We start from the raw sequence: 144,179 nt of genomic DNA on the forward strand, positions 1-144,179 counted from the left end.
CCACAGCTAAAAAAAGGTTGAAAATCACTGGTCTAAGACCATGGGACAAGACAAATTTATTTATTTATTTGTTGGATTTGTATGCCGCCCCTCTCCGCAGACTCGGGGCGGCTAACAACAGCAGTAAAACAGTACAACAAAATCCAATAGTAAAAAACAATTAAAAACCCATTATATAAAAACCAGTTATACATACAAACATACCATGCATAAAATTGTAAAGGCCTAGGGGGAAAGTTTATCTTAGTTCCCCCATGCCTGGCGGCAGAGGTGGGTTTTAAGCAGCTTACTGAAGGCAAGGAGGGTGGGGGCAATTCTAATCTCTGGGGGGAGTTGGTTCCAGAGGGTCGGGGCCGCCACAGAGAAGGCTCTTCCTCTGGGTCCCGCCAAGCGACATTATTTGGTTGACGGGACCCGGAGAAGACCCACTCTGTGGGACCTAACTGGTCGCTGGGATTCGTGCAACAGAAGGCGGTCCCCGAGGTAATCTGGTCCGGTGCCATGAAGAGCTTTATAGGTCATAACCAACACTTTGAATTGTGACCGGAAACTGATCGGCAACCAATGCAGACTGCGGAGTGTTGGAGTAACATGGGCATATTTGGGGAAGCCCATGATTGCTCTCGCAGCTGCATTCTGCACGATCTGAAGTTTCCAAACACTTTTCAAAGGTAGCCCCATGTAGAGTAGAATTTCCCATGGTGTTAGGAAATAATAACAATAACAACAAGAACAGAGCTGGAAGGGACCTTGGAGGTCTTCTAGTCCAACCCCCTGCTTAGGCAGGAAACCCTACACTATCTCAGACAGATGGTCATCCAACATCCATTTAAAAATCTCCAGTGTTGGGACATTCACAACTTCTGGAGAGCAAGCTGTTCCATTGATTAATTGTTCTGACTGTCAGGAAATACTCCTTAGTTCTAAGTTACTTCCCTCATTGTTTAGTTTCTACCCATTGCTTCTTGTTCTACCCTTGGGTGCTTTGGAGAATAGGTTGACTCCCTCTTCTTTGTGGCAACCCCTGAGATATTGGAACACTGCTATCATGTCTCCACTGGTCCTTCTTTTCATTAAACTAGACATGCCCAGTTCCTAACTAAAGATTCCATACTGGCACCTTGGAACATATTTTTACAATTCGACCAATCAGGCGTTGACAGAGGGGGTGTCCCTCTAACCTTTCTGCCAATCAGCTTCAAGCTCTGTTGGGAGAATTGGCGCTAGACTTATGGTTGGGGGTCACCACAACATGAAGAACTGTATTAAGGGGTCGCAGCATTAGAAAGGTTGAGAACCACTGTTCTAGAGTCTGAAACTGTGGTGGGTTTCAATTTTTTTCCCTATCTTTATAAAGATTTATTTATCTATCTATCTATCCATCCATCCATCCATCCATCCATCCATCCATCTATTTATTTGTATGCTGCCCCTCTCCGGAGACTCAGGGCGGCTAACAGCAACAATAAAACAGTGTACAGTAATAATCCAATACTAAAAATGATTAAAAACCCATTAATATAAAAAACCAAACATACATACAGACATACCACCATAAAATTGTAAAGGCCTAGGGGGAAAGAGCATCTCAATTCCCCCATGCCTGGTGGCAGAGGTGGGTTTTAAGTAGCTTACGAAAGGCAAGGAGGGTGGGGGCAATTCTAATCTCTGGGGGGAGTTGGTTCAAGAGGGCCGGGGCCGCCACAGAGAAGGCTCTTCCCCTGGGTCCCGCCAAGCGGCATTGTTTAGTTGACGGGACCCGGAGAAGACCCACTCTGTGGGACCTAACTGGTCGCTGGGATTCGTGCAGCAGAAGGCGGTCCCTGAGATATTCTGGTCCGATGCCATGAAGGGCTGTATAGGTCATAACCAACACTTTGAATTGTGACCGGAAACTGATCGGCAACCAATGCAGACTGCGGAGTGTTGGTGTAACATGGGATTATTTGTATGTAGATAATTCTGAGATTCAACACCCACCATCTCCCACTAGAAAACTTCTGAGAGGCTGATAAACCACTCCTGGTCAAGGATAGAGTCACAGTAAGGTAGAATGAGGTTTTATTTTGCTTAGACTGTGCAAAGCCAGTTTTGGCTGTTCAGCTTTCATTTATGACTTCGCATGATGCAGGAGCCCAGACATACTGAAGAAATGTTTTATGTTTTCATCCCAGCTCCATTAGTGGATGTGATGAGCATTAATGAAAAACATGAAAGAGATGAGTTAATACGGGATGCATTATTCTACTGGCATAGAGCAAAAACGCCTTCTCGTAAAAGGATTGTGCTAACCACAAAAGTCTCTCTACTTGTCAAGACTGCAAATCCTGTTTGGGTTATAGTAGAAAGGTGCTCTTCAGTAGCCCAAAAGAAACCAGCCATTTGTTTAGATCAGTGTTTCCCAACCTTGGCAACTTGAAGATATTTGGACTTCAACTCCCAGAATTCCCCAGCCAGAATTCTGGGGGTTGAAGTCCAAATATCTTCAAGTTGCCAAGGTTGGGAAACACTGGTTTAGATCATATGAACATTTGACTTTAGAGAAAAGCATAAAACACTCTCTCCTAAGAATTAAGAGCACCTCCGGAACCGCTTACTACCGCACAAATCCCAGTGGCCAATAAGGTCCCACAGAGTTGGCCTTCTCCGGGTACCGTCGACTAAACAATGTCGTTTGGCGGGCCCCAGGGGAAGAGCCTTCTCTGTGGCAGCCCCAGCCCTCCGGAATCAACTTCCCCCGGAGATTAGAACTGCCCCCACCCTCCTTGTCTTTTGTAAATTACTCAAGACTCACTTATGGGGGAGTTGAGATACCTTTCTCCCAGGCTCTTTATATTTTATGTTTGGTATGTATGTGCTGTTTGGTTTTTAAATATATGATAGGGTTTTATATGCTTCTTTTAATATTAGATTTGTTTTGCTATACAGTAATATTGTTTTTATTGTTGTGAGCCGCCCCGAGTCTTCGGAGAGGGGCGGCATACAAATCTAATAAATAATAATAATAATAATAATAATAATAATAATAATAATAATAATAATAATATTGTTTGCTTCCCCATCTTAGGATGGCTATAGTTATAATAGTTGTTGGAGTCAAGCAATTTATTTTATTGATAGATGTTGCATTTAAAAAAAAGAAAATATTGCCAAGAAATTATTGCTAGCTTGCCCTGAGACAGACAGACAGACAGACAGACAGACAGACAGACAGACAGACAGACAGACAGACAGACAACATGTTTCCAAAGCAGAAGTAAAAAAACAACAACCCAATTTGTTTATCACAACTTAAATAGAAACATAGAAACATAGAAGACTGATGGCAGAAAAAGACCTCCTGGTCCATCTAGTCTGCCCTTATACTATTTCCTGTATTTTATTTTAGGATGGATCTATGTTTATCCCAGGCATGTTTATCCCTGGCAGAGGTTCTCAACCTGTTCTTCTCCATGGACTCCCTTTAAATATGTACAGTGGTACCTCATCTTAAGAACACCTCTTCTAACGAACTTTTCAAGATACGAACCCGGTGTTTAAGATTTTTTTGCCTCTTCTTCCGAACTATTTTCACCTTACGAACCCAAGCAGCTGCTGCTGGGATGAAGGGGTTTCTTTTTTCCCCCTTTTTTGAAGAAAGAAAAGGGAGGGGCTGCTTGGAGTAGGAAAGATTTTGCAGAGAACAACGTGCTTGCAAAGGAACTGAAAGGGTGTCTTTTTAAGAAAGAAAAGGGAGGAGGGAGGGGCAGCTTGGGGGAGGAAAAACTTTGCAGAGAACAATGTGCTTGCAAAGGAACTGAAAGGGTGTCTTTAAGAAAGAAAAGGGAGGAGGGATGGGCAGCTTGGGGGAGGAAAAACTTTGCAGAGAACAATGTGCTTGCAAAGGAACTGAAAGGGTGTCTTTTGAAGAAAGAAAAGGGAGGGGCGCCCCCCTTGCCTTTCTTCCTCCCCACTCACCCTTTAGCCTAGCCTTGCTTCTTCCACCCGCCCCCTTTAGCTGCTCCTCCCTGCCCTCTGTTCGCCTCCCTTCTAAAGTTTGGGATTTTCCTGAAGGATTTGCTTTTACATTGATTCCTATGGGAAACATTGTTTCATCTTACGAACGTTTCACCTTACGAACCTCCTCCTGGAACCAATTAAGTTCATATGATGAGGTACCACTGTACCATATTTTTTCGGAGTATAAGATGCACCTGTTTCCTCCCTAAAAAGAGGCTGAAAATTTGGGTGCATCTTATACTCCGAATGTAGCTTTTTTGAAGCTTTTTTTCAGCCCTAACAAGGTGGTAATAATCTTCCTGGCTTCCTACTCCCTTCAAAAAAAGTTATTTCCAGCCCTCAGTCGTTGCAGGCTTCTTTTCACTCTTACTCCCTCTGAAAAAGGCTTTTTCAGCCCTAACGTGGTGCTAACGATCTTCCTAGCTTGCAGAATTTTTTTAAACTTCATACTACCTCCAAAGCAGTTTTTCTTGCCCTAAATCTTTGCAGGCTTGCTTTCATTCCTACTCCTTCTGAAAAAGGCTTTTTCAGCCCTAATGCAGCGCTAACGATCTTCCTGGCTGGCAGCACTATTTTTTATTCCTACTCCCTCTGAAGCAGTTTTTCCAGCCCAAAATCTTTGCAGGCTTCTTTTCATTGCTATTGCCTCTGAAAGGGTTTTTTTCCAGCCCTAACCAGGGGATAAAATAATGTACTAAAGCTAAGGATGCTAGCCAGATGAATACCTGGTAGGTAGATTCCCCCCCCCCTATTTTCCTCCCCCCAAAGTAAGATTTGTCTTATATTCTGTTGTGATTCAGCCTGAGGCTCCTCAGGGACCAGCTGGATCTCTGCCGGATCCATGCCCAGAGGAGGAGGACAGTGAACAGGAGGGGGAGGACCAGGCAGACGGGGGAGAGGAACGTCAGGAAGAGGAGGAGGGAGAGCAGCCTGAGACCCCCGGGGGGAGCCTCTCCCCAGCTAGTAGCCTGGATTCATTGGATGAAGACGCACAGGCTATAATAGACATGAGGCAGCGACGTGCAGCTCAAAGAAGGGGCCAATTAGAAAGGTATTTCCATCCCTGAATTGGCAACAGCTGGGTTTGGGTGTGGTTCTCCTCAGCAGGGTTGAAAAGGCAGGCCCGCCTTTACAGTCTTGTGGAGAGTTATCAACTAGTAGTCCTGTGACCTTGCTTCGATTCTCGGCGTCGCTGATCTTGGCTTGTGGTCTAGAAGTCTGGAAGACTTGGGGGAGGCGTGGGTTTTTATTATCTCCAGCGTTGTTTTTGCCAGCAAGAATCCTGTTTTATTGCCTGGCCTTCATGAAAACCTCTGTGAAGCTTCATAGTGTTCCTGTCTGTAAGAACAGTTTTTGTTACCTGTGTTTGCTTTGAATTATATAAACTGTCTTTGCTTTTTACTAGTGTGTCTGGATACTCTTTTTGGTTGGTGTTGGCATCTGGGGAGACCCAGACAGAACATATTCCAGTATGTCTTATACTCTGAAAAATACGGTATCCTTTACAGCCAAGGATCGTGGCCATAAACCCTCGAGACTTAATTCAAAATTTAAGTCATAACATTTCTTTAAGCCTTCACAAACCTCCTGTGATGCATGGTAGCCCCCTGCCCCCAAGGGAGTAGAGACCAAGTTGGGAATCATCGCTAAGAGCTATTTCTACTGCTTAAACCATTCATGAGAAGGAGAGGGGAGCCTGATGAGTTTTATATATCCTGCTTAATTTGGATACGGCTATAAATCTATATACAGACACCCCCACACTTGAGAAATTGCCTTGTCAAGCCTTGGAGAAAATAAATATTTATGTTCAATGAAACAAAACTATAAAAACAAACAGTATGGAAGGGTTGACAAAAACTCCAAACCGAGAGGCTGCACAATTTTTAAAAACGGTGTGTGGGAGGAAAGGCCTTGAAAGGACTTAGAACAAGGTAAATCCCAAAAAGATTCAACTCAGCACTCAACTAGAATCTCACCAAATACATATCCACCACCCACGTTTGAAAAGCCACTTTAGATTCCAATGGTTGTTTAATCAAATATCCAACTCAGAAGGGATCTTTGTGAATTAGACTTCAATCTAAGGACAGCCTAGTAATATGAGGATGCCTCGTGTCTCAAAGGCAGATAGGGTGAGCAAGTCCATTGTCTCTTGTTCTGTCCCAGCAATGAGCCCCCCCAAAATTGGTCCACACACACTGATTTTACAAGATTTCAGCATGTAGTTCTAATATTTTAGGAGCAGGAGATTTGGACTTAGGAATCCAGCAATAAATCAAGAAATAAGTCTGTTTGATGCTGTTGTGTTTGGGCCTGGGCCAGCCGTTGCTCCCACAGATGGGAGAGAGGCGGCACAAAGTGAATGTGAAAGCCTGGCTGACAGCCAGGAAGATGTGGCAGACAGCCAGGAAGATGTGGCAGACAGCCAGGAAGACGTGGCAGACAGCCAGGAGGACGAGGCCACTGGGACGCAGGATTCAGCAGACAGCCCAGGGGATTTGACATACAGTCCCTCAGACAGTCTTTCGTCTCTGGATTCTTCTGCAGATCAATATATTGATCTGTGTAGTTGAAGAGCTATGCAAAGAAGGGATCGCTTTAAGGAGTATTAGAAGTCATTATAGGAGCACCTGGGCTGGTTGTGGTTCTTATACTGAGGGCTGGGTGTGGTTTCCTTAATGAGGGCTAAAGGTGTAAAAGGGAACAACGGCCCAAGGCAAACTGTGGCTGTTTATCTGTGTTATTTTGTGGTTCCTGCTCTGAAGTTTCTGTTCCGTGCCGTTTGAGTTTTCAACCCAGCTTTTTCAGACAAGTGGGAGATGAAAACTCTGGGACTTGCTGTTTGCTTCAAAGATTCAAAAGGACTCCTGAAATGTCTTTGCTCATTCCAGGTTGTCTTTGTTTGTTTTTTCCTGTGTTTTTATATGCGGCTGAAGTAAGCCTTGCACTATCATTGTTTTTGGACACTAAGAACTGTTTTGAATAACCCTTTTTTGTTTATTTAATACAAGTTTGCTGATTAGCAGAGCACGTGTGTGTTTGACTTCTTTTCCTTGGACTATTACGCATTGCCTGAGCCAGTCAGGCAGAACAGATGCCAGCTGCTAATTAGAGTCCAAAACAGAAACCAAACTCACAGATTTTTTTTCTTTGATCACACAGCTCTCATTAACTGACTCACTCTGAGTTGGCAGGAAGTCCAGAGATAATGATCCCCAGTTTGTAATTCATTATTGAAATAATAATATCCCAAGAGAGAAATCCGAGCGGACATCTAGACCATAACGAAAGTTGACTTCCGCACTGAAATGTCAGGTGGTTCAACCTTAAATAGCCTAAGGGTGTGGCCAATTGTTCTAGAGATCTATTCAGGCAGAGACCTCCTCTTGCTTAGCCACTCGTGCCTTCTGGCAACTCTGCGTACCCTGGCATCATCTTCTCCTGAGTCATCCATGTGTATCTTGTGAGGTGCATATGGCCCTGGTTGGCTTTCAGCCTCTGACACCATATCCTCTTCGACCTCCTCGCTATCAGACTTGGATGCCAGGTACACAGGCCTAGGGTAGCAGGCCACAACCTCGGGAACCATGACCAGCTACGCAGACGTGGATGGGCCACAACACTCTCTAATGGTTTTAATGGTTTATGGGAGATATTGTAGGCCTCCAGGTTTGTATTTATATTCTTGCCATTTCATTGAGTAGCAAGCTAGTCCCAAAATCCCACAGCACATTTTCCAAATGGGATTGACCCATGAGAGCTTCTCAGAGTTTATGTTAGAATTTACAATAATCCCAAGTACAACAACCTCTGAGGTCCTTAGTCTTGCTGCCCAGCAACCTTTTTTGCTTGTTCAATTTGGCCCCACAACATATTTTTCCTTCACTTTCTTGGCCTTGAACTCAATCTGTATAGTCTGGAGGACAGAAGAAAAAGGGGGGACATGATTGAAACATTTAAATAGGTTAAAGGGTTAAATAAGGTTCAGGAGGGAAGTGTTTTTAATAGGAAAGTGAACACAAGAACAAGGGGACACAATCTGAGGTTAGTTGGGGGAAAGATCAAAAGCAACATGAGAAAATATTATTTTACTGAAAGAGTAGTAGATCCTTGGAACAAACTTCCAACAGACGTGGTTGGTAAATCCACAGGAACTGAATTTAAACATGCCTGGGATGAACAAAGATCCATCCTAAGATAAAATACAAAAAATAGAACAAGGGCAGACTAGATGGACCATGAGGTCTTTTTCTGCCGTCAGTCTTCTATGTTTCTATGTTTCCCCCTGCCTTCTTTTCATAAAATCCCCTTCAAGAAAATAGGGGTGTGATGGCTCAGTGGATAAAGATGCTGAGCTTGTCAGCTGGACAACTGACAGCCCGGGATTCAAAACCTGAGCTACACAGAACCAGGTAAGCTCCCATTAGCTGCTCCAGCTCCTGCCCTCCTAGCAGCTCGAAAGCATGTATATGTGAGTAGATAAATAGGTACCATTTCAGTGGTAAGGTAACAGTGTCCCGTGCACTTCGGTGTATAGCCATGCTGGCCACAACCAAAGACATGTGTTTGGACAATGCTGGTCAAGAAACAGAGATGTGCACCTCTCCCTAGAACTGTGATGGCAAATCTATAGCATGCTCAGGTATGGCGCGCTTGCGCGCACTGCCCAACTGATTTTTAGGCCTTCTGGGCCCATTATGATTCAGGAAACAGCCTATTTTCAGCCTCCAGATGGGGTGGAGAAGGCCCAATTCTTGCTCTCCCTACGCTCCAGAGCCTTTCTAGGAGCCTGGGGAGGTTAAAAACAGCCTCACCCACCCACCCAGAGGTCCTCTGGAGGCTGGAAACATTCCATTTTCCAACTTCCGCTTGAACCAGAAGTTCAATTTTTTTGTTCCCCCAAGATTCAGAGTCTTTCTAGGAGCCGGGGGGGGACAAAAACAGCCTTCCCCTCCCCACCAGAGGCCCTCCAGAAGCCAGAAATGCCAATTTCTTCAAGTTGGGAAATGGGCCGTTTCTGGCTTCGGGAGGGCCTCTGGAGGGTGGATGGGGAAGGCCATTTTTTTTTTTAAAAAAAAATAGGTTTTTATTATATTAAAAAGATAAAAAAGGAATAGCAAATACGTCTTATTTTACATCACTGTTTCGACATATACTTATAGCTATACAATCATTGTGCTTATTTTCTTAATTATTTTGTACAGATGGTCCATGTCATTTCAAAATAGAGAGATTATTATACCAATAATTAAGTATAAATTCTAAACTTTCTGTCTAAATGTTTTTTGCATTCTTGCCCTTCCTTCACCCATACACCCCCCCCCCCTTGAACTGTTTCCTAACAGTTCGAAATTTCTTTAATTGTTGGTATGCGGCATATGGCGGCCGCGGTTTTAACAGATTTTATTCTGACATACACTTTATCTAAGGTCAGTTTGGATTGAGTTTGATATCAAGTCAATTGAAGGTTTTCAGAATCTGGTGTTTGCTCACTATCAATGTTATTTCTATGTATCATCTTGTTTTAGTTTTAATTTAGTCTTTTTTACTTTTTTTTCTTATTGTTGCCCATTCGTAAAATTTTCCCCAAATTTCATAGTATTTTGAGTCTTCTTTGTTTTTAAGTTTTTGGGTAAGTCTGTCCATTTCTGCACAATCATTTTTACCATTCCCAGGCTCCTAGAAAGATTCTGGAGAGAGTGAAAAATGGGCATACCATTGTGTGCCAGGAGTGGGATTTGCGTGTCATGCACACAGTCACTCATGCCCACATCACCTCGAGGTTCGACTACTGTAATGCTCTCTACATGGGGCTACCTTTGAAAAGTGTTCGGAAACTTCAGATCATGCAGAATGCAGCTGCGAGAGCAGTCATGGGCTTTCCTAAATACGCCCATGTCACATCAACACTCCGCAGTCTGCATTGGTTGCCGATCAACTTCCGGTCACAATTCAAAGTGTTGGTTATGACCTTTAAAGCCCTTCATGGCACTGGAGCAGAATATCTCCGAGACCGCCTGCTGCCGCACGAATCCCAGCGACCGATTAGGTCCCACAGAGTTGGCCTTCTCCGGGTCCCGTCAACTAAACAATGTCGGTTGGCGGGCCCCAGGGGAAGAGCCTTCTCTGTGGCGGCCCCGGCCCTCTGGAATCAACTCCCTCTGGAGATTAGAACTGCCCCTACTCTCCTTGCCTTTCGTAAACTCCTTAAAACCCAACTGAACTGAAACATTTCCCCCGGGCAGATACAATTTATGAATGGTATGTTTGCATGTATGTGTGTTTAGAATATGGGGTCTTTTAAATATTTTTAAACAGTAATTTAGATTTGTTGTAGATTGTTTTTTCACTTGTTGTGAGCCGCCCCGAGTCTGCGAAGAGGGGCGGCATACAAATCTAAATAAATAAATAAATAAACAAACAAACAAACAAACAAATAAATAAATAAATAAATAAATAAATAAATAAATGCACAATCGTCCCCCCACAGCATGGAATTATGGGTGTGGGCACGCACACACGCGATCCTCCTGTTTGGCATGTGAACCAAAAAAGCTTCGCCATCATTGCCCTACAGCAGGGGTAAGGCAAAGTTGGCTCTTCTATGACTTGTGGACTTCAACTCCCAGAATTCCTGAGCCAATCATGCTAGCTCAGGAATTCTGGGAGTTGGAGTCCAGCTGTCATAGAAGAGCCAACTTTGCCTACCCCTGCCCTAGAGTAACACACAACTGGGCAGGGGAAACTTTTACCTTAACCATTTACCTCCCAGAAGGAAAAGATGCATTAACTCCAGGCAGTTAACTTTGCACGCTATCCTAAGCCATAATAGAGTTCATTGGGCTTGGTGAGGTTGCCCAGCGAGCCATTGTGGCTGTAAAACCATAGTTAATGGCCTCACATAATATATGAACCCAGCCGATCGCGACTTCTTCAAATCCTAGTTAAGACAAAGAGGGACTCAGCTTTATTTTTTTGACTACTGGGCAGCTTTTGCTCACACACGACTGAGAATCTGGAGTTGGTCTCACTCCAAATACCCAGTTTCATTAGAAGGCAGATTAATTGGATTTCCTGCATGCAACGCAATATAAATTCCTTGCTCCTCTGGAATCTTTTAGATAGGGCTGACAAAAGATGCTCAACTGGTACTGCTTTGAAAGAGGGCTTTTTTTTAAAGTAGATCAGAAAAACCTATCTGCCATTTTTGTCTTACTTCCCATTGTCATTACTCATTGCCATTCCGATGCCAATAAAGCTGCACAAAGAACCATGAGAAGTCAGCGTAAGGGTTGTGCTGCTTTGCTTGGGTTTGGGTTTTGTTTTAAATGGTCACCTAACATCAAAAACATCATTAAAAAAGCACAACAAAGAATGTTTTTTCTGCGCCAGCTCAGGAAGCTCAAACTGCCCAAGGAGCTGCTGATACAGTTCTACAGAGGAAGCACTGAGTCTGTCATCTGCACCTCTATAATTGTCTGGTTTGGTGCTGCAACCCAACAGGATCGACACAGACTTCAGAGGAGAATCAGAACTGCAGAAAAAACAATTGCTGCCAACCTGCCTTCCATTGAGGACCTGTATACTGCACGAGTCAAAAAGAGGGCGGGGAAAATATTTACTGACCCCTCACATCCTGGACACAAATAGTTTCAACTCCTACCCTCAAAACGTCACTACAGAGCACTGCAAACCAAGACAACTAGACACAAGAACAGTTTTTTTCCGAACGCCATCACTCTACTAAACAAATAATTCCCTCAACACTGTCAGACTTTCTACTAAATCTGCACTTCTATTCTACTAGTTTTTCTCATCATTCCTATCACCCATTTCCTCCCATGTTGACTGTATGACTGTACCTTGTTGCTTATATCCTAAGATTTTTATTAATATTGCTTCTTCATTGCTTGTTTGACCCCTATGACAATCATTAAGTGTTGTACCACATGATTCTTGACAAATATATATTTTATTTTATGTACGCTGAGAGCATATGCACCAAGACAAGTTCCTTGTGTGTCCAATCACACTTGGCCAATAAAAATTCTTTTCTATTCTATTCTATTCTCCCCTCCCTTCTAATTTTGCCTCTCATTGCAATGTCTGGAATAACTGTAAATCAATATATAAGACCTTGGTAAGGCCACACTTGGAATTCTGCATTCAGTTTTGGTCGCCACAATACAAAAAGAATGTTGAGACTCTACAAAGAGTGCAGAGAAGAGCAACAAAGATGATTAGGGGACTGGAGGCTAAAACATATGAAGAACGGTTGCAGGAACTGGGTATGTCCAGTTCAATGAAAAGAACTGGGGGAGACATGATAGCACTGTTCTAATATCTCAGGGGTTGCAACAAAGAAGAGAGAGTCAAACTATTCTCCAAAGCACCTGAGGGTAGGACAAGAAGCAATGGGTGGAAACTAAACAGAGAGAAGCAACTTAGAATTAAGGGGAAAATTCATGACAGACAATTAACCAGTGGAACAGCTTGGCTACAGAGGTTGTGAATGCTCCAACACTGGAAGTTTTTAAGATGTCGGATAACCATTTGTCTGAAATGGTGTATGGTTTTCTAAGCAGGGGGTTGGACTAGAAGACCTCCAAAGTCTCTTTCAACTCTGTACTATTACTATTACTATTATTATTATTATTATTATTATTATTATTATTATTATTATTATTATTATTATTATTATTATTATATTTGTTTGTTTGTTTGATTGATTTGTATGCCGCCCCTCTCCGGAGACTCGGGGCGGCTAACAGCAACAATAAAACAGTGTACAATAGTAACCCAATACTAAAACGATTAAAAACCCATTAATATAAAAACCAATCATACATACATACATACATACCATGCATAGAATTGTAAAGGCCTAGGGGGAAAGAGGATCTCAATTCCCCCATGCCTGACGGCAGAGGTGGGTTTTAAGTAGCTTACAAAAGGCAAGGAGGGTTGGGGCAATTCTAATCTCTGGGGGGAGTTGGTACCAGAGGGCTGGGGCCACCACAGAGAAGGCTCTTCCCCTGGGTCCCGCCAAGCGACATTGTTTAGTTGACGGGACCCGGAGAAGATCCACTCTGTGGGAGCTAACTGGTCACTAGGATTCGTGCAGCAGAAGGCGGTCCCTGAGATAATCTGGTCCGGTGCCATGAAGGGCTTTATAGGTCATAACCAACACTTTGAATTGTGACCGGAAACTGATCGGCAACCAATGCAGACTGCGGAGTGTTGGTGTAACATGGGCATATTTGGGAAAGCCCATGATTGCTCTCACAGCTGCATTTTGCCCGATCTGCAGTTTCCGAACATTTTTCAAAGGTAGCCCCATGTAGAGAGCGTTACAGTAGTAGAGCCTCAAGGTGATGAGGGCATGAGTGACTGTGAGCAGTGACTCCCGGTCCAAGTAGGGTCGCAACTGGTGCACAAGGCGAACCTGGGCAAATGCCCCCCTCACCACAGCTGAAAGATGTTTCTCTAATCTGAGCTGTGGATCGAGGAGGACGCCCAAGTTGCAAACCTTCTCTGAGGGGGGCAGTGATTCTCCCCCCAGGGTAATGGACAGACAGATGGAATTGTCCTTGGGAGGCAAGACCCACAGCCACTCCGTCTTTGAGTTTGAGTTTGTTGACACTCATCTATTATTATTATTGTCAATACAACACAGCAAACGAGATCACTATGCTGGATTTCGTATTTCATCACCAGTCGGGTGCTTCCCAAGCACCTAGGACTGCGTGATGTAGCGGTGAATTATGTGTGCGGATCCCAGTAAAGCGGCCTTTTGCAATTGACAGATGGGAGATTTTGTCCATTCCAATGGTTTTCAAATGTCTGCTGAGATCCTTTGGCACTGCGCCCAGCATGGCAAGGACCACTGGGACCACTTTCACTGGCTTACGCCAGAGTTATTGCAGCTCAATTTTCAGACCTTCCTATTTCACTATTATTATTATTGTTGTTGTTGTTGTTATTGTTATTATCCATCATTTCAGGGTTTATGTTTTCTTTTCTTTTCTTTTTTTTAAAGTATGCAAAGTTATAAAATGGGCAGGCCAAAAACCTTTTTTTTCATTCTGTGTATTTCTGGTCTAACCAGTTTGTAAAACGAACACATTTCTGCCTCTGTGTTTGTTTGCCACTTAAAATAAATGAGGCCATTGTATCATCAAATCAGAGAGGTTATAGCTGGATAGAGGGGTATTTGGTGGCGAGAGGGCACTTAATTTTCTCAGGGGAATGTAAATAACACTCATCGCTCCACTTCAAATATCTAAAGTGCCCGGCTTTGAGCCTTAAACCACCCAATGTTATCCCAAACCCAAAAAGAATGGTATAAATCTGATGAATTTTGAAATATGCTAATGCCATGCAAATTACTGTATAAGCCAACTTCTGCTGTATTCTTTGATGTACCTCCCTAGTGGAATAAACAAATCTCATTAGCATTAAAATATACATAATCGACACAAGATATAAATAGACCTCAAATTAAGAAAAACAAGCTGCCAACTGCCTTTGATAGGCGCCACCGAAAAGCAACAGAACCAACTCCCTGCTTTTCCTGTTACTATCATGGCATTTGTAACCAAAACCCACAAAGGCTATGCAAGATGCTTCTATATTTTTCTAACCTCGAATAGATGTTTGATGTCAGGCTCACCACTACAGCTTTCCTTAAGGACCCTTAAGAGATTGTAGAAAGATAGAAACATAGAAGACTGACGGCAGAAAAAGAACTCATGGTCCATCTAGTCTGCCTTTATACTATTTCCTGTATTTTATGTTACAATGGATATATGTTTATCCCAGGCATGTTTAAATTCAGTTACTGTGGATTTACCAACCAGGTCTGCTGGAAGTTTGTTCCAAGGATCTACTACTCTTTCAGTGAAATAATATTTTCTCACGTTGCTTTTGATCTTTCCCCCAACTAACTTCAGATTGTGTCCCCTTGTTCTTGTGTTCACTTTCCTATTAAAAACACTTCCCTCCTGAACCTTATTTAACCCTTTAACCTATTTAAATGTTTCGATCATGTCCCCCCTTTTCCTTCTGTCCTCCAGACTATATAGATTGAGTTCATTAAGTCTTTCCTGATATGTTTTATGCTTAAGACCTTCCACCATCCTTGTAGCCCGTCTTTGGACCCCTTCAATTTTGTCAATATCTTTTTGTAGGTGAGGTCTCCAGAACTGAACACAGTATTCCAAATGTGGTCCCACCAGCGCTCTATATAAGGGGATCACAATCTCCCTCTTCCTGCTTGTTATACCTCTAGCTATGCAGCCAGGCATCCTACTTGCTTTTCCTACTGCCCGACCACACTGCTCACCCATTTTGAGACTGTCAGAAATCACTACCCCTAAATCCTTCTCTTCTGAAGTTTTTGCTAACACAGAACTGCCAATGCAATACTCAGATTGAGGATTCCTTTTCCCCAAGTGCATTATTTTACATTTGGAAACATTAAACTGCAGTTTCCATTGCTTTGACCATTTATCTAGTAAAGCTAAATCATTTACCATATTACAGCCCCCTCCAGGAATATCAACCCTATTGCACACTTTAGAGTCATCCACAAATAGGCAAACCTTCCCTACCAAACCTTCCCCTATGTCACTCACAAACATATTAAAAAGAATAGGACCCAGAACAGACCCTTGTGGCACACCGCTTGTAACCTGTCTCTGCTCAGAATACTCGCCATTAACAATAACTCTGTACTAGAGTTTAGAAAAGTAGGAACAGAAATACAACTTTATTCATGTAATATTGTGTTTTTCAACCCTAGCAACTTTAAGATGTGTTGACTTCAACACCCAGAATTCAGAATAACAGAATCAGAATAGAGCTGGCAGGACCTTGGAGGTCTTCTAGTCCAGCTCCCTGCTCAAGCAGAAGGCTCTATACTTGTGATGGTGAACCTATGACATGCGTACCACAGGTGGAACATGGAGCCATATCTGAGGGCACGTGAGGTGTCAGCTCTAGCACACATGTTCACACTGGCCAGTTGATTTTTAGTCTTCTGAAGGGCAGAGGGAGGCCACTTTTGCCTTCTCCAGGCTTCAGGAGAGCCTCCTGAAGCCTGGGAAAGGCAAAAAACGGCATAACAGGACTACTGAAAATTCAGAAACCAACTTCCGGTAGGCCTATTGGGCCCATTTTTCACCATCCATAGGCTCCAGATGCTTCAGTGAGATCTGTGTGCATGTAAGAACATAAGAAGAGCCATGCTGAATCAGGCCAAAGCCCATCGAGTCCAGCATTCTTTGTCATACAGTGGCCCACCAATTGTCCATGGGGATCTTGAGCAGAAAGAGAAGGCAAAACCCTCCCTTTCCCTGGACCCTCAACAAATGGTTCTCAAGGGCACCCTGCCTGCCTCAACCAACCTAGAGGCGGCACATGGACATCCGTTTCAATAAGCACCAATGCACTTGGCATCCATGAATCTGTCTAATCCTGCCTTGAAGGTATCCAGGCTGACAGCTGTCACGAGCTCTTCTGGAAGTGAATTCCATCAACCAACGACCTTCTGGGTGAAGAAATATTTCCCTTTATTTGTCCTCGCTTTCTTACCTAAGAGCTTTAGGGAGTTCCCCCTCGTCCTAGTATTGTGTGATGGTGAAAAGAATTTTTCTCTATCCACTTTTTCTATCCCATGCATGATTTTATACACTTCGGTCAAGTTACCCCTTAAACACCGTCTTTCAAGACTGAAGAGACCAGGGCGTTGCAACTTGGTTTCATAAGGGAGGGTAGAAGCGGTGTGTGTGTGTATTTGTGTGTGTGTGTGTAAGCATGTGTGGGGGAAAAGGCATTTTATTAGGGACTCAGCTTTCCATCCTTCCAAGGTCAGTAAAATGAGGACCTAGTATACTGGGCGCAATATGTCGATTCTGCAAACTGCTTAGATAGGTCCATAAAGTACTGTGAAGTAATATATAAGTGTAAGTGCTCTTGCCCTTCCTTCCTCCCTCCCTCCCTCCTTCCCTCCCTTCTGCTTAGAATGCAGTATTGTCACTCATGCCCTCAACACCTCAAGGCTCAACTACTGTAACACTCTCTACATGGGGCTACCTTTGAAAAGTGTTTGGAAACTTCAGATCGTGCAGAATGCAGCTGCGAGAGCAATCATGGCCTTTCCCAAATATGCCCATGTTACACCAACACTCTGCAGTCTGCACTGATTGCCGATCAGTTTCTGGTCACAATTCAAAGTGTTGGTTATGACCTATAAAGCCCTTCATGGCACCGGACCAGATTATCTCAGGGACCGCCTTCTGCTGCACGAATCCCAGCGACCAGTTAGGTCCCACAGAGTGGGTCTTCTCCGGGTCCTGTCAACTAAACAATGTCACTTGGTGGGTTCCAGAGGAAGAGCCTTCTCTGTGGTGGCCCCGGCCCTCTGGAACCAACTCCCCCCAGAGATCAGAATTGCCGCCACCCTCCTTGCCTTTTGTAAGCTGCTTAAAACCCACCTCTGCCGCCAGGCATGGGGGAATTGAGATTCCCTTTCCCCCTAGGCTTTTACAATTTTATGCATGGTATGTCTGCATGTATGTTTGGTTTTTTATAATAATGGGTTTTTAACTGTTTTTAGTATTGGGTTATTGTTATATGCTGTTTCATGTTGCTGTTAGCCACCCCGAGTCTCTGGAGAGGGGCAGCTTACAAATCAAATCAAATCAAATCAAATCAAATCAAATCAAAAAATAAATAAATAAATAAATAAATAAATAAATAAATAAATAAATAAATAAATAAATAAATAAATAATTCAGCTCATTGCCAGCAGTTCGATCCTGACCAGCTCAATGTTAAGTCAGCCTTCCATCTTTCCAAGGTCAGTAAAATAAGGACTCAAAAGTGCTGGGGGCAATATGCCAACTCTGTAAACTACTTAGAGAGGTCTGTAAAGCACTGTGAAGCAGTATATCAGTCTAAGTGCTATTGCTATGATTGAGAAGTTGTGGCTTGTACAGGATAGGAAAGGGAGAACCGTCTTACAGCAACTCAAGATGAAGAAGAGATGACTTCACTCCCATTAAATATGCTCACAGAGAAGGGAAATGGAGCTTAAAACCCCTGTCTTGAATAGCAGCCAGGCATTTATTGGAAGCTCTTGTGTGGTTTAGAAGATATGCTGGTGCTATGTAGTATGAAAATATTGTCCTAAGGGTAAGCTATGTGTAATATAATTACTCAAAAATTGGAACATGTGGATTGCCTAAATCTAGTCCATCTGAATCACTGGCCTTTGCACACTGCACTTAGCCTGAATGTAGTTTATTGGCTCAATATGATGTGCAAAACCATAATTCAATGAGCTGCAGTTGGGTTCACACCATATTAAGTCACAGTTCATTTATCCAGGGTTTATTTCATCAAGTAGTTTAACTAGAGTTACAGTACACTTTTTTTTTTGTCTTGGCTGTTTTTTGCCATTGCCTGTTTTCTAGGGCCGAAGGAAAGTGACTGGCCCAAAGTCACCTAGCTGGCTCCATGTCCAAGGCAGGACTAGAATTCATGGCCTCCTGGTTTCTAGCCTGATTTCTTAACCATCAAACCGGACCCACTTTATATAGGACATATTGAATGATAAATGCAAAATGCATCGTGTTAGCTTCCTACACTGGGTTTATAACCAATGTTAGAATCCTAAATTGAAAACACAGTGTATGTGGCAGTGGTGGTTATTTAGCCAATAACCCAGACTTATTATTTACATATATTCAATAGTAGTTAGTAAATAGTCCATTTCATATATATACTAGTCAAGTAATCATATATAAACCATATACAATGGTACTGCTACTTAAGAACATTCCTAGATAAGAACCAGGTGTTCAAAAAAATTTTTTGCCTCTTCTCAAGAACCATTTTCTACTTAAGAACCCAAGACGGAAAAATTTCCTAGGAAATTTGAGAGCGGCACAAAGTTTCCTGCCATTCTCCCTTTAATCCCGACCATCTCGGACTTCTCTGGGCTGCCAGAGGAGCCTTTCGGTGGCACTTAAGGAGGCTTTGGCAGTCCAGAGCAAACAAAGCATTTCCCTTTCTCTGGGCACTCATTTTGCTCTGGGCAGTGACTGTCCTCCCCCAATTCTTCTTCTTCCTCCTCTTCCCACCCAAATTCCGAGCTTTTATTTCTTTCCTAATGGGTTTGCACGCATTATTTGCTTTTACATTGATTCCTATGGGAAAAATTGCTTCTACTTAGAAACTTTTCTACTTAAGAACCTGGTCACGGAACGAATTAAGTTCTTAAGTAGAGGTACCACTGCATCAGAATGTACAGCTAACCAATAATATTCATATATTATATTATATATCGGCTATCAATAAAATTAACTGCCTTGGAAATGGCCCTGGGTTGGGCCGAGAGGCAAATAAGGAGCTGTGATGTTCTTTCAATACACCAGGGTGATTCGACACAAAAATATGTAACTCTGGTGCAGAGCTGAAGGGATTGGATACTGTAGCCTAGAGCAGTGTTTTTCAAAAAGTGTGCCGTGGCACACTAGTGTGCCGCGAGACATGGTCAGGTGTGCCGCGAAGCTCAGAGAGAGAAAGAAAGGAAGAGAGAAAGAAAGGAAGAGACAGAGAGAGAAAGCAAGCAAGAGAGAAAGCGAGAGAGAAAGAACAAGAGAAAGAGAACAAGAAAAAGAAAGCAAGAGAGAGAGAGAAAGAGAAAGAAAGCAAGAGAGAGAGAGAGAGAGAAAGAGGGAGGGAAGGAGAGAGAGAGAAAGTCATACAGGGAGGTAGGGAGGGAGAGAGAAAGAGAGCAAAAAAGTGGAAGGAAGAGAAAGAAAGGGATGGAGAGAGAGAGAGAGAGAAAGAGGAAGGGAGAGAAAGAGGGAGGGACAGAGAAATAGAGCGAAAGGGAAGAAGGGAGAGAGAGATTTTTTTTTGTCCAAACTTTTTTTAGTCCCCCCCCCTTGCTCAATGTGCCCCAGGGTTTTGTAAATGTAAAAAATGTTCCGCGGCTCAAAAAAGGTTGAAAATCACTGGCCTAGACTCTAGAGGATAATTCTCTGCCTTACAAGGCAAAGGTTGCAGGTTCAAGTCCGAGTGGGTATGGCTAGCTGATGAGGCCAGAATAAGGCTGAAATAGATCTATCCTAGTCTCCCTTAATTTTCAAATTCAGCAAAAAAACATGTGACATATATCTCACATGTTTTTTGCTGTATATTTATATATATAATACAGTGATACCTCATCTTACAAACGCCTCGTCATACAAACTTTTCGAGATACAAACCCGGGGTTTAAGATTTTTTTGCCTCTTCTTACAAACTATTTTCACCTTACAAACCCACCGCCGCCACTGGGATGCCCCGCCTCCGGACTTCCGTTGCCAGCGAAGCACCCGTTTTCGCGCTGCTGGGATTACCCTGAGGCTCCCCTCCATGGGAAATCCCACCTCCGGACTTCTGTGTTTTTGTGATGCTGCAGGGGAATCCCAGCAGGGGAATCGCAGCAGCGCAAAAACGGGCGAAATCGCAGCATCGCAAAAACACTGAAGTCCTCGAAACTCCACCTCCGGACCTCTGTGTTTTTGCGATGCTGCGATTACACTGAGGCTCTCCTCGCTGGGAAACCCCACCTCCGGACTTCCCTTGCCAGCGAAGCACCCGTATTTGCGCTGCTGGGATTCCATTGCTGGGATTCCCTTGCAGCATCACAAAAATACGGAAATCCGGAGGTGGGATTTCCCATGGAGGGGAGCCTCAGGGGATTCCCAGCAGTGCAAAAATGGGCGCTTCGGCTGACAAAAGGGGTGAATTTTGGGCTTGCACGCATTAATCGCTTTTCCATTGATTCCTATGGGAAACATAGTTTCGTCTTACAAACTTTTCACCTTAAGAACCTCGTCCCGGAACCAATTAAGTTTGTAAGACAAGGTATCACTGTACTACAATATTTGTCTCCTGCAGAACACACTGTTCTATATAATATCATATTACTTACATGCATAATACATAGACCAACATTTAGCACATTGTAAGTCTATAGAATAGTCACACAGACAAAACTAACAGAGAGTGAGATCAGGGAGTTAGGGTACTAGCAAGAGCAATAGAGCAAAAGCAAGCATTAGCAACAATAACAGCAATACTGTAATAGAAACACATCTGACTCCCTTTTATAGCTAATTCCAGCACTAGCTCTTAAAGCAACATTATGCTAATTCCTCCAAACATACATTGCTGGTTAGTTCATATACTGACAAACCCAACCAGTGAGGTACGTTGTACTAACACCATGGCTTTCTACAACTCTGAAGGCCTAAGAACAGCAACAACATCAAATATATTTTGGCCAAATGAGAAGCTGCAATCTCTGCCTAGGGGAAAGAAGAGGGTTGAAAAGATTTTTCTATCAGATGTCAAGGGATTATTTTTTTTAAAAAAAAGAATCCAGAACCAAAATGTTACATTCCCCCCCCCCCCCAAACATCAAACATCTTTAAGAATCAGTATGTGCTGGGTCTCCGAGGCTCTCATGCCATTTATTAAGGAAGTACAGATCTGCTCAAAGACATTTGCAGATCCAATCTTAGTATCGTGGTTTCAAGGAAGAGGGGAAAAAAGATGCCCTTTAAACAGAGGAGGAAGTGACACCTTATTTCTTCAAGAAGGTATGCTGCAGAAATATAAAATATAGATATAGCCAGGGGTGGGCAGCAAGCAGGATGGGGTGGAACGCAGTTCCACCGGCAGAAATGAAGCTGTGTGCCCAGCTCCAGCTGACTACCCCCTCCCTCCCATCCTCTTCCTCCTCCTCGGAAAGTGTTCTGTCTGGGTCACTCCAGAAGCCAAGACCAACCCAAAAAGAGAAGCCAGACACACTGGTAAAAGGCAAAGGCAGTTTTATAAAAGTCAAGAAAAGCACAGGTAACAGACAATGTCCTTACAAACAGGAAAATGCTGTATCTTCAGATATATCCACGAAGGCAAAAGTCCATGCAGCAATACAGAATTCTTGCTGCCAAGCCGAGGCTGTAGATAGCAAACCTACACCTCCCACGGGTCTTCCAAAGCTGCTGGGCCACAAGCCAGGAACAGAGACGCCGAGAAACAAGACAGGATAACGCCACTCCAAACTGATAACACTCCACATGGCTTCAAGGGCTTGCCTGCCTTTTAAACCCTGCTAAGGAGGACCACACCCAAACCCAGCTGTTCCTAATTCAGTGCTGATAATACTTCTTTAATTGCTCCTTTCTTTGATCTGACCATCTCTGACGCATGTCAATGATGGCTTGAGCTTCATCACCTAATGACTCCAAACTACTGGCTGGGGAGAGCCCCTCCTCCCCCCCCCCCGGGGCTCTCATGCTGTTCTCCTTCATCCCATTCTTGATTTTCCTCTCCCCCGTCCGACTGTTCAGCCCCCTCCTCTTCGCTGTCATCCTCCTCCGGGCATGGAGCCAGCAGAGACACAGCCGGTCCCTGAGCAGCCTCAGGCTGAACCACAACAGAAAGCGGCAGGAATTGCAGGGGGCCCATTTCCTCCTCCCTCTTTTCTCAACAGCTGATTGACACCCGTTCGCCTAGCTCCCCAGCCTGAGGCAGGGGGGCAACCCAGGAAGGAGAGCGCGGGAAACGCGAAGCAAATTGTCGCCCTAGCGAGCAACACTGGTGAGGTTGTAAGTCGAGGACTTAACAGTTCACTTGAACGATGATGATCGTTCAAGCCACTCCCGCCTGGTCACATGGCCGGCAAGCCACTCCTACCTGGTCACATGACCACGAAGCCACGCCCACAAAGTCAGCCACATCCACAGTGTGGCAGTAAAAATTTTGGCTGCCCATTACTGGGTATAACAATATAAAAGGGAAGTAAAATGTTTCCTCAAATAAATGCAACTCCAGGGATATCAAAGAAAGAATCTTTATATATATCAATGATATCAGTGATGATGAACGTTTTTTCCCCTTGGGCGCCGAAAGCGGACATGTGTACGCTATCGCACTCAGGTGTGCCCACACCCATAATTCTATGCCCCCCATGTGCCCCCCACAGGCATGTGTGACCAGGAGCAGATTCTAATCCCCACTGCTACCTATGCACGGTGCGCACAGCTTCACTTTTCCTCCATGTGCATGCATGCATCCGAGCATGTTTTTGCTTTTGCGCATGCACAGGAAGCAAAATCTTGCAAGAGGATATTTGCGCAAGAGATTTCAGCTATTTTGTTTCTGCGCATGCACAGAAGCAAAAACAAGCTGGGACATGTGCACGTGGACACAGATGCCAAGCTGCACGTACAGCGCAACTTTCACTACTGGTGCAGCATCCATATCTGTACCTGTAGCAACCCAATATTGTGTGACACTCCCCACACTGCCCAGCCACTGGTGCATGCATGCAAGACTCCCCTGCTCTCCCGTTTCCCGACTCCTGGTGGATCCAGTAGGCCTGGGGGGAGGGTTTGGGGGGGGGTACACACTTTTTATTATTTTTCACACCTTACCGAGATTCCAATTTACATACCTCAAATTAAAATATAATACAATACAATATCAAATGCCAAAGTCAAATTATTCAAATTTTTCTAATTATTTATCCAATTATTTCTGGTATATATCCTTCATCCTGTGCTACCTCCTTTCCAAATGCTATCATCCGGATTTTAGACAATGTTCTTCGCTTTCATTTATATTTCAAGTGCTATAATTATCTAAATTTCTCTTGGCTATTTGCTGTTTTTCTTAACTGTGCCATCGTGCTTCAATCCCTTTCTAGCGTTCTTAGAAAACACATTCCTACTTTCACTTGAAAAATGAAATGAAGGCCTGTATTTTGCCCTCCCCAGGCTCCAGAGGCTTTCCTGGAGCCTGGGTAGCGAGAAAATGGCCTTCTCCCCCTTCCAGAGGCCCCACGGAGGCTGAAAATAGCCTATTTCCTGACTTACAGTAGGCCTAGTAGGCCCGATTTTCACCCTCCTCAGGCTTCATTCTCCATTTCCTCTGTAGGCCGGAAATACCCTCCCAGAGCCTCCGCACAAGCCAAAGATCAGCTGGCCGGTGCACTAATTTAATTTAATTTAATTTAATTTAATTTAATTTAATTTAATTTAATTTAATTTAATTTAATTTAATTTAATTTAATTTAATTTAATTTAATTTAATTTAATTTAATTTAATTAATTTAATTTAATTAATTTAATTTAATTTAATTTAATTTAATTTAATTTAATTTAATTTAATTTAATTTAATTTAATTTAATTTAATTTAATTTAATTTAATTTAATTTAATTTAATTTAATTTAATTTAATTTAATTTAATTTAATTTAATTTAATTTAATTTAATTTAATTTTTTATTTATTGTTTTATTTTATTTTATTTTATTATTTATTTTATTTTATTTTATTTATTTATTTTGTCCAATACATAATACACATTGAAGAGAATAGATATAAGTAAAGAAAAGAATAGAAGAAAAGATATAAAAGTATAGGTGAACAAATTTGAAAGGAAGAAAAGATAAATGAGATAAGGAGAGACAATTGGACAAGGGACGGAAGGCACACTGGTGCACTTATGCATGCCTCTTACTGACCTCTAAGGAACCTGGAGAGGTCAATCGTGGATAGTCTAAGGGAAAAATGTTGGGGGTTAGGGGTTGACACTACTGAGTCAGGTAATGAGTTCCACGCTTCGACAACTCGGTTGCTGAAGTCATAGTTTTTACAGTCAAGTTTGGAGCGGTTAATATTAAGTTTGAATCTGTTGCATGCTCTTGTGTTGTTGTGATTGAAGCTGAAGTAGTCATTGACAGGTAGAACGTTGCAGCATATGATCTTGTGGGCAATACTTAGATTGTGTTTTAGGCGACGTAGTTCTAAGCTTTCTAGACCTAGGATTGATAGTCTGCTTTCGTAGGGTATTCTGTTTCGAGTGGAAGAGTGAAGGGCTCTTCTGGTGAAGTATCTTTGGACATTTTCAAGGGTGTTGATGTCCGAGATGTGGTATGGGTTCCAGACAGATGAACTGTATTCAAGGATGGGTCTGGCAAAAGTTTCGTAGGCTCTGGTGAGTAGTGTGAGATTGCCAGAGCAGAAGCTGCGTAGGATCAGGTTAACAACTCTAGAAGCCTTTTGGGCGATATTGTTGCAGTGGGCTTTGGCACTCGAGTTTACTATTTATTAATTTAATTTATATGCTGCCCATCTCCCTCTGTTAATGCAATTTAGGATTGCCTTGGCTTTTTTTGGCCTCCACTACTGGCTCATATTTAACTTGGTTGTCCATTAAGACTCCAAGATCCTGCTCACAGTTCCTGCTATTAAGCCTGGTTTCACCCAAATCTATACATTTGTAGTAAAACACATTCCCTGAAACTGTAGGCCATTGACACTACATTTTTCAACCACGAACAAGACCTCAGTTGCCAAAAAGCTCTTGAGAAACGCAACGGGTAAAAGTACTGCAGAGTTGGATGTAATCAATGTTCAGTTCCTTTTAGGACTTGTCATAAGAAGAGAAGATTTAGTATCATGGGTTAGCTGGCATTCACTCTTCTCTCTAAAAATATCAAACCTGCAGGCCTATTTATCCACGTCTTCAGCACAGCCAAGGGCTTTTCTCACCTTCGTGTCCGTTTCCTTCCTCCCATCCTCATGACATCTCAATGAGCAAGATACTTGTAGAAAAGGGTTGCCTTGGCAGTAGGTGGGTGAAACATAGAAACATAGAAACATAGAAGACTGACGGTAGAAAAAGACCTCATGGTCCATCTAGTCTGCCCTTATACTATTTCCTGTGTTTTATCTTAGGATGGATATATGTTTATACCAGGCATATTTAAATTCAGTTACTGTGGATTTACCAACCACGTCTGCTGGAAGTTTGTTCCAAGGATCTACTACTCTTTCAGTGAAATAATATTTTCTCACATTGCTTTTGATCTTTCCCCCAACTAACTTCAGATTGTGTCCCCTTGTTCTTGTGTTCACTTTCCTATTAAAAACACTTCCCTCCTGAACCTTATTTAACCCTTTAACATATTTAAATGTTTCTATCATGTCCCCCCTTTTCCTTCTGTCCTCCAGACTATACAGATTGAGTTCATGAAGTCTTTCCTGATACGTTTTATGCTTAAGACCTTCCACCATTCTTGTAGCCCGTCTTTGGACCCGTTCAATTTTGTCAATATCTTTTTGTAGGTGAGGTCTCCAGAACTGAACACAGTATTCCAAATGTGGTCTCACCAGCACTCTATAAACCTCCAAGTGCTTCAATGGACCTCTAAAACAGTGGTGGTGAACCTATGGCTGGGAACATATATACTCACAGAAAGATTAAGAGGGAGAAAATGAAGTAGAGAAGGAAGGGAAGAGGAGGAGAGGAGGGGAGTAAGAAAGTGGGGTTTGAGTAGTAATTACAGTGATCCCCCGGGTATCGCGATCCCGATCATTGTGAACGGGCTAAATCGCGATTTTTCAACCCAGAAGTCAAAACACCATCTGCGCATGCGCGTCCTTTTTTTATGGCCACCCATGCGTAGATGGCACCGGGCAGATCAGCTGCTGGGCGGCTTCCCTGGGTCTTCCCCCTCTTGCTGGCGGGAGGGCGAGCGGCGGGCATCAGCGAGGAGTTTCCCCACCGCCCACGCAAACTCCTTGCTGCTGCTCGCCCGCCCTTCGCCTGCCCACGCCGTTCGCTCGCGCCGCGAATTGGCTTCAGGACTCAGCTGGGAAGCGGCGCGAGCGAGCGAACGGCTTGTCCGCCGCCTGCCTGCCCGTGCACCCGCCCTTCGCCCGCCCACGCCGTTCGCTCCCCCTCTTGCTGGCGGGAGGGCGAGAAGCCCCCCCAGCACCCGCTCGCCCGCCCTTCGCCGCTCGCCCGCCCTTCGCCCAGCCACCCGCCGTTCGCTCGCTGCTCGCCCGGCCACCCGGGTTCGGGGGGGTGCTGGCAAGCCCCCCATGCCGGCAGCGACATTTTAAAACAGCCACGCGGCTTCCCAATGAGTCCCGAAGACAAACGCAGAAGTTTGCCTTTGACGTTTGTCTTCGGGACTCAGTTGGGAAGCCGCACAGCTGTTTTAAAACGTCGCCGCCGGCATGGGGGGCTTCCTAGCAGCCCCCCAAACCCAGGTTGGGGGTCCGGGGGGTGCTGGCAAGCCCCCCATGCCGGCGGCGACGTTTTAAAACAGCCGCGCGGCCCCCAATCTTCGGCTCCTCGCTAGCGCTGCGGAAGTAAAAACACCATCTGCGCATGCGCAGATGGTGTTTTTACTTCCACAGCGCTACTTCGCGAAAACCCGATCATTGCTAGGGGTCCTGGAACGGAACCCTCGCAATGATCGGGGGATCACTGTAATGCTAAATCCTGCGAGACAACTGGCTGCTGTGATACAATTGTATAACAACAACAACAGAGGTGGTCTTGTAGTCCAACTCTATCTATCTATCTATCTATCTATCTATCTATCTATCTATCTATCTATCATCTATCTATCATCTATCATCTATCTATCATCTATCTATCTATCTATCATCTATCTATCTATCTATCTATCTATCATCTATCATCTATCTATCTATCTATCTATCATCTATCTATCTATCTATCTATCTATCTATCTATCTATCTACCTATCATCTATCTATCTATCTATCTCTATCTTTCTATCTATCTATCTATCTATCTATCTATCTATCTATCTATCTATCTATCTATCTATCTATCTATCTATCTATCTATATCTTTCTATCATCCACCGATCCATTGTCCATCTAATTTCTATGCCACCCATCTCCACCACAAGGTGAATCCAGGCAGCTTACAAATTATAAACACAGATGAAAAATCATTAAAACATTAAAACAAACCAAAATTAAAATATTATTTAAAACTGTGCTTAAGCCCACCGATGTCTGCAGCTTAAGTAGCCTCCTCCTTCACTAAAAGCTTTTTAATACCTAGGAGCCTTACAACCGTGTCCTACAAAGCTCAACACAAATATTACATTGGGTACAGCATCAATCATTCAATTCCAGTTATTGGAACAATTGCTCAGCTGCTTACCTCTGGCATCTCTCTGAGTGGAACACCAGGCAGGAGACGCGAAGCTGGAACAGCAAGAAAGAAGCAGATGGATTTGTTGACTGCCGACATAAGCAAAGTCTTTGGGCAGAGAAGACTTCAAACTTGGAGGGTAATTGAGGGCTAAAATGTCCAGCAGTCACCAAGGTAGGCCTAGCCAGGCACAAAGTCCATAATTACTGAGACGTCTTGCTCTCAGGAACTCATCCAATCCAAAGTGCTACACTGAATACCTCGGATTTCAGTATTGAAAGAGAAAGGTCGTTATTTTTCATCAATTAACATCTGATGGCAAGAACCAGCTCTCAAGCTGTTTCCCATTACTCCTGGTTAGTTCATGTCTTCTTTGGCTTTTCCACACTGGAGTAAGTTACAGCTGCTTTAGATCAGAAGGAACCTGAAAGCAGGGGTGAAATACAGCAGGTTCTGGAGAACCGGTAGCGGGAATTTTGAGTGGTTCCAAATGTGTTTTTTTTTCAGGGAGCAACTGGACTTCCTTGTTGTTTTAGAACCAGCTCTGACAGGATAGTGGGCAAAGGAAGGGTTTATATTCATTGCAGATAGCTGGTAACGGCATACAAATCTAATAAATAAATGAATGAATGAATGAATGAATGAATGAATGAATGAACAAACAAACTTTCTGCAAGGAATATAAACTCTGATAGAAACATAGAAACATAGAAGTGTGACGGCAGAAAAAGACCTCATGGTCCATCTAGTCTGCCCTTATACTATTTTCTGTATTTTATCTTAGGATGGATATATGTTTATCCCAGGCATGTTTAAATTCAGTTACTGTGGATTTACCAACCACATCTGCTGGAAGTTTGTTCCAAGGATCTACTACTCTTTCAGTAAAATAATATTTTCTCATGTTGCTTTTGATCTTTCCCCCAACTAAGTTCAGATTGTGTCCCCTTGTTCTTGTGTTCACTTTCCTATTAAAAACACTTCCCTCCTGGACCTTATTTAACCCTTTAACATATTTAGATGTTTTGATCATGTCCCCCCTTTTCCTTCTGTCCTCCAGGCTATACAGATTGAATTCATTAAGTCTTTCCTGATACGTTTTATGCTTAAGACCTTCCACCATTCTTGTAGCCCGTCTTTGGACCCGTTCAATTTTGTCAATATCTTTTTGTAGGTGAGGTCTCCAGAACTGAACACAGTATTCCAAATGTGGTCTCACCAGCACTCTATATAAGGGGATCACAATCTCCCTCTTCCTGCTTGTTATATCTCTAGCTATGCAGCCAAGCATCCTATTTGCTTTCCCTACCGCCTGACTGCACTGTTCACCCATTTTGAGACTGTCAGAAATCACTACCCCTAAATCCTTTTCTTCTGAAGTTTTTGCTAACACAGAACTGCCAATACAATACTCAGATTGAGGATTCCTTTTCTCCAAGTGCATTATTTTACATTTGGAAACATTAAACTGCAGTTTCCATTGCTTTGACCATTTGTCTAATAAAGCTAAATCATTTACCATAAGTGCACTCTAGTGCACTTATATTCAAAAGCAATATCTTTGGTTGCATAAATTACAAGTTATTTTTAATTTTTAATTTATAAAACCAAAGGCACTCCTGTGTGTAATACGTTTTATGCTTAAGACCTTCCACCATTCTTGTAGCCCGTCTTTGGACCCGTTCAATTTTGTCAATATCATTTTGTAGGTGAGGTCTCCAGAACTGAACACAGTATTCCAAATGTGGTCTCACCAGCACTCTATAAACCTCCAAGTGCTTCAATGGACCTCTAAAACAGTGGTGGTGAACCTATGGCATCATGTCACGGGTGGCAGGTGGAGCTATATTGGAGGGCACACGAGATATTACCCTATGTCAGCTCCAACATGCATGTGTGTGCTGGCCAGTTGGTTTTCGGCCTCGGAGAAGGCTGTTTCACCCTCTGGAGACTTTAGGGAAGCTTTCCTGAATCTCTGGAGTATGGGTTTTTTAAAAAAATTATTATTTTTTACTGATTTTAAAATATAGAATATAAAACACACACACAACATACAACAAGTGCTCACTAATTGATGCCCACCACCAGACAAACATTCACACCCCACCACCAAATTGGGGGTGTTTCTTATATTACCATTTTAACTCAAGAGCAAAATATCTATTTACATATTATAAAGTGATTCCAATTTATTCCTTGTAGTTTGTTCTCGGATTTTACTTGCCATATATCGTCTTACCTTGTCCCATCGTCCCATCGGTTATCGCAAATCAGTTTCATTAACCAAATTCATCCTTTAGTCCAGTGTTTTCCAACCTTGCCAACTTGAAGATATTTGGACTTCAACTCCCAGAATTCCCCAGCCAGCGAATGCTGGCTGGGGAATTCTGGGAGTTGAAGTCCAAATATCTTCAAGTGGCCAAGGTTGGGAAACACTGCTTTAGTCCATAATCTCAAATTGAATATGGTCCATCATGTACCAGTACCAATTTTGTACTGTCCAGAATGCTGGCGGGGGAATTCTGGGAGTTGAAGTCCAGATATCTTCAAGTGACCAAGGTTGGGAAACGCTGATTTAACTAGCCCACTTTACTAGCTTTGCAAGAACAAGAAACTTAACCGCACTACTTGCGTTTGCAGAACATGCTAAAATGGAGTGGGTTTCTTTGTACAAACTCATGATTAGGTCAATTTAGCAAACCACGGTTCATTTAGCCATGGATTAGTGTGTTACGCAAGCGTAGCCACAAATTCCCTTCCAGGAACAGTAGTTCAGGGGAAACAATGTCATCCTCGGTCTCTGTGAATCCCACCTACTAATCTTATGCTTGGCTGGTTTGCAAAGTCAGGAGGCTCTATTTTCTGTCTTGAAGCACATCAAACGTGCAGGCATCTAATGTCAGAGCAGGCTTCCAATCTTTGAGGGGTTGTAAGAAAGAAGAGGGAATCAACTTATTCTCCAAAGCACCTGAGAACAAGAGAAGAAGTAACAGATAGACGCTTAACAAAAAAAGCCCAATCTACAATTAAGGAGAAATTTGCTGACAGTGAGAACAATGAACCAGTGGAACAACCTGCCTCCAGAGGTTGTGAATGCTCAATCACTGGAGGTTTTTAAGAAGAGATTGGACAAGAATGGTATAGAGCCATGATAGAATAGAATAGAATTCTTTATTGGCCAAGTGTGTTTGGACACACAAGGAATTTGTCTTGGTGCATATGCTCACAGTGTACATAAAAGAAAGATACATTTATTTATTTATTTATTTATTATTTATTAGATTTGTAAGCCGCCCCTCTCCGAAGACTCGGGCCGGCTCACAGCAAGAGAACAATACAAATCCAATAGTTAAAAAGAATTTAAAGTCCTTAATATAAAAAACAATCAAACGTCTCATACAAACTGTTCTGTCGGGCTCTCTGGTAGAATCCTCCCAAAAATTCACAGGTACAAATTTCAGACACACACACGTTTGAAAATTCAAAACAATGTTCTTTGTAATGAAAATTCACTTAAACCAAGACCTCTTTTGGTATAGCAAAGAGCACTCCTTTCCAAAGAAACTGGTAATTGGTACAAGTCCCTTATCAGTTCTGTGATACTTAGCTTGCAGCTGTGAGGCAATTCACAGTCCTTCTTCTTTCACAAAGTGAAACACACTTTGCTCTGGTTTAGTTTCAAAGTGGGAGAAAATCAGCACACAAAAAGTCAAAGTCAGTAAAGCAGTCACGAAACACAAGGATCAGATAATCCTCCACAATGGCCAAACCCACAGGCTGCTATTTATAGCAGCCTCACTAATTACCACAGCCCCACCCAACCACAGGTAGCCTCATTTTCTTTGATAATAATCTCTCAGTTGTTGCTGCCTATGCATCGCTCTCTGCATGCGTGGCTGTATCATTACGTCTTGTTCTGAATCCAAGGAGGAGCTAGATAATTGATCTCCTTCTGAGCTGTCTGCCACACTCTCCTCCTCCCTGTCACTCATGTCTTCTTGGTCAGAGGAGCCTTCATCAGCAGATTCCACCGGGGGCAAAACAGGCCTGCAGCATGTGGATGTCTCCCCCACATCCACAGTCCTTGGGGCAGGAGCTGGGCCAGAACTAACCACAACACAAACCATACGTAAAGCGGGAACGGCCCAGGGGAATCAATTTCCCCATGCCTGATGGCAGAGGTGGGTTTTAAGGAGTTTGCGAAAGGCAAGGAGGGTGGGGGCAATCCTAATCTCTGGGGGGAGTTGGTTCCAGAGGGTTGGGGCCACCACAGAGAAGGCTCTTCCCCTGGGTCCGCCAGATGACAATAATGAGGTACAACAGTTAATGGTTGTCACAGGGGACAAATAAGCAATCAGGAAACAACCAATATGAATAAAAATCATAAGGATACAAGCAACAAGTCATAGTCATACAGTGGTAAGTACGGGGAAATGGGTGATAGGAATGATGAGAAAAAACATGTGGGGGAAGCCAAATCTCATGCCAGGACTCTCACAGGTGTGTGATTTCACCAATTTTGGGCATTTTTTTGCTTCCAGGCATGCATAGAAGCAAATAAATTGCCATAATGTCTTGCACATGAGCATCTTCATGCGAGAATTGGCCTCCTCCACATGCGCAGAAGCCAAATCTCATGCCAACACATGTGTGCCTGCCATGAGTGGGCAGTAGGCAGGATGGGGTGGAACGCAGTTCCACCGGCAGAAATAAAGATGAGTGCACAGCTCCAACTGATCGGTGGCTGTCACTGCCTGGATTATTGGTGTCGGCTCAGCTATCCTTTTTTTCCCTGCTGCTGTTGCTGCGTCTGCGCTCCTTGCTTTTTTCTTCTTTCCTCCTTCCTGGCTTCGGACGAGCTTCTCTCCCTCCTGCCCAGCTCCCCTCCAGCCTCACGCGGCCACCTCCCACCTGAGGTGCAAGCAGAAGGTGTGGGTGGAAGCGGCACTGGCAGTATTTATGCTTCTGGCAGTACCCGTTCGCCTAGCTACCCAGCCTGAGGCAGGGGGGCGACCCAGGAAGGAGAGAGTGGGAAACACACAGCAAATTGTCCCCCCAGCGAGCGACACTGGTAAGGTTGTAAGTCGAGGACTTAACAGTTCACTTGTAAAATGATGATCGTTCAAGCCATTCCCACCTGGTCACTGTTGCGGTTCAGCCTGAGGCTGCTCAGGGACCAGCTGTGTCTCTGCTGGCTCCATGCCCGGAGGAGGATGACAGCGAAGAGGAGGGGGCTGAACAGTCGGACGGGGGAGAGGAAAATCAGGAATGGGATGAAGGAAAACAGCATGAGAGCCCCAGGGGGGGGGCTCTCCCCAGCCAGTAGTTTGGAGTCATTAGGTGATGAAGCTCAAGCTGTCATTGACATGCGACAGAGACGGTCAGATCAAAGAAAGGAGCAATTAAAGAAGTATTATCAGCACTGAATTAGGAACAGCTGGGTTTGGGTGTGGTCCTCCTTAGCAGGGTTTAAAAGGCAGGCAAGCCCTTGAAGCCATGTGGAGTGTTATCAGTTTGGAGTTGCGTTATCCTGTCTTGTTTCTCGGCGTCTCTGTTCCTGGCTTGTGGCCCAGCAGCTTTGGAAGACCCGTGGGAGGTGTAGGCCTGCTATCTACAGCCTTGGCTTGGCAGCAAGAATTCTGTATTGCTGTATGGACTTTGCCTTCGTGGATATATCTGAAGATACAGCATTTTCCTGTTTGTAAGGACATTTTCTGTTACCTGTGTTTTTCTTGAATTTTATAAAACTGCCTTTGCCTTTTATCAGTGTGTCTGGCTTCTCTTTTTGGGTTGGTATTGGCTTCTGGAGTAACCCAGACAGAACAGTCACATGGCCGGCAAGCCATACCCACAAAATAAGCCACACCCACAGTGTGGCAGTAAAATTTTTGGCTGCCCATTACTAATGCCCGCCCATCATACCGGTCACTGGGGGTACACTGCGGGCACCAGCGATGGGGAACCCTTGCCTGGGTGATTGGGGTGGCCAGCCAGAAGTGGAATTTTGGGGTTCTCTGAACTGCACAGAATCTTAGCTAGAGGTTCTCCCAAACCCCTGCGAACCCCCAACAGTGCACCCCTGATACAGAACTAAGATCTATAAATTTTGAGCACTCCCTGGTGTTGCAAATTAATGCTCCTCGCTTGTTTTCTTAGCCACAATCTCTTTACTCTGAACAGCTCTGCTGGGATCTTGGACACACTCAATGCCTGTAGCCACGTTCCTTATCTTCCATTCTTGGCATTCCGTTTTCCTTTACCATTTCCCATTGATGCTAAGTTTCCTGGCTTTCCTGCTAATGGCTCCTCTTATCAACATCCAGCACCTGGTCTCACCTCTTTTATTTCTAGACTTACAGTATCTGGGCTGAGAAAATCCACCAGGTGCCAATAAAGATACAGTGATCCCTCGATTAGCACGGTCTCGATTAGTGCGAAACGCTGCAACGCGGTTTTTCAAAAAATATTAATTAAAAAATACTCCACGGTTTTTTTGCTATACCACGGTTTTTCCCACCCGATGACGTCATACGTCATCACCAAGAGTCACTTCTCTGTCTCTTTCTCTTTCTTTCCTGTCACTATGCTTCAATCATTTTCTCATTTCTCTTTTTTCTCCCCTTTTTTCTATCATTTCTCTCTCTCTTTCTTCCTCTCTCACACTCTCTTCCTCCCTTCTCTCTCCCCCCCTCCACTTGCCCACGAGAAGAAAAAAAGCAACCTCTGCCGGGCAGCTCCCCTTGTGCCCCTGCTTTGTGCCTGCCTCTTTTGGGGATTTCTTTTTCTTTTCTTTTTTGCGCTGGCAGCGGGAGCTGTTGGGGAGGGCTCTGCCGGGAAGGCCTCTCAGCTGCAGAGCCGAATGGGGGCGGAGGCAACAGCGGAGCCCGGCGCTGGGGCAATGCGAGGCTGTTCATCCAGGGGGGCGTGGACTGGCAAGTCGCCCTCCTTTCTCTCTCTTTCTCAAGATCGCTTGCCGCTTGCCTATTGCAGCGAAGGAGGCGAAGCAAGGCTCCAAGCTGCAAAGCGGCAAGCGGCAAGCGATCTTGGAGTTTCCCCTTTGCCTGGGCGGCAGGAAGACCAAGGGAAGGTTCCTTCAGCCGCCCAACACCTGATCCGCTCCGCAGCGCGGCAGCAGCGAGGAGCCGAAGATGGGGTTTCCCCTTTGCCTTTACCCCATCTTCGGCTCCTCGCTGCTTCCGCGCTGCGGAGCAGATCAGCTGTTGGGCGGCTGAAGGAACCTTCCCTTGGTCTTCCCCGCCGCCCACACGCAAACTCCACCATCTGCGCATGTGCGGCCATGAAAAAAATGGCGCACATGCGCAGATGGTGGTTTTTACTTCCGCATCCAGTATAACGCGGAAATCGGTTAGCGCGGGAGGTCTTGGAACGTAACCCCCGCGCTAACCGAGAGATCACTGTATAGCAAACTCTCGGTTCTTTGCTGCCCACTAGTGGGCATTCAGATTTCTGAACCCTAAGCATGACTTTTCTACTTTTTTAAAAAAAGTTGTTATTGATTAAATACATTAAAAACAACAAAGAAAAAATAGCAACCTATTGTAAGAAAAGAAGAAACAACATAGTAGCAAGACAGGTAAAGACTGACAAAACATTTCACATAGTCATAAACAACAAAATTTGTCAACTGCTAGTTTGAGACTTTCCAAATTAGATATTATCAAGAATTTCTACATGTTTTTGCTATACTTACATTTTGCAACTGTCGGATAGTCATCTAACAAGGGGTTTATTATTCCTCTTATCTGAAATATAATGATTTTTTCTTTTTGGATTAAGTTGAAGTTCTCTACTTTTATTTATCAACTGCCCATCTCCCCCACAGAGGGATTCCAGGTTGTGTACCAATAAAATATTAAAAACATAAAAACAGTATTTAAAATGTAAAAGAGACGAGCAATGTTAAAAATTAATGAAAAGGCAGGGCTTAACCTGTTAACCAGTTCCATGGATGTATACTCCTGGGTATAATATTTATTTATTTATTTGATATTTATGTTGCCCTTCTCCTTAGACTCAGGGCGGCTTACAACATGTTAGCAATAGCACTTTTTAACAGAGCCAGCCTATTGCCCCCACAATCCGGGTGCCCCAAACAAGGGTGCGGAGGTATATTTTCATGCCTTTTTGAAAGGCCAGGTGAATATATCTTCACTGCCTGACCAGACATAAATAGGGTTTTTTAGGAAACCTGGCCCATGCCATGTAGGGCTATAAGGATTTATTTATTTATTTGTTTATTCAATTTTTATGGCACCCTTCTCCTTAGACTCAGGGCGGCTTACAACATGTTAGCAATAGCACTTTTTAACATAGCCAGCATATTGCCCCCTCAATTCGGGTCCTCATTTTACCCACCTCGGAAGGTTGGAAGGCTGACTCAACCTTCAGCCGATGATGAGATTTGAACCGCTGACCTTCAGATCTACAGTCAGCTTCAATGGCCTGCAGTACAGCACTCTACTTGCTGCGCCACCTTGACTCTTAAGGATCCTAACCAACACCTTGAAATTCAAAGGTGCTTTTTCAAGAGGCAAGTAGACTTTGTTTTTCCTTGAAGGTGTTTTGCTTCTCACCCAAGAAACAACAACTCTTCTTCTTCTTCTTCTTCTTCTTCTTCTTCTTCTTCTTCTTCTTCTTCTTCTTCTTCTTCTCCTCCTCCTCCTCCTCCTCCTCTTCTCCTCCTCCTCCTCCTCTTCTTCTTCTTCTTCTTCCTCTTGTTCTTCTTCAGTTTCCTAGAAGTTAGAATTGAAGGAACTCCTTGGATGACAAGTGAAGCATCTTCAAGGGAAAAAAATTTCAGTTGCCTCCTGAAAAATCACCTTTGGGACAATCATGACTTGGATGACCTCCATAGACAACAGACAAAGGATGAAATATGCCACCAAGAAAATCTAAGCATTTGGCCAGCACACACAGTCAATCTTGCTGTGATAATCCTTCCAGGTTTTATCTCTTTTCTTTGCTTATCGCACCCCTCAAGGCTTATGAGACTCCGTTGCAAAAATAAATAAATGAAATTGGGGGGGGGGGAGGAAGCAGCTTTAAATATAAGATGCAGGTAATGATTTTTATGCATATAAATAGGTTTTTGAAATAGTGACTTACTATTGAAATAGAAATGCATCTCCAATACTGGATAATGACCAGGTATACTAACAGCCTAGTTTGCAGCTGTCCTGGTTCTAACTTTGCTTAGAACATTGAGTAATGTTAAGGTATCTGCTTTCTCTCTCTTTCCTCCTCCTCCCTTTGCTTCCTTCTATCTTTAAACTGCCCCAGTTTTCTTGTTACTTCAAATAGGACATTGTCTTCTGTTAAGTAAGACGCATGACCATACAACCAAAGGCTGAGGATTTCATTACTCTTTGATCAGCGAAGAAAAACAAGCAAGGTGGAAATCTACAGAAAAAGGTCTATGCTTTTGGAAAGGGGTTCAATTCTCAACATAATGCCACTGGGCAATATAAGAGCCATGGTGGCGCATTAACCTGCTTAGAGAGGGTTGTAAAGCACTGTAAGGCAGTATATAAATCTAAGTGCTATTGCTATTGCCCTTCCTTCCTTCCTTCCTTCCTTCCTTCCTTCCTTCCTTCCTTCCTTCTTTCCTTCCTTCCTTGCTTTCTCTCTCCCTCCCTCCCTCTCTCCTTCCCTCCCTCCCTTCCCAGTGATTAGAATGTAGTACAGTGATCCCTCGAGTTTCGCGATCTCGATTATTGTGAAACGCTATATCGCGAGTTTTCAACCCGGAAGTAAACTCCACCATCTGCGCATGCGTGCCCTTCCACGCATGCGTAGATGGTGGAGTTTCCCCGCCGGGCAGAGGCTTCCCTGGGTCTTCCCCCTCTTGCCCCGGTAAGACAGCGGCGGCGCGAGCAACGGCGTGGGCGGGCGGGCGGCACGCGCGCGGGAAACCCCACCTCCGCCTCCCAGCTGGGAAGCGGAGCCGACAACAGCGTGGGCGGGCGGGCGACTCGCGCGAGCCTGGGGACACCCTTGCTCTGCTTCCCAGCGCGCGCGCGTTGCTGGGGAAAGCGCGCGCGCTTGGGGACACCTCACCTCCGCCTCCCAGCTGGGAAGCGGAGCCGGCAACAGCGTGGGTGGGCGGGCGACTCGCGCGAGCCTGGGGACACCCTTGCTCTGCTTCCCAGCGCGCGCGCGTTGCTGGGGAAAGCGCGCGCGCTTGGGGAAACCTCACCTCCGCCTCCCAGCTGGGAAGCGGAGCCGGCAACAGCGTGGGTGGGCGGGCGGCGGCGCGCGAGCCTGGGGACACCCTAGCTCTGCGCGCGTTGCTGGGGAAAGCCCTTGCGCGCGGGAAACCTCACCTCCGCCTCCCAGCTGGGAAGCGGAGCCGGCAACAGCGTGGGCGGGCGGGCAGCGTGCGCGAGCCTGGGCGCGAGCAACGGGGTGGGCGGGCGAAGGGCGGGCGGCAGTGGAAGCAAAAACACCATCTGCGCACGCGCAGATGGTGTTTTTACTTCCGCACCGCTACTTCGCTAAAAATCGATCTTCGCGTGGGTTCCTGGAACGGAACCCTCGCGATGATCGAGGGTTCACTGTATTGCAGGCTAATTCTGCCCACTGCCAGCAGTTCAATCCTGATCAGCTCAACGTTGACAAGCCTTCCATCCTTCTAAGGTGGGTAAAATGAGGACTCAAGATTGTTGGGGGCAAGATGCTGACTCTGTAAACTGCTTAAGAGAGGGCTGTAAAGCACTGCGAAGTGGTATATAAATCAAAGTGCTATTGCTGTTCCTTGACTTACAATCATTGGTTCAGTGACTTAGGTAAGAAGAACTTCATTGCCCCTTTGTATGTACATAATTGGCATAAATTAAAATGAATATTCATTTGCATACAGCTCTCAGTGTGTCACCACCTCCAATACACACCACATAATAAAATAAATAAGTAAATAAATTCAAAGTTATGTATATACCCACATATATTGTATGACACAGAGAAACAACACAGTCTAGTTCGGATTTACATATGTACATGGCAAGAAAAATGAAACTTGCGTGTTTACCAGATGGATGGCCTAGGGAAGAAAGCTGTTAGAGAATCTGGAAGTCCTGCTAGAAATTACTACCTTTGAAGATCGTTCAAAAACTACAAATCGTGCAAAACACAGCCACGTGAGCTTTCATGGGCCTTCCTAGATATGCCCATGTTTCTCCAACACTCCACGGACTGCATTGGTTGCTGATTGGTTTGCAATTCAAAGTGTTGGTAATGACCTATAAAGCCCTACATGGCATCAGACCAGATTACCTACAGGACCGCCTTCTGCCGCATGAATCCCAGCAACTGGTGAGGTCCTATAGAGTCGGCCTTCTCCAGGTCCCGTCAACTAGACAATGTCACTTGACAGGGCCTAGGGGAAGAGCCTTCTCTGTGGGGGGGGCTCTAGAATCATCTCCCCCTGGAGATTCGTACTGCCCCAACCCTCCTCATCTTCCACAAGAGTCTTAAGACTCGTCTATGCCGCCAGACTTGGGGCAATTAGACCCTAACCCCGTTCGATGAATGTTGCATATAGGGGTGGACTACTGCCCGGCGGGGCTTCTCAGCGGCCTCCCGAACCCGAACTTTTGCCGAACTTCCGGGTTTGGCGTTTGGGAGGCCGCTGGGAAGCCCTGCCGCCCGGCTGTCATCTTTTAAAACAGCCGGGGGGCTTCTCGGCGGCCTCCCGAATGCCGAACCCGGAAGTTCGGGTTTGGCGTTCGGGTTCAGGAGGACGCTGGGAAGCACCCCCGGCTGTTTCAAAAGGTGACAGCCGGGCGGCGTCGGGGTTTTTTTTTCGTTGCACGGATTAATGGATTTTACATTGTTTCCTATGGGAAACAATGTTTCATCTTACGAACTTTTCGTCTTACGAACCTCCCCCTGGAACCAATTAGGTTCGTAAGATGAGGTATTACTGTATTTTGGAAAGCTTTCTGTTTTTCAACCCATGGTCCTGAAATTTCCAGATTGCCTCTCATTGATGTACTAATCAAGTCTTATCCAGCTGAGATTTTCAAAAGCAATTCAAAGAGCCTGTAATTTTTATATATTGGGGTTTCTTGTTTTTTAGACTTTTTAAATGTATTATTGTTATTTCAGATTCTAACTATTATATTTGTCATTATATATTGTTTTTATCATTGCTGTAAGCTGCCCCGAGTCTACAGAGAGGGGTGGCATACAAATCTAATAAATAATAATAATAATAATAATGATAATAATAATGATGATAATAATAATAATAATAATAATAATAATAATAATAATAATAATAATAATATACCAACATTGGGCAAAAGCGCACCACCCACCGTCACGTGGACAATTTTGTAGCTCACAAATAGGTAACAGAAGTACAGTATATGTATTAAAAGAATGTTACACTCACAAGCATACACACTCTCGTGTGTGTGTTTGTATAACATTAGACACACAGGAGTCCCTTTAGCTTTATAAATTAAAAGTAACTTGTAATTTATAAAACCAAAGTTACTTTGTGTGTTTGTGTGTGTGCGTTTGTGTGTAACATTACACACACAGGAGTGCCTTTGGTTTTATAAATTAAAAATAACTTGTAATTTATGCAACCAAAGATATTGCTTTTGAATATAAGTGCACTAGAGTGCCTTCCAACCCCTGTCCTATTGTCTCTCCTACATCCCATATATCTTTTCTTCTATCCCTTTATCTTTCTTCTATTCCCTCTTTAATTTATCTTATCCTATACTCTCTTCTATTCCTTCTGTAAGGTGTCCTCTACTACCTTCATTGTGTATTATTGTGTATTGGACAAAATTAAATAAATAAAAATAAATAAAGGTTGGTGCGCTAAAATCGGACCAAGTCAGACAATCAGCCCTTATTTAAATCAGATCCCGGTATTTTATCTACATTTGCAGTATACTTTCACAAATGCAAATTCTGAAGATTGTAATTCAAAATAATGGAATTTATTGCCAGAGGATTGCAACTTTAGGTACAAATGTTCCTCATTTCTGGTCAAAGCCCATGGGAACATTACAGAGCAATCTAAATATAAAAAAAGCTGAATCCACATTCTCTACCTTGTACCACAAATATTTGCAGGTGAGTTGTTTTCCCCAGAAAAGGCATTTTCTCTGGCGGGAGATTGTGTTGCTTTGGTCCAGCAAAATATGTCACATTATACTTCAATTTTCCATCAGCTGTTTTAGATATAGACGACAATAGATTATGTCTAGAGACAAGGACATATGTCCTCACTACCAAAAATATCCACATTCTTTTTCCGCTATAGCTTGCAAAGACCTAATAAATGCAGTGTTTATTTATATTTTGCTTCTATTTAAAGGTCAGCTCTGCTTTGCTTTCTCTCATAAACAGACTGGAACTAATTAACCAAGTATGAAAAAGCCGCCCAGCCTAAAACAATGAAAATACAACAATTAAGACGGCAGAATAAATATCAACACATTTAAAAGCCAGGCCTTTGTGTGGAAAACCTTAAGAGGCAGAAATTGTTACCTCCTTGTACGCTTTGATGTGACAGAACGGAAAATGCTTAAATATATGACTGGAGTAATCCCCTTAACGGCATTTAATGTTAATTAAATGAAATGAAGTGTAGTGTTGGCTGTTGTCCCATCTTCTCTTTTTCTGAGGCAAAGAATGTTCTCCATGACCAACAGATTATGTTTAGCTTGGGGGGGGGGGGAAAGGCACAGCCTTAACCTGAAAGCCAAATGAAGATAGATAGATAGATAGATAGATAGGTAGGTAGGTAGGTAGGTGTTGTGATTCAGTCTGAGGCTCCTCAGGGAACGGCTGGAACTCTGCCAGCTCCATGCTCAGAGGGGGAGGACGAGGAACAGGAGGAGGAGGAGGAACAGGCAGACGAGGAAGAGGGATGTCAGGACGAGGAGGAGGGAGAACAGCCGGAGACCCCCGGGGGGGAGCTCTCCCCAGCGAATAGCCTGGAGTCATTAGATGAGAACGCACAAGCCATCATAGATATGAGGCAGAGAAGGGCAGCACAAAGAAGGGGACAATTAGCCAGGTATTTCCATCCCTAATAGGCAACAGCTGGGTTTGGGTGTGGTTCTCCTCAGAAAGGTTGAAAAGGCAGGCCCGCCCTTCCTGTATTGTGGAGAGTTATCTTTTGGGAGTCCTGTGACCTTGCTTCGATCCTTGGCGACTCTGATTCTGGCTTGTGGCCTCGAAGGCTGAAAACTTGGGGGAGGCGTGGGTTTTATTATCTACAGTGGTGTGTGTGCCAGCAAGAAGCCTGTTGTATTGTCTGGCCGTCGTGACTCTTCTGTGAAGCTTCATAGCATTCCAGTTTGTAAGAACAGTTTTTGTTATCTGTGTTTGTTTTCAAAGATATAAAAGGACTTTGCTTTTTACCAGCGTGTCTGGCTACTCTTTTTAGTTGGTGTTGACGTCTGGGGGAACCCAGACAGAACAGTAGGTAGGTAGGTAGATTTATTTATTCATTCATTCATTCATTCATTCAAACATGTATAGGATAGTACAGGGGGTGAACCACAAAATGGAAACACCTTGCAGCTCTTCCGTGGAATCCAGATTTGTGAAGCTCCCTTCGAACAGTTTTTGTGGAAACTGGGTTCTGTACATGTCTATTGAGCTCTGCAGTGATTTTAGGAGCTGTGGTCTTGCGATCCGCTCTAACAATTTGCTTTAGTGTCCGACGATCTCTCTCAGACAACTTCGATTTTCAACCAGACCTGTGCTTGGCTGAGGACGTTTTCCCTTCTCTTTCAAAAGCAGTCATTGCTTTTGAGACATGACCTCTTGAAGCGCCAAACATTTGGGCACTTTCTGTTACACTAGCGCCTGCCATTCGAGCACCAACAATTTGGCCTCTTTGAAAGCCTGAGAGGTCTGCCATTTCTAGAAGGTTATAAGCCGGGGTGGCGCAGCAGGTAGAGTGCTGTACTGCAGGCCACTGAAACTGACTATAGCTCTGAAGGTCAGCGGTTCAAATCTCATCACCGGCTCAAGGTTGACTCAGCCTTCCATCCTTCTGAGGTGGGTAAAATGAGGACCCGGTTTGTGGGGGCAATAGCCTAGCTCTGTTAAAAAGTGCTATTGCTAACATGTTGTAAGCCGCCCTGAGTCTAAGGAGAATAAATAGATAGATAGATAGATAGATAGATAGATAGATAGATAGATAGATAGATAGATAGATAGATAGATAACCAATTTCCTTAAATTTCTGTCAAAAAAGGTAGTTTTAAAAAACATATCAAATAACAGAATTTTAAAAACCATTAAAATATGTCAAGTTTGATTGATTTGAACATGTTCAAACATTATGATGCCAAAAAGACATTTAAAGAAGATGTTGGATAACCATTTTGTCCACTCCCTGTAATAGTTTGTAAAAACATAAGTAAAAAGTAACGATAAAAGAGGACAATAATAATAATAATAATAATAATAATAATAATAATAATAATAATTTATTGGATTTGTATGCCACCCCTCTCCGTAGACTCCGTAGACAATAGGACAAGCACATAGTGTACTTATCCACGCCCCTTACAGATCTCTTAGAAACAGGGTGAGGTCAACAGTAGACAATCTAAGGTTAAAGTTTTTGGGGTTTGGTGAAGAAACCACAGAGTCAGGTAGTGCTATCCAGGCATCGATCACTCTCTTGCAGTTGTCATATTTTCTGCAGTTGAGTTTGGAGTTGAATCTATTAAGTGCTTGTGTATTGCTGCGGTTGAAGGTGAAGTAATCATTAACAGGAAGGACATTTTGGTATATGATCTTATGAACTACATTTAGATCAGATCGGAGGCGACGTAGTTGTAAATTGTCTAATCTCAGTATTTCAAGTCTGGTGGAATAAGGTATTTTGTTGCAAGACGAGGAGTGAAGGACTCTTCTTGTGAAATATTTCTGGACTCTCTCGATTGCATTAATGTCTGATATGCAATGCGGGTTCCAGACAGGCAACCTATATTCCAGAATTGGTCTAATAAATGTTTTGTAAGCTGTGATTAGCAGTGTAATATTGCCAGAGAAGAAGCTACGTAACATTAGATTAACAACTCTTAGTGCTTTTTTGGCAATGTGATTACAGTGGTCTCTAGCACTTAGGTCATTGGATATGAGTGAAAGAGTGAGGGTCATCTACAAGTTCGTTTCCTCCAAGTTTGTATTTTGTATTCTGATTCTGTTTGCCAAAGTGTAAGACAGAATATTTGTTGGTTGAGATTTGAAGTTGTTGTTGTTATTATTATTATTTTTGTTGTTGTTGTTGTTATTATTCTTATTATTATTATTATAAATTAGATCTGTATGCCGCCCCTCTCCGGAGACTCGGAGTGGCTCACAAGTTGCTGGTGGTTTGACCATTCTTCTACATGGTCAAGGTCTTATTGAAGGATAGCAGTATTTTCGGTGATAATAAATAGTTTAACATCATCAGCAAAGAGAACTCAGTTCTCTTTGCTGATGATATCCATCATCCAAGGAAATTTAGGAAAAGAAACTCAGTTTTAAAAGTATCTAGCATAAATAATGAATGAAGCCATCAGAGAAGGGGTATCTTCTCGCTTAATCCACAGCTTCCTTCATCTGCAACATAAATACAGAATGTTGCTTCATTCAATATTAACTGTGCCATATTTTTCCCCTGAAATGCTATCTGTAAATGATGGAAAGTATGCTTTTAATCAACATTTCATGAAACGGGCCATTTTTATTTATGCTTATTTTTGTTACTTGCAAACCCAGCAGGGAATGTTGGGAATTGTTTCTTTCTTTCTTTTGGACTGAAAACTGAAGGTTCTTATTTTTTACCAAAATCTTCTTTGTGGAGATCTGGGTCGCACAACTCACTAAATATACCGCAGTTTATTTGAGTTTAGAAAAGATTATGTAATGTATCATTTTAAATTAGGCATATAGTTGTGCCCAGCAGTTTAATGTATGCAGTACTGTATAAATACTCCTCAACTTGTGACTGGATCGCATTCAAAATTATTATTATTATTATTTGTTGTGATCCAGCCTGAGGCTCCTCAGGGACCGGCTGGAGCTCTGCCGGATCCATGCCCAGAGGAGGAGGACAGTGACCAGGAGGGGGAGGACCAGGCAGATGGGGGAGAGGAACGTCAGGAAGAGGAGGAGGGAGAGCAGCCTGAGACGCCTGGGGGGGGCTCTCCCCAGCTAGTAGCCTGGATTCATTGGATGAAGATGCACAGGCTATAATAGACATGAGGCAGAGACGAGCAGCTCAAAGAAGGGGCCAATTAGAAAGGTATTTCCATCCCTGAATTGGCAACAGCTGGGTTTGGGTGTGGTTCTCCTCAGCAGGGTTGAAAAGGCAGGCCCGCCCTTACAGTCTTGTGGAGAGTTATCAACTGGGAGTCCTGTGACCTTGCTTCGATTCTTGGCGTCTCTGATCTTGGCTTGTGGCCTAGAAGGCTGAAAGACTTGGGGGAGGCGTGGGTTTTATTATCTCCAGTGTCATTTTTGCCAGCAAGAATCCTGTTTTATTGCCTGGCCTTCGTGAAACCTCTGTGAAGCTTCAAAGTGTTCCTGTCTGTAAGAACAGTTTTTGTTACCTGTGTTTGCTTTCCAGTATATAAACTGCCTTTGCTTTTTACCAGTGTGTCTGTATACTCTTTTTGGTTGGGGTTGGCGTCTGGGGGGACCCAGACAGAACTATTATTATTATTATTATTATTATTATTATTATTATTATTATTATTATTATTATTATTATTATTATTATTTAGATTTGTATGCCGCCCCTCTCCGAAGACTATGACAGATCTACTTTGGAGCCACTCGTGAAGTTCCGATGGGCAGTCCTTGCCTCTATGGTCACATGACTGGACTTTGGTTGCTTGGCAACACAGTGACATTTACAGCTAGTATGCTCAGGTGACTGCAATTTACAAAACATTGCCCCAAACTGGCACTTATATCCAGTTTTCAGCAAAACTGTGCCATAGCGAGCCATTGGTTCATTGAATTATCATAGAGTTTGCTTTATGGCTGTCATAAAACAAGTGATAAAATGGAATCAGTCATGTGACTGACCCAATTTACAACCATTATGACCATAATAACCATGTTCCATTCGAATTGTAGGTTGAGGAATATTGGTAATATATCAAGATACAGATTAAAACATGGCACATGTGCAGTCTTAAAGAGGTGGATATTTAAAGCAGTAAAAACATAGAAACATAGAAGATTGGCGGCAGAAAAAGACCTCATGGTCCGTTTGTCTGCCGTTAGACTATTTCCTGTATTTTATCTTAGGATCGATATATGTTTATCTCAGGCATGTTTAAATTCAGTAACTGTGGATTTACCAACCATGTCTGCTGGAAGTTTGTTCTAAGCTTCTACTACTCTTTCAGTAAAATAATATTTGCTCACGTTGCTTCTGGCCTTTTCTCCACTAACCTCTGATTGCGCCCCCTTGTTCTTGTGTTCACTTTCCTATTAAAAACACTTCCCTCATGAACCTTGTTTAACCCTTTAACATATTTAAATGTTTGATCATGTCACCTCTTTCCCTTCTGTCCTCCAGACTATACAGATTGAGTTCATTAAGTCCTTCCTGATACGTTTTATGCTTAAGACCTTCCACCATTTTTGTAGCCCATGTTTGGACCCGTTCAATTTTGTCAATATTTTTTTGTAGGTGAGGTCTCCAGCACAGTATTCCAAATGTGGTCTCACCAGCGCTCTATACAGCGGGATCACAATCTCCCTCTCCCTGCTTCTTATATCTCTAGCTATGCAGCCAAGCATCCTACTGGTCAATGACTACTTCAGCTTCAACCGCAACAACACAAGAGCACGCAACAGATTCAAACTTAATACGAACCGCTCCAAACTTGACTGTAAAAAATATGATTTCAACAATCGAGTTATCGAAGTGTGGAACTCATTACCGGACTCAATTGTGTCAACCCCTAACCCCCAACATTTCTCCCTTACACTCTCCACGATTGACCTCTCCAGGTTCCTAAGAGGCCAGTAAGGGGCGTACATAAGTGCACTGGTGTGCCTTTCGTCCCCTGTCCAATTGTCTTTCCTTTCTTTCATCTATCATATATATTCTCTTCCTTTCATATATCCTCTCCTCTAAGTTCACTTTTACCCTTATATATATTACATGTCTATTTTTCTTCCTATGTATTTGTCTATTGGACAAATGAATAAATAAATAAAAATAAATAAATAAATACTTGCTTTCCATACTGCCTGACCGCAGTGTTCACCCATTTTGAGACTGTCAGAAATCACATTTTGAGACTGTCAGAAAAAAAGCAGATGGATTCCCAAATACCATGATTAAAAAGAATGAATTTACCTGGCTGTAAATGTTATTGTTGCAGGATCAAATTGCCTTTTTTTTATTCTTTTACACAGTGCGGCTTTTAGTGTTACAGATAATTATGATAGCATAATAGCCATTATTCTTGGGAGCATCTTTCCTTTCAAAGTCCAAGGTTGATGGAATCAGAGCTGATGGCCGAAACAGAGGCAGAGGGAAAGCAAAGGTTTAAATCAATACACTTCACTAGTCTTCATTAATTCTAAAGCCTAGACAATTATACTAATGCAGGCAGTAAGAAAGCAAATTCATCAGTTACTAGGAAGCTTGGCTGATGCCTTGCATTGAGTATTGAAGAGGGAAAGATATTTTCTGGTCCTGTGTTCACTTTGCTTTTTCTGGTCAGCTTTTTCCCAAACTTTTCCCCTATGTTGTATTTTTTAACATAGGAAACCTGAGTGTTTACATACTTACAAGTCAGAATGTTTCTGGCATGTTTTATGTATTTATCGCAACAGAATATCTTATTCCACCAGACTTGAAATTTTGGGCTTAGAAAAACTAGAACTACGCCGTCTTCGATCTGATCTAAATGTAGTTCATAAAATCATCTACCACAATGTCCTACCGGTCAATGAATACTTCAGCTTCAATAGCAACAACACTCACGCAAAAATAGATTCAAACTCAATATAAACCGCTCTAAACTCGACTGCAGAAAATAGGACTTCAGCAACAGAGTGACCAATGCCTGGAACTCACTACCTGACTCTGTTGTTTCTTCCCCCAACCCCAAAATCTTCAACATGAAATTATCTAGAAACATAGAAACATAGAAGACTGACGGCAGAAAAAGACCTCATGGTCCATCTAGTCTGCCCTTATACTATTTCCTGTATTTTATCTTAGGATGGATATATATCTATCCCAGGCATGTTTAAATTCAGTTACTGTGGATTTACCATGTCTGCTGGAAGTTTGTTCCAAGGATCTACTACTCTTTCAGTGAAATAACATTTCCTCACGTTGCTTTTGATCTTTCCCCCAACTAACTTCAGATTGTGACCCCTTGTTCTTGTGTTCACTTTCCTATTAAAAACACTTCCCTCCTGGACCTTATTTAACCCTTTAACATATTTAAATGTTTCAATCATGTCCCCACTTTTCCTTCTGTCCTCCAGACTATACAGATTGAGTTCATGAAGTCTTTCCTGATACATTTTATGCTTAAGACCTTCCACCATTCTTGTAGCCCGTCTTTGGACCCGTTCAATTTTGTCAATATCTTTTTGTAGGTGAGGTCTCCAGAACGGAACACAGTATTCCAAATGTGGTCTCACCAGCGGTCTATATAAGGGGATCACAGTCTCCCTCTTCCTGCTTGTTATACATCTAGCTATGCAGCCAAGCATCCTACTTGCTTTTCCTACTGCCCGACCACACTGCTCACCCATTTTGAGACTGTCAGAAATCACTACCCCTAAATCCTTCTCTTCTGAAGTTTTTGCTAACACAGAACTGCCAATGCAATACTCAGATTGAGGATTCCTTTCCCCCAAGTGCATTATTTTACATTTGGAAACATTAAACTGCAGTTTCCATTGCTTTGACCATTTATCTAGTAAAGCTAAATCATTTACCATATTACAGACCCCTCCAGGAATATCAACCCTATTGCACACTTTAGAGTCATCGGCATCTATTGTTGACTTCTCCCCTTTTTCAGAGGTCTGTAAGGGGATGTGCATAACCACATTACTGTGCCTACCATCCCTGTACTTCTGTCCTATTATCCTTTTTATCCCTTCTTTATACTTTGTTATATTAATACAAACTATAATTCTATACTTGTATGACAAATATAATAAACAAACTTCTTTGTATATCTGTTAAATTTGCCTCCGATCTGATCTAAATGTAGTTCATAACATCATATACCAAAATGTCCTTCCTGTTAATGACTACTTCACCTTCCACTGCAGCAATACACGAGCACGTAATAGATTCAACTCCAAACTCGACTGCAGAAAATACGACTTTAGCAACAGAGTGATCAATGCATGGAATGCACTACCTGATTCTATGGTTTCTTCCCCAAACCCCAAAAACTTTAATCTTAGACTATCTACAGTTGACATCACCCCATTCCTAAGAGGTCTGTATGGGGCGTGCATAAACACACCTTCTGCCTATTGTCCAAATTTACCTATACTGACTTGCTTTTGTTTATGTTTATACAATGCTTATTATCTTGTACATGTTTTGACAAATAAATAAATAAAATAAATAAATTAAATGTCTTTATATAGATAGATGACATGGTTGGCATCACAGAATTAAGGCCAAGGTTGCTCTCAAAGCTGTGGAAAGGATTTGAAGGTGGGGTCCTTGGTGCTCTATGAACTTAAGAACATAAGAAGAGCCATGCTGAATCAGACCAAAGCCCATCGAGTCCAGCATTCTGTGTCAGAGTGGCCCACCCATTGTCCATGGGGATCATGAGCAGAAAGAGAAGGCAAAACCCTCCCTTTCCCTTGACCCCCAACAAATGGAACCAAAGGGAATCCTGCCTGCCTCAACCAACATAGAGGCGGCACATGGACATCTATTTCAATAACCACCGATACACTTGGCATCCACGAATTTGTCTAATCCTGCCTTGAAGCTATCCAGGCTGACAGCTGTCACAATCTCTTCTGGAAGTGAATTCTATAAACCAACGACCCTCTGGGGGAAGAAATATTTCCCTTTATTTGTCCTCACTTTCTTACCTATGAGCTTTAGGAAGTGCCCCCTTGTCCTAGTATTGTGTGATAGTGAAAATATTTTTTCTCCATCCACTTTTTCTATCCCATGCATGATTTTATACACTTCGATCAAGTCACCTCTTAAATGCCATCTTTCAAGGCTGAAGAGGCCAAGGTGTTGCAACCTAGTTTCATAAGGGAGGGGCTCCATTTCCTTGATCATTCTTGTTGCTCTTTTTTGCACCTTTTCCAGTTCCATTGTATCCTTCTTGAGGTGCGGTGACCAGAACTCCAAGTATGGTCTCACCATCGGTTTGTACAGAGGCAATACAACACTTGCCGATCTATTTTCAATGCCCTTCCTTTGTCCTAGGACAAGTGAACCAGCACTGATGATGTTATCTAGTTTCATAATGAAACATCTGCAGCAAAAGCACCAAGTGTCAGGCTGGAGTCATCACTTGAGTTGGAGACTTTGGCCTGCCACTCATTATGATGTAGAATGCTGTGGGAAATTGGGAGGGGTTGATGCATGAAGGAGCCATCACAAATTCTTTCTAGATTCTCAAGCTCAGCCTGTGTTTAGCACCTGCCCGAAAGTGGATGGAAGTAACAGACAAGTTGGCAGAAGAAGACTGGTTAATTCAATTCAATTCAATTCAATTTATTAGATTTGTATGCCGCCCGAAGACTCCGGGCGGCTCACAACAACAATAAAAACAATATTCTAGTGAAAACAAATCTAATATTAAAAAGCACATAAAAACCCTATCATATTTAAAAAGCAAACAACACATTCATATCCAAACATAAATATAAAAAAAGCCTGGGGGAAAGGTATCTCAACTCCCCCTGCCTGGCAGTATAGATGGATCTTGAGTAATTTACGAAAGACAAGGAGGGTGCGGGCAGTTCTAATCTCCGGAGGGAGTTGATTCCAGAGGGCCGGGGCCGCCACAGAGAAGGCTCTTCCCCTGGGGCCCGCCAAATGACATTGTTTAGTTGACAGGACCTGGAGAAGGCCAACTGTGCGACTTTATCGGTCGCTGGGATTCGTGCGGTAGCAGGTGGTTCCGGAGGTACTCTGGTCCAATGCCATGTAGGGCTTTAAAGGTCATAACCAACACTTTGAATTGTGACCGGAAACTGATCGGCAGCCAATGCAGGCCACGGAGTGTTGAAGAAACGTGGGCGAATCTAGGAAGCCCTACAATGGCTCTCGCGGCCGCGTTCTGCACCATCTCAAGTTTCCGAACACTTTTCAGAGGTAGCCCCATGTAGAGAGCGTTGCAGTAATCGAACCTCAAGGTGATGAGGGCATGAGCAACTGTGAGCAATGACTCCGTCCAAATAGGACCGCAACTGGTACACCAGGCGAACCTGGGCAAACGCCCGCCTCGCCACAGCCGAAAAATGATGTTCCAATGCCAAGGGTGATGGACGGACAGATGGAATTGTCCTTGGGAGGCAAGACGCACAGCCACTCCGTCTTGTCTGGGTTGAGTTTGAGTTTGTTGACACCCATCCAGGCCCAACAGCCTCCAGGCACCGGCACATCACTTTCATTGCTTCGTTGACTGGATGAACCTGTGGGTGTGGGTGGAGAAAGCCCAGGGACATAATGTGCCAACATAGCTTTGCATATAAACTGGAACCTTGAGGAATGCTGTGCCTCGGTCTTTGATTTACTTTTGGATGCTATTTGGAACCCTAACACTAAACACAGAGACCACTAAGGACCGCACTGTTTAACCCTGAGCTAACAATATTGCCTTCTATTGGTTTTGAAAATGATGAGTGTTTTACATGTACTCATGGCCCTCCTTGAAGTATGACAGCAGTTATACATCAGCTTCAAAGGTGGCCTTGGTGTTTGCGATGGTCACATCGATTCATTCACTTCTCACCTTCTAAGGCTCTTACCAATTTTCTTCACTCTTCCTTCATAGTATGCCTCTTGCAATTCAATTCTCATTTATTTCCTCTTTGTAACCAAATGAACACACTTCATGTCTTAAAGGCGATGTTTCTACTCATTCCACATTCATTCAGCATACATTTGCTCTTGCATAACACATATACCTAGGAGGGACTATATATCTTGGAAAAAAGAATAAGTTTTTCTTGGAAATAATAAAGGAGAAACCTCAAAAGGGTCAAATCTGAGAGGTTCGCAGGGATTAAAAATGGTCGGTGCTTACAAGGTTGATGTTTATTGCTCTAGTTTGCAAAGGAAAAATTCAAGAGCAAAACCAAGAAAAATAATTAAAATAAATAAATCTCAAGGGCAGCAAGATTGATGTCAACCTCAGAGGGTAAACCAGATCAGAATCACAACCAGGTGAGCTAATTCTACAGTATTGTAAAAGCACATGGACAAAATGTAGCAAGTCTGAAAAGACATAGAAGAAAAAACCCACGAGGACAAGATTCAGCAATCCATCTGCATTTAAAAGACAAAGGCCTCTCTTGAAGACAGTAAAATCCACATTTTGGACAGAGGACTGTTTAAAAGAAGGGTCAAAGAGGCCATCTATGTCAAAACTGAACAGTTCTCTCTCCACAGAGCAGGAAGGATACGACATCATCTATCTCCAGTCTACAACACAGTCCTTTCAGCAATTCCAAGAAGGCTCCACACCCATTGCCACCACTCAGGTGACCCTGAGGACACCGACAGACCTCCAAGTGACCTTAACGAATCTCTAAAATAATGCAAATGACCAGCAGTCTGCAATCTACGGAGAGGGGCGACATACAAATCAAATCAAATCAAAAAATCAATCAATCAATCAATCAATCAATCAATCAATCAATCAATCAAATCCTTCCATTCCCCAACATCCATTCAGAGCTGGAGAAGCTTCTTGGATGAGAAGTGAAATGTCTTCAAAGAAAAACAAGGAAGTCCAGTTGCCTTTTGAAAAAGCACCTTTAGGACAACCATGACCTGGATGATTGAGAATCTACACAGATGACTTCAAAGAACAATTCTCCATTCCTGTCTCCTTCACATCCTGAAAAAGAGGAAGGACCCTTTCCAGTAATGGGCAGCCAAATTTTTTACTGCCACCCTGTGGGTGTGGCTTGATGGTCATGTGACTGGGTAGGAGTGGCTTGCCGGCCATGTGACCAGGTGGGAGTGGCTTGAACAATCATCATCATTCAAGTGAACTGTTAAGTCCTCGACTTACAACCTCACCAGTGGCGCTCTTTGGGGTGACACTTTGCTTCGCGTTTCCCACGCTCTCCTTCCTGGGTCGCCCCCTGCTTCAGGCTGCATAGCTAGGCGAATGGGGGCCGATCAACTGTTGAGAAAAGAGGAGGGAGGAAATGGGCCCCCTGCAACTTCTGCTGGTGCTGGTTTCCCTGCCGCTTTCCGAGGAGGAGGAGGAAGATGGGAGGGGGGATAGTCAGCCAGGGCTGGGCACACAGCGTTCCACCCCGTCCTGCCTGCTGCCCACCCCTGGCCCTTTCTGAGCTTCTTGTTCAGCTGAGGGCTTCCTTGTCTCTTACTGACCTTTCCCTTGGCAGAGTCTCTTAAGGCCATTCCCACGTATCATTAAAGTATGCTACAGAAACTGTCTGTGGAGGAGTTACATCTGGCAGGACCCAGGAGGCAGGTCTTTCCTGTTGTGGCATCCACCCTATGGAACATCATTTTCCCCAAGGTAAGATTGGAGCCATCCCTTACATCCTTCCAGAGGCCCCTTAAAATGGGGTTGTATCAAATGGATATAATGACAAGACGGTAAAAAGATCAAGAAGAAACAGAATTTTATGAGATATGGAACAAAGTGTATATATGGATAAACAAGAAGAAATATTAAAAGTAAAAAAAATAAGATAATTGTATTAGTAGGGCTATGATTTAAGAGTTATGTTAGAATTAGTTTATGTATGAAGATTTACTATATAAGGTAAAACAAATTTGTTCTTTTCATTTAAAGTAATAAGCTGATTTTAAGTACTTTTGAATGTATTCTTTTTTCTGTATTGAAATTTTACTTCTAGAATAAGCGGGGAAGATACAACCCCACCTTTATGTTAAATGTATGTTTGTCAGTTTTGTCTATTTTAAGAAAATTAATAAAATATATTGGGGGGAAAAATGGGGTTGTATCATCAGGCTTCAAGAAGTTAGCGAGTTCCGAAATGCTGGAAATGCAAAGAAGGGACTTTCTACCATATGTGGTGGGAATATCCAAAAATGTTGATATCTGATAAAGCATTGGCTGGAAGAGATATTAGCGCAAAACATCGAGTTAAAGCCAGAACTTTTCTTACTGGATATTATTAAGGATAAATATAATAAAAGAACATTATACCTATTACTACACATGCTAACAACTCAGAAAAGGAAAGATAAAGAGACCCCTATAGAAGAAGTAGTAATAATTAAGTTATTATCCTGTGCTGAAATGGATAGGTTGACTTTAGAACTCAAGGAAAAGAGTAAAACATTATTATAAAATCTGAAATAAACTGTGTAAATGGTTGGAAGCAAGGAGGAACATTGGGGCAAGTGATAATTGATAAGCTGAAGACTCTGGAATCTTTATGCTAGTATTTTTACAAGAAAGGATTGGAATATGTTCAGTTACAATGTAAATAATTGAAATATTTTTTTGAAAGTTGATAAATTATACACTGCTCAGAAAAATAAAGGGAACACTTAAACAACACAATATAATTCCAAGTACAGTAGTACCTCTAGATACGAGCTGCGCCACATGCGAGTATTCCAAGATACGAGCCACGAGGGGAGAGAAATTTCTTTTCGAGACCCAAGCTCAAATTCGGGATATGAGCTGAGCGTCCACTAGGTGGCGCAAGAATCCTTGCTTCTGGTTATCTCGGAGGGGAAAAGCAAGTCTAAAGCCATTTGGTTCCAGATACTACATACAAGCTCCCTTCTGGAACGAATTAAACTCGTATCTAGAGGTACTACTGTATATCAAACTTCTGTGAAATCAAACTGTCCACTTAGGAAGCAACACTGATTGACAATCAATTTCACCTGCTTCTGTGCACATTCAACTTTGTACAGAACAAAGTATTCAATGAAAATATTTCATTCATTCAGATCTAGGATATTATTTGAGTGTTCCTTTTATTTTTTTGAGCAGTATATATAATGTTATAATGAAAAAAACTGATTTCTTGTAGGGTAACACTTAATGGAATTGTTTAAACCAGGGAAGTCACATCATGTCCAATGCTTTTAATTGTACTAATTAAAAAACAACCCCCCCCCTTTTTTAAAGAAAAGTGGTGAATTAATATTGCCCATAATAACTTCCTCTGCTACTCTGTCACTAGTAACTTGTCCTGCCAATATTGATGGGAGTTTATTTTTCTTCTTAGTGGTTATCTTGATTAGACTATTGTTAACTGCTTGTTTATCTGTCTAAATCCCTGCTTATCTGGGTGTTGGTTGCTGGAGAGGATACATTCTGGTATTTTATTTTCTTTCTTAGCTTTTTTTATTGCCGCTTTTCAAAGGTCTGTAAATACCGTTTATATCTATGTGTTAATTGATGGCTGATTTATCCAAATGCCTTCCTCTTTCCCAGGAATTCTCTACTGACTGTTTGCATTTAGCTTGGTCTAGGATTCTCAGTTTCCTAGTTCAAACTATTGTTGAGTCTGTTCATGAAAGATTAAAGTTTCATTGTATCTTCTGGCTGATAGTTGATATTCTCACACATCTATTAGGGTCAAGAATACTAGTCATTTGCAGAAGGAGCAGAAGATTTTGTGGAGTTTAAAAAAAAATCTGATTATCCAAATTTTTGAGGTGGGGAATTTTTCTAATAATTGCATCCTCACTGGAGATCAAAAAAGGCAATTTTACAAATATTTCATTTCTGGAATCCTCCCCCCCCCCCAAATTCTTCGCTTACCCCAAGATGTCATCTCATTCTAAGGCAGTGGTTCTCAATCTGGGGGTCAGGATCTCTTTGGGGGGGGTCAAATGACCATTTCACAGGGCCGCCTAAGAAAAACCAGGGGGAAAGACAAATTTCCAATGATGTTAGGAACTAAAGCTTCTATTTTGGCGCCTTGGAACATATTTTTACAATCTGACCAATCAGGCGTTAAGAGTGGGGGTGTCCCTCTGACATTCCTGCCAATCAGTTTAAAGTTCTGTTGGGAGAATTGGCGCTAGACTTATGGTTGGGGGTCATCACAACATGAGGAACTGTATTAAGGGGTCGCAGCATTAGAAAGGTTAATCGCTCCAAACTTGACTGTAAAAAATATGACTTTAACAATCGAGTTGTCGAAGCGTGGAACTCATTACCGGACTCAATAGTGTCAACTCCCAACCCCCAACATTTCTCCCTTAGACTCTCCACGATTGACCTCTCCAGGTTCCTAAGAGGCCAGTAAGGGGCGTATATAAGTGCACTGATGTGCCTATCGTCCCCTGTCCAATTGCCTTTCCTTATATCATATATCATATATATTCTCTCCTTCTCTCTCTCTCTCTCTCTCTCTCTCTCTCTCTCTCTATATATATATATATATATATATATATATATATATATATATATATATATATATACACACACACACACACACACACACACATACAACATATTTACAACAGCATGAAGCTTAAAACTTCAGCCTGATGATGGTGAATGTGATTTCACCGAAACGTCGCATAGACACTCAAAATATTACACGGGGCAAAACCCGAACTCAGAACAATCTACATACATACATACATACATACATACATACATACATACATACATATATATCTCAAATGTTTTTAGCTGAAATTTTAAAATTAAGGGAGACTATATCATATATATTCTCTCCCTATCTCTTATATCATATATATTCTCTCCCTCCCATCTACTTCTCTTCTTTTTTACTCTCTATCGTCATATATATTACTTAATGTCTATTCTCTTCCATATGTATTGTATATTGGACAAAGAATAAATAAATAAATAAATAAAAATAAATAAATAAAAAGGTTGAGAACCACTGTTCTAAGGCAATCCAAAATGTACCTCAAGGAAACTGCAGAGAGGGGCGGCATACAAATCTAATTAATAATAATAATAATAATAATAACAACAACAACAACAACTAAATGTGTGGCTGCACATCGGCCACGAACCTGGAAAAGTGCAGCAAAATAGCTCCTTTATATATAAAAAATAAAAATGTCTCAGCATGAATGGAGCCTGCTGAACAAGAAAAGAAAAGATGACATTGTTATTACCCGAGGAAAACAATGCGATAACACATTGTCGGAAGCTTCTCTTTATGGCTATTGCAAAGATACTAATGGCACTTCAGAGCACTGACTGTGTGGACACCAATATTGTAGTACAATGAGTGTCTAACAATGGAAAGAGCAGATTCTGATAATGAGCAATCTTCTTTCGCCAAACTCTTTTATTCGGTTTTATTAAGCAGCCCTAACACTCCTGGTTTAAAAGATGAGAGCATTTTCCTCAAGCCAAGCAATTATCAATTACCTCCATAAATATTCTCATGAAATCACCCATCGATTGTCTTCACTTGAGAGTATATTTAATAAATTTAATATGTGCATTAATGTTTTTTTTTCTTCCTGCTGGCTGGACCTTTTTCCAAATACATTTTAATAGAAGCGAAAAGCATTCACCAAGAGAAGCATATTGGAAAACCTTTGGTTTCCCCATGTTATCTGTTGAAGTAGAACACATGGCATTCTCCTTAAACCTTGTTTCAAATGCCAAATTGAAAGCATGCAGCCCTCCTTCAGTGGGTCGCCCTCTAGGGAGGCACAGCATGCCATGATTGCCACATCAGAATGAAATGTCAGAGAAAGTTTTCTCAATGAGACGACCTCGAATGAATCAAGATCTCTCCTATTTATTGTATTTTCACAGTTCTGACATGTGGTACAGAATAACCAATTCGCGAACGCCACATACATTAAGCCATCCTCCAACTACTATTCACTCTTGCCCCATATAAGGCAAGCTTCTCTTGTGGCTTCCCTATAGGTAATTAACAGAAGCTACATTCCTTGCCTTTTCCTGGATTTTGTGTTTGCAAAGGAATGTCAGTAATGCATACCGTATATTTCCTTATATGGAAGTTAGCTATAGGTTTTTCTTCATATTGCATACCAAGTCCATACATGGTCTGCAGCTTGCCTACTCAGCCTGGACTTTGCTGCCTTTCCATAGAGGAAGAATTAAGGTTTTATTCAGCACATAATTAGGTTTAAAACATCACTCTCCAGTAATGTCTTATTTCCAAATTTCAGTGCCCATAAACCTATGATTACAACACCAAATTATTTCCCCTAAAATTGTAACCAAGCTCCTACAGTGTCTAGGTAGATTCTCAATCATACAGGTAATGGTTGTCCAAAAGATACTTTTTCAAAAGGCAACTGGACTTCGGTTTCCCGCCCCCACTTGAAGACATTTTGCTTCTCATCCAAGAAGCTTGGATGATATAACGACAGGGTCCAGGATAGTATATGCGCAAAATTGGAAGGGGGAAGATATTCCCAAAGAGGAAGAGGTTATCAAGAAAATATTAGACTGCGCTGAAATGGATATGATGACAAGACGGTTAAATAACCAAGAAGAATCGGAATTTTATGTGATTTGGAATAAAGTGTATATATGGATAGAGAAAAAGAAGTAAAAATGAATACTATCTGTGAACAACAGAAATATTGTTAGGATTTAAACTTTGAGTTTGTACTTTGCTTATATACGAAGTTTATTTTTTCTCTCATAATAAGGTTACACAAAATTTCTTCTTTTCATTTAAAGTAATAGGTTGACTTAAGATATTAATGTATTCTTTTTCTGTATCGCAATTTGACTTCTAGAATAAGAGGGGTATTTGCAACCCCAATTTTATGTTAAGTGTGTTAGTATGTATGTCAATTTTAAGAAAATCAATAAAGTTTATTAAAAAAAAAAGAAGCTTGGATGATACGTCGACTACCTCAACTTCAAAAACAACTATACATGAGCATACAACAGATACAAACTCAAAGTCAACTACTCCAAACTCGACTGTAGAAAATATGACTTCAGTAACCGAGTAGTTAATGCCTGCACATCACTACCTGACTCTAGTTTCATCACCAAACCCTCAAAATTTTACCCTTAGACTGTCCACTGTTGACCACATACATACATATATACATACATACATACATACATACATACATACATACATTCCTTGCATGCTCTCAGACATGGCTTTGTGTGCCATAGGGTCGCCATCACTATCCTACAGGAAATCTAAAGCTATTTTCTATAGGAAAATGGGTCAGACGTTGGATGTATTAGCCTGTAAAGATATATTCCAAAATCTAAACTTCCTATTGAATCCAAATAACACAATCAGAGTAGCAACCATAATGGTTGACATTGAAGGGAATCAACACTCTTTATTCCTTCATGAGGAAGCATTTAGAAATGTTCTCAACATGTTAAATTGTTAAACAAAACAAAACCTTCTCCTTCCCACATTATCTACTGCATAATCTTCATCAAAGGTTCTCTCAGTAATTGGGCTATGCAAAATTGATTTTATATAATGGCAGATTTGCATTTTTTTTTAAAAAAGGTTGCTCTGAAAATTTGGTATGTTGAGCTGAATCAAATGAGACATACGCAAATGCTGAGCTCTGCTTTCCTTCACATCTTTGCAAAAGTAAGCCTTGCCAATTTTAGTAATAAGCAATATATTTTAAAAGTATTTAAACACAGAACTTTAAAAAAAGAAAAGAAAAGCAAACAGGAAGATCAAATGCTACAGCAGGAAAATGAAAATTATGTTGTTTTAAATAGTTGATAATGCTCACTTTACCAGTAGATGGCATGCTATTTTATACAGATCTCATTTGTTTCCACTAGAAAAACTGTTTAGGAAATAACACCTTCCAAATTGTATTGTTTGTGAAATGATATACTGTACTGTTCAGCTCTTAAAAATATTGTTGTTATAGGTTAATAATTTCAAAGTAGTGAGAAAACTGATCAATTAACATTCAGCAAGGATATACTGTACCTAACATTGCAGTTACTTGCAATAATCAACAACAGTACTATATTGAGATACTTGTTCCTAATCACAACACAAGCACCTTGCCTTCTGGGCTCTTTATACCTTAGGAATTCAGTACAGTACTAACATATCCCACTGGTTAAGTATGAATTCTGGGCTATTGACAGCTGCTCAAAAATTATTAAAACAGTAAGATTATTGCTAACAAAAAATATGCAATTATGTACTTAAAAATAATGAGTTTCGACAGTAAAAGCATCAAGTCACTTCCACACACAAATATAAATCCCTAAACATGCTGATTAAAAACTACCCTTTTCAATTACTCTCCAAAGCTGATAATTTACAGGTTTGAGCTATCTGTTATTCAACCTAGTCTACTTTGTTTAATGGACTCTTATCACCATAATCAGTATCTGTTTTAAACAATGCCTGTTAACCTTCTGAACTGTCAATATTCTCTTTTAAAGAGTGGAAACATGATGGATTTTTGCAATTTGTGATGTGACTTCACGCATTGTTTTTCAGATTGTTTTCTTGGTCATAAGGAAGCCCTGTCTGACACATTTTAAGAAGAGATTGGAAAACCATTTATCTGGAATGCTATAGGGTTTTCTGCTTGAGCAGGGGGCTAGACTAGATCTCCAAGGTCCCTTCCAACTCTTATTACTTTGTTAACCTTTACCACTTCTCAAAGTTTCTGCTTTGGATTTCCTCATCCTGAATCGCCTTCTGGTCCATCAGCCCTTTTCCTCTCCTGTGATATCCTTATTTCTATTCTTCTCCTATCACCCTACTTTCTATCCTGTTGGAAAAATCTCTCCTTAATTGTAGGTGCTCCACAAAACTTTTTCCATTTCTTGTTTTCCAACTCATCTCGAAGCTTACTGAAGCTCATGTTGCTTCAGTTTACTTCTGCCTCCACTTCCTTGTCCTTTCCTTACTGTTCCCCAATTTCTAAAACATTTTTATTCATTGGTAAGCTAGCCAGAGTTTCTGGAAGTTGGGTGCTGTGTAAAATCAATCAATCAATCAATCAATGAATCAATCAATCTGTAGTTACTTTTGGCAACTTGTCCTCTTCATGTTCTGCAAAACAATTTAAATGCTCCCATTTTTGGAGTTATAATTCTAGGAATTTCAAAAGGCACCAGACTAGGAAAAAAATGGCATGTTGCTAGAAGATTTTCCTAGTTTTCAAGCCTCTCTATTGGTTATTATTTATTAGATTTGTATGCCGCCCCTCTCCGTAGACTTGGGGCGGCTCACAACAATAACAAAGACAATGTAAGAATAAATCTAATAATTTAAAAAACACTAAAAACCCCATTATTAAAAGCAAGCATACACACAAACATACCATGTATAAACTGTATCTCAGTTCCCCCATACCTGACGGCAGAGATAGGTCTTAAGAACTTTACGAAAGGCAAAGAGGGTGGGGGCAGTTCTGATCTCTGGGGGGAGCTGGTTCCAGAGGGTCGGGGCCGCCAGAGAGAAGGCTCTTCTCCTGGGTCCCGCCAAACGACATTGTTTAGTCGATGGGACCCGGAGAAGGCCAACTCTGTGGGACCAAACCGGTCGCTGGGATTCGTGCGGCAGAATCCCAGCATTATGTCAGTCCATTGAATAAAATTGTTCACATGTCTTAGAGATGTTTATTATTAACCTCTAGTTAACATATTTGGAATGGTTCCATGGCTCCATTTTACAGTGGCATAATTCACAATGCATATGCATGGCTATCCATGCAAGCATTCAGAGATAAGCAATTACAACTCAGATTTTAACTATTTTCTTGCTTAATAAGTTCTCTCTGGATATTACATTTGCATATATCCCCAATGAGGGAGCATGCACAGTGGAATTCTTTTATTTTAACAAATCCTGAAGAAAGAAACAGCTGCCTTTCTACTTTTGATCTTGCTGGAGAAAAAGTTGACCCCATTTCCTAAAGATTGCATTATTGCACTAGATTATAATTTTAAATGACCTAATTTTGTTAGGCAAAGAACTTGCATGCCTAGTTTAAAGCTACAGAAAATGTTACTGACAAGTCAAAATAATAATTAAATCCTTCACGAATTATCTTAAATATTGCAAGTTGCAATGTACATGGCGGGGAAAATGTTATCAGCAATATACAAATCTCGCCTTCTTGACTCAACTTCAAATTTGTGAGAATTGGGAGAATGCATGGAAAATATTCCGGGATTTAGCTTCATGCATTGAATGAAGTAATTCCTTTTGGTTATGGTGCTGAGTACTTTTTAACTTCTCTTAAACCAAAAGCTATTATATATTTTAAAATATTTTTTTCCAGATGAACTTGCTTTATGGGTCAGAATTGTGGTAATGACCAACAAAAAGAAGCGCTTTTTCAGTTCTGTGCTATTTGTTTTCAAAAATTGGATGCTCTTAAGATTCCTAAGATTTACTTCTGAGTGCACAATTCAGGGAACAATACATCCTGCATTTTCCTTTTTTCTCTTTGATTTTTGGCCAACTTGGTAGTTTGCACACTGAATTTTCTGAGCAACAGAGTACATTTTAGATATTACTGCTTTTTAATTTAATTCACTTAGGTGTGTTTTAGAGGATTTTTGGACTTTATTGCATTCTAAGGCACTTTAAATGCTTTTATGGATACTTCAAAATAGTTGTGCCTAGGCACAATTCCAATTCAATCCACAGAAAAATATACCTGCATAAACACAAAACAATTTCCTTAGCAATACCTAAAATCATATAAAAAAATATTCCATCTCAAACATTTGTAATTGCTGTGTAATTTATTAGAGAAAATTCCTAATACATTTCAACAGTATATACGTCACCTAATTCCATTACTTAGCTCTATTACTCTGCAGAACACCTGAAGGTAGGACAAGCAGCAATGGATGGAATCTATTCAAGAAGCTAAGCAACCTAGAACTAAGGAGAAATTTTATGACAGTGAGAACAAATTAATCTGTGGAACAGCTTTCCTCCAGAAGTTGTGAATACTCCAACACTGAAAGTTTAAAAAATGTTGGATAATCATTCATCTGAAGTGGTGTAGGATTTTCTGCTTGAGTACATTAGAGTAGATTTCTAAGGACTTTCCAACTGTTATTGTTATTCCAGTCCAAACTTTTTGCTGTATATTAGAGCCACGTAAATATATGTAGATTTGATTCCATCTCAAGACAAGAACCTTTTATAAAAGTTGAGATAAAGGTGTTTAAACACTGTATGCTGATTAAGAATGTAATCATCACATTTAACACCCTCATTCAGTTGATATTGATTTGAATTTATTAATTGACCAATTTCAATGGAGCTGACCCACCAGATCTATTGAGAGGACAAATTAAGAGCCCCTGACACAAGGAGGAAAGCTACGGAATAAACTATGACATATAGCAATAAGCTTCTCCAGTCATTCAGGAAAGCAAGGTTGACTCAAGGGTCCAAAATTCTACTATACCAGGGGTAGGCAAAGTTGGCTCTTCTATGACATGTGGACTTCAGCTCCCAGAATTCCTGAGCTAGCATGACTGGCTCAGGAGTTTTGGGAGTTGAAGTCCACAAGTCATAGAAGAGCCAACTTTGCCTACCCCTGTAGAGGGAACTGGACTTTCTTTGTTTTTCTTTGGAGACGTTTTGCTTCTCCTCCAAAGAAGCTTCTTCAGCTCTGGCTGGCTGGTGGGGGAATGGAAAAATGTCTGTAAGGACTCCAATACAGTCAGAGCTGATAAAGTTTCTTGGGAGGAAAAATGAAACCTCTACAAAGAAAATAGAACATAATTTTATTGGCCAAGTGTGATTGGACACACAATGAATTTGTCTTTGGTGCATACGTCTCAGTGTACATAAAAGAAAAGATAACATTGGTCAAGACCAGAAAGTTCAGTTGCCTCTTGAAAAAGAAATAAATAAAGCATCTTTGGGACCCCCTACAGTTTTTAAACCTTGCAGCAATTCACCTTGGAATTGCAAAGGAAGAGATGGGACCTGGAGGGTGTCTCGCTCGTGCAGGTAAAACGTGCATAAGCAAACTCTCGTCTTTTCTATACCGCCCCCCCCCCCAAAAAATAAAACCCCCCTTTAAGTCCTGCACGAGTCCATCTCTTGCACAGGCAACGGAAGAACGAAGGGCGGATGCAATTCAGGAGCGCTCAGGCTTTTTTTCTCTCCCTTTCCTGGTGGTGGAAAGGTTTAGCCGGGAAAGCCCCCCCCCCCCCCCCCCCCCGCTGATCTTAGCAACCGCCCTCTCGCCCCAATCAGTTGTTACCCCTCTCCCCAAGTCGTTGCATGGCAGTTTGGGGCTCTTTTCTTTCTTTGCAAAGAGGGTCCATCGCGGCCCTTCCAACAGGAACCCCCCCCCCCCCTCCCGCCTTGACACTCCCTAAAGACCTCCACCCCGGCGGGGAAGCGAAGGGGCGGGATGCAACACCGCCCCTCCTCCTTTTTGCCCAGGACTCGAAGCCCCTCGCCGCCGTTCCCGGAACGCGCCACCCCTCCCTCCTCTCCCGCGGGCCAGGCTGGGCTAGCCGGCCCGAGCGTCGCCGCCCCCCTCCGCCGCTGTTCCTTCGAAGCGCGCGCTCATCTACACCCCCCCTCCACCGCTGTTCCGGGCAAGCGTCTCTCTCCCCCCCGAGGCTGAGAGGCGGGGGCCGCGACTGTCCCGGCCGGCGCTGATCTCGAGCGGCGATTGGCCGCTGTCTACGCTGACGTCACGATCATGATGAGAATTAATGATCGGAGGCGCTGATTTCATTGTGTGACGCCGGGACCGACCCAGCCGAAACCGGCTGAATTCGGAGCCCTGGGGCCCCCCGTGGCCGCCCCGCCCGCCCCACAGAGCACGGTGGGTCCGGTAGAGGGGGGGTGGGGCTGGCGGGGGAGGGGAGGGGGGAGGGGCAGGAAGGGCGCGCGCGCCGCCCCGGAGGGGGGAGGGGCGGCTGTGAGGGGAGGGGGACGGCCTTCCCGCCAGGCCTGCTGGAGGGAGGGCCTGCCGGAACGGCTCTCCCTCGGTTGACGGCTTGGCGGTTGAGGGGCCGACGGAGAAAGCGGGGTGGCGGTAGCGGGGGGATGTGCGGGAAAAGAAAGAATTGACGAGTTTCGGCGCCTCAGTCCGGAGCTCCCGGAGCAGAACTCGGGACGCGCATGCGTGCCGCTCGCCTCGCTCGATCTGCGGCAAGAGACGCTGGGAGCCGTCGGGCTGGAGCGCTAGATAAGGCTGCGCCTGCGCAGAGGAGCACCCCGTCGCCGGACTGCCCTCGCTTTACGTGCCTTCGTCTTTTTTTGTACGTAAAGTCGATTTGGGCAGGCGGGGGGGGGGGGAGGAAGGCGGCCGGCGAGGTCCAAAATACCTTTTGGTGTCGGTCTGGAGGTTGCTTTTCATGCAAGCACCCAGGGTTTTTAAAAAACATTTTATTTAAGTGGTTTGCAAACGTATCTTATGGAATCTGTTAAAATAAATGAGAGCGGGGGAGAAGCAACGATGTAGCTTTTTGAGTCATCTGCCTGGAGTTCGTCTGCTAAAATAATAACTGAAATAGGCTTTGTCTATTTTTAAAAGTTATTTCTGTCTCTTTATCAGCTTCTCATGCTGTAAAATGCCATAAGAAAAATACAACATTTATTGACTCAATGTGTGAACTCAATCAAAAGGTTTTCCATATATATCACAGTGTTGTACATAGGAAGCCAGATAGCTGATCTCATTCAATCAAACAAGCCATGGATTAGTGCGCTATTTTTCAACCTTGGAGACCCTGAATTCTGTGGATCTCTACTCCCAAATTCCTCAACCAGCAATTTGACTGAGGGAGTTCTGGGAATTGAGAGTACAGACAAATTGCCAGGGTTGAGAAAGGCTGGATTAGAATATTATGTCATGCCACTTAATGTGTGTCAAGAGGTTTCATCTAGGCTGCTGCATTAATGATCTCTCTAGGAATCAAGTGATTCAAAGCACAGATCGGTTACTACGGTTGCAGAAGACTAGTATGGATTAATGTTTGTCACTACAAGAGGTGTTACTTAAAACACCTCTTGTAGTGACAAACATTATTCCATACTAGTCTGCAACTGTAGTAACTGATCAGTGCTTTTAAAATGGGAGCATTGCATGGGTTGTGATATTTCAGAAAACAGTTCTGCTTAGTTTAATTTAATTTAAAGACCAGTTTGCATTTTCCACTAGGGAATGCATGAAATAGGCCCTGTGTAATGTCTGATCTATTTATTTATTTATCTATTATTCATATTTTATTCCTAGTCTGTTCTGTTCTTGTTTCTGTTATTGTTCCTATTCTTATTCCCTATTCCTACTCTATTCTAGTATTCTATTCTATTCAACTTATTTTCAATTTGAAACGAAATCTGTATTATATTGGTCATCTTAACATGACAAAAAAATTAAGTTTTCCTATAGTGCATCTTCAACACATATGTCCAAAGTAGGACATAGCAGAACAAAGGAAGCTAAAAAAATAAAGCATAAAAGTTGGCAGCAGTTAGGCCAACAGGTGTCCATGGGAATAAAATAACATGGTTTTAATGTCATGCCTCAAATGCAAAAGCATGAATGGCATGCGAGCTTTGTGGAATATACCAAGGCAAGGCTATCACATTGAGAGAAGCCTTGATACCAGTCTGTGAACACAGTGGAACAGGCAACTATGCTTTTGGGTAATTAACAGGTTCATTTGCATATGCATGGGACTTTTGTGATTTCATTCATTTAAAAAAAAAACCTGTTTGATTAATGACCAGAAACATGCCAAAGTTCAATATATAGTCCTTCAGTTTGGGGTAAGATATGTTGATGAAGATGAACTATGGGTCCCATATTAATGGCTGTCAATTGGATTGGGATGGGTGGCTGTAGAAATGGAATGGATGAATGAATAAATGGATTATTAAGTAAACAAAAAAAATGATACTGATATTCTGTAGACTTGTACTTTGAATTACAGCATTGCTTAATAATTTCAGGGAGTGAGATGTGGCTTCAGTGCAGTCCCCACCCATGATCTACAATATGGAGGTAATAGTGAGGGGTTGCTTATGTGGTTATATATAAAGTGCTTTGAAGTCATAACACTAACTTATGTAATTTGGGTAGTCTAATTTTAAACTGGCGTCAAGCTGAGATTGGTGAATCCCGGAGCGGGCAGCTGTAAGGGAAAATACATTCCTGTTGGTTGCAATAAATCTCTCGGCCGCATTTGTTTTTAAATTATCAAGCCTGATACCCTTCCTGCCTTCCTGACATGGGAGATAGCAGTTTGCAGGGCCTCTAATCCATGTTTAGAAAATAATATCTGAAGTTGGGGGAGGGGGGAATGTTCCTGCGATGGTTAGATTTCAAATCCATCCTGTATATGTTTGCCTCATCTCTTTTTCATACTGTCCAACATTTATTTAAAATACTGAAAGAAATAATTGGGAATTGTACTATTACTGTGATTGATTGTATGGTCAGCCAGATGGCTTTATCCTCCCCCTTTTACATATAATTCAGTGTGGTGAAAAAACTTTGTGTGTGTGTGTGTGTAGGAGGGAGAGAGGGAGAGAGAGGGAGAAAAGTAGAGAGAGAGGAAGAGAGAAAGAGAAGGGGAGGAAGAAAAAGACAGAGGAAGAACAAGAAAGAAAGGAGAGGAAGAGAGAGAAGAGAGAAAGAGGAAGAAAGAAGAGAGAAAAGAAGAGAGAAAAGGGGAAAGAGAGAGAGGAAGAGAGAGAGAAGAGAGAAAGAGGGAGAGAGAGGGAGGGAGAAAGAAAGAGAGAGAATCACTGGACCAGTCATCCCATTGGCTTTCATGATAAAGCGAAACCTAGAATTCACTATCTCCTACCTTATTGACCATCACTACATCAACCTGGCTCTCCTATTATTGTATTGCAGAATAACAGAGTTGGGAGGGACCTTGGAGGTCTTCTAATCGAACCCCCTTGTCAAGCAGGGGACCCTAGACCATTCCAGACAAATGGCCATCCAGTCTCTTCTTAAAAGCCTCCAGTGATGGAACACCCACAACTTTGTTTCTCTTTGTTTCTCTACTACCAAGGTAGTTTTTGTTACTGTCTTGAATCAATATCTGACACAATAACAGAGTAGATATATGGTAGTAAACTGAAACATTCAGTCAAATCAAAGGTCCTTTTCATTAGGGAAAAAAAGGGCTGGTTTTCTTTCTCTGCTGCACTTCGATCCAACCCTGGGGTGTTGTGAGTTGCAACTAATTGCATGTTGGTTGCAAACAAGCATCTCTTCTGTTTATTTATTTATTTATTTATTTATTTATTTATTTAATTGGATTTGTATGCCGCCCCTCTCTGAGGACTCGGGGCGGCTCACAGCATATATAAAAAACAGAACAATAATATAATCCAATTAGTACTACAATATTAAAAACGATTAAAAAGAGAAGATTAACCTAAAAACTTAACTTATTAACCCAACATTCAGCAATCATACTTAAGGCATTCAGTGGTCAGGGGGAGATCTAAGAGTCCCAAGCCTGGCGGCAAAGATGAGTTTTTAAGCTCTATCGGAAGGCAAGGAGGGAGGGGGCAGTGCGAATCTCTGGGGGGAGTTGATTCCAGAGGGCCGGGGCTCCCACAGAGAAGGCTCTTCCCCTAGGTCCCGCCAACTGACATTGTTTGGTCGATGGGGCCCTAAGGAGGCCAACTCTGTGGGACCTCACCGGTCGCTGGGATTCGTACGGCAGAAGGCGGTCTCTTCACTATTATGAATACAGGGCGTTTTAACTCTCATTGAATTGGGGGCCCCTCCCATTACCATGTGCATTAATTAGAAGACTGAAGGCACTTTTGTTCTGTTACTTTTCATATGCCAGACTTACTCTGTGGTTGCTCAGTTTGATATAATGCTCTTCATTTTTCTGTTCATGCCCTCCGCAAATAAACATGGACAGCAGATTAATATACTTAAGGAGAAAGCATGGTATGGGCAGTATCAATTTCTGTTGACTTTAGGTGGCAGTCTTTCATTAAAAGTTAGCTTATAGAAATTTCTGAGTAGAAACATTGCTCCAGAAACAGTATTTGTTATGTTCTTTGTAACTAACCAGCAAGGAACACAATTTGTATTTTATAAAATACAATATGAGTAGGAATGGTTCTGATAGGCTGCATTGCATTGATTATTTGTGTCTTTGTTCATTCATTCCTTCATTTCTCGCCTTTTATTATTTTCAATAACTCGAAGCAGTGATCTCACCCAACACCTCTTCCTTCCTACGCCTCTTATTTTCCCCACACAACCCTGTGGGTTGGGTTGGGTTGCGTTGAGAGAGTGACTGGTCTAAGGTCATCCAGCTGGCTTTATGCCTAAGGTGGGACTAGAACTCACTGTCTCCTGGTGAGTGGCACTCAGTGGCTTTATCCTGGCTAAGGCAAGACTTGAACTCACCATCTCTTGCTTTCTAACCTGATGCCTTAACCCCTAGTGATGGTGAATCTTTTTTGGCTCGGATGCCGAGAAGATGCATGTGAGATAGCATGCATGCACCTGCCCACACCCACAATGCAACTCCCCCTGTGCATGTGCACAACCCCCACACTGCCCCTCCCACATATGTGCACAACCAGGGGTGGGCAGCAGGCAGGACAGGGTGGAACACAGTTCCACCGACGGAAATGAAGATGCGTGCACAACTCCAGCGGATCGGCAGCTGTCACTTCCTGGATTACTGGTCTCGGCTCGGCTCTCCTTTTCCCCCCTGCTGCTGCATATGCGCTCCTTGCTTTTTTCCTCTTTCCTCCTTCCTGGCCTCGGACGAGCTTCCCGCTCTCCTGCCCGGCTCCCCTCCAGCCTCACGTGGCCACCTCCTGCCTGAGGTGCAAGCAGAAGGCGTGGGTGGAAGCGGCATTGGCAGCATTTATGCGTCTGGCAGCACCCGTTCACCTAGCTACCCAGCCTGAAGCAGTGGGGGGGAGAACCAGGAGGGAGAGCGTGCGAAACACGAAGCAAATTGTCACCCCAGTGAGTGACACTGATAAGGTTGTAAGTCGAGGACTTAACACTTCACTTGAACGATGGTGATCATTCAAGCCACTCCCACCTGGTCACATGGCCGGCAAGCCACTCCTACCCAGGCCCATGACCATTAAGCCACACCCACAAAATAAACCACACCCACAGTGTGGCAGTAAAAAATTTGGCTGCCCATTACTGTGCACAACCCTCTCCCCACTGCCGCCCCACACATGTGCGCAGGCTTCACCAAAACCTGATGGGCCATTTTTCACCGTCCCCAGGGTTCAGGAGGCTTTCCTGAAGCTTGGGGAGGGCCCAAAAGCCTAAAAGAAGCCCAAAAATCAGCTGGCCAGTGCGCACGCATGGACACTGGAGCTGATATAGGGCAAAGCCTCATGGGCTGTCAGATATAACTCCGTGTGCCACATGTTTACCATCACTACACTAGACCAAACTGACTTTCTGAATTATGGCAGTGAACATCTATAGCACTTTATACCTTATTCATTCTGGGGTTTGCTATGTGGTTGTAGGAGTAGAAGGCTCTGTTTATTTTTTTTTTGTTTTGTTTTGCGGCATGAAATCACAAGGGGTTATACGGGTTATATGGTTTTCAATTAAGTCTAACCTTGTGTTTTAGAGAAGCACTCATGTTGATGCGCCAGTACTTCTGTTTTTGGCAATATAATATAGGGGGGGGGGTTTCTCACAGTGGTTCTAGCCAATTTAAGCATTCTCTGGAACTGAGCATATAATTTCCTTCACAATAGAGTCAGAGAAGAACAAATGTGAAATTGAATTTTTTGTAGAACATTATAAGACACACCTTGTGTCACCTTAAAAGATAAAGAATTGTATCATGCCATTATTTTATATGTACCAGATGCTACTTGTGGAGCGATTAATGAATGGAATGACTTGTCTTCAGAAGTTGTGGGTGCTCCAACACTACAGCTTTTTAAGAAGAGACTGGACAACCATTTATCTGAAATAGTATAGGGCAGTGATGGCGAACCTTTCTTTCCTCGGGTGCTGTTGTCAAGCATGTGTGTGTGCCCACACCCATAATTCAATGCCCCCATGGGTCCTGCCCCTCTGCACATATGCACGCAACCCCTCCTTCCTTGCTCTGCCCTGCCCCTAAGGCTTTCCTGGAGCCTGTGGAGGCTGAAAACACCCACCCTTCACCCCTATCAAGGCAGAATATGCCCTCCCAAAGCCTTTGCACAAGCCAAAAATCAGCTGGCCAGCGTGCATGTGTGCACTCAAGCTGAGCTAAGACGGCTCGTGTGCCGGCACATATGGCTCCGCCTGCCATCTGTGGCCCACATGCCCTAGGTCAGGGATAGGCAAAGTTGGCTCTTGTATGACATGTGGACTTCAACTCCCAGAATTCCTGAGCTAGCATGATTGGCTCAGGAATTCTGAAAGTTGAAGTCCACAAGTCAAAGAAGAGCTGACTTTGCCTACCCCTGCCCTAGGTTCACCATCACAAGTATAGGATTTCCTGCCTAAGGAGGGAATTGGACTAGAAGATCTCCAAGATCCCTTCCAAATCTGTTATTCTGTTGTTCTGATATAAAGAGATCAGTTGGTGTAGTTATAAATAATTTAGATGATCCTGTCAACTTCTCTGAAATAGAACAACAAGCAATACACTTTAATGATCTATTATGGGTGCATCTGATGGGATCACATTTATTCTAAAATACAGGTCATCCTTGACTTGGGACTGCAGTTGAGTCCATCATTTCTATTGCTAAGTGAATTTAGCTCCATTTTACAAACTTTACAGACACCGTAGTTAAGTGAACCTCTGCAGTTGTTAAGTTAGTAGCATGGTTGTTTAGTGGATCTGGCTTCCACATTGCTTGTCAGAAGTGGCAAATGGGGATCACATCATACACTGCAAACGTCATAAATGTGAAACCATTGCCAATTTTGGTTAAATGACCATGGGGATGTTGCAAGAGTTTTTAGTGTGAAAAACCTTTTTTTCAGTGCTATTGTAACTTTGAACAGTCACTAAACAAACTGTTGTAGTTCGAGGATTACCTGTGAGTTAATGACAGTAAGGATGGTTGTTATTACTCAGCACAACAACATTGAGTCTCAGTATAATTTGTGGGTTAATGTCTACTTTCTTAAGAGCCGTGGTGGCACAGCGGTTAGAATGTAGTACTGCGGGCTAACTCACTGCTCACTGCCAGCAGTTCGATCTTGACCAGTTCAAGGTTGACTCAGCTTTCTACCCTTACAAAATCAGTAAAATGAGGACCCAGATTGTTGGGGGAAATACGCTGACATTGTAAACTGCTTAGAGAATGTTCTGTCGGGCTCTCTGGTACACTCCTCCCAAAAATTCACAGGTACAAATTTCAGACACACACACGTTTGAAAATTCTCAACAATGTTCTTTATAATGAAAATTCACTTAAACTAAGCCCTCTTTTGGTATAGTAAAGAGCACTGGTCTCCAAACAAACTGGTAATTTGTACAAGTCCCTTATCAGTTCTGTGATATTTAGCTTGCAGCTGTGAGGCAATTTACAGTCCTTCTTCTTTCACAAAGTGAAACACACTTTGCTCTGGTTTAGTTTCAAAGCGGGGGAAAATCAGCACAGAAAAAGGTCAAAGTCAGTAAAGCAGTCATGAAACACAAGGATCAGATAATCCTCCACAATGGCCAAACCCACATGCTGCTATTTATAGCAGCCTCACTAATGACCACAGCCCCACCCAACCACAGGTGGCCTCATTTTCTTTGATAATAATCTCTCAGTTGTTGTTGCCTATGCATTGCTCTCCGCATGCGTGGCTGTATCATTAACTCTTGTTCTGAATCCAAGGAGGAGCTAGATAATTGATCTCCTTCTGAGCTGTCTGCCACACTCTCCTCCCTGTCACTCATGTCTTCTTGGTCAGAGGAGCCTTCATCAGCAGATTCCACCGGGGGGGGGGGGAAACAGGCCTGCAGCATGTGGATGTCTCCCCCTCATCCACAGTCCTTGGGGAAGGAGCTGGGCCAGAGCTAACTGCAACAGAGAAGGGTGTAAATCATTGTGAAGTGCTATATAAGTCTTAAGTGCTAATGCTATAGAACACATTCTAGAAATAACAGCTAGGTAGCAAACTTGAAATGGCTTTAGCCGAAGTGCTTTTAGCATTGATTTGTACCAGTTCTTTGTTCCCCTGACTTCTATCGGAAGTCGTTTTCATTAGTGTTTGCTTCATTTCAGCTATCGACTTTTCAATCAAACTTGATGTCTCTCTGTTTAAAGAATGGAATCCATAGGCACCTTTGAGAACCTGATTGATAATCCCAATATATTGATCCAAGGTTGTCAAAAGAGGAACAACTTTCAGCCAGGATATACTGTAAATCAGCATCTTATTTATTTAACTTATTAGATTTGTCAATACATATTGTTTTTTATCACTGTTGTGAGCCGCCCCGAGTCTGCGGAGAGGGGCGGCATACAAATCTAATAAATAATAATAATAATAATAATAATAATAATAATAATAATAATAATGCCGCCCCTCTCCGGAGACTCGGAGCACACAAAGGAGCAGAATACAGGAGATACAACTGATTAAGCAGTGTCCATTTTCTTGGACTACACTATGCAAAGACTACACTATGCAATATTCACTACTATGGTGCAGCCCAGGTCCTTTGGATATCCAATAGAATCAAAGCACAGTAGAATCTCTGCTCACGAACGCTTCTGACCACCACCAAACTGGACTCTGACCAAAAAAATCCATATTTTGTGGGGGTTTTGCGTCCGATTTCCATTTCCACGTCATTTTTCTTTTGTAAGCACCACATTTCCAAAATTAGATTTAGGTCATGACCAAATCAGTTTGCGACCAAAATTATGCAACAAATTATGACCAGATGTACATCTTAGCCAAAATCACTAACAATGTTAAGAAAAATATGCTTGAAAGAATCTGTTGGACATAACATAACATATATTTGGATATAACATCATGTACATTTGTTGGATATAACATACCATACATTATAACATATACATTATAACATATCCAATAAAATCAAAATACAGTAGAATATTGCAAAATTTCCATTCCCACCATGTTCTGGGGTCAGACAGAGGTGGTATTTGCTGGTTCTCTGAACTACTCAAAATTTCTGCTACAGGTTCTCCAGAACCTGCTGGATTTCACCCCTGTGTGTGTGTGTGTGTGTGTATTACTGTGTCAGCTTATTTCCCCCAAACAATCTGGGTCCTCATTTTAGCGACCTCAGAAGGATGGAAGTCTGAGTCAACCTTAAGCCAGTGAGAGTCAAATTGCAGAATTAGCCTGCAATACTACATTCAACCTCCTGCAATGTGACAAGTCACATTTTGTCATGGATAAACTCACCACTTTAAACCATGATGATAACCTCATTATAGATTACTGGACAAATCCTATCTGGCTCATTTCATGCTGTAATGTCTCATTTCCAGCTAAAGTGTTAAGTAGCGTTTACAAACTGCAGTAACTAGTACATACAGTTTTTGACTTACGGTCACGACTGAGCCCCAAATTTTTGTTGCTAAGCAAAATGTTGCCCCGTTTTATAGCTTTTCATGCCACCCTTGTTAAGTGAATTACTGCAGTTGTTAAGCTAGTAAATAAATCACACCTCCCCATCGACTTTGCTTGTCAGATTGTTACAAAAGGTCCACACAACCCCTGGCACACTGCCACCGTCATAGCTGTGAGTCAGTTGCCAAGTATCTGAATTTTGATCATGTGACCATGGAGGTTGTGTGTGAGAAAGTCACAAGTTGCTTTTTCCAGTGCCGTCGTAACTTCGAACGGTCACTAAGTGAGCTGTTGCAAGGCAAGAGCTACTTGTAAGAGCTTTGAGCTTAGTGATAGCAGACAATAGCAGTCCTTTCTGCAACTTTCCAGATATCGGAGAGTAGAAATCCCATTAGTCTCAACTAAGCATTCATCAGGGGCAATAGAAGAGGCTCAGGTCAGGAAAAACTGCATTAGGTTTCACAATTGCGTCTCTGGGATCAATAGAGAACCAAGACCTCTCTGTCTACAACTTCACCCAGGATCCTTTTTCTTGTTTATTTGCTTGTTTTTCTGTGAGTGTTAGAAGCCCGTTTTTCTCTTGTAAACAAACCTTTTAATCATTTTAATAGTATCGGAGTTCTATTTGTGTTGAACTACACTTAATTCCTGAATGTAAATAGTTACTGCTTCATTTTGTTTTTGAGTGTTTGTAAACTATATTTAAAAATATTCACAGGGGAACCGGAATAAATTAGACTCAGTCTGCTGTAGTTTTCTATTTCTTTAGATAAATGGGAGCCTGTGCTATTTTTTTTTAAAATGCCCTGTAAGTATTAAATTATTTCTTTTTTCAGAGTATCTTCTTTTATTTTTAGATGAATCTGCGTTCTGTATTTACTGCAGAACAACAGAGGATATTGCAGCGTTACTATGAACATGGAATGACAAATCAGAGTAAAAATTGCTTTCAGCTCATATTACAGTGTGCACAAGAAACTAAGCTGGACTTCAGTGTAGTCAGGGTAAGTACTGAGGTTTCCATGCTCAAATTTACATAACAGTCTTAACAGACACAGGTGTTTGCTTACCTTATCTACAGGGCATGGAGCTGTGAAAAAAAACACCAGTAGCTTTATGCTTCAATAGAGCGTGTGTTTGGAAATTTCTGCTGAAAACCTGAGTTCTACTTTATTTATTAAATTTATTAAACTTATATGCCACCCATCTCACTGTTGCAGATTACAAAAGGATAAAAAGGTAAATATATATATATAATACAAAATGATTAAATTTAAGAAGAGCTCATTCATTCATTGCAATGGGTAGAAACGCAAAGGTGCTTTATCAGGAGGCAACTGGACTTTCTTGTTTTCTTTCCTGTTGAAGATGTTTCCCTTCTCATTCAAGAAGCTTCTTCAATTCGGACAGGATAGTGGGGAATGGACGGATTATCTTGTCAGAGCTGAAGAAGCTTCTTGGATGAAAATTGAAATGTCTTCAACAGAAAAAAAAACAAGAAAGTCCAGTTGCCTCTTGAAAAAAAAACATCTTTGGGACAACCATGACTTGGATGACTGAGAATCTCTACACCTGTATTTCTCAACCTTGGCCACTGAAAGATGTGTGGACTTCAACTCCCAGAATTCCCCAGCCAGCAGGGGAATTCTGGGAGTTGAAGTCCACACATCTTCCAGCGGCCAAGGTTGAGAAACACTGCAGTCTACACGCTTTCAGTGGGTATAAAATGCATAAGAGCCCCTCTGTGTATGATCACTTGGGACACTTATTGTACAGTGTGCAACTGTAAGTTTAAATCATTCATACAACAAATTGCATTGTGAAAAAAGAAAACGTATTAGGCAAGTCAGGTTGTTATAATCGGCTTTGTAACATCTCTACTAGTTTCCAGTTGAATGGCTGCTTGGTGGCAAAATTTTGCGCGTCGAGCCTAGTTAAACATTAAGATTTAGCTTAGTTATTCTTTTAACAGTAGATTGAAACAGAACAGCTCATGCGACTCCTCTGCTCCGCGAGCTACATTGGGACGCCAGTTTGCGTCTAGGCCAGTGGTGGGTTGCTACCAGTTCAGACTGGTTTGTGTGAGCAGAAATTTGGCCCCGTTCACCGAACTGGTAGTGATGGCCTGCTTGCCGCGTCCCCAAACTGGTTTCCCCGATTGCCACTGCTTGAAAACAGCTGGCAACGAACCCTCTGCACACACACGCAATGGCTTTTGCCCATGCGCAGAGGGTCAGAACCTGGATGTAACACCCGCACGCGACTGTAGCAACCTTATTTATTCCTTTCCCTAATAGTATCAAACTGAATATAGACTTCATAGCTTATGGATTGCAATTTTAGTAGTATTGACAATGCATAATTGATAGACTGGATTTTATTATGGATTTTATCTTTTTTTTATCATTTTATCCTAGGCTCCTGATTGCATATTCACTAAGTGTTTTTATTTGCTTTAGTCCACGATTGTAATAATAAATTTGATTTGATTTGACTGTAGCAACTGTAACATTTCCGACGCAACACACCCACCTTTTCATTCCATGAGATCTGGCAGAGAAGACCTGCTGCAGGTACCACCAGGTAGGAGCCTACATTTGGTGGACCTCAGGAGACATGCCTTCTCTGCCTTGAACCCCCACCTTATGGACATGCACTTCATCCCTTTTAACATTATGGATGTCCCTCATGGTTATGTTATTAGGCTTGATGCTCCCCGAGAACCAGATACGGTACATGCTTAGATGACTCCTTTGTAGAGTTTCCCATTCGTCTCCTCTCTCTCCCCAGGGGTTTGTATGCCTGTTTTTATTTATAGGTTTAATTTTTTTTTAAAAAAAATGTGGATTTGTTTATTTTTACATTTGTTGCTTCTAGAACCATTACGTTGCTCAATTGTTATATGCTGTCTTGAGTCGCTTTTGGCCATACAAATTCGATTAATCAATCAATCAATAAAAGTAGATGAAATTGAGTGGCAAGCATTATACCCTCTGTGCTGGTTGGGGAATTCTGGGATTTGCCGTCTGCCAGGCTTAAAGTTGTCAAGGATTGGAGACCCCTCCTGTGGGGTATGGCAGTTGTTTTCAGAGATTCTTCTTTGTCACAAAGCTTGTCTATTTTATCTTTTTTAAGGTCAGGGAGAAGGACATCGGGGAGGTTTTTAAAGATTTGGGATTTTGCAGTGTTCAATGTGATTTGAATAAGAGTTTGTATTTTGAGATGGCAATTTTTGTAGGTAGCAACAGAGCTGTCTGGTCTTCAGACTGATGGAATGTAGCCTAAATTCTGCTTGCTTAGAATATCTAAAAGCCTGATATCATGAGCGCAATACAGTGATTGTAATGCTTCTGTTTGGCATACTCCATGAATTGCCGGATTCATTTTGTTATCACTTTACCCGTACAAAAAAGGGACCAAATATCTTAAGGCAGTGATGGTGAACTTATGGCATGGGTGCCATAGGTGGCACATAGGAGCCATATCTGCTAGCACGCGAGCCATTGCCCTAGTTCAGCTCCAATGTGTGTGTGTTGGCCAACTGATTTTTGGCTCACACAGAGGCTCTGGGAGGGCATTTTTGTCTTCCAGAGGGCCTCCGGGGGGATTGGGGAGGGTGTTTTTACCCTCCTCCAACTCCAGGGAAGCCTTTGGAGCCTGGGAAGGGTGAAACAAGAGCCTACTGGGCCCACTGGAAGTTGGGAAACAGGCCATTTCCGGCCTCCAAAGGGCCTCTAGGGGGTAGAAGAAGCTGTTTTGCCATCCCCAGGCATTGAATTATGGGTGTGGGCACTTGCGCATGCATGATAGCATGTGCACACGCTCTTTCGGCACCTGAGGAAAAAAAGGTTCACCATCAATGTCTTAGGGAATGTTAGGACTCTGTCCATAACTGTTGGTTGGCAATATATTGGTTGCAGGTGTTGCAGACACCCACTAGAGGGAGCTAGAGTTATAGCTTATTTCTCTGAGTCACCTTCTCTGTTTCTCTTTGCCTGGCTACTTGCCTGTTAATGGCTACTCACTGTTAGGTTTGCTCTGCAATTCTTGGCAATCTCTGTATTGTAGTCATGTATCATAGCTAAAATGTGTTTAGGCTTGGTACCTTTGTTTGCTGATTATGACAAAGAAAGACTATGTACTTCGTAATATTTGGATTGTTCTTCTGACTTATTATATGTATGACTTTAGACTGCTTATCTGAATATGTTATTTCTCAAAGTAAACTTTAATTCAAGTTAGTATATGTGTGTGGCTGAGTAGTTATTCCCAACTAATCTCAATCTAAATGTTTGTGTGCACAACCTTGGTAAACAAGGATTACTCTGCTCATACATTAGCAGGGAAAATGCTTGTGTGATCGTGAAGTATCACCCAACAATCCATGAACACGAAAATTAAAGTATTTTTAGATAGAATTACCTCTAAATTAATAAGAAAAAGAAAATACGCCATTATCTCACTCCTTTCCTCTCTTTTAAGCTGTGGTTTGTTAATAAGAACAGGGTATTAAAAACAATGGGGGGGGGGGGGGAATTCTTGTGGATCTCCAGGAAACTTTGTAAGCGAGACAGGATGTGTAATAATATTGAGACCACCTTGTGATTTGACACAGCCCCCCCCCCCCCTTTTGGTCATACCTATTTGGCAGAAGAATTTTACAGTTCTTACCAGTGTTCCCTCTAATTTTTGGGGTGGGTGGGCGGAAAAGTATAGTGTCTGAGCGGCAGTCCCTTCGGGACTGGGCGGCACAGAAATATTAAACAAACAAACAAACAAACAAACCACCCTGTTTTGCTTCAGAGAATTTCAAAATAAAATACTGTACTGTGTGTCTATAACAGTGAGCTCATATTAGGGCAACTCTATCAATATCAAAATGCCACTTAAATAGTTGAGCTAGTTTCAAACTAGATTTTGATTTTCTTTCTCTCTTCCTTACTCCCATTCTTTTTCTTTCTCTTTTCCTTCCTCTCTTTTTTCTATCTGTTTCTCTCTCTTCCTCTCTTCCTCTCTCTCTCCTTCCCTCTCAGTCTTTCCCTCTCGGCTTCTGGGCAGGTTTGAAAAACTCTGAGTTGATGATGATTTTTAAGTGAGCGATTGCTCACTGCTCAGCTTAGAGGGAACTATATTTCTTACCAGTTATTCGACACTTGAATTCATAGATTTTCTCCTATCTGTTCCATAGCCTGTGAAGAAAAATTATAAATGTTTGATCATTGGTTGCTTAGACAATACTATATTATGTATTGTTTTCTTGGTTTGTTTCTGCTTTTATCAAATGGCATGTGTAGGTTGCTATAACAGAACACTATTGTTGTGATTCCATTGAACGGCTAGAACTTGTCACTTTTGTGGTGATGCCTTTTGGACAAAACAAAGGCTTAGAAATCAGAATTGATCTCGATTAGAAAATGAACCATGTGACTTCTTGTTGCTTCGAGAAACAAAACAAAAGCCTTCCTGCTCTTCCTCTTTCCTTTTTTTTTTTTTACATTGGTCTATGAAGATAATAAGGGACGTAGTGGCTCAGTGGCTAAGACACTGAGCTTGTCAGCAGTTTGACTCCCTAGCGCCGCGTAATGGAGTGAGTGTTTGTTACTTGTCCCAGCTTCTGCCAACCTAGCAGTTTGAAAGCATGTAAAAAAATGCAAGTAGAAAAATGGGAACTACCATTGGTGGGAGGGTAACAGCGTTCCATGCACCTTCGGTGATTAGTCATGCACATGACCACGGGGACTTGTTCAGATAGTGCTGGCTCTTGGAAACGGAGTTGAGCACTGCCCCCTAGAGTTGGGAATGACTAGCACATATGTGCAAGGGGAACCTTTACCTTTACCCTTTATGAAGATAATAAAATTTGATTTGATTTGACGGTGGCTTTTCCCCTTGTACCTCCAGAACCCCTCTATATACTTAATAGGACTCTCAGCCAATTCATCAGTCATCGATGTGATTGCTGTCTGCAGCATGTAGTCAGAATCATGCATAATATGTTAGTTATCCTTTATTAAACATATGTACACAGTTTGCTCCGGTACAATAAAGGCTCCTTTCCTGTATTTGCTAGTTGTGGGGAGTAAGGACGTTTTTCATTATCTATTTTTGGTTTGAAGTTTACATTGTGGCTAAAAATGCTTTTGCATAATGGATCCAACTTGAAATGCTTGCAACATTGTAAGATACACTTATTATGAACATCCCATGCCCGTGATGGCAAACCTATGGCATATGTGCCTGAAGTGGCACGCGGAGCTATGTCACCTGGCATGTGCAGCGTTGCCCATTCCTCTTCCAGGTTTCTAGTGTGCATGAGTGCGTGATGATCAGCTGGTCATCATGCGCGCAGTAGTGCGGGAAACTGGAAGAGCTGGTCTTCCGTTTTCCTGCATGAGCATGCGCATTGGTCAGATGATCATCGCACACGCATGCATGTCAGAAATGCAGAAGATTATCTGGCCGCCGCGCATGCGCGGGCCGGAAACCAAAAGTTCATTTTCTGGCGAGTGCATGCACCCTGGGCAGTTCCTCTTCCGGGTTGTGGCTCAGACGAGCGCATGCTTGTACCATCACTGTCCTATGCTATACAACAGGGGTCCCCAGCCCCCAGGCTGCAGCCCATTACAGCTGTGTCCTATGTGGAAGTGGGCCACATGAGTGGCACAACTAGCAGGCCAGCCGCATGCACACCCACAGACTGTGCGAGCGGCAAACTGGCGGGCACTCGCGGGGATGCACACCAGCCTGCTGTTCACACAAATCGGCTTGCGCCATCCCATTTCTTTCTGTGGCCCAGTTCCCTCTCCTTCCCCCAGCTAGGCCACCAAGCCACAAAAGTTGGTATACAAAAAAGAAAGTTTTCATATGAGAACAGAAATGAGGATTTCTGAGGACAGAGTTAGTGGCACCTTCTTTCTTAAACCAGATATGCAAAATAATTTTATTCAGTTAATAAATCTCTTTTCCCGGAGGCTTCCGGTGGTGATCGCCCTAGCGGTGCATGCTGTGGGAACGGGCTCCGGACCCACAGCATGAATATCTGCAGTCGGGTGCCCATTTGGGGCATCGCAAATCCCGAAGAGATCAGTGCATTTGTGGGGGATACTCTGGAGAGTGAGTGGCTGTGAAGCAGACACCCATTCACTCGAGAGAACCCCTCCAAAGTCCCAAAGTCGTCTGGAGAAAACCTGCCTCATTTGACAGGTCCAGAATGAAGACTGACACACAGCAGAAAGCAGAAGAGGGACTTTTACAGCGAAGACCAGAACAAACTGAATCGTCGAGATCTTTGGCACTTGGTGAGAATGACAACAAAGAATTAAATTGTGCGCTAAGATCAAGACTCTAAAAACGAGAAAGCAGTATTTGCTGATGTTGAAGCTGAAATGGAAATAAGAACTGACAACACACAAATGTGAAGGAAGAGAAACAACAACGGAGAAGTCTAAAGAGGTGCCTTGGATTTCGTTTTGCTATAAACTTTGTTATGCATTCTTGTACCGGGAAGTTAGAAGATCCTGTGACTTTAAACTTTAAATATTGCGAGAAGTGGAACTAAGTGCTAAAGGAGGAAGAATTAAGAAGTGGAAGTGTCACACTTCTGGAAGAGAAGCCATTAAAGAAAGTGGATTTCAGACAGCTTAGAGAGAAAGAAAAATAAACCTTCAGAACTGCACTTGGGGATAAATTGGATATTAGACTTTTTTCTTTGGACCTAAGGATTTGAAAGACAACTTTCATTGTAAAAGAGGAAGGCATATTTGACTAGAAGAAAGATAATTTAAATTAACTGTTATACATAGTGGAAGAGACAGTAACGCTGATAGGTGACTAAGCAAAATTCTTGTTGCAAGTAATAGGACTCTGATTGACACTGACAAAAAAGATTGATAAGTATTATGTTTTCTTAGATTATCTCTTCACTTTTTCTACACACTGCTTCAAATATTTATCTTTCCAAATATTATTATAATTGTTCTAGAATTAAGGTGGTTTGTTACAGGAATACTTTTTTACCAATTTAGTTATAAGAAATTAGTTAGCCATAGAAAAATATTATACTACATGATGTTATGTAATATTAGTAAGACAAAAATTAGAAATTAAAACAAAGTAGGGTGTGATAAAAAATAAATTGTGTACTAGTAAGGTAAAAGGGTTATGATTCATTCAAATTCAAATGTATTCTACAATAAAATACACAAAAATAATAATAGACTTTAACGTAATTGGATATTTTAATGTAATAACATATCAAAAAGGAGAATAAAACTCATTAAAAAAACCTAAGAAAACATATTACCCAAACTGTTCTCTGAAACTGTATTAGAATAAAGTTTATGAAAAGTGTGAATATTAATTTGTTAGATGTACATATATATGAATGTATATAGAAATGGAAAAGGCAATATGTATTAAAGAAATCCATAAAAGAGATATATGATATATAGAAAAAATTGACTAGAAAGTAGATATATACAAAAGAAACAAATATAAAATATAAATTACAAATATATCTGAAAATATTTATATTATAGGTATACAAAATTTTGTGAACTGATGTTGAGCTATAACTATAAATGGGATCTAGGATTCCTACCATTGTATATTTGTATGTTATGTAATAATTTTGTGTACATAAAATAATAAGTAAATAAATATCTGCTCCTTTATGGTAGAAGAAATATGAAACTGATAACCAGTCATAAGCTGACTTGCATTTTTAATATATATACTTCTTTATAGTGGTATTGAAATAATAAATCACTCTGTCATGCTGATCATTGCCACTGATGTTTATACACTTCTTAGATGTGTAGCAATGACCTGCATTTTAAAAACATTTTAAGTAAAGAAATAATAAAATGGGACTTGAGTGATATTTCTAAATATAAACCATGTACAATTTGAGGAATTGAATGCAAAGATTGTATTTGTAAAGATTGGAGGGTTTTTTTTTCAGTTTTTAAATTAATATAATTACAGCATTTAATATTAAATTAAACATATAAAACGATCATGGATATTGTAACTTCTCAAATGAGAATCCTGGATATTGTAACTTCTCAAATAAGCAGGTTTCTAGTCACAAAGTTGTTGTGTTGAGTCGGTATTGACTCCTGATGACTGCCTGAATAAGTCCCTGCAATTTTCTTTGGAAGATTTTGGAAGGTGCTAGCCATTGCCTACTTCTTGGGGTTGAGAGAAATTGACTTGCTCAAAGTCCCCCATGGGCTTCATTTCTTAAGGCAGGACTAGAACTCACAATCTCCCAGTTTCTAGCTGCTTCCTTAACTATTATACTGAGCTGGCTTTTACATCCTTAACCATTTAACTGTCTTTTATTCCCATATTCTCGAGCAGTGTTTCCCAACCTTTTTTGAGCCGCGGCACATTATTCATATTTTCAAAATTCTGGGGAACACTGGGGGGGCGGGGGCGGGGGGGGGGTAAAGAAAAGTTTGGACAAAAAAAATCTCTTCCTCCATTTCACTCTATTTCTCCCTCCCTCTTTTTCTCCCTTCCTTCCCTTCTTTCTCTCTCTCCATCCCTCTTTCTTTCTTCCTCTCTTTTTTGCTCTCTTTCTCTCTCCCTCCTTCCCTCCCTCTATGTCTTTCCCTCTCCCTCCTTCCCCCCTCTCTTTCTCTCTCTCTCTTGCTTTCTTTCTCTCTCATTCTCTCTCCCCTCCTTTTTCTCTCTCTCTCTTTCTCTCTTGTTCACCACGCCGGCAACAGAGAGAAAAAGAAAGTGAGAGAGCCGGAGAGAGTGGAGGGAGAGAGCCGGCGGCTGTTGTCTTCGCCTCCGCCAGCCGACTCTGCAGCTAAGAGGCAGCAGCGATCAGCCCTCCCAGACGTCCCCAGCGCCCAGCCACGCGCCGCCTCCCGTTAGCCCGGCTGACTTTTCCCTGCTGCCATTTTCTCTTCATGGCGCAAAGCCACAGTCCTGGACTCCCGGATCGCTCGCTTCTCCAGCCAGCAAGCCGGCTGCCGGAAAAGCATCGCACTTTTTCAATGCACGGTGCTTTCCTGGACAGATGGCTTTGCTGACCGGAGAAGCGAGCGATCCGGGAGTCCGGGACTGTGTGGCTTTGCGCCATGAAGAGAAAACGGCTCGGGCAGCAGGGAAAAGTCGGCCGTTTTCTCTTCATGGCGCAAAGCCACACAGTCCCGGACTCCCGGATTGCTCGCCCCAAGGCAGGAAGCGGCGGCGGAGGAGAGGGGGCGGATCGTGCCCCAAGACAGGAGGCGGCGGCGGAGGAGGAGAGGGGGCAGCTTACGGGGAACGGTGCTCGCAGCTGTCCCCCGGCTACTGCCAGATGCCGCTGTTTCCAGCGCTTTCCTGCTGGGCCCCAAAGAAGGAAGGTGGGTAAAAGGAGGCGCGAATAATGAAGCTCTCCTTTTTCCCGCCTTCCTTCTTTGGGGCCCAGCAGGAGAGCGCCGGAAACAGCTGCATCGGGCAGTAGCCGGGGGACAGCTGCGAGTGGGAGCTCCAGGTCCGAGGCACTGGTGGTCCGGCACCGGCAGCGCCCCGCCCAGCTGGAGCTTCCCTAGGCTTCGCGGCACACCTGGCTGTGTCTCCGGTTGGGAAACGCTGTTCTAGAGGACAGAAGGGAAAGGGGGGACATGATCGAAACATTTAAATATGTTAAAAGATTAAATAAGGTTCAGGAGGGAAGTGTTTTTAATAGGAAAGTGAACACAACAACAAGGGGGCACAATCTCAGGTTAGTTGGGGGAAAGATCAGAAGCAATGTGAGAAAATATTATTTCACTGAAAGAGTAGTAGATCCTTGGAACAAACTTCCAGCAGAAGTGGTTGGTAAATCCAAAGGAACTGAATGTAAACATGCCTGGGATAAATATAGATCCATCCTAAGATAAAATACAGGAAATAGTATAAGGGCGGACTGGATGGACCATGAGGTCTTTTTCTGCCGTCAATCTTCTATGTTTCTATATATATATCTGCCAGGTATTGTAAATGTTTATTATTTTCTCGGAACCATAAACGAAGTTTCAGTTCAGACTTAAGGGAGTAAAGCTTTTGACGTAATGATGGAAATGCCACCTTGAAGTCTATCTGAAAATTATAGTTGAGGCTGAAAACCATCTAGCTTGGAATTATAGGTGAGGTGTGGAAAACCATCTCGGAAACTAGCAGAAAATTATAGTTGAGTCCTGGAAAACTACCTAGTTTGAGAGTGATAGTTGAGCCATGAAAAGACCACCTCGAAAGCGAGCTGAAAATTACGCGTCCTCTTTGTTTACAAATTCTTTTTTGTTTGCAGACGTGGGTTGGAAACAAAAGAAGAAAGATGAGCAGTAAGAACACCGTGGATTCGGGAGGGAGCCCCTCCGTCACGGCCAGCAGCTCATTGACGGTGCCTCCGGAAGTGGCCGTTCAAAACGTGGTCAGCATAGCCCGTTCCCAGAGCCAGCAGTCCTCGTGGACGTCCTCCAATAACGACGTCATAGTCACCGGCATCTATAACCCGGCGACTTCCTCGGGCAGACTGGTCTCCAGTAAACAGACGAACTCCTTGATGAGCGACATGCATAAAAATTCCCTGTCGAGATCAGCCGGGAAGAGCGATCCCGAATTCCAGCGGCAGCACATCGCGGTGAGCCGCCAAACTCCCCATTGTAAAAACGCTTCGCTTTTCCTGGGCGAGAAAACCATCATCCTCTCCAGGCAAACCAGCGTGCTGAATTCAGGGAATTCTATTTATAACCACACGAAGAAAAGCTACGGCGGCTCGTCGGTTCAGACGGCGGAATTAGTGTTGCCTCAAAAGCCCGTTTTGTGCCACCGGCCGTACAAAATGGACCAGGTAGGCTGCCAACGGTTGCAAAAACCGGAGCACCCCATCCTGGCTTCCTCCGTGCCATCCGGGCAGAGGTCGAACATTAGAGATCCTTCCTGCAGCACCCACAATTTAGAAATCCGAGAGGTTTTTTCGTTGGCTGTTACCGATCAGTCCCTGGGGGGAAGCCGAGAGAAGTCCCTGTCATCTTCTGGAGAAGGCAGTTGCCTGTCTATCGCGATGGAAACCGGGGATGTGGACGACGAATACGCCAGAGAGGAAGAGTTGGCTTCCATGGGCGCCCAGATTCAAAACTACTCTCGGTTAAGCGGCACGTCCCTCCGCGTCGAGAACCCGGGATCTGGTTTTTCGGGATCAGGCAGGAACCTGAGTTGCAATTCTCACGTGCTGAATGCGAGGAACTTGCACAACAATATCTTGTATCACAACAGAGACTATCGCTTACCTCCGCGGGCTTCGTTGCACAGCACATCCAGCACACTCTACAGCAATTCCTATCCATCAAGAAGTAACCTTTCTTCTCATTTTGCAGCATCCAATCAACTAAGGCTATCTCAGAACCAAAATAATTATCAGGTAATTGGGCTTTTCTTCCTCCCTAAGTTCTGACGCTTAGGAAATGTGCCACTTACATTTTTTAAAAAAAAAAACGGAAATCACAAACTCCAGCTAATGAGAGACTGAAAAGAGAATTGCTATTTTGTTTTCTGCTACCAGGAAATAAGAACAGTTTTATATTTTCCCCCTTTATTTCGTTTATTCATTTCTTTATACATGGCTGTTTTTTCTCTTACATCCCTGACATTTTGATACTTTATTCCTGTATTACAATTCTGATGAAACCTGACTTTGGAAACAATTGTTCTAAAAAGGTCTTCAGAATCATATCTTGATTCACATTCGAGTTTAGAGAAACATTTAAATCGATTGAAGATTTTTTAAAAAAAATCTGAGCTAAATTTATAAGAATTCAGACCCATTCAATAAGTTTGAGATCCAGTAAATGATCATTTATTCAATTAGTTCTAAACCTGTGGTCTGATATCATCACAAGGGATGTGTGAAGACTTGAAGAAATTTATTTATTTATTAGATTTGTATGCCGCCCCTCTCCGTAGACTCGGGGCAGCTCAAAACATATAATAAAACAATTCACAGCAAATCTAATAAATTAAAAAAAATTTAAAAACCCCATGATTAAACCAGACATACACACAGACATACCATACATAAATTGTATAGGCCCGGGGGAAGGGAGGAATGTCTCAATTCCCCCATGCCTGACGGCAGAGGTGAGTTTTAAGGAGTTTACGGAAGGCAAGGAGGGTGGGGCAGTTCTAATCTCCGGGGAGAGATATTATGATAATAATAATTAAGATAATATTATGATTTAAATCTTAAGTGGTCCATGGTCACAGTCTGTGGTCACAAAGGTATTTAAAAAGGGGTCCATGGTGAAGAATGGGACTCGGTGGCTCAGCAGCTAAGATGCTGAGCTTATTGATCGAAAGGTCTGCAGTTCAGCAGTTCAAATCCCTAGCGCTTTGTAACAGTGTGAGTTCCCATTATTTGTCCCAGGTTCAGCCAACCTAGCAGTTTGAAAGCACCTAAAAATGCAAGTAGAAAAATAGAGACCACTTTGGTGGGACGCTAATAGCATTCCGTGCCCTTTGGCATTTAGTCATGCCGGCCACATGACCAGGGAGATGTCTTTGGGGAGCGCTGGCTCTTTGGCTTTGAAACAGACGTGAGCACTGCCCCCTAGAGTCGGGAAAGACTAGCGCGTATGCAGAGGTGGGCTGCTAAGGTGGAACGGTGACGTGTGCTCGCCCCTGTGGCTCTGAACGCTAGCAGAGCCCAGCGCAATTCTGCTACTGCACCTGGGCAGGGAGTGAAATCGCGCGCGGACACACAGGTGCAGTAGCATAATTGCACTGGACTCCGCTAGCACTCAGAGCCACAGGAGCGAGCACACGTCACCGTTCCACCTTAGTAGCCCACCTCTGGGCATATGTGCAAGAGAAACCTGTACCATGATGAAGAAAAGGTTTAAGAACCATTGGTTTATTGTCTCCTAAATCAAATTTCTTAGAAAAAGAAGAAGGAATTATGTTCATCTAAAAAATATGCATTCCAATTACTTTCTATAACTGTTGTTTAGATCAGTGTTTCCCAACCTTGGCAACTTGAAGATATTTGGACTTCAACTCCCAGAATTCCACAGCCAGCGAATGCTGGCTGGGCAATTCTGGGAGTTGAAGTCCAGATATCTTCAAGTTGCCAAGGTTGGGAAACATTGCTTTAGATGATTATCTGTCTTAAAGCATGCAAAATGTACCTTTGTGGTAATGTTTTTATTTTCCACAGATTTCAGGAAACCTTACTGTGCCTTGGATTACGGGATGCTCCAGGAAAAGAGCAGTAAGTACATCTTGTGAAACCTTCCGCTTTAGATTGTATGTTTATTTATATCAGAGGTCTTCAGACTTGGCAACTTTAAGACTTGTGGACTCCAAGTCCCAGAATTCTCCAGCCAGCTGTTCTGAGTGTTGAAGTCTCCAAGTCTTAAAGTTGCCAAGTTCGAAGACCTCTGATTTATACTGTGTAGTGTACAGTTCCGAGATAATGAATTTTAGCCAACAGTGAGAAGTACAGCATTCCCTCGATTTATGCGGGGGGATGCGTTCCGAGCCCGCCCGCGAAAGTTGAATTTCCGCGAAGTAGAGATGCGGAAGTAAATACACCATTTTTGGCTATGGACAGTATCACAAGCCATCCCTTAACACTTTAAACCCCTAAATTACCATTTCCCATTCCCTTAACAACCATTTACTCACCATTATTACTGGTACTCACCATTGAATAAGACACTTAGTGATCCTGATATTTATAAACATAATTATTTATTAACAATACAGTGGAACCCCGACATAAGAGCTGCTCGACTTAAGAGCTACTCGAGATAAGAGCTGGGAGAGGAGAGACATTTTTTTATTTTATTTTATTTATTACTTGGATTTGTATGCCGCCCCTCTCCGCAATACGAGCCGAGAAGAGCCGGGCTGGCTTACTTTCCTTCCTTCCCGCGCTGATGCAGAGCCACTCGAACAAAGCGTCGCACCCCTCTGATGCTTTCGGCGGCTTCCGAAGCGAAGGAAAGCTCTCAGCTTATCATCTTATTAATAAGTAAAGTTACATTTATTCTTGCAATGTCTTTTTGCATAATTTAGACTAACTTTGTGAGTTTTTTGAGGGCTGGAACCAATTAAAATTATTTACATTAATTCCTATGGGGAAAAGTCGTTCGAGATAAGAGCTGCTCGACTTAAGAGCGCAGGTCCGGAACGAATTAAACTCGTATCTCGAGGTACCACTGTAATTATTTTTTTTGTTATTTATTTGCAAAAATTATTAGTTTGGCGATGACGTATGATGTCATCGGGCAGGAAAAACCGTGGTATAGAAAAAAAAACCGTGAAGTATTTTTTAATTAATATATTTTTAAAACCGTGGTATAGGCTATCCGCGAAGTTTGAACCCGCGAAAATCGAGGGAACACTGTAGTCGTTTTTTTTTTTTTTTTTTTTTTAGAAAAAAGTTTATTAAGTATTTACATTAAAATCACACAACAAACAACAATACATACAACAGTATATACACAAAGATTTAAATAAAGAAAAAAGGGAAGGTGAGTAGAAAAAGAGATAGTTATGAAAAGAGATAAAAGAGAAAATAAAGCACTCTGCTTTATGTATTACGTATTTGATATCGTTATTTACAATTGGAACTACTCTAGGAGTAGTGAATTTGGTGTGCAGCTTATGTCTGATCTGCAAAGGAAAATCTTCCTTTTACTGCTTTGTTATACATCGGTTACATAAATACATTTCCAATTCTTCATATCATTTTATCAATCGTATATCCTTCTTGTTTCAATGGTATAATGGTGCTATGGTATATTGATGTATATAAATAGTATTTGAGTTTGTTACTTCTAAATTTGATATTGGGGTTCCTAATTTTAACTTAGATTAATTAAATTTTTATTCTAATTTATTTTTTGCAAAGTAGTCATTATTTTTTGAAGAACCATTGCTTGTAAACATTCTGATTTGAGTTGTTTCTGTTGTGCATCCTTGAAAATTTTGGGGGGATTATTATCAATGCAGGCAGTAGTCCATTAAAGTTATTATGCTTTGTTATTCAAAAATCCCTTCCATTAACTGGTATGAATTGGTTTCATATTAATTATATCAATCAACAATTTTTGTTGTGTTTCAGTGACAGCATCACAATTATTATTATTATTATTATTATTATTATTATTATTATTATTATTATTACTTAGATTTGTATGCCGCCCCTCTCCGAAGACTCGGGGCGGCTCACAACATGTAAAAAACAAATCATAAGCAATCAGACAGATTTAAAATATTTAAATATTTAAAAAAACCCCATATGCTAACAGTCACACACACAGACATACCATGCATAAATTAAACGTGCCCGGGGGAGATGTTTCAGTTCCCCCATGCCTGGCGGCAAAGGTGGGTTTTAAGGAGTTTACGGAAGGCAGGAAGAGTAGGGGCAGTTCTAATCTCCGGGGGGAGTTGGTTCCAGAGGGCCGGGGCCGCCACAGAGAAGGCTCTTCCCCTGGGGCCCGCCAACCGACATTGTTTAGTTGACGGGACCCGGAGAAGGCCCACTCTGTGGGACCTAATCGGTCGCTGGGATTCGTGCGGCAGGAGGCGGTCTCGGAGATATTCTGGTCCGATGCCATGAAGGGCTTTAAAGGTCATAACCAACACTTTGAATTGTGACCGGAAATTGATCGGCAACCAATGCAGACTGCGGAGTGATGGTGAAACATGGGCATACCTAGGTAGGCCCATGACTGCTCTCGCAGCTGCATTTTGCACGATCTGAAGTTTCCGAACACTTTTCAAAGGTAGCCCCATGTAGAGAGCATTACAGTAGTCGAATCTCGAGGTGATGAGGGCATGAGTGACTGTGAGCAATGAGTCCCGGTCCAGATAGGGCTGCAACTGGTGCACCAGGCGAACCTGGGCAAACGCCCCCCTCGCCACAGCTGAAAGATGTTGTTCTAATGTGAGCTGTGGATCGAGGAGGACGCCCAAGTTGCGGACCCTCTCTGAGGGGGTCAATAATTCCCCCCCCAGGGTGATGGACGGACAGATGGGATTGTCCTTGGGAGGCAGAACCCACAGCCACTCCGTCTTATCCGGGTTGAGCTTGAGTCTGTTGACACCCATCCAGGCCCCAACAGCCTCCAGGCACCGGCACATCACTTCCACCGCTTCGTTGACTGGGCATGGGGTGGAGATGTAAAGCTGGGTATCATCCGCATATTGATGATACCTCACCCCATGTCCTTGGATGATCTCGCCCAGCGGTTTCATGTAGATGTTGAATAGCAGGGGGGAGAGGACCGACCCCTGAGGCACCCCACAAGGGAGAAACCTAGGAGTCGACCTCTGGCCCCCCACTAACACCGACTGCGACCGGCCAGAGAGGTAGGAGGAGAACCACTGAAGGACAGTGCCTCCCACTCCCAACCCCTCCAGCCGGTGCAGAAGGATACCATGGTCGATGGTATCGAAAGCCGCTGAGAGGTCAAGGAGCACCAGGACAGAGGATAAACCCCTGTCCCGGGCCCGCCAGAGATCATCCATCAACGCGACCAAAGCGGTTTCCGTGCTGTAACCGGCCCTGAAACCCGACTGCTGGGGACCTAGATAATCGGCTTCTTCCAAGGACCGCTGGAGCTGGAGTGCCACCACCTTCTCCACTGCATCTGGAAGGAGAGTCCAACATGGGTATTTAACCAATCCTATTGGTAGAGACTGAGTAAAAAATTAACATAATAATAGGCACCGCCCCCAGCAGTCTCCCATGAGCCTCAGTTTTAAAAACTCAGTCCAAGAGTAGAGTCATACTGAGTTTGCTTAGAGTAAAATAAATGTTTTTTACCATGTTTAATGTGTTGTTTTTGTCTCCTCTCCAGATTGGAACAGCGTTGGAGCAGGGGTCTCTGTCCTCCGAGGACAACACCCCCACCAATCTCCTTAGGGGCTGTTTCCCTCCACGGGATCTGCCCCCAAGAGGAGCAACTCAGCCCGGAGTCACTGGCCTCCGCGGTCAAATGAGGGCTGCGGGCCGAAGGTGGGGGGGTCCGCCCCCCCCACTGGGAGGCCCGAGACGAAAGGCACCCCAGGGGACTCCGTAAGACGAGCGGAGTCCCGATCAGCTGTGAAGCGGCGAGGCCGCTGGTACCGCCGCCGCCGCCGGGAACGCTGCGAAGCCTCGGAAGAGGCAGGAGCCGAGTGGTCCCCAGGAGGTCTAAGGACGTCGGGGAAGCGGCGAAAGGCGAGTTTCGAGCGGCGAGGCGTTGGGGAAGGGCGAGAAAGCCCGCGAAAACGCTGGGCGCCGCCATCTTGGGTAGCCCCCAGGAGAGCGATAAGAGCGCCGGCCGGAAGGGCTTCCGGCAGCTGTAAGGTGCCAAAAAGGGCTTGGACTCTAGAGCGCAAGCGCAACAACAAGGGGTAGCCGGTCGCCATTTTGTTCGAGGTGACGAGGTGCAAAAAGAGGTTTTCGAGCTCGGTGATCAAAGCAGATTGCTAATTGTGAGTAGAATGGATAAACAAACCGGAGAAAGCAAGGCGGGGTCACCAGTAGCCCCTAAGGAAAAGGACAAGGGGAAGGCTAAGGAGAAGTCCAAGGCCTCCCAGTCTCCAGCCTCGGCAGCCTCACTTAAGGAGGCAGAAAAGCGCATAAAAGCGCTGGAGAAGAAATTAGAGGCAGCCTTGCAGCCTTCCCCTTCGGTGGTGCCCCTGACTCAGAGGCAGGTACCCACTCCTGACCCCATGACCCCACAATCAGCCTATGGGCACACGGGGGCCTTCCAGGAGGGTGACTGGTCACCAGATGGACAGTTCTTTTCAATACCTCAGGTGGCACCTTCCCCAACTCCGTCTTGGACACGACCTGAGTCAGTGGGGCAGGCTCAAAGAGGCCCACAGGCCCCTTCAGCCACGTTCACCCCTACGGCAGCCGGCCTGCGGTCACAGCAGGGATCCTGGCAGCACATGCCCGCAGATATGCAGGAGTTGATGGCTGAGGTCTACGCGCAAGGGGTGAACGCAGGATCAAGCCAGTATGTACGCCGAGCTGCACCCCAGTCAAGAAACCTTTGGCCAGCACCGCCCCCCTCGGGGCTGGGGTCCCTATCAGAAGAACCGGCCTTTTGCGAGGACAGTGACAAGGAGTACGAGTTCTCGGAGGATGAGAACCCGCCGGAGCAACAGCCTGTAGCAGGTCTCTTTAAACCAGCATTGTTTAGGACCTTGCTTTTTAAGGCAAAGCAAGTAATGAACCTCCAGGGAACCAAAACAACAGAAGAAGACGCCGGTAAGGCTTCAGCTTCGTTGCTTAGGGAGCCCCAACCCGAGACTGATTCTATTCCGGCTTCACACATTTTCATTGAAGGAGTCAAAAAACCGTGGCAATATCCCGCAGCGGCCCAAGGACCGTCTACCCTGGAGAGGAAATTTTATACGTTTGATGAGGAGGTGGAAAAACTTTTGGAGTTCCCTCCCATTGACCAACCAGTAGTGACACTGGTTTCCAGTGCCCTGGTTCCCTCCGAGACGGGAGAGAGCCTAAAACCTGAAGACAGGAAGGCGGAAACCCTGTTGCGCAAAACCCACCAGATGGCTGGCTGGGGGTTCAGGGCAGCTGCTGCGGCCTCCTTCTTCAACAGAGCCTCAATAATGTGGCTCCAAGAAATGCAGTCACGGATTGGACCGGAGGAGGGTAGATTACGCCAGGATTTAAGTAAGTTACTGGCGGCAGCAGAGTTTTCGGCCGATGCGACCCTCCACGCGGCTAAGTTCGCCAGCAGAGGCATGGCTACCACACTCTCTTCGCGTAGACTTCTGTGGCTACGTAATTGGCCAGCTGATTTGAAGTCGAAGTGGCGCCTGGCTTCAGCCCCATTGCAAGGTTCTATGCTGTTTGGGGAGATCCTGGATAAGGTCTTAATTGAAGACAAGGACAAGAAGAAGGTCCTACCTAGATCCAACAGACGCCAAGATAGGAGGTTTACTCCTTACACGAGACGTCAGAACCCTCGCTGGGACGCATCTACCAGCTCTGGGCAGACACAGCGGCCCTTCAGCCAGAATCAATATACACAACAACCCTTCCGGAGCGACCGCGGATCGTTCCAGGACAGGCAGAGGGGATACCAGCAGCCCAGGCGGCCCTTTCGGGGGTACAGTCAGAGAGGGTTTCGTCGTTCAAAATGACTCAGCCGGGAGTCTGCCGCTGGGAGGGAAATTGCAACATTTCAGTCCCTCGTGGCGGATGACGTCTTCAGACAGGTGGGTGCTAGCCACCGTGTCGGACGGACTACAACTAGAATTCATAGGACAGCCCCCCTACCGTTTTGTACATTGCCCGGTAATCCGGGACCCTCAAAAGCGACAACTAATCCACAAGGAGGTGGCACACTTACTGGAGATACGGGCCATCGAACAGGTGCCCCCAGTGGAAGAGGGAAGGGGATTTTATTCCCGGATTTTCCTCGTACCCAAGGCGTCAGGAGGATATCGAATGATACTGAACTTAAAGCAGCTGAATGTCTTTATAAAGTACAGGAGATTCCACATGCACTCCTTACAAACCATACTCCCTTCAATCAGGACTCGAGACCTACTTACCTCGATAGACCTGAAAGAGGCCTATCTACATGTACCGGTACACCCGGCCCATCGGAAATTCCTCAGGTTCTGTTCGGAGGGCATTCACTACCAGTACAAGGCCATGCCCTTTGGCCTATCTTCAGCCCCGCGAACCTTTACCAAGTTGCTGGATGCGTTGACGGCACATCTAAGGTCACACTCCATCAGACTGATGGCCTACCTGGACGACATAATTATCTTGTCCAGGTCCCCAGGTCAGGCCAGGGAGGATTTGTCCAGGACGGTGCGGATACTAGAAGCCCATGGCTTTACCATCAATTTGGAAAAAAGCCAGATGGTTCCCGCTACCAGACTTCAACATCTAGGAGCCATTATCGACACCATAGCAGGCACCGTATCGCTCTCTCCCGAGAGACAAGAGAATATCCACTGTCTTGTTACCGACCTGACCCGTCGCAGACGGGTTCCATTGGCACTGTTGTCAAAGGTGTTGGGGACACTAGTGTCCGCCATCGGGATTGTACCCTGGGCCAGGCATCATATCAGGGGCCTTCAGTGGTTCCTGTTACCGGCCCAGAGGGCCAGGATCAGCCATTCACACAGATCAATCAAGTTACCCAGGGCAGTCGCAAGATCCCTACAGTGGTGGACCACCGGAGCGATCCAGGGAGGCTCGCCCTTCAGAACACAGGATCGGCTCATCCTTACCACAGACGCCAGTTTATACGGATGGGGAGCTCACTTGGGCCGTCACATGGCCCAGGGCATCTGGACATTGGAAGACCTGTCCCCGGTCAACATCAACTTCTTAGAGCTGAGGGCTGTATTTTTAGCCCTCCTGGCTTTTGCTCCCATAGTGGAAAACAGACATATACTCATATTAACAGACAATGTGGCGACCAGGGCCCACCTGAACCACCAGGGGGGCACAAGGTCACACCGCCTTATGGAGGAGACCACACGGCTTTTCAATTGGGCCGAGACTCATCTAGCATCCCTCACTGCGGAACACATCGCCGGGATCAGCAACACCAAGGCGGATTGGCTCAGCAGGGCGACTCTGGACCCGTCCGAGTGGAAGCTCGACCCGGAACTCTTCACACAGCTGACCCAGAGGTTTGGAATACCTCTGGTAGACCTGTTTGCCACCAGCCAGAATGCTCAACTCACGAGGTTCTTCACAAGGTTTCCAGACCCGAGAGCGGAAGGAACGAACGCCTTGTGGACACCTTGGCCCCAGGGGCTTCTGTATGCCTTTCCACCTGTAAACCTGATCCCGAGGGTGGTGGAAAAGATCCTCCAGGAGAAGGCGGAAGTACTCTTAATTGCCCCTTACTGGCCGAGACGTCCGTGGTTCGCCGACTTGATGGCGCTCTCAGTGTCACCCCCATGGAGGATTCCGGACCAGGCCATCTCTCTCAGCCAGGGGAACCTTCACCATCCGGATCCCCAATGGCTTCACTTGACAGGATGGCACTTGAAAGGCATAGACTAAGACAATGTAACTTGCCGGAGAAGGTCATAGCTACTATGCAGGCAGCTAGGCGTCCATCGACCTCTCGAATTTATCAGGCGACTTGGACAGCCTTTTGTAAATTTTGCACTACACACTCTATTGATCCTGGGGTGGCTTCTGTTCTAGATGTTCTGGGGTTTCTACAGGTAGGGGTAGAGCAGGGTCTGGCCCCTAATACCTTGAAGAGACAGGTAGCGGCTTTATCTACCATGATCCAGACATCAGAGTCTCGAACGTTAGCACAACATACTTGGGTTCGAGATTTTATTAAGGGAGCCACAAATAAACATTCTCCTCCAGTCAGGAGATTTCCATCCTGGGATCTTACACTGGTCCTACAAGCGTTGACTAAGCCTCCTTTTGAGCCGCTGAGGACTATACCAGTCAGGTTACTTTCCTTGAAAACGGCCTTCCTTGTGGCGATCACGTCCGCCCGCAGGGTGTCAGAGTTGTCAGCATTATCCGTAAGAGCAGATCTCTGCCATTTTTATCCGGACAGAGTGGTACTTAGGTTGGATCCTTCATTTGTGCCGAAGGTAAATTCGGTGTTCCATAGGAAGCAAGAGCTAATCTTGCCTGACTTCTGTACTCATGGAACTCATCCATCTGAGTTGTTATGGCATAAGATAGATGTCAGGAGGGCTTTGAAGATTTACATTAGGAGAACGGAACAGTTCAGGAAGTCAGAAACTCTGTTTATCTCTTTTTCTGAGGCTAGATTAGGGCTAGGACTATCGGCAAAATCTATTAGTAGGTGGATTAAGGAATGTATCTCTGAGGCCTATAAGGCGGGAGGACATACCCCTCCAGAGGGGATATTAGCTCATTCCACCAGGAGTGCGGCTGCTTCAGCAGCTTGGGCGACACAAGCGTCCATCGAAGACATTTGTAGAGCAGCAACCTGGGCAGCACCTACCACGTTTATTAAGCATTATAAAGTGGACTCCTTCGCTTCTGCGGAAGCGGCTTTTGGCAGGCGAGTCCTTCAGAAAGTTTGTGTTTCTCCTAAGTCCCTAATCAGACCTTCTCCCTCCCATGGGCCTTGAGAGCTTTGGTATATCCCATGTTGGACTCTCCTTCCAGATGCAGTGGAGAAGACCCGTTGTACCTACCTGAACGGTCTTCTCGATGCACTGGAAGGAGAGTCCAAACCCACCCGGTAGTTGAAGGTTAGGGACTCCGGAAGTTGGGTTGGCTTGGTTTGGATTGTTTATTGTTCAATAAATTTGGTTATCCTCTTTCATTGGTTATTCGTTTTTAAAACTGAGGCTCATGGGAGACTGCTGGGGGCGGTGCCTATTATTATGTTAATTTTTTACTCAGTCTCTACCAATAGGATTGGTTAAATACCCATGTTGGACTCTCCTTCCAGTGCATCGAGAAGACCGTTCAGGTAGGTACAACGGGTCTTCTCGACAACCTTCCCCATAAAGGGAAGGTTGGAGACTGGACGATAGTTGTTAAGTACGGCTGGGTCCAGAGAGGGCTTCTTGAGGAGGGGGCGCACAAGCGCTTCTTTATAGAGTGATGGAAAAACTCCCCTCCCCAAGGAAGCGTTGGTAATCTCCTGGGCCCAGCTCCGTGTCACCTCCCTGCTGGCCGAAACCAACCAGGAGGGACACGGATCCAGTAAACAGGTGGCGGAACTCACAGCTCCGATGGCCTTGTCCACTTCATCAGGTGTCACCAGATCAAACTCTTCCCAGACAGGTGGACAAGTACGTGCCCCAGTCACCTCGACTGACTCGTTGTCAGTCGACTCTGTTACACAATTGGAGTCGAGATCGGCCCGGATCCGAGCGACTTTATCAGCGAAAAACGTGTTAAAATCCTCGGCACTACTCTGTAAGGGCTCCCCAACTCCCCCCTGGTTGAGAAGGGAGCGGGTCACCCTAAACAGAGCGGCCGGGCGGGATTCCGCTGATGCAATCAAGGCGGCATGGTACGCGCATCTTGCCGCCTTGAGCGCCACTTTGTAAGTCTTAATAAAAGCTCTTACAAGTGTTCGATCGGATTCAGACCTACTCTTCCTCCATCGCTTCTCTAGACGTCTCTTTTGGCGTTTCAACTCCCGGAGCTCCTCGTTGAACCATGGAGCTCTACGGGGTCTAGCGCCATGGAGAGGTCGCAAGGGCGCAATCCGGTCAAGAGCCCCCGCTGCAGCCCTGTTCCAGGCCTCCGCGAGAGACTCCGCCGAACTGTGGACGAGTGCCTCTGGAATAACCCCAAGCGCCGTCTGAAAGCCCTCTGGGTCCATCAGGCGCCTGGGGCGGAACATCTTCATTGGTTCCGCCTCCCTGCGGGGGGGGATTGGAGCCAGGAAGTCAAGCCGTAGTAGAAAATGGTCTGACCATGACAAAGGCAACACTTCTAAGCCCCTTAGTCTCAGACCATTACTCAATTGCTCGGAAAGGAATACCATGTCAGGTGCGTGCCCTCCCTCGTGAGTCGGACCCTGAACTACTTGAGTCAGGTCCACGGCTGTCATGGTGGCCATGAACTCCTGTGCCAACCCAGAGGTTTCGCCGAGTGACGGCAGATTGAAGTCCCCCAAGACAATAAGTCTGGGGAACTCTACCGCCAACCCGGCTACCTCCTCGAGTAGCACAGGCAGGGCTTTTGACACGCAGCTGGGAGGCAGGTACGTGAGAAATAAGCCCACCTGAACTCCTAAGTCCAACGGCTGGAAAATAATTGTACCAATGCAGCAACTGGGAAACCTAGTGAGGGTTAAAACAAGTGGCAATCTTCTTAGAAAACAAAATAAATCTTTTTAAAGATGAGCCTTGCTGATCCCAAGAGTAATGAAGACAATTTCAATTGTGGGCTATCAAAGTAAAGCTTTCATAGTCTCAATTTATAGTCCATTCCAACCTAACATTAGTCTCAACTTAAATTCTGTCTGCTTCCCAATAGTTTTGTCTTTCTTTTTTCTTTCTGGTTTAATTTCAAGCAAGTGAAAACAAGGCCGTGGGGCACAACGGAAAAAGCAAAGTAGAACAGAAAGACTGTGAATCTTTTAGTTCTGCCATAACTCTAAATCTATCCTTTAAAAAAAATGGGTTGCGCAGATTCCTCTTTAATGTTATTGGTTAAGTATCTTATATTAATTTGTGTTGGCGTTAAATAGCCTGAATCTGTGCAATTAAAAGTGCTTTCAAGGCCGTTTTAAACCTGTTTGCAGAAGCTGTGATCTAACAAATGGCACCAATTTTCTAGACTTTTATGTAATCTTCATTTGCACAGGGAAATTGTATTCAAATGAGTTTTGCAAATGAAATAAAGCAATTTGTCATTGTCTCCAGTTATGCTAGGATAACAAAGTATGAACAAGTTGGCTTTGTGACCAGAATAATCTTAGATGCCATTTTTAAATGACACATCCTGAAAACTGATCTGGAGCAAAGTTTCTTAATATAAGTCATGCTGTATAAATGGCTCCTTAATAAATATAGATATCCATTAATAAAGGGGAGAGCTTTTCTCTAACCTAATTTTGTGTATGATTGAGTTGGATTATGGCACATTAATCTCTACACTTCTTATCAATCAAAATACTAGTGTGAATCAAGGTAACTTTTTTATTTCTCATTGTTAGGGGAAAGCATGGGCGAGGATAGCATTCTGTTTTTAAGGTTCTAGGAATCCTAGTGTAAAAGATAAAAAATGCAAGTAATCTTTGTGTTTTGAACAAAGTTTGGCTAGATTTTCTGGGAAGCTTTTAAGCAAAGTTATCTTTTCTGTCCCAAGACCTCATATTCTCCTTTTTTTTCAAATACAGTGGTACCTCTACCTAAGAACGCCTCTACTTATGAACATTTCTAGATAAGAACCGGGTGTTCAAGATTTTTTTGCCACTTCTCAAGAACCATTTTCCACTTCCAAACCCGACCCTCCAAAACTGTAACCAGAAAATGCAGGGAGAAGCCTCTGTGGGGGCCTCTCTAGGAATCTCCTGGGAGGAAACAGGGCCCTCTCCCTCCCTGTGGTTTCCCAATCGCACACATTATTTGCTTTACATTGATTCCGATGGGAAAAATTCCTTCTTCTTACAAACTTTTCTATTTAAGAACCTGGTCACAAAACAAATTAAGTTCGTAAGTAGAGCTACCATTGTACTGAATTAGTTATGTAGGCATTGACATGATTATTGCCTGAGTCTTTTGATAAGCTGTTGAACAACATGGAATTCATTGGTTGTGAATTGCAATACACACACACACACACAATCATTTATTGTCTATCAGGTTCAGGGACTGATCCTGAGGTACAGGTAGTTCTTGACTTGCGTCTCTAATAGTTGACCTTATAGCTACTAACCAAACTCTTGTAAGTTGAGGGTTACCTCTCTCTCTATATATATACTGTATTCAATTATTGTTTCTGGTTTTTTACCTTATTGATCACTGACTGTAGTTTAAAAAGATTTAATTTGACCGTGGCAACTTTCTGGAACATTGCTATGTTCTTTTTCTGGCCTTTTAATAAGCTGCATTTAGTAACCTTTGCATACAAATCCAATAAATAAATAAATAAATACTTGTGTGTGCACACTCATGTCCTTGTACATTTTCCAAATGACAACACGTTCTGTTCTTCAAGGGAAAAGTAGCTTGCAAAATTCTGCATCTAAAGACAGCCTTTTAATTTGGTACAAGTGACTACGCTTGTGCTAATTTGTAACAAGCATCCTCAATTTTACACCTATTTTTTAGAGTAATGTGCTTTAACCGATGTTATAAATAAATCCAGGATTTTGACTAGACGGTATAATTAAAAGTAGGACTTGATGTTGAGAAGGGGTCTACAACAGCTTGCCATAGCCAACTCACCGTGGTTGACTTGCCATGACCAACTCATCGTGGTACAACTTATTATGGCCAACTTGCCATGGGACAATTCACTGTGAGACAAGAGTTACATTAATATTGAATAAATATTTGTTAAAGAAAGGATGCTAAAGGGGGGAGGCACAAAATTAAATGTGAATGACACCCACCCACCCAAAGAAAAACTTGGCAAGTTTTCCCACGAGTTGGCTACAGTGAATTGACCATGGTGAGCTGGCTGTGGCGAATTGGCTTGCAGCAAATTGTCGCATTCCAGTTGAGAAGACATTTTCACTGTCTCCCCCATGTCTGTTTTTTGCACTCTTCATTGAGAGGGGGAAAACGGATATGTGCTTGTTTTACAGTTACAGGACCGTACGCAATTCAGTGATCGGGATTTAGCCACCCTTAAGAAATACTGGGATAAAGGCATGACCAGCCTTGGATCAGTTTGCAGAGAGAAAATCGAAGCCGTTGCTGCAGAATTAAACGTTGACTGTGAAATAGTAAGGGTAAGAAACTTACATTTGTAGAAACCAAAATAACCTCAATGAAAGTTTTCTCTTTTTCTTTCTGAATTGCAAGAGTGAGGTCGAAATAGATTACACATGTTATTGAATGGCTACATTAGGAAAAGCTCTGTTTCTTGTCTATTTACAGATATGCCTTAGGTGAGACATTTATTGATATCTACTATATGTTAGATGTTTGATACTTCAGTTGTACTGAGATTTATGTCAGTTTAAAAAAAAAAAACAAAGATGGAAAGGAGTAACAGTTGTATTTCAGTTCTTTGTATTGTAGAAGGAAGCTGACTTTTGCTTTGATCTCAAACCCCCTGCCCCCCAAGATAAGAGCTATGCTTTGCATGTATGTAGTTCTGATAGCAATAGCACTTATATACTGCTTCACAAAGCTTTACAGCCCTCTCTTAAGTGGTTTTACAGAATCAGTCTCTTGCCCCCAACAATCTGTATCCTCATTTTACTGATATCAGAAGGAAGGAAAGCTGAATCAACCTTGAGCCTCGTGAGATTCCATCTGTCAAATTGCAGGCAGCCAGCAGGCAGCCGAAGTAGCCTGCAGTACTTCATTCTAACCACTGCGCCACCACAGTTCTGGTTCTTCTTCCCAAACTGCATGGATACCTTGGGACTTTTATGTGTAGCAGAAGAGCAGTCAGAGCTGGGAGGTGGAGTAAAATGTGTCATCAGCTTAGAATCCCTCGGTTGCCACAAACAAGCCAAGCCCAGTCCACCTTGACTTAACTTATCCGATCCCAATTTAATGCTGATCGTTACTTGACCAGATTCTTGTGCCATAAGCTTCAATAAATCATTTCTGCTTCAACCTACATGAATGGTCCTGATTTTATTTTATTTTGGGGGGCCTGATATACGTTGTGCCCAACGATGAAGTGAAGAAAGGCTGGGAATTTGGGAAAATACAGCTAGTCCTCAATTTGCAATTATAATTGAGCCCAGAATTATGGCCATAAGTTGTCCTAATCATTGAGAAGGTCATCATGTGATTGCTCTCGAGTTGACAACCTTTTTTTTGAAGCAGTCATTAAATGGTATAAAACCCACTCCCAAACATTTCTCGAATATTCTGAGTGTCCTATAACTGTAATAGCCCTCCTTATTATCAGTTCTTTGTATTGTAGAAGGAAGCTGACTTTTGCTTTGATCTCAAACCCCCTGCCCCCCCCCCCCCAAGATAAGAGCTATGCTTTGCATATATGTAGTTCTGATAGCAATAGCATTTACACTTATATACCACTTCACAACTTTACCACTTATTATCATTGATGAGTGTCCCAAAGTTGCATTTTTTCAAAGGGGCAACTGGGCTTCTTGTTTTTCCTTGAAGACGTTGTCAAGGTTCCAGATAACATGCAAACTAAATCAGTCCAATTTATTGTCGGAGCCATCCTGGCACCTCCATTGGGAAACCTGAATCTGATTTTCCCACCCAGTTAAAAATTCACATCTCTTGTCCCCAACCCACAAACTTGTCATGTTGCCTACTCAGATTGTGCCAGTGTGGCAAGTCCTTCCTCCGCTTCCGCCCAGGTGGGTGGGCACAGGATGTCCTTGAACCATTTGAAAAAATGCTTTGTGGCTTCATCTGCTCCCTCATGAAAATCACCCCTCCCAAGTTCCCATAAACATCAGGCCTTCTATAGATAGTGTGGCAAGCTGTTAATTTATCACCAACGTCTGCACCAGCTTGACAAACATTTCACTTCTCAGGATTGATACTCCTTGCAGACGTTCTTCCATTCTCCACCATCCAGTCAGAGCTGAAGAAGCTTCTTGGATGAGAAGTGAAAAGTCTTCAGAGAAAAACCAGAAAATCTAGTTGCCTCTAAAAAAAAAAAGCACTTTTGTGACAACCATGACCTAGATCAGTGTTTCCCAACCTTGGCAACTTGAAGATATTTGGACTTCAACTCCCAGAATTCCCCAGCCAGCGAATGCTGGCTGGGGAATTCTGGGAGTTGAAGTCCAGATATCTTCAAATTGCCAAGGTTGGGAAACACTGACCTAGATAACTAAGAATCTCCATAGACATGTAGCACTGATGATGTTACTTCAATAGGATAATTAAACATCTGCAAGAAACCAAGCAAACTTGAAGAGTACCAAGGACCTCACATGTCCTATATCTTTCTGTTTCCCCTTCTCTATATTGCCTCAAGACCAGTTTTTGGAATAAATAATCATGCACATCATCTTACCTGTGCTTTTAAGTCTTTCAATTTAGTAATCAGATACAATTAGGGCAGCTCTCGCCATCTGATTCTTTCTAAATGCATTTTCTCTGTATTTCTTCTCCTTTTCTTAGCCAAATCTGGTAATTGCCATTAAGATGCCTCTAATTCTAAAACCTCAGTACGGTACGTTTTAGACGTTCGTTCATTGATAAATCAATACGTAAACAGCTTTTCATCCAAAGCTAATTGGATTTGAGGTGATAAAATTAGAAGAGAAGAAACGAGGACATATGTTGAAATGCCATTAAGTTCCTCTTGGATTCTAACTCTTGTGTGGAATTTGTAAATGTATCTCCAAAGAAACTCCAATAATTGCAAGTGTGTTCCTTCTGGAATGATTGTATTTGTAATTGTGGCTTCCCTAATATTTCAGTTTTGGGATCAGTGATAATGTCTTAATCCCCCCCCCCCTTCCCCTATCTGTTTCCTCACCCAAGACTTGGATCGGAAATAGGAGACGGAAGTATCGTTTGATGGGCATTGAAGTGCCTCCTCCGCGAGGCGGCCCTGCCGTTTTTTCAAATCAGTCTGATTCCAGTGATAAATCGGTACCCATTCCAGGCGATGACCCCCTGACTGATATGGGAGATGATAATGACAGGAATGATGAAGTGTCCATCTGCTTATCGGAAGGAAGCTCCCAAGGTGGGTCTACAACAACTTGGCTGTGGCCAGCTCAGCATGAAACAACTCGCCATGGCCAATTCGCCATAGGACAATTCACTGTGGGGCAAGTGTTACACTAAGAGTGAAGAAATGGTGGAATATAATTGTTAAAGACCCAGGGGAAGAGCCTTCTCTGTGGCGGCCCTGGCCCTCTGGAACCAACTCCCCCCAGAGATTAGAATTGCCCCCACCCTCCTTGCCTTTCGTAAGCTACTTAAAACCCACCTCTGCCGCCAGGCATGGGGGAATTGAGATATACTTTCCCCCTAGGCCTTTACAATTTTATGCATGGTATGTCTGTATGTATGTTTGGTTTTTATAATAATGGGTTTTTAATTGTTTTTAGTATTGGATTATTATTATATGCTGTCTTATTATTGCTGTTAGCTGCCCCGAGTTTCCGGAGAGGGGCGGCATACAAATCCAATAAGTAAGTAAGAAAGTGAGTGAGTGAGTGAGTGAGTGAGAGAGAGAGAGAGAGAGAAAGAAAGAAAGAAAGCCAAAGAAAGCCAAAGGAAGGACAAAATGAAATGTGAATGACAAAAACTAAAAGTAATATTTTAATTATTTTAAATAATTGAATGGTTTTCAGTGAGTTGCCCACACCTAATTGGCTTTGGCAAGTTGACCATGGTGAATTGTCCTGTTCATCCCAAGGCATTCCAAGCTGCCATTGGCCTTGTTCTGTAACCACACGGGGCCTTCAGGATTTACAATACAAGTCGTCCTTGACTCGTCCCCACAACTGGGAACCACAGTTTACATTGCTGAGCTAGGCAGTTGTTAAAACGAGTCATGCCTGATTTTATGACAATTTTTTTGCCATGGTTATTAAGCAGAGTGCTGCAGTTTTTAAGTGAAGCATGTTTCATTAGGGGACTCATGAATCCCAGTGACCGATTAGGTCCCACAGAGTTGGCCTTCTCTGGGTCCCGTCGACTAAACAATGCCGTTTGGCGGGTCCCAGGGGAAGAGCCTTCTCTGTGGCGGCCCCGACCCTCTGGAACCAGCTCCCCCTGGAGATTAGAACTGCCTATACAATTTATGTATGGTATGTTTGTATGTATGTCTGATTAATAATGGGTTTTTTAAAATAGTTTTAAACTATTAGATTTGTTATGAATTTATTTATTTATTTATTAGATTTATATGCCGCCCCTCTCCGCAGACTCGGGGCAGCTAACAACAGTAAAAAGACAATATGAACAAATCTAATATTAAAAGTAATGTAAAAAATCCCAATTTAAGAAACCAATCATACATACAGACATACCATGCATAAGTTTTATAAACCTAGGGGGAAGGGAATATCTCAATTCCCCCATGCCTGACGACAGAAGTGGGTTTTAAGGAGCTTACGAAAGGCAAGGAGGGTGGGGGCAACTCTGATATCTGGGGGGAGTTGGTTCCAGAGGGTCGGGGTCGCCACAAAGAAGGCTCTTCCCCTGGGTCCCACCAAACGACATTGTTTAGTCGACGGGACCCGGAGAAGCCCCACTCTGTGGGACCTAACTGGTCGCTGGGATTCATGCGGCAGAAGACGGTCCCGGAGATCTTCTGGTCCGATGCCATGAAGGGCTTTATAGGTCATAACCAACACTTTGAATTGTGACCGGAAACCAATTGGCAACCAATGCAGACTGTGGAGTGTTGGTGTGACATGGGCATATTTAGGAAGGCCCATGATAGCTCTCGCAGCTGCATTCTGCATGATCTGAAGTTTCCGAACACTTTTCAAAGGTAGCCCTATGCAGAGAGCGTTACAGTAGTCGAGCCTTGAGGTGATGAGGGCATGAGTGACTGTGAGCAGTGAGTCCCGATCCAAATATTGAATTGTTCTATTGCTGTTGTGAGCCGCCCCGAGTCTACGGAGAGTGGCGGCATACAAATCTAATAAATAAATATTGAAAGCCAGCTGGGAAGGTTGGAGATGGTGAACATGTGACCTCGGGTTGCTGCGGCTATCATAAATGCATGGTAGTCAGCAAACATCCAAATTGTGACTGTAGGGATGCTATCCCAAATGTGAGGACTGGTGGTAAATCTAATCAATCAATCACTAAACAAATGGTTGTAAATCAAGGACTACCTATATGGAATACTTAATTTATATTCCAGCCAGTCACCCAGTGACTTCCTGGATGTTTCTTCTATCTTATCCCTTCAGTTTTCCAACATTTCTTTCTAAATAATATGGGCCACTCAGTCCTTCCTGGAGATGCCAAAATTGAAACCTGGATCTTCACCTTGCTAATCATATTTATTGCTGCTGAGTGACTGCCTTTCCCCAACTAGAAATAAGCAACATTAGAACTGCAAATCAAGATGGAAAATATAAAGTGTGCCAGAAGCATATACATGTCAATTTGAAATCTGGTTTATTTGACATAACAGCTAGCAACCAAGACCCGGTGCACATATTTATAAAACACAAAGTGGTAGAGGAATCTTTAGTGAATTGATCTTGTAGTTATTTTTTTCAGCCTGGGATGGTTGCTTAGGCATTTGCCTGTGTGCTGCCCCACGCCACTCACACCTTAGTCTGGTTTATGGTGGGTTTTAATGGTCTTAGTAAGCACTGAGCAATTACAAGATTAGCACAAAGCAAAACACAATATAGATAAGAAGCCCGAAGCTAAAATACAATGTAGATAAAGCTCGAAGCTTATACACAACTCCCCCGTCTCAGGCAAAAGTAAAGTAAAGGAAATGACCCAGCAAAATAATGAGCTTTTATAGCTTCAATGAGGAAATGACGAAACAACCTTGAATATTAACTCTTCAAGTACAAGTTAACCCTTTAAGTGCACATTAACTCTTTAAGTACAAGTTTGGTACAGTTTACAATATGCAGTTTACAATGGCAATCCCTAACAATCATGTACCCTGTACTAACAGTCTTCCACCAGCAGTTCTCTTCCCACGGCCTTAGAACTGTCCCAACTGAAGCCAGCCACAAGCAAACCTAGATTAATTCCCCAGGCAATGGCCATTTAGTCCATAACACAACTACGAAGCTGCTCCAACAGTAAGCCCAATAAACAAACATAAAGCCCGCAGGCAAACTTAAAAGTACATCCATGTTAGCTCAGAGGTCATAGTTACATTAACTAAGTTGCATTAACAGAGGGATACAATCTAGGACTAAAGACATACTAATACCACTCTATAAAGCCCTAGTTAGACCACACCTAGAGTACTGCATCCGATTTTGGTCACCACACTACAAAAAAGACATTGAAATGCAGAAGAGAGCAACCAGGATGATAATGGGACTGGAAATTAAAACATATGAAGAGCGGTTGCAGGAACTGAGCTTGGCCAGTCTGGCGAAGAGAAGGACCAGGGGTGACGTGATAGCAGTGTTCCAATATTTGAGGGGCTGCCACAGAGAGGAGGGGGTCAAGCTATTTTCCAAGGCACCAGAAGGCCAGATAAGGAATAATGGATGGAAGCAGACCAAGGAGAGATTCAACCTGGAAATAAGGAGGAACTTTCTGACGGTAAGAGCGACCAACCAGTGGAACAGCTTGCCTGTGGAGGTTATGAGAGCTCCAACACTTGAGACTTTCAAAGGGAGACTAGATTGCCATTTGTCCGAAATGATGCTTGAGCCGGGGATTGGACTAGACAAGGTTCCTTCCAACTTTAATAATATTCTAATCAATCTACAGAAATTCAGAGCCTTAAGAAAACATGAACAAGCACACAACAACAACCCACAGACCTTGTTCCCAGCAATGCCCCCCTCTGCCTGCCGTGCTAAATAGTTCTTGGTGCAGCCCACCAAGCAACAGGTAGCTCCTCCCTCTCTTCCTCACTGGCCTGCAAGCTCTCTCCAGCCGAAGCCTATTCTGCTGACAGTTCAGGGTCAATAATTCCCAGTGTACCAGAAATGATCTCCTCTTCCCTCCAGCCAGCATCTGACGAAGCATTTGGAGTCGTCATCCAAAGGAGACATCACACCCTGAATTAAATATTGTGTTGTGATCTGAACTCTCCTGTTTAGCTGTTTATAACTAGCTATGTATTCTGCTTTATTCCTTTCAAGCTGACAATATAATAATGATGATGATGATGATAATAATAATAATAATAATTTATTAGCTTTGTATGCCGCCCCTCTCCGAAGACTCGGGGCGGCTCACAACAGTAATAAAAACAGTATAACAATGGAACAAATCTAATAATAAAAATTATATAAAAAACCCCAACTGTTAAAAACCATACAATACATACATACGAAACATAAAATATAAGAAAGCCTGGGGGAGATGTCTTAGTTCCCCCATGCCTGGCAATATAGGTGGGTCTTGAGTAACTTGCGAAAGACAAGGAGTGTGGGGGCTGTTAGTTGATTCCAGAGGGCCGGGGCCGTCACAGAGAAGGCTCTTCCCCTGGGGCCCACCGAACGAAAGAAATATGCTATTTCTTTCAAAGGCATTGGTGATCAAGAGAGAAACAGGCTTCCATGGGTCAACTTTAAGACAATGTTCCTCACATGTGGGATTGTGTCAAAATTTTTTTACTAATACACCCTAACCCTGGTTAAAAAGTCAGTCTGGGCCAGGATGTATGCCCAACATAATTTCGCTTATTTACCTTGTCTGAATATTTCATTGCTCATTTGGACAGTCCAAGTCTGAATAAAATTTTGCTTTTCAGGCTTATTCTAAAGGGATAATTCGTTTTCCAGGAGAAGAGTGGCACAAATTCATAGCTTGGCACCGATCCTTTAGTACGGTTGAAATGATCCTTTAGAGTTAGACCCCATTCTTAGCAACCCAACAAGTGACAGAGGCAGGCTGTTATGATCCTAGAAGTGTGTTTTAAAATGTACAAGCAGCCATAACTCCGTCGGTTAAAAATGAACAGGGCTTCACGTTTTACCGACTTCACAGTTCAGCTAATTGCTCCTGGTGCGTTTGACTGGAACAAATTGCCAAGGTTTTGCCTTGGGTACTTCAAAAATAGCCTGTTTCTAGGGCACAATAATGGGTAGATAGATAGATATGCCAAGCTTCATTTCATCACTTTGTTTAACCAATTTGGAGAAGGCAAGGGTAAAAAAAAAATTCTGAGAACTTGGGTGCTGTCAGAATTTCAGTTACAAAGACAACACAAAATTGGCTGGGAGTAACTCAAAAGCCAAGTAGATCCCTACAAATCTGTAAATCTTCTTTTCGCTTGAGGCAAAAGAACTCCTCCAACAAGAAGACTTGGGAAGTAGAACATGCTGCAGCTCTATCAAGAAACTATCTCAAAATCAATTGAGTCTCGCACTCTGGAGTCTACAATGGAACCATCAGAGAGGCACCAAGAAGATCACTCTGATCAATGCAGAGACATCTTCAGTCAACAGTGGTGCTGATTTACTTTCAGCCTATCAAGTGCTTAGAAGACGAGGGCTGGTCAGCACAAGCAAACAATGTCCAATGACTTAAAAAGCCAGCCACCAACATACCCTAATCAAAATCTAAAAGGCCACATAGAACAGGCACTATAAATGCTACATGCAAAATAGCTCACACTCTGCTAGACAAAAGTTCCCTGAAGATGTGCCCTAGCATGAGTACCAAAGCTTGGAATACAAAACTGATTACTGTATTTTTTTTTGTATAAGACACATCTTAGTTTGGGGGGAAGAAATTAGGGGGAGGAAATCTACCTACCAGGTATTCACCTGGCTAGTGTCTTTAGTCTGTTCAGCTTCAGCTTTTAGCCCCTGGTTAGGGATGAAAAAAATATTTGAAGAGAGAGTGGGAATGAAAACAAGCCTGCAAAGACTCAGGGCTGAAAAAAAAACTACTTTGGAAGGAGTAGCAAGCTGGGAAGCTCATTAGCACCTCTTTCGTTAGGGCTGGGGGGAAAAGCTTTGGAAAAGCTCCATTTGGAATATAAGACACACCCAAATTTTCAGCCTCTTTTGGGGAGGAAAAAAGTGTGTCTTACACTCTGAAAAATACAATACTTATTGGTTTTGACAGTAGAGCTCCACATCAGTAACAATGGAAGGATTAGAGATCTTCAGAATAATTCCTAGACACCCATTCACAGTTTCTATCCTTTTTTGATGAACACTGATGATCTGTTGGCCAGACTAGAAATATTAAGAGGAGATGATCTTTATTGTCACACTTTAAAAATAAAATACATACATACATAAATGTATGTATGTGTGTGTATATACACACACACACACACACACACACACACATATAGATGTATACGTTAATCACTGTCCATTTTGACTACATAACGGAAAGAAACATGAATGTTCACAAGGTTGATATAATATAAAATAAAATTGTGGCTGAATCTGGATGTCCTGCTTCATTTTGTGCTTAACTCTATACAGCAGGGATCCCCAAACCTTTTACACAGGGGGCCAGTTCACTGTCCCTCGGACTGTTGGAGGGCCGGACTATAAAAAAAAACCTATGAACAAATCCCTATGCACACTGCACATACCTTATTTCAAAGTAAAAAACAAAATGGGAATGTACTATTTAGAGGGAGGGAAGAAGTCTGAAATTCATATATGTTTATGTTTTGTTTTTTATTTTCTTTTGTTAACATCTGATTGTAGGTTTTCTTGGCTTATAAAAATGTATAAAGAAAGAAGGAATAACTTTGGCATAATGGTTAATAAGTTAGAAATATAATTGGTGTACTTTTTGAAGGAACATTAAGGAGAGAATTTAATTAAAAGAAAATGAATGTAACTGGATGATAAAATTAGAAAAACAAACTTTTGCAACTTTTTTGATGATTGATGTTAGTTACTAACAAAATACCGCATTTTATTCATAGAAAATTAGGTGGAACACTGTGTTGTATCACTCATCCATGGGCTGGATAAATGGCCTCAGCGGGCGGCATGCGGCCCATGGGCTGTAGTTTGGGGACCGCTACTATACAGTATATAGATAAATTTGATTTTACTTAGGTGACCTTTTCATATCTCTCTGTGAAATGGACACACACTTTTTCTTTCTTTCTGGAGATTTTCTAACAATCTTTAGATCAACACTTTGCTTAGAACTACATCATTTTTTGTTTCTGCAGAAGAACACAATGAGGTTCTTCCAAATGAAGGCATTGGCCACAAAGAAGAGGACCACGCTACCGTTTCTTCAGATAATGTGGTGAGAATGCTTCCTGAAACCAACTTAACTAAATTCAAACCACAACGCTTGATGGACCAATCTCTAAAGGGTTGGATGCTGTGCTGTGGAATTGGGGAGAGTTGAGGGGAGGGGGGAAAAAAATCAAAATTCAGAATATCCAATCTTGGAAAGCTTTTGTGGAGGATGAAATCCTGACCATGTCAAAATGTTTGCTTTCAAAAATGAAATACACTGGTTTTTTTGTTTGTTTCTTTAAGAAAATAGAAATAATAGATGATGAAGAAAGCGATATGATAAGTAATTCTGAAGTGGATCAAATGAGCTCTCTTCTGGACTACAAAGTAAGTGCCCGGCATTTTCGTTGAAACAGAAAAAAATATATTCTCCTTTAAATCAGAGGTGGGGAACCATGACCCCTTTATGACTTGCAATCTTTAACTCCCAGAATTCCTCAGCCACCTTCTGGTCATAGTAGAATGCTCAGGGCTGCAAAGTCTTGAATACAAATTAGGGACTCCAGGCAGATGGTGCTGAAGCAAACATTTTTAAAAGTAGGATGAATGATTTTATTTTATTTTATAGGCAGAATGTTGCAGTTTCACCAGCTTGTAGATTACAGGCTATAATGTTTGCTTTTGATGCCATATAAGCAATAACAGTTGGGGATATGATAAGGCTGGCTTTTTGTCATATTTGTATCACCTATTTGCAAATTTTGCTCCTCTTTAAAAAGCCAAAAAGGGGATGGGGAAGAACCACTATTTGAGAAGAACAAATTATATGGAACATTTTTCCTCCCTCCAGAACGAGGAAGTAAGGTTCATAGAGAGTGAACTAGAGCATCAAAAACAGAAGTATTTTGAACTCCAGACTTTCACGAGAAGTTTGATACTTGCTGTCAAAACAGATGATAAAGATCAGCAGCAGGTAAGACTAAAGAAGGAGGAAGCAACCTTTCACCATCTTTTGCCTCTGCTATGAAGATACAAGCGAGTTCTCCCAGTTAGAACAATTCTCTGCCACTAATGCTATACATGTAAATATGTACACAGTAAGAATGTTGCCTCTGAATATTTCTTTAGGATAGAGCTTTTAAAATGTGGATAACAGAGATTGGGATGGGTTTATTTTATCTGTTAAATATTTATGCCATCCATCTCCCCTACAAGGTGATTTTACAATTCATAAAAAAAAGCCCAAATTGGTGAAACTATTGAAAGATTAAAATGACAAACATTAAAACGTTGTTAAAATGTTAAAACACATGATGTGTGAAATAAAAGGAATGAAATGAATTTCACTGAATGAAGAACTTCAGAAATGCAACTCTGTATCTAGCATCAACAGAATCATCCTATCGTTCTGTCACTCCCCATTTTGTTTTCCTGGTCCTTTCTCTGCGTGGGGACACACATTAGACCTAGTTTTTTTGCCTAGTTTGGATCTTGGAGCAGTTGAGACATGAACAGGTAATGCCGAGATTGAAAATAGAACAAAATAACAGAAATGGGGAGAACCAAGAGGTATAACAAGCAGTAAGAGGGAGATTGTGATCCCGCTGTCTAGAGTGCAGGTGAGACAACATTTGGAATACTGTGTTCAGTTCTCGAGACCTCACCTACAAAAAGATATGGATAAAATTGAATGGATTCAAAGATGGGCTACAAAAATGGTGGAAGGTCTTAAGCATAAAACTGATCAGAAAAGACTTAATGAACTCAATCTGTATAGTCTGGAGGACAGAAGGGAAAGGGGGGACATGATAGAAACATTTAAATATGTTAAAGGGTTAAATAAGGTTCAGGAAGGAAGTGTTTTTAATAGGACACAAGAACAAGGGGGCACAATCTGAGATTAGTTGTGGGAAAGAAGCAATGTGAGAAAATATTATTCTACTGAAAGAGTAGTAGATGCTTGGAACAAACCTGGAACAAACATGCCTGGGATAAACATATATCCATCCTAAGATAAAATCCAGAAAATAATATAAGGGCAGACTAGATGGACCACGAGGTCTTTTTCTGCCATCAATCTTCTATGTTTCTAACCTTAGATACCTTCTAGTCAAGCTCAAATAGGAGACACTATACTAGTGATGGCTAACCTTTTCCGGACCATGTGCCCAAAGCACGTGCATGCGATGTACACATCCAAACCCCTAAATGCAATGCATGCATGGCCCCCACATCTTGTGCATGGCCCCCTGCAGGTGCACCCCGTGGGCATACCATGTATACACCCTGCATGTGTCCTATCCATGCGTGTGTTGTCCCCCAAATGCATCCATGCATGCACCCCTGAATGTGCTGTGCATGTGCATCTCTGCATACACGCTATACATGCGTTTCCCCCCACATGCGCGACAGAGACCCAAAGACCAGATGACTCCCTAACAAAATGATACATCATGCTGAAAGTTATATGGAACATTTTTCCTCCCTCCAGAACAAGGAAGTAAGGTTCATTGAGAGTGAACTAAAGCACACATGCCAGGGCTGAACTGGGGCGACAGCTCATATGCCCACAGAGAGGGATCTGCGTGCCTCGTGTGGCATGCGTGCCATAGGTTCACCATCACAGCCCTATACCATTCCAGACAAGTGGCAGTTCAGTCTCCTCTTCAAAGCCTCCAGTGATTGGCCATCCACAATTTCTGGAGGCAGGCTGTTCAGCTGGTTAATTGTTGATGTGATAGGACCCTTCAAACTCACCAGAACAAAGAGCAACTTTTCATTGTTTTTCATTTTGTTTGTAACGCAGGCACTCCTAGACGATTTACCTCCAGAATTGGAAGAGATGGATTTCAATCATACATCTCCAGAACCTGACGATACCTCATTCAGCTTGTCATCTTCATCCGAAAAAAATGCCTTGGACAGTTTGTGATTTTTAATTTTTTTTTTTGGTTTTTTGACAAAGGAAAACCACACAGTATAGTTTGTCTAACGTGTATGTTTTGAACCGATTACATTGGGTTAACCAAAATCCTTAAATATGAAGGAAGATGTAGGGTGGGAAGGTCAGCGAGCCAATTGTATATTGAGGGCATTTTGATAGTTTCGGCAAAATTCAGAGGGTGTTTTTTTGTTGTTGTTGACATATGTGAAAGCTACTTGAAAGCTGCTTCCGGCAGCTCTCTCTTGATGATGGTACCTTTATAATTACATGAACTTAATAATAAACCCTTGACCTAACAAGGGGAGCGAGAATGGAAGAATAGTAGTGAATTCTGTGATAACTTCCTAATGTTAATCCGACAGTCCTACAGTGTGATATTTTGCCTTTTCTCGTTCTTTTCTCCTTCTCAGGTAGATGGACTGATCACTGGAAATTGTAGGTTTCAGGAGATGAGTGGGGATAATTTGGGCCTTCATTCATTCAAATGATGATCATTCTAACCAGGGATCAAACAAAGAAGTGTTGGTCTTTTTTTTTCTTTTCTGTATATAGCAGCAAATATCTTCTCTTCATTTTGGGATGATGAAATATTCTGGAATATTTTCATTACTGAAAAAAAGCAAATCTATTTATCTTAGCTCTAATAAATTATTTTGTGTATGTCAGCAGGTGGAAATTCCAAACAAGCAAGGAAAAACACTTGACTCTTTTAAGTGCACAATTAAGAAAATACAATTTCCAGCTGCACAGCCTCCCCCTTTAGTACACTGTAGAGGTTGGTAGTAGTAATCCTGTCAAGCTGCGGAGATCTAGTGTATATCCATGTCTGAAGATCTGCAAGATGCTTGCAGCTTACTTACAAGTGACTGGTCCACGCACCTCAAATTAAAACAAAGATGAAAATGCAGAAATTGTTATTCAAGAGAAAAAGAAGAAAGCTTCATAATTGGTGTGAGAAATGTTGATGAGAATTCCCTCAAAGGGGAAATATATTTCTGGACTTTTAATGTGGAGCAGTTACTTAGTCCATATACTTACTAAGATAACTGGTTTTTTTTAAACAAACAAACCAGCTAGCTAGGAAGCAAACACTAATTTATGGATTAGCTCCGAATAGGATTTAGCAAATGTACAACACAATTATGCAGCCAGGCTTAAAAATTATTTTGAACGATTTTGTTAGGCAGTTAGTAGGCCGTGTAGACCTAAACTCAGTGAGAAATATTATTGGAGTTCTCCATCTTTGCTGTGTGCATCAACATCCTCAGAATAACCTCTTAAAGAGTCCATGCATAATTTGACCATTGTCCTCTTTTTCAACTACTGCTGGAAACTGAAAATTAAAGTTTTTAATCTTAAACATATTTTTTTTAAATAAAGTTATGTATGTTGTGTCTTAAATAGGATAATGAAAATGTTACTTACCTATCTGTATGCTTTGTTCTTTGGGATAGTATTTAACTGATTGATTAGGTGCTTGTCAAATCCACATTGATTGATTGACTTCTTATGACCATGTAGGTGGGCTGAGACGTGTGGGGTGTGGCCTTGAAGGACTTCTCAGTGCTGCATTCACAAAAATGTTAGATGAGAAATGCCCCATTGTTGCCCCATAGCACAAACCTGGAAAGCTTACACTCAGTGGAAATGTTGGCAAGGAAACAGCTGTGTAAGAAAATTGTCCTCCCTCTTCTAAAGTCCCTTTGTATGATATACTTAAATTCCAGCTCATAGCTTCTTTACGCTGGCTGCTACCACCTCCCTGCCCTCTTCCTTCCTTTGTGTTTTATCTCTGCTCTCTAGCAGTACAGTGTTCCCTCGATTTTCACGGGTTCGAACTTCGCGAAAAGCCTATACCACGGTTTTTCAAAAATATTAATTAAAAAATACTTTGCAGTTTTTTCCTCTATACCATGGTTTTTCCTGCCCGATGACGTCATATGTCATCGCCAAACTTTCGTCCGCCTTTAATATATATATTTTTTAATAAACTTTAATAAATAAACATGGTGAGTAATAATCTAAATGGCTGCTAAGGGAATGAAAAATTGTAATTTAGGGGTTTAAAGTGTTAAGGGAAGGCTTGTGACACTGTTCATAGCCAAAAATAGTGTATTTACTTCCGCATCTCTACTTCGCGGAAATTAGACTTTCGCGGGCGGTCTTGGAACGCATCCCCCGCGAAAATCGAGGGAACACTAGTGGCATTCAGACGGTTCGGATCGGTTCGGGCGAGCCGCTAGTAGCAACCTATGGGTGGCCCATCCCACCCATCCCAGTGCTATGTCCTATTTAGCCACTTTTTTTCAAGCCACATGCATGCCTCTAACCTGTGCGCGTGAGCAAAGCACATGCGCACAAGGCCATGCGCATGACGCGTAAGGCACATGTGTGACCGAAGCAAGCGTGTGCTCACTGGGCAAACCGGTAGGGAGCTTTTTATGAATCCCACTTCTGCTTTCTAGTTGCTCTCTTTAAGAACGTAAAAGCACAGGAGAAGCAGGATTACAACTTCTTTTAGCCTGCAGAGGAAAGGGTTTTTGCAAGTTCACATCTTGCAGGGGAGAAATTTAAGAGGTTTCCTCCCCCCACTTCCGCTGAAAGTGAATGTACTCAACTATGAGCTATTATGTGTTTCCTCTTGAGTAAAGGTAAAAGGTGGTGGGGATTGGGCACCGTTCTGCATCAAAATCCGATGCCAAAGAAAGGCTGTATTCTTTTGGCCCACATAAATTATGCAAGTTGATCTGACATGGGATAATTATGGCTTCGGGGGTTTTTTCCCTCTTAATACTGCTCTTCTTTTGCTTTCGGGAAAGGGGTCAGGAGGACTCTGATATCCCCTTACCTCCAAACACTGGGAAGCTCAGGAAGCCGCTCCTCTCTCTCTCTTCTCAGTTTTCACAGCAAAAAGAAGTTTGTATAGCACAATTAGCAGCAATAAAATGACCTATGTGAGGTTCTCAAGAAGCTGTTCTATGCTCGTTGGTCGTCACGTTGTGCGCGACACGGCCTTTGTGACTTCGTCCATACGAACAGTCAGCACTACATACATTTTTTTTTAAAAAAAAATGAATGTAAAAAGTAGGAAGCAAGATAAGGCAATGCACGGTGAGGCCAATCTAATAGAGAAGGAAGGTTGTGATGGAGAGCCCAGGAAAGATCTGCAGATCTGAACTGCATGTTGGGTTTTTCTAGGGTCAGCACCTGTTGTTTCAAATGCCATTTCTGTTTGCATTTGCTTAGCCAACTGCACTGCAGCTGATGGTCATTGGAAGGAAAGGAGATGTGCTAAAGACCTCCGTGATTACTCCGGGCAGTGTTTCTCAAGATGTGTGGATTGCTATGATGGCTGGGGAATTCTGGGTGTTCATTTTGAAGCTTACCAAGGTTGACAAACATTGATCTAAGCCAAGTGTGTGTCCATCCTATGGTTCACAAGCCACATGGGCCCAGGACAGCTAGCAATGAAGCTCCATAAGACTATAAACTTTTAACGTCATTGTAAACTAGAGAACATCATCAGTATCACTGATGATTTGATGATTAACAGTGTTGGAAGGGACCTTGTAGGTCATCTAGTCCAACTCCCTGCTCAAGCAGGAGACCGTACACCATTTCTGACAAATGGCAGATGTTACCTTGTTTGGGTAATGAAACATCTGCCAGAAAACAAATCAAGCTCAGAGAGCACCTAGAACCTCTCTTGGTCAACTTTGAACATTATTATGTGATTCATATACATTAACTATATACTATATTTTAGACATAATATAGTTAATGTATATAAATAGAAACAGGGGCAAAATTCCTTGAACAAATATGGAGAGGTATGGGACTGAAAAGCAACAAGGACAAGTCAAAAATTTTAATAAAAAATATAACACAAAAACAAAAAGAAAATAATGGAGAAATTAAACATCCAAATAGTAAAAAAAGTGAAATACTTGGGTATTGACTTAAGTTCAAGAGGTGCTACTATAAAGGAAGATGATTATTATAAACAGAAATCAAATTGAAATAGTCTTGGACAAATAGAAAACTTTACAATTATCATTAATGGGAAGAATAGCATTAATTAAGATGAATATACAGTGGTACCTCTACTTACGAACTTAATTTGTTCCTTGACCAGGTTCTTAAGTAGAAAAGTTTGTAAGAAGAAGCAATTTTTCCCATAGGAATCAATGTAAAAACAAATAATGTGTGCAATTGGGGAAACCACAGGGAGGGGGGAGGCCCTGTTTCCTCCCAGGAGATTCCTAGAGAGGCCCCACAGAGGCTTCTCCCCACCTTTTCTGGCCCTGTTTCCTCCCAGGAGATTCCTAGAGAGACCCCACAGAAGCTTCTCCCCACCTTTTCCAGCTCTGTTTCCTCCCAGGAGATTCCTAGAGGCCCCATGGTGGCTTCTCCCTGCCTTTTCTGGTTACAGTTTCGGAGGCTTGGATTCTTAAGTGGAAAATCGTTCTTGAGAAGAGGCAAAAAAATCTTGAAAACCCTGTTCTTATCTAGAAAAGTTCGTAAGCAGAGGCGTTCTTAGGTAGAGGTACCATTTTATTACCAAGAACTTTATTTTGATTCCAAACAATACCAATAAAGCTTTAGAACTAGTACTGGGAGAATTTGAATAAAATAATGTGGCAAGGGAAAAAAGCAAAAATGAATATAAAAATGTCACAAGACTAGAACTAGAGGTGGGTCTAGATTGCCAAACTGGGAATTATACTATCAAGCTGCAGCATTAACATGGACAAAAGAATGGATTCTACTGAGAAACTATGTTCTATATTTAACTTGTGACCCAGGATAATTCCTCTTCACTCAATGCAGCCCAGGCAAACCAATAGGTTGGACACTCATAATTTTTGCACATCTTGTGTAGTCAAAGAGCAGCAATCCAGACATCATAAATGTTGGGTTTTAGTGGAAACGCAAGCTGAATAGAGTTCAGTTCAGAAACAACTGAAAAGCTATTTCATACAAAAAGGTTGGGAATTTTTGTTTTTGTATTTTATATTTAGCTACCTCGGATGTAGATGCCCATATTCCTAAGCTATAAATATGCCTCTCAGCTTTGCAACTATTCCAGAAATTCTAATGGAAGGCTTCTATGCTGTTTAGGCAAAAAAATAATAATTGTGAACTGGAAAACTTTTTTTTTAACCAGTAATTTGTGTAGCATTTTGGTTTGCATACCACTAGTTCCAACTTCAAGACACTTATTTTGATTTTTTTAAAGGCATGATGACTCTGGCTAGTAAATCTCTGACCTGATCAATGTGATTGATCTAAATGCAACTCTGCAGATGATATACAGTACCTGTTAAAAAAAATGGTTTGCAGTTCCTTCGTGGTTGCACATCCTTTGAGGCTGAATGTATGATCTGAGTCTACAGTGAAAAATACTTGTCTTTAAAATGGATTGTGTCTTGTCGCGCTGAGATGTCTGACTGATGCGAGACTTTGCTCGATGTTAAGGCTCATCAAACGATGAGAAGATGCGTTTTTATTTATTGTCTGAATTAAAATAATCCTTCCAGACCTCATGACGGTTTATAATAAAATCGCTGAATGTGTGTTTGAACTAGCTAGCCCATATATCCACTGGAACTGTAGCCTTTCCAGGTTGTCCTCGACTTAACAGCCGTTTGCTTAGTGAGTGTTCCAAGTTACAACGGTACTGATAAAAGTGACTTACGACAGATCCTTGCACTTACAACCGTTGTAGCAACCCCGGCCAGTAATAGATCGGATGAGTGATGGATGAATGGCTTTTTAATATTTTGGGGTCTTAAATTGTATCTTTGTTTTATCTTTGTACGCCGCCCTGAGCCCATTGGGAGAAGGGCAGCCTATAAATTCAAATAATAAGATAAATAAATAAGAATAAATTATCGTGTGATCAAAATTCGCACACTTGCCAACTAGTTCCTATTGTGGACGGTCCAAGTGTCTCGGAGGTTCACGCAATTCCCTTTCGTGACTTTCAGCCAAGCAAATTTCAATGGGGAACCCAGATTCGCTTAACCGTGTTACCAACTTTATAATTGATTTGCTTAATAATTGTGGCAGGAAAAGTCATGGAACAGGGCTAACAGCTGTCTCGCTTAGCAACAGGAAGTTTTGGCTCAATTGTCGTAAGTCGAGGACTGCCTGCATTATTGTCCGATGAGTCCTTAGAGAAAGGTATGGTTAAAAAAGTGGTGTTTTAACCAGAAATCGTAAGGACCCATTTTTTTAACTTCACAGTTTTTCATACCCTCCTTGTTAGGACTATATGGAGCCTTAGGACTATATGGAGATGAGGCTCATGTATCTTTTAACAATTGCACTGAGTGTAGATACCTTCAATAGAATCAGATTCTTCTGGGATAATGCAAGAAGTCTGCTTTCTTTTCCTTTGGTCACTCACTCATTGTTCTCCTTTTATTTCATTTTAAAAAAACAAAAGCAGCAAAAGATGACTGATGATACCTCTGCTTGGACCACGAGGTTTAAAACTTTAATGCAGAACTCTTCAAACTTGGCAATTTTAAGACTTGTGGACTTCAACTCCCAAAATTCTGGTCTTAAAGTTGCACAAGTTTGAAGACTTCTGCATTAAAGTATATTGTCGTTTACAATGTCCATCTTGTATGTATGTGAACACTCCATTTTTCAAGGTAATTTAACACTTTTCAGAAAAAAAGGTTGAAAGTTGAATCTGCATGTTGGTGGAGAATCTCCATCAGCCAAGTCATGGTTGTCCCAAAGGTGCTTTTTCCATAAGATCTTTTTTGAAACCATTTCACTTCTCACCCAAGAAACTTCTGCAGTTCTTCAAATTCAGTTCAGTTCAAGCAGAGGAGCTAGAACTCCTCGAACTAAGGAGAAATTTCCTAACAGTGAAAACAATTCACCAGTGGAACAGCTTGTCTCCAAAAGTTATGGGTGATCCATCACTAGGGGCTTTTTAAGAAGAGTCTGGACAGCCTCTTGTCTGGAATGGTATAGAATCTCCCGCTTAAGCAGGGGGTTGGAGTAGAAGACCTTCAAGGTCCCTTCCAATTCTAATATTCTGTTATCTTCCTTTTGGAAAAAGTACTGCTGGAACAGATTGAAACTTCAAGTGAATATTAAAATAAGTAATAGATTCCATTACTTATCCTTCTTTTGAAGCATGAATTCTGGTGTTCTATTCATAGGAAGATCTTTATCTTCGTTGTCAGGGGACATCAAATCTGAACCATAAAAACATTTAAGTGTCATTTTGGGGTGTTTTTTTTGGTTTTTTTTAAAGCTCTGGAATGTTATAGACAAAGCTTTAGCAAATTAACATCTGGTATGTCAAATGTTTTACTGAATTATTTAATTTACATAAGACACACATCTATACATACGTTTTACAGGCTACCTCTGCAAGATGATGCAACCTTGGATGTGCACTAGATCAGGAGTCTCCAAGCTTGGCAATTTTAACACTTGTGGACTTTAACTCCCAGAATTCTCCAGATAACTGGTGGGGTAATCTGGGAGTTGAAGTCCACAAGTCTTAAAAGTGACCAAATTTGGAGAGCTCTGCACTAGACTCTAATGTGACTTCTTGGTACGTTTGAAATGATGGAATAATTTCCAAATACAGTGATACCTTGTCTTACAAACTTAATTGGTTCCGGGACGAGGTTCTTAAGGTGAAAAGTTTGTAAGACGAAACAATGTTTCCCATAGGAATCAATGGAAAAGCGATTAATGCGTGCAAGCCCAAAATTAACCCGTTTTGCCAGCCGAAGCGCCCATTTTTGCGCTGCTGGGATCCCCCTGAGGCTCCCCTCCACTCCATGGGAAACCCCACCTCCAGACTTCCGTGTTTTTGTGATGGTGCAGGGGCGAGGGGAGCCTCAGCAAAATTGCAGCATCGCAAAAACACGGAAGTCCTCAAAACCCCACCTCCGGACCTCTGTGTTTTTGCAATGCTGTGATTTCACTGAGGCTCCCCTCGCTGGGATGCCCTGGCTCCGGACTTCTGTTGCCAGTGAAGAACCCGTTTTTGCACTGCTGGGATTCCCCTGCAGCATCACAAAAACACAGAAGTCTGGAGGTAGGGTTTCCCATGGAGGGGAGCCTCAGGGGAATCCCAGCAGCATAAAAATAGATGCTTTGCTGGCAATGGAAGTCCGGAGCCAGGGCATCCCAGCAGCGGCGGTGGGTTTGTAAGGTGAAAATAGTTTGTAAGAAGAGGCAAAAAAATCTTATACCCCGGGTTTGTATCTCGAAAAGTTTGTATGACGAGGCGTTTGTAAGACGAGGTATCACTGTACTTGATAATTTCAGATTTGGGAAGAAGGGAACAACGGGTCATTTTTCTCCCAAATATTGTTGTCTATTGCTTAGGTGGCTCTTTAATCTAACATTAGCAATATGAAAGTAATTGATATTGATATGAATGGGGAATTGGAAAGAAGCTTAGGAGCACTTGAGACGTGTTGCCAAGTAAACATGGCAACATGTCATGGTGCTCCCAGCTCAGTTGTCCATATGTGAAAAAGACTCCGTGAAAGTGAAATATATTCTACAATAAAAGGTACAGCTGATTGGGGGAAGATCCTTCAAGAGATCCATTGAGATGAAAGGGTGTTGTTGAGTTTCTCCACGGGTATGTGCTTTGGATGTCAATTACTAGTTAGTTTCAGAATTGCCCTTACCTTTAAACTGCTGATTTATGGCCTTACAATAGGCACCATTTTCACTGCAGATGTAAGATGTTTAGGCAAATAAGTTTAAAATTGATCCCTTTTAGACATCTGATCATCATCTGGAAGTGTCTCTTTGTGCTATTCGATGTGTTTTTACAGAAATTCACATCAGATGTTCTTTGGGAAATAGGAACTTTCCCCCCTTGTTAAAGACAACAAATTTAATATAATAATAATAATTAACCCAAACAATTAAACAATTATTAGTAGGGTTTACATGTTCTGATGATCCTTTTAATTTCCCAGTATTTTATTAGGGAAAAAAATGTTCAGGTGTTGAATAGTCACCAGAAACTGAATTCACTCTCCTTACCTATTTGAAACATTCAGGGCATAGGTGTCAGGAGAGTTAATCCAAAAGGCACTTAGAAGGTGAACACAATACAATTTTCTGGAAAGAAAACAGGAAAATGATTTATTTTCCCACCGAAAAAGCATATGGCTTGGACCTTTTGCTGCCTCAAATCAAGCTAAGTCTACATTATGTTAATAACCCATCCGTCGTGATTTAAAAATTAGGTTTTTTGGTTTATTGGGTGAACCCATCACATATCATGTGTTCAACGAAGAGACTAAAAGAAGCTATGGCTTAGAATGACAAGAGTACCTCAAATTTGGAAATCAGTTCCATTAGAAAAGAAGGCAGTTCAGTTCTTCTTTGACACAGCTGATCTAGGAACAGAATCCCCAAATCATGCAGATTTAAGTGGTTTTTGCAAGCATGGCTAAGATTGTATTGGAGATCATTGCACAGAATGGTGGCTTGTTTTTCTTCATATATGCAAACACTGTATTTAAGGGAAATGTTTCTCAACCTTGAAAATTTTCAGATGGATGGACTTCAACTTGCACAATTCTTGGAGCTGAAGTCCACTCGTCTTAAAGTTGCTATGGTCAAGGAAACACTTGCTTAAGACATTACACTGCCCAGTGCATCTAGCTCCCTATTCTTTTACTGTAGCTCATGGTAGCATCATAAAACTGGCATGTTGAGTTTTTAAAGAGAATAATATGTGAGAAAAAATATGTTTGTTCCTTGTTCCGTTGGCAGAGTGCTGGCTGCTCAAAAATCTTTGGGCGGTTGGAGGAGAGGCAATTTTTACTACATTTTCCAGCTGTTAAACCCACTTTTGGTTAAATAAAAAATGGTATGATGATTGTTGTCCTCCTCTGCTTTTTTGTTGCAATTCTGTTTTGTCAAAGGATATACACCGGCTTCTGGTCAATGCATAGAAATAATGAATCATGTGATATTATATATATATATATATATAAATTAATGCTTTTGTGAATGAACCTTTCACGATGGATATAGGTTCTAAATTTCACAATTTCAAAGTAAGATGAATGCAAAATAAATAAAAGTTTTGGATCAAGTATGAATAAATATTGTACAAGTTTGCTGTGAATTGTAAGCTGGCAGCTCATCAATGCTCCTAACACTTATCCCCCTGACCTCATCTGAAACTTCCCTTTAGAAATTTCTCTGCTTTTGGGGGATGGTAGCACTTGATTTAAAATTTTGTTAATGCTTTGGAAAATTTTGAATATCTTGTCTTTTTTGTTTTGTTTTGTTAATGTAAGCTGGTTTATTAAAACCTGCCACTGAAATTGAAGGAATTAATAGAATGTCCATATGGCATAAACTTGGGTGAGTTTTGTAAATTTAAGATGATTTTAAAGCTGAATTTCTCTGCAAAACTCAGTGTTTATACTGCAGATTGACAGTGTGTAAATGGCTATGTGTAGCAAGAAATCTATGATGGATTCTTATCTTGAGTACCTCCATTGTAACCCAGAATATGTGATCTTGGTTTATTGCTAAAAGGGATTCCACCCAATTGTACTGATCTTCTTTCTCTGTCTGTATGTGTCTCTGTGTACTGTACATGCTCACATACACAGATAACATATTTATAACCTTGTATTATCAAAATCCAGAACACACAGAAAAAAAGATTATTCACAAGAAACCGATTCAGCTATTTTTATACGAACTGTTGGTCTCTGCCTTAACTTTTTTTGTGAAAATTTTGTGCCATAGGATTTTTAACTTATCGACAGATAGCTTGAGAAGTTTGGTTTGAAAATAAAAAATAAAAATGTGAATATTGGATTTAGGCTAATGGATACTTTCAAAGTTTCCTGTCTTCATTATGGGTTCTGAAAATATACATCCTATATAATTGCATGAATTAAATTTTCGTATTGTGTTTATTCCGCCTCCCCATTTTTAAGGGGGGGGGAGGACTGCGGCTGGGTGTAGGGGGCAGATTGCATCCATACTGAAATGCATACTTTTAATAATTTCGGAAACTCATTTTATTTTCTGGCTGCGTCAGGTATAGTTTGAGAGACCTTTAATAAACTGAGTTGGTTTATTACAACACTGTCACTGTTAGGTCAACTTGGTTAGAGTGAAGGTCCATCTGCCTTCGCTTATCTTTATGTACTCCATTCAAGAATATTTTTCTACATCTACCAGATCTAAAATACTGGAGAAATTCAATAAAGGATATATAAGTTAATTTCCTACGTTAAGTTTCCAGCTTCTGTTTTTCATAAACAATGATTTAGAAAGATTTATTCTTGTTATTCAAGTTTGATTTCATGCTCAGCTCCATCAGGGGGTCCAGCGAACTGAGAAATCAGGGAAATTGGCGGTTCGGAAAATATCAGGGAATTCGTGAAAAAAACTGAATCAGGGAAAAAAACAGTATTAAAATGTTTAAAAGTCAGGGGGAAAAATCGTGTAAAAAATAAAATGGATTATGCTGCCTGGCAGAGTCAAGCAAAAATGAGCATAACTGTGGCAACAACTTGCTTCCTTAGCTACCGATATTTCTCCATGGCTTAGCCGTTAGTATGACATCTACGGCCACACCTTAACTAGATCGCAAGTTACAGGGAAATATCAGGGAATTTCAAAATGCTTTTCCCCTGGACACCCTGAACATATACTCTCTCTGCATTCAGATTCTACCCTATTTGGCCTTCTGCTTACCTTTTCTATTATGTATATTAGCCCAAACTAGCTACTAAATGTTGACTCCGTTCACCTATTGCACTAGGACGATTTAGTTTTGGGGTGAAAGACACCCCAGTTTCTGTCAAACTTTATTATGGTCGTGGATCAATTAAAAAAATCTTCAATAAACTAAAGCAAAGGTAAGTCCTGACATCAAAGACTGTAGACAGCCTTTGGTGGATGAAGCTTGCACATAATGTAGCAGAATTTTGGTACTTTTAGACAAAAATAGATTTGCTCCGGTTGTTTTGGGGTGTAAGTTGCATCTTCCAGGCAATGTGATTTTAAAACAATGGTTTATAGTATATTGTAGTATATAAAATTTGACATAGCAGCTTAAAATAGAACATGGATTAATATGAATTTCCATTCTATTATAATGATTTTTGGGTTTTTTTGTTTTTTTTTTAAGAAGTGATTGCACTATTCATCAGAGAAAGTGAATTTGTCATTTTTATACTAACACTTGCTGGTCAACAGATAATTAGATGACTTGTTTGGCTCTTGCTGAGAATAATGTGTGAACCAAGCAATTATGTTTTAAGCATTTATGTGCAAGCTGTAGGCTGCTGTTTTTCTTTTTAATCAAAGCATAAGCAAAAATAACAAAACCTAAACCTGGCTTAGGATCTTGTTTCAGTTCAGCCGTCTTCCTCTACAAGAGAATACTAATCACTTTGTTTAACTGTTTGTTGTTGGGTACCAAATCTGTAACACAGCAGCCTGTAGTAATGAACTTGGATATCTATAGGAAAAGGATGGAGAACACCATAAGTTGCCAATTCATTTAAATACAAAATAGCTTTTCTCTTGGTGACTTCGAGAACGGTTATTATGTAGGTAGCAAAGAATTAATTCTGTGGCTGAAGAAGGGTTATTGATCACTCAATTCCAGACTAATGGGTGTCCTGTCCTGCTGACTCAGTTATTCAAATGTCTTGCCAGTTAATGATGTTGCAAAATGCAGCTATACCGTGATGAGGGCGAATCGGGCACTGGGCTATAAAAAAACCCTGTAAAAACAAAATGACGAATCTCTTATTCGGTCACTCTGATTCAGTCCTTTAGAGTTGATTGTTCCATTATAAAAGGAATTTATTCAGTCCTTCATCTCTCTGTTAAAAAATCCTTTATTCAATCATCTTTATTCACACGCACAACCGCACACAAATTGAAGAGTGATAACAAAGCAGCAGGAAGCCAAAACCAGCCCTATTTTGCCGCCTTATGTGTGTAAGATTCAATATTTAAGATTGAGTTGATTTTGAGAATAATAGTAGTTCACCTGGAAAAGTGTTTTTTGTTTCCGACATTTTAGTCCTGAGCTGAGTCGACCCAGAATTGAAGTGCTGAACTTTATGGATCTGATAAACTGTCCAAATGATATGTGAACCCTAACAAAAAAGCAGTTATGCTGAATAACCCTGTTAATGCTCTGAATCAGGGGTCCCCAACCTTTCGGATCTCAGGGACCATAAATTCATAATTTTAAATCCCACGGACCACTAATATGATCTGCCTAATGACCGGCTGGGTGGGCATGGGTAGATGGTCATGTGACTGGGTGGGCATGGCCAACTCGATGTCACTCACATTGAAGGGCACCTCGCCAGCCTCTACTCGCCCCTCCCCTGCCAGCCCCTCCTCCCCACCCAGGCTCCTCAGTTTGTCCAAAGACTCTCTTCCCACTGAAATGGTACCAATTTATCTACTGAAGTGGTACCTATTTATTTATTTGCATGCTTTCAAACTACAGTGGTACCTCATACGAACTTAATTGGTTCCAGGAGGAGGTTCATAAGGTGAAAAGTTTGTAAGATGAAACAATGTTTGCCATAGGAATCAATGTAAAAGCAAATAATGCGTGCAAATCCTTCAGGAAAATCCCAAACTTTAGAAGGGAGGCGAACAGAGGGCAGGGAGGAGCAGCTAAAGGGGGCGGGTGGAAGAAGCAAGGCTAGGCTAAAGGGTGAGTGGGAAAGAAGAAAGGCAAGGGGGGCGCCCCTCCCTTTTCTTTCTTCAAAAGACACCCTTTCAATGCCTTTGCAAGCACCTTGTTCTCTGCAAAATCTTTCCTCCTCCAAGCCGCCCCTCCCTTTTCTTTCTTAAAAAGACACCCTTTCAGTGCCTTTGCAAGCACCTTGTTCTCTGCAAAATCTTTCCTCCTCCAAGCCGCCCCTCCCTTTTCTTTCTTCAAAAGACACCCTTTCAGTGCCTTTGCAAGCACCTTGTTCTCTGCAAAATCTTTCCTCCTCCAAGCCGCCCCTCCCTTTTCTTTCTTCAAAAAAGGGGAAAAAAAGAAACCCCTTCATCCCAGCAGCAGCTGCTTGGGTTCGTAAGGTGAAAATAGTTCGGAAGAAGAGGCAAAAAAATCTTAAACACCAGGTTCGTATCTTGAAAAGTTCGTTAGAAGAGGCGTTCGTAAGATGAGGTACCACTGTACTAGATTTGGTAGGAGCTGGAGCAAGGATGGGAGCTCACCCTACCACGTGGCACTTGGGTCTTAGGAGGCCCAGCTTTTTAACCACTGATCAGTGAAGGGCTACCAAAAATTTTACTACCACACTGTGGGCGTGGCTTATGCAGGACACCCTGCATTTTCTTTCAACATCTTTCAGCTCCATTTACGCTACCCCACTGCGTTCCGCCCCATCCAGGCAGTAGCCCACCCCTGCCACTGAGCCCTCACATCACCTGTCTTTTGGACAGTGCTGAGAAGAACATACTTCAGTCTCGGTTCTTGTCTGTGATTTGAAGTCTGCCCAACCTGAAGTTCCAAAAACCCTGCGTCTATCCTCAAAAGAGAGTGCAAAGGGACTTTTTATCAAAGGATGTTATGTTTCAGCTGAAAGGAAGTCCATCTTCTTTATCTTCTCACCTTTTGAAGATCTACAGCAGTGATGGCGAACCTTTCCCCCCCCCCCTCAGGTGCTGATAGTGTGCGCAAGTGCCCACACCCATAATACATTGCCTCTCCTGCACATCTTCCTCCCTGCACATGCATGTATGACCTGCCCGCGCATGCATGCAGGCTTCAAATCCCAAAAGAGCGGTCGAAGAGGGGGAAAGCCCCTATTCCCAAACAGCTGAGAGGGGGAGAAATGCCTTTTCCCCCAAATGGAACTGTGGGGAGGGGGTGGAATCTCCTATCCCCAAATGGAGCTGGGAGAGGAGGAGAGGCTTGTGTGCCCAAACAGTGCTGGGGTGGAATCTCCAGAGATCTGGGAAGGCAAGGGATGCAGAAAGCGAGGAGAAAGCATGAGCTTGTCTGACCCGAAAATCCCCTGGCCAGCTGGAGGCATTCACACATGCACAATGGAGCTGAGCTGGTCAACAGCTCGTGTGCCTGCAGACAGGGCTCCATGTGCCACTTGTGACATGGTGCAATAGGTTCATCATTAGTGTTGGGTGAACCCAACGAAGTTCGGGTTCGGCACCCACATTTTTTAAAAAGTTCAGGTTTTGCACCCAAACCCGAACTTTTGCTGAACTTTCGAGTTCGGCGTTCTGGAAAGTGCCAGGAAGCGCCGCCGCCCAGCTGTCACCTTCCAGAACAGTCGAGGAGCTTCCCGCACTCTCCCAAACCCGAACCCAAACTTTTGCCAAACTTCCGGGTTCGGCATTCGGGAGACCGCCGAGAAGCGCCCCGGCTGTTTCTGAAGGTGACAGCTGGGTGGCGGCGCTTCCCAGAACAGCCGGGGAGCTGTCGGCCAGTCGGGAGGCGCAAAAGGAGATGGGGAATCCCACGAGGGGATTCCAGGGGCGGAGCTTTGATGTCACAGACATCCTTCCTGGAGTCCCCGTTTCAGCCGGCCAGGAAGGACGTCTCAGTGAGGTCAAAGCTCCGCCCCTGGAATCTCGTGGGATTCCCCACCTCCTTTTTCGCCTCCCGAGTGGCCGACAGCTCCCTGGCTGTTTCGGAAGGTGACAGGTGGGCGGCAGCGCTTCCGGGCGCTCTCCCGAACCTGAACTTTTGCCGAACTTTTGCAAAAATTCGGATTCGGTATACCTTGCAGGTTCGGTTCACCCAACACTATTTGCCATTATGGATCTACAATATTCTACTCATTTGCCTCCTGGAAGCAAACCAGCCATGCCAGCATGGAAAAGAGAATGCGCTATGACTGTCTTGATGCATCATATATCTAAGGCAGGTTTGATCTACTTTCACATGAGCAGACAGGAAGAGAATATAACCCCTCCCTGTTTCAATAAGGTTAATAAAATCCACGCAGAAAAGGAAGCCCTTGGCATCATATTGAAAATCACTCTCTGCTTGCTTGCCTCATCAACACAACACGAAAGATCCTTTTAGCCTCCCTGGATCTTTGCCCATTGTCACTGCTTGTGTTGGGGCAGAGTTGAAAATCTTACACAGAGTTAGTGCTGCAGTTGCAGTTGCTGGCACCCTCCGACTCTAGAAACTGTTAATTAGCAGTATCAACACCCGGGTGAATCAGGAAAGCTTGCTCGGAGTCATTCTTGCTAGGTGTGATTTGCAATATTGATGGAGCTATTAGCAGCCTGCTAAAGGTGCAGGAAAAACTCCAAAGCCCTTGAGGGCAGGACAAGAAGCAATGGGTGGAAGCTTGTTAAAAGAGAAACCCAACCTAGAATAAAGAAAAAAGTCCCGAAAACGAGAATGATTAATCAATGAAACAGTTTGCCTCCCAGAGAGGTGGATGGTTCATCATTGAAGGTTTTCAAGAAAAAAAAAAATTGGACAATCATTTGGATGGTATAATGTCTCTTGCCTTGGGTGATGTGATGGACTAGAACAGTGATTTTCAACCTTTTTTGAGCCGCGGCACATTTTTTACATTTACAAAACCATGGGGCACATTGAGGGGGGGGGGGGGGAACGGCTAAAAAAATATTGGACAAAAAAATTCTCTCTCTTCCTCCCTTTCGCTCTATTTCTCTCTCCCTCTTTCTCTCCCTTCCTCTTTTTTCTCTCTCTCCATCCTTCTTTCTTTCTCTCTTCCTTCTTTCCTCTTTTTTGCTCTCTTTCTCCCTCCCTACCTCCCTCTATGTTTTTCTCTCTCCCACCTTCCCTCCCTCTCTTTCTCTCTCTCTTGCTTTCTTTCTTTCTCTTGCTCTCTCTCTTTCTTTCTCTCTTGTTCTCTTTCTCTCTTGCTTTCTCTCTCTTGCTTGCTTTCTCTCTTGTTCTTTTTCTCTCTTGCTTGCTTTCTCTTTCTTTCTTTCTCTCTCTCTTGTTTTCTTTCTCTGAGCTTCGCGGCACACCTGACCATGTCTCGCCACACACTAGTGTGCCACGGCACACTGGTTGAAAAACACTGGACTAGAAGACCTCTGGGATCTTTTCCAGATGTAGAGCAATAGCACTTAGACTAAAGTGACCAGATTATAATTTACCTAAAACGGGACACCATTGCATGGGTGGGGAGGACAACGGACGACTGTATGTGTGTGTGGATAAAAATACCTTTAAGACAGTGGCCGCGGGCGGGAGTGTGGTTCCTCCTGGGCCAGAAGTTCCGGGATGCTTGCTGAGGAGGGTGACTGCTTTGGGGGCGTCCGGGAGCAGGAGGGCCAGGCGGGCAAGAGGCATCTTTATTTTGTGGGGGCTGTAGGGCTTTATTGCGGGAGGGGGACGCCTCTCATAGGAAGGTCATCACCATCTTTTAAATTATTTTAAATATTAGATTTGTTACATGTTGTTTTACTATTGTTGTTAGCCGCCCCGAGTCTACGGAGAGGGGCGGCATACAAATCTAATAAATAAATAAATCTTCCCTACTCTAATTATAAGACTTTCAATCTATCATCATACCCTGTTCTTAAGTGGAGTATTGCTATTAACGTCCTAACGGAGAAAGTATGCTACGAAAAGGATCCCACTGTCAGTTTTAGATTATTTATCAAGTTTGATGGAACTTGAAGTTTACATCTCTGATCGACTTTCCTTGCAAAAAACTATCTTCAACTTTGGAAGGTTAAGAGCGAGCGAGTGAGCTAGCTAGCAGGGTGAAGTTTAACAAAAATAAAAGCAGGAAATGGATTCTTATGAACAAATGCCCGCCTGCCAGGGCTCCAACGGGTGGAAGGGGATCAGGATCCTCTTGGCGCCCAGGCCCAGCTTGCCAGCCAGGAACTCGGCAAAGCGTGCACTGTGTATCGGTTCTGCTCAGCTGAGCCCACCATGCCCACTGCCCAGACTGAGAGCAGCGCCCGCTCGGTGCCCCCGAGCCACCCACGCAGAGTGCCAGCTCGCCATTCACCGACGCCACCACTCCCTGTGGTAAAGAGCGAAGCGAGTGGGTCAGCCGAGGCCAGACAATTCAGCGAAGCTACTTCTGTCTTAATTTGCACCGCCTCTCACAAATCTCTACTGTTTTCTTTCCAGGACGTTATTGAAAACTGCACCATTCTTTTCAGTGCAGTGGTCAGAACATGCCTTCTTTTCTGGCTGTCCCCTGGAAATGACGTCTACAAATGCACAGAGCTTCTAAAAGGTGAATTAATACCTCTCCCCTTGAATATCTTCTGATTTTTCTTCTATATTTTGGATCTAACCAGTCGCTGTCTAATATCTCATAGAAACATAGAAGACTGACAGCAGAAAAAGACCTCATGGCCCATCTAGTCTGCCCTTATACTATTTCCTGTATTTTATCTTACAATGGATATATGTTTATCCCAGGCATGTTTAAATTCAGTTACTGTGGATTTGCCAACCACGTCTGCTGGAAGTTTGTTCCAAGGATCTACTACTCTTTCAGTAAAATAATATTTTCTCATGTTGCTTTTGATCTTTCCCCCAACTAACTTCAGGTTGTGCCCCCTTGTTCTTCTGTTCACTTTCCTATTAAAAACACTTCCCTCCTGAACCTTATTTAACCCTTTAACATATTTAAATGTTTCGATCATGTCCCCCCTTTTCCTTCTGTCCTCCAGACTATACAGATTGAGTTCATGGTCACTATCTGACAAGGACCCACTTTCCATTGTAATGTCAGCCCCCTGAGGTACTCCTAAATCACTGTCAACTTCCCTCTTGGCTTCCCTTCCATCCGATAACCTCCCTAACCCAGGATAAACTAAGCAACCTGGCTCATCATCCTCAGAATCAGACATTTCCTGAGGCTGACAAGGATCACTCACAACACAACGGGCAAACCGGAAGTCCAAACTCCAGTTTTTTGCACTCCGGGCCTTTAGGAAGCTTCCCTAAAACCTCCGGAGTGCGAAAAACAGCACAACGGGCAAACTGGAAGTCCGTTTTTCCGAACATCCGATTTCCCATTTGGGCGATTTTTTCACAGTCCCAGACTTTAGTGAGGCCCGTGGGCATGCTCAGAGGTGGGGTTTTGTGCGCATGCATAGAGGGCAGCATGGGTGTGTGTGTGCATGCAATGGGGGAGTGAATGGGTATGAGCACATGTGCGCATGCTAGCACGCGCATCCATACCCTTTTGGCACAGGAACCAAAAAAGGTTCACCATCAATCACTGGTTTCCTGTCCAGGGAGGAGGTTGGACCAGAAGACCTTCCGACTCTGTTACTCTAAATTCTGTGAATTTGTGGAGTATTGCTATTTTTTCGGACCAGAATATATCTGGGACCATCTTCTGCCGCACGAATCCCAGCAGCCGATAAGGTCCCACAGAGTTGGCCTTCTCCGGGTCCCGTCGACTAAACAATGTCGTCTGGCAGGCCCCAGGGGAAAAGCCTTCTCTGTGGCGGCCCCGGTCCTCTGGAATCAACTCCCCCCAGAGATCAGAAATGTCCCCACCCTCCTTGCCTTTCGTAAATTTCTTAAGACCCACCTATATCGCCAGGCATTGGGGAATTGAGACATCTCCCCCAGGCTTATAGACTTTATATATGGCATGCTTGTGTTGTATGTTTTTTAAATGACGGGTTTTTATACCCTATTCTGAAATGGAATATTGCTATTAACGTCCCAACAGAGAAAGTGTGCTACGAAAAGCATCCCACTGTCAGTTTTAGATTATTTATCAAGTTTGATGGAACCTGAAGTTCACATCTTTGATTGACTTTCCTTGCAAAAAGCTATCTTCAACTTCGGAGGCTTAAGAGCGAGCAAGCTAGCTAGCAGTGTGAAGTTTAACAAAAATAAAAGCAGGAAGTGAATGCTTTTAGAAATAGAGAATGTGTGAAGAACCTGGAAAGGAATAAAAGAAAATAGAGATGGAAACATGACCTGTCCTTTTAAAAGATGGAAATTGTTTTCTTCTTGGAAGGAAAGATAATATGTAAACTCATTCTTTGTGTGATACACGCTATTGTACTGACATCTGGTGGCAAAAAAGAACTAAGATGAAGAAGAATGAAAATAGCTGGTTGAAAGGCAACATTACCATGTTTTCCTGGCATGATTTTCACTTTCCTGGTTTATGGATTCAGCCGAGTCCACGGAGAGGGGCGGCATACAAATCCAATCAATCAATCAATCAATCAATCAATAAATAGCTCAGAACATGGCTTCATACAAACTAAGATACCGTAGAAGCTATAATTACCTGGATGAGAAAATTCCAGGAAATTCCAGAGTTTATTTTATTATTTATTTTATTTGTTTGTTTTGTCAAGTACATATTGGTGGTATACAAAGAAACACTAGGACAGGGGACGGAAGGCACTCTGGTGCACTTATGCACACCCCTTACTGACCTCTTAGGAATTGGAAGAGGTCAACAGTGGATAGTCTAAGAGTAAAGTTTTGGGGGTTAGGTGAAGATACTACAGAGTCTGGTAGTGAGTCCCATGCATCAACTGCTCAGTTACTAAAGTTATACATATATACTTTTTTAAAAAGTCATTGATACAAATTAAAGTAAGTAGGGTCCCTTGTCTCTTCTCATTAATTTAAAATGGTGCTCATGCAGGGTTTCCTTTGCAAGGTTTTGATTCGATTGTCAGAAAGTTCAAGACTGCCACTTTAACTTGTTTTTTTGTAAATGGAATAGAATGAATTATCAGGTGTGCAACTGGAAATATATAAGCTTGGAAGCTAAATGCCATCATGAAGTTAATTCATCACTGGAGGTTTTCAAAAAGAGATTGGACTGCCAGTTGTCAAAAATGGCATAGGGCCCTGATGGCAAACTGATGGCACGCATAACCATATCTGAGGGTACGTAAGGCGTTGCTGTATATCAGCTCCAGCATTCTGGCCAGCTGATTTTCGGCCTTTCGGAGTGCAGGGGGAGGCCATTTTTGCCCACCCCAAGCTTTAGGAAAGCCTTCAGAGGCTATGGATGGCAAGAAAACAGGCCTAATGGGTAGTGATGGGTGAACTAAACTCGCACAATTCAGGTCCGTACCGAATTTTGTGGTGTTCAGTATGCCGAACATGCAGTTTTTTGAAACTTTGGGCAAAGTTCGGGGTTGCGTTCCGCGTTCGGAGCTTTGAAGTCACCGGCAGGTTGCTAAGGACGCCAAGGTGATCACTTCCTGGATTCCATGGAATCCAGGAAGTGATCACCTTGGCTTCCTTAGCAACCTGCCGGTGACGTCAAAGCTCCGCCCCGGAATCTCTTCGTGGGAGGGATTCCCCAGCTCCTTCAAAGGGAGGTCTTCACGTAAAAATAAACATTGTTATTTTTACGAAAGAGGGGGCCTCAGTGGCGCTGCAAGCAAAGGGCGGTCCTTTCACGTAAAAATAAACATGTTTATTTTACGCGAAAGGACTGCCCTTTGCTTGCAGCGCCGCTGTGGCATCCTTTTTCGTAAAAATAAAAATAAATAAAAATTAAAAATCTGTAAAATTAAAAAATGATGGGATTCCGGGGGCGGAGCTTTGATATCACACAGCGTTCGGAGTTCGGGTTTGTTTCAGGTTCGTCTGAATTTTGCGTAAAGTTCATCCGAACTTGCCGAACCCGAACACTGTTGGGTTCGCTCATCACTACCAACGGGCCTACCGGAATTCCGGAGGTTTCAGTGAGGCCTGCGCACAAACATGGGATGGGGCGCTGAGGGGGTGGATGTGCATATATGTGCAGGGAAGGACATTGCATTATGGGTGTGGGCATGCACATGTGTGCTATTGCACGAGTGCACGGCCTTTTGGCACCCAAGCAAAAAAAGATTCGCCATCTCTGGTATAAGGTCTCCTGCTTGGGTAGGTGAGAGGGTGGACTAGATGACCTACAACAGTGATTGTGAACCTTTTTTCCCTCAGGGGACGAAAGAGCGCCATCGTGCATGCATAAGTGCCCACACCCATAATTCAATGCCTGGGAAGGGCGAAAACAGCTTCTTCTAAAGCCCCCAGAGGCCCGCTGGAGGCTAGAAACGGCCTGTTTCCCAACTTCAGGTGGGCCCAGTAGGTTCATATTTCGCCCTCCCCAGACTCCAAAAGCTTCCCTGGTCCTGGGGGAGGATAAAAATGCCCTCCTCTTTCCCCCACAGAGGCTTTCTGGAAGCCAAAAACGCCTTCCCAGAGCCTCTGTGCGAGCCAAAAATCAGCTAGCCAGCATACACATGCACACTGGAGCTAAGCTAGGGCAACAAATCACGTGCCAGCAGATATGGCTCTGCGTGCCACCTGTGGCACCTGTGCCATAGGTTTGCCATCACTGACCTACAAGGTAAGAATAATAATAATAATAATAATAATAATAATAATAATAATAATAATTTATTATATTACCATTCCGCCCCTCTCTGAAGACTCACAACAATAATAACAATACAATATAGTACAAATCTAATATTAAAAAGAATAAGTTAAAACCCTTTATTACTAAAAACAATCAATGCTACACAATCACACCACACTCAAATGCTACAAGTCAGAAGGGGGGAAGATTTGTCCCCCCATGCCTGGTGACATAAATGGGTCTTCAACATCTTGCGGAAGGCGAGGAGGGTGGGGGCAGTTTGAATCTCTGGGGGAGTTGATTCCAGAGGTACGGGGCCGCCACAGAGAAGGCTCTTCCCCTAGGTCCCGCCAGATAGTAGGTAGATAGTAGGAAGGTAGCTTCCAACCAGGTCCCGCCAGATAGTAGGAAGCTAGCTTCCAACACTGTTAATCTGTTAAAGAATAACCACGTATTCTTTATTCCACCAAATAATAAGTTGAGGGATAGCCATTTGTCCCCTGTGGACTCAGGAAAATCAAAGTCATTAGCATTGATGTTGTTGCTGGGCAAATATGGCTTTCTAGAGCAATTTTTCCCAACCTTGGCAACTGGAAGATATCTGGACTTCAACTCCCAGAATTCCCCAGCCAGCATTCGCTGGCTTTGGAATTCTGGGAGTTGAAGTCCAAATATCTTCCAGTTGCCAAGGTTGGGAAACACTGTTCTAGGGAACCATCTTTGGGGAGAAGCATCTGAGAGTTTGCTGGCATGTCCAAGGTGGGTGGCCCTGCTCAGGGCTGGCACACAAGTCAACAAAAGCCTGCCTAGAACAAACGTAACACTCGTACTACAAACGCTGGCATTGTTCACGTTGTAGGCAGAGTAAAATGATATTTGTAATGTAGGGATACTAAACAAACCTATACTCTCTGTCATTAACCATTTGGAGTCCCTTTCTCAAGAGACGTGCATGGAAAGGCTTTCAAAAGCTTAAAATAGTCCCACATTCTCTTTGTCTAATTTTAAGCCCATTCCAATCTGTGATATTGACCATGTACCGACTCCTCCTTCCTCTTCCTCCTTCCTCCTCCTCCTCCTCCTCCTCCTCCTCCTCCTCCTCCTCCTCCTCCTCCTCCTCCTCCTCCTCCTCCTGTTCTAAAAAGGAGCAAGAGCTTTGTGCAGAGCATGAATCATACACACATTCCCATCTGTACTATAAACATGTTGGAATAATTCTGCCAAATATTTCTTGTTGAATTTAGGCTTCTTTCCTGTGCGCAGATCCCTCTGCTTTTTCTCCTTCTGTCAACTGTTTCATTCAGCTAGTCCACTCCTTTCCCCCCCTACAACCTACAGCTAAAATAACGTACCTTTGTTTCCAAGGTGGATTTCATTTTGTAGTAATAAACCTCATTTCTGAAAATCTAAAAGATAATCATCTGGTGGGTTATTTGTTTGTTTGTTTGTTTGTTTGTTTGTTTACTTACTTACTTACTTACTTACTTACTTACTTACATACTTACTTACTTACATACTTACTTACATACTTACTTACATACTTACATACTTACTTACATACTTACATACTTACATACTTACTTACTTACATACTTACTTACATACTTACTTACTTACTTACTTACATACTTATTTACTTACATACTTACTTACTTACATACTTACTTACTTACTTACTTACTTACTTACTTACTTACTTACATACATACATACTTACATACTTACTTACTTACTTACTTACATATTTACTTACTTACTCACTCACTCACTCACTCACTCACTCACTCACTCACTCACTCACTTACTTACTTACTTACTTACTTACTGGATTTATATGCCGCCCCTCTCCGCAGACTCGGGGTGGCTAACAACAGTAATAAAACAGTATATGACAATAATCCAATACTAAAAACAGTTAAAAACCCATTATATAAAAACCAATCATACATACAGACATACCATGCATAAAATTGTAAAGGCCTAGGGGGAAAGTGTATCTAAATTCCTCCATGCCTGGCGGCAGAAGTGGGTTTTCAGCAGCTTACAAAAGGCAAGGAGGGTGGGGGCAATTCTAATCTATGGAGGGAGTTGGTTCCAGAGGGCCGGGGTCGCCACAGAGAAGGCTCTTCCCCTGGGTCCCGCCAAGCGACATAGTTTGGTTGACGGGACCCGGAGAAGACCCACTCTGTGAGACCTAATTATCCAACTTTCCTTCCTGATCCTCCTTTAAAATAAACCTATCCATTCATGTATATGATGTTGTGGAACTAAGCAACCTTTTACTATAAGGTGTGCAGAGATGATTAAAGATGGGTGGCCCAGTATCTCCCAGAACTCTAAACCCACCAGAGACCTCTGTCCTATTGTTGCCTCATGACAGTAATGGGCAGCCAAATTTTTTACTGCCACATTGTGGGTGTGGCTTATTTTTTGGGGGGGGTGGCTTAATGGTCATGTGACTGCGGTAGGAGTGGCTTGCCGGCCATGTGATCAGGTGGGAATGGCTTGAATGATCATCATCGTTCAAGTGAACGGTTAAGTCCTTGACGTACAGCCTTACCAGTCTCGCTCGCTGGGGTGACAATTTGCATCGCGTTTCCCGCGCTCTCCTTCCTGGGTCGTCGTCCCCACCTCAGACTGGGTAGCTAGGCAAACGGGTGCTGCCAGAAGCATAAATGCTGCCAGCACCGCTTCCACACATGCCTTCTGCTTGCACCTCAGGTGGGAGATGATCGTGTGAAGCTGGAGGGGAGCCAGGCAGGAGAGAGGGAAGCTCGTCCGAGGCCGGGAAGGAGGAAAGAGGAAAAAAGCAAGGAGCGCAGACGCAGCAGCAGCAGGGGGAAAAATGAGAGCCAAGTCGAGACCAGTAATCCAGGAATTGACAACCACCGATCCGCTGGAGCTGCGCACAAATCTTCATTTCTGCCGGTGGAACTGCGTTCCACCCTGTTCTGCCTGCTGTCCACCCCTGCCTCATGACCAGTAGCAGGTTCCTACCCGGTACTGGTGACACTGCGCACTGGTAGTAAAATGGGAGCTGCACTCTCAGGTTTGAGTGTCCGGCATGCGCTCGAATGTGTCCCAGCGAGATTTTGCTTCTGTGCAAGCAACGTGAGAAAATATTATTTGATTGAAAGAGTAGTAGATGCTTGGAACAAACTTCCAGCCGACATGCTTGGTAAATCCACAGTAACTGTATTTAAATATGCCTGGGATAAACATAGATCCATCCTAAGATAAAATACAGGAAATAGTATAAGGGCAGATTAGATGGGCCAGGAGATGTTTTTCTGCCGTCAGTCTTCTATGTTTCTATGTCAATCCATATTATGCTGTCCTCATTGATGCCATTCATTTTAGCTATACAATTTGGGATGAATGGTGTGGGAGTAGGAATGGATTTCCAGAGGGAAATTGCAGACTTCAAAGAACCGGAAATGCCATTCAGGTGACTCCAAAGACACAGATAAACCTCCAAGTGGCTTCAATGACCAGCTGTCTGCAAGGCATATAAATCCTTCCATTCTCCACTAACCTGCCAGAACTGAAGAAGCTTCTTAGATGAGAAGTAAAAAGTCTTCAAAAGAAAAAACAAACATGAAAATCCAGTTGCCTCCTGAAAAAAGCACCTTTGGGACAACCATGACCTGGATAACTGAAAATCTCTACAGCCCTTTGGAAGACCCTTACGTACTAGAAACATAGAAACATAGAAGACTGACGGCAGAAAAAGACCTCATGGTCCATCTAGTCTGCCCTTATACTATTTCCTGTATTTTATCTTACAATGGATATATGTTTATCCCAGGCATGTTTAAATTCAGTTACTGTGGATTTACCAACCATGTCTGCTGGAAGTTTGTTCCAAGGATCTACTACTCTCAGTAAAATAATATTTTCTCACGTTACTTTTGATCTTTCCCCCAACTAACTTCAGATTGTGTCCCCTTGTTCTTGTGTTCACTTTCCTATTAAAAACACATCCCTCCTGAACTTTATTTAACCCTTTAACATATTTAAATGTTTCAATCATGTCCCCCCTTTTCCTTCTGTCCTCCAGACTATACAGATTGAATTCATGAAGTCTTTCCTGATACGTTTTATGCTTAAGACCTTCCACCATTCTTGTAGCCTGTCTTTGGACCCGTTCAATTTTGTCAATGTCTTTTTGTAGGTGAGGTCTCCAGAACTGAACACAGTATTCCAAATGTGGTCTCACCAGCGCTCTATATAAGGGGATCACAATCTCCCTCTTCCTGCTTGTTATACCTCTAGCTATGCAGCCAAGCATCCTACTTGCTTTTCCTACTGCCCGACCACACTGCTCACCCATTTTGAGACTGTCAGAAATACTAGATACTAATAGCTTTCTCATTATCCAGGTTTGTCCAGACCATGGTTTGTCGATCACTGCTTTTATCTACCTTGAAAACTACTGCTTCATCTTTAGGATTTGAAATTCCCCAACACTATTTTTCTGGCTGTGGCTTGAGTTTGGTCATCCATCTCAAGAGTACACCGTGCTGTGTCTTGTCACAAAAGCACACAACGAACCTCAGAGTATAAGAGGTCAATCATTTCATTTCATTTTGTTGGTTGTTCCAGAGCTTAAGTTTTGGGGGAGCACACTGTGCGACTATTAACGTTTTGTTTCCCAGCCGAGATGTGCAATGCACACCGAGACAAGGGACTCAGTCAACTCTGAAACAGGAACATCACCCACTCAGTGTTTAATAATCACAATGTGTCACAAACGAGAAAAATAAAGGCAGTGCAAGGAGGAGATCCATACAGCAAATGCAAAATAGTAGGTGACTCACACAATCAAAATCTGGTCACATCCCTCATTGAACCTGCTGAGTTACTGAATGACGAGATTCACAGAAAAATCATCTTTATTTATTTGTTTGTTTATTCGACTTCTATGCCGTCCAATCCCGAAAGACTCGGGGCGGCTTACAACAGTATAAAAATTACAAAGGCAATAAAAAGAAGTCAAATATAACAACTAAACTATAAAATCTCAATTAAAAACCATAATCCCATTAACATGCATACATAACATGCATACAATATGGCCATGATAGTTGTTAAAGCCACCCCGAGTCTACAGAGAGGGGCAGCATACATCTCTAATAAATAATAATAATAATAATAATAATAATAATAATAATAATAATAATAATAATTTTTATTTATTCATTCATTCATTCATTCATTCATTCATTCATTCATTCATTCATTTATTGGATTTGTATGCCGCCCCTCTTCATAGACTCGGGGCGGCTAACAACAATGATAAAAAACAACATGTAACAATCCAATACTAAAACAACTAAAAAACCCTTATTAACAAACCAAACATACACGCAAAAATACCATGCATAAATTGTAAGGCCTAGGGGGAAGGAATATCTCAGTTCCCCCATGCCTGACAGCAGAGGTGGGTTTTAAGGAGCTTACGAAAGGCAAGGAGGGTGGGGGCAATTCTAATCTCTGGGGGGAGCTGGTTCCAGAGGGCCAGGGCCGCCACAGAGAAGGCTCTTCCCCTGGGTCCTGCCAAATGACATTGTTAATAATAATAATAATAATAATAATAATAATAATAATAATAATAATAATAAAATATTCATGGGCCCCAGGCCTGCCAGCAAAGCCAGGTCTTTGTGGGCTTATGAAAAGCCAACATTTGGGAGCAGAACGGATCTCAGGGGGTGGGGAGAATTGGTTCCATAGAGCTGGGGCAACAACAGAGAAGGCCCTTCTCCATGGCCTCACCAACCGGTATTGTTTGGTTAACGGGACCCATAGGAGGCCAACTCTGTGTGCTCTTATAGGTCTCTGGGAGGTATGTGGCAGGAGACGGTCCTGTAAATAGTCTGGCCCTGGGCCATATAGGGCTTTAGAGGTGATGACCAACACATTGAATTGTGCCCGGAGACTAACAGAAAGCCAATGCAGCTCGTGGAGCATAGATGTTATATGGGTCTACCGATATGGGTCTACACCCATAACAACTCTCGAGGCTGTATTCTGGACCATTTGGAGTCTCCAAACACTCTTCAAGAGTAACCCCATGTAGAGCACCTTGCAATAATCAAGACGGGAGGTAATGAGGGTCCTGGTCTAAATAGGGCTGCAACTGGTGGACCAGATGAACCTGGGCAAAGGTACCCCTGGCCACAGCCAAAAAGTGGTGATCAAGGCTCAGCTGTGGGTCCAGAAGGACACCCAAGTTGCAGACCTTATCTGAGGGGGTCAATGTTTCTCCCCCCAGAACAATGGACAGACAGATCGAATTGTCCTTAGGAGGAAATCCCCACAGCTACTCGGTCTTATCTGGGTTGAGTTTGAGCCTGTTGGCCCCCATCTAGACCCTGACAGCTTCCAGGCACCGGCACATCACATCCACTGCTTCACTAAATTGGCATGAGATGGAGATGTATAACTGGGTATCATCAGCATACTGATGATACCTCACCCCATGCCGTCGGATGATCTCACCCAGCGGCTTCATGTAGGTGTTAAATCTTCTTGACCTCAAAGCTGTTACATGTTTTCAGTTCTTAGACTCAAAGAGCAGTGAATCTTGGGCTCATTATTTAGAACAGAGCAGCCATTTCAGGTCCTCTCCATTCACCAAAGCAAATTTATTGAAATCAGAGGCACAATCTTTATCGTCAGATCTGACGAAAGAGTCAATGCCAGTG

General features: G+C 42.8%; 1 protein-coding gene across 16 annotated transcripts; it reads left to right on the forward strand.

The window, feature by feature from the left end:
* Positions 1-64,912: 64,912 nt before the first annotated feature.
* On the forward strand, positions 64,913-116,543 carry HDX (highly divergent homeobox). Of its 16 annotated transcripts, none has more exons than XM_070759760.1 (12): positions 64,913-65,044; positions 67,180-67,231; positions 73,426-73,564; positions 75,610-75,756; positions 86,040-87,152; positions 88,944-88,997; positions 102,010-102,156; positions 104,861-105,068; positions 112,158-112,237; positions 112,477-112,560; positions 113,024-113,146; positions 114,980-116,543. In XM_070759760.1, the coding sequence occupies exons 3-12, from the start codon at positions 73,469-73,471 to the stop codon at positions 115,103-115,105; spliced, it is 2,178 nt and encodes a 725-aa protein (XP_070615861.1). In that variant the 5' UTR covers positions 64,913-65,044; positions 67,180-67,231; positions 73,426-73,468; the 3' UTR covers positions 115,106-116,543. The 16 variants fall into 16 exon arrangements, with proteins under 16 accessions (XP_070615861.1, XP_070615868.1, XP_070615865.1 ...); XM_070759757.1 differs by having other exon boundaries at positions 65,026-65,044; positions 101,980-102,156; XM_070759765.1 differs by lacking the exons at positions 64,913-65,044; positions 73,426-73,564 and adding exons at positions 65,146-65,483; positions 68,090-68,252.
* Positions 116,544-144,179: the final 27,636 nt, after the last annotated feature.

The sequence above is a fragment of the Erythrolamprus reginae genome, chromosome 8, assembly GCF_031021105.1.
Source record: "Erythrolamprus reginae isolate rEryReg1 chromosome 8, rEryReg1.hap1, whole genome shotgun sequence".
In the NCBI taxonomy this organism is placed as follows: domain Eukaryota; kingdom Metazoa; phylum Chordata; class Lepidosauria; order Squamata; family Dipsadidae; genus Erythrolamprus; species Erythrolamprus reginae.

Coding starts and splice junctions, on each gene's coding strand:
- HDX (XM_070759757.1), top strand. CDS start 73,469: ATGGAATCCATAGGCACCTTTGAGAACCTGATTGATAATCCCAATATA. Junction 75,757..86,039: donor TGGACTTCAGTGTAGTCAGG/GTAAGTACTGAG, acceptor TTTTGTTTGCAG/ACGTGGGTTGGAAACAAAAG. Junction 102,157..104,860: donor TTGACTGTGAAATAGTAAGG/GTAAGAAACTTA, acceptor TCCTCACCCAAG/ACTTGGATCGGAAATAGGAG.